Source organism: Trachurus japonicus, chromosome 2 (genome assembly GCF_045865225.1).
Source record: "Trachurus japonicus isolate A0001 chromosome 2, Traja_1.0".
Classification (NCBI taxonomy): Eukaryota; Metazoa; Chordata; class Actinopteri; order Carangiformes; family Carangidae; genus Trachurus; species Trachurus japonicus.
In genome coordinates this window covers 1,052,537-1,196,339 of record NC_140908.1, presented here as the reverse complement: position 1 = coordinate 1,196,339, position 143,803 = coordinate 1,052,537, and the positions used below count along the sequence as shown (strand labels likewise).

The window sequence follows — 143,803 nt, the reverse complement described above, 5'->3', positions numbered from 1 at the left end:
CGTTCCCACTCTGCAGGTTTGATTTGGTTTATTCTACAGTGAGCTGAGGTTCAGGTTTGATTCCCACCGCCTCACACCTCCTCCTTCTTCTTCTTCTTCCTCTTCCTCTTCTTCCTCCTCCTCCTCCTCCTCCTCCTCCTCCTCCTCCTCCAGATCTACTCCAACAGGGAGATGGAGGACGCCATGACGAAGATCAGGGACGTTCTGTCAGACGACAAGAAGGACTGGGAGCTCCGAGTGGCGGCGGTGAGTCGTCATCATCATCATCATCCTTCCTCAGGTCTGAGGGGTCGTCATGGCGACGGTGCTGACACCTCTTGTCTCCTCCCTCTCCTCCAGCTGAAGAAGGTGCGTTCGCTGCTGCTGGCCGGCGCTGCAGAGCTGGACGGCTTCCCGCAGCAGCTGAGGCTCATGGAGGCGGCGTTCAAGATGTCGGCCAAAGACCTGCGCTCCCAGGTGGTGAGGGAGGCCTGCATCACGCTGGGGTGGGTCAACTACAGCTATCAACCACACCGTATCATCAGATTTGATTTGTTGGCTCTGCGTCCTGTCTCGGTCTGATGACATCATCTCTCTGTTCCAGACACCTGTCCCAGGTGCTGGGCGCTCGGTTCGACCACGCCGCCGAGGCCGTGATGCCGGCGCTGCTCAACCTGGTCCCTAACAGTGCCAAAGTCATGGCCACGTCGGGCGTGGCCGCCATCCGCCTCATCCTCAGGGTACGTACGGGACTCGAACCTGCGCTCTCCTCTCTCTCTCTCTCTCTCTCGTCCTCGCCTGCTGACACACATTCCTGTGTCAGCGTCACGAGACGGCGGCGGCGGCGACTTGTAACCACGTTACACAGACACGGTGTCGCACACAGGAAGTTGGTTGTTTGTGTGTCTGACCCCTGGTGGCGCTCACTGTAACTGCAAGTGGGAACTAAAACAAGTTTATTGAGTGGCCTTTGTGAAATATCTCACAGGAAGAAGATGTAAAACTCAACAACGTGCAGCGTTCAGTGCACAGCGACTTTTAAAAACAAACTTATTTGTTTAAACTTGTTATTCACCTTCAAGGAAGAGCAGAAATGAGCTGTTTGTTTTCAGATATATTCAGATATGAAATCAGAACCGCTAACAGACACATGATGCTGCTTCTGTTTCTGTCTCCGTGGTTTCACAGCACACACACTTCCCCAGACTCCTGCCCATCATCAGCACCAACTGTGCGTCCAAGTCTGTGGCCATCAGGAGGTCAGACTTTATCTTTATTCATCTGTTTTCATCTTGGTCTGATTGTTAAAATGTTACTTTATTGTAATATTGTCTCTCCTGTATCATCTGTATTATCCTTAAATGTCTTTATTTTTACATGATGATGATGATGATGATTCTTCTCATTATTATTTTTTATTCCAATTAACTCATTGAGTGCCAAAAACATTTTAGTTAAGAAAATAGACACTCTAACACACCTTATGTGTGAATTTGGGAACTCTATGACGAACAGAACTGAAATAGAAGACGATCAAAAACTAATGAAAACTCACGGTCTGGATATTTTATCATAATTCAGCTTTTGATGGTTGCTGCACTGGGTCAAATCAGTGGAATACCTCAGGCCATATCTTTAAATCTACTGCCTCATGTTGTTATGGCTTGGTACCACTAGTTAGCGAACACATTCAGCTTCAATCCTGACGCCGTGTGTGTGTGTTTTTATGCAAAATATCTGCGAAGAGTTTGACTGGCACCACTCCGCTTTCACCCGCAAAGCTCCTGATAGAAGACACTATATCTCCATTTCTAGAAAACAAGCAGGAGTTTTGATAAAAACTGGCCACTGTTCAGCTTGGGATGGCTCAGGAACGGAGCCATGTAGAAATAAACGGTTTGTCCCTATTGGAAGCAGAAAACTTCACCTTTCAAACGAGCTATTAGCATGTGTCCATAGCTGTAATATAAAATACGCTATGGCTTTACATAAACTGGCCAACAAGGGTCTAAATGCTGCTCCAGGATTAAAGCTGTGAAAACAGCGTGGCACTCGATGAGTTAATGTTTTGTCCACTCACTGTTGTTGTTGTTGTTGTTGTTGTTGTGGTCTCAGGCGCTGCTTTGAGTTCCTGGACCTCCTGCTGCAGGAGTGGCCGACCAGCAGTCTGCAGAGGTGAGGACTGACAGCAGGAGGCGTGTGTGTGTGAGCGCTCAGGTTTACTGTGAGGCCTTGAACGCACCTTCACCTTCAGGGGGGAAACGTGACACCGTCCAGGTCCAGGTCTGTCTCCTCAGCAGTTTCCATGGCGACGTCGTCGTCGTGGGGGTGGGGGGGGGTCTCTTGTGGGATCTCTTGTTTCCGCCCGGCTGCTTCCTGCCGCCTCCCGGGAGAAACCCGACCCCCCCCACCGGCGCCGAGGGGCGTTCAGGTTCCCATCCACCCGCCAGTCGATGACAGACAGAGACACTGAGTCTTATTGTGAAAATCTGCAAACAGGAACTCAGTGAAGAAAGATCCAGACAGAAGAGTTTAGAGTTTTAATCTGTAAACTATTGATTATTGATTATTGATTATTGATTGGTGTGTTTGGCGTGTGCTCCTGCAGACACGGCTCAGTTTTAACGGAGACCATAAAGAAAGGGATCCACGACGCCGACGCCGAGGCGCGCTCCGTGGCCAGGAAGTAAGTGACAGGAAGCAACGAAACCCATCAACCGATAACCGATCAATACGTGGCTAATGATGTCATAATGATGTCATAATGATGTCATGATGTCAATGCTGCAGGTGCTACTGGAGTTTCCACGCCCACTTCAGCCGGGAGGCGGAGCTTCTGTTCCAGGGCCTGGAGGCGTCCTATCAGAAGGCTCTGCAGGCTCACCTGAGGAGCGGAGACAGTCTGATGTCACTGCCCACCTCGGACCGCTCCTCCTCCTCCTCGCAGGAGAGCCTCAAGTGAGGCTCCGCCCCCGCACACTCACTCCTCTCCTCCTCTTCCTCTTCCTCTTCCTCTTTCTCTTCCTCCTCTTCCTCTTTCTCTTCCTGCTCCTCCTCTTCCTCTTTCTGTTCTTCCTCCTCCTCTTTCTCTTTCTCTTTCTCTTCCTCTTCCTCCTCCTCTTTCTCTTTCTCCTCCTCTTTCTCTTCCTCTTTCTGTTTTTCCTCCTCTTTCTCTTTCTCTCCCTCTTTCTCTTTCTCCTCCTCCTCTTTCTCCTCCTCTTCCTCTTTCTCTTCTGATCCATGTAACATGAGCCAATCGTATGGTAGTAACGATGTAATGATCAGCTGATCACGTGATGTCATCATGAAGCCCCGCCCCCTTTCTATCCCTATCTGTATCTAATGAGTCCTGTGTGATTGATCAGTGATTGATCGATTGATTGTTATTGATTGATGAGTCTGTGTGTGTCTCAGTCGTCCTCTGTCGGTGAAGAGCTCGGTGGGAAGCAGCTCGTCCAGATGTGAGTCTCCTCCTCCTCTTCTCATTGGTCCCTTTTCATGTTGTCACTTCGCTTCATCTCTGACTCCTCCCCCTTTTCTTTCCTCCAGCCAAGCCCGGCGCCGCCCCCAGGACGCCGGCAGCGTCGTCTTCCTCCCAGAGTTCCCTGCAGCGTTCCCGTAGCGACGTGGACGTCAACGCCGCCGCCACGGCCACCGCACGCACCCGGATGCCGGCGGCGCCGTCGTCCTGCTCCTCCCCCTTCAGCTCCGCCTCCGCCCTCCCCCCCGGCTCCTACGCCTCGCTGGGTAAGACGCCCAGTGATGATGTCACAGGGCTGTCCTCACTCCTCTAACTTCCTTGTCATGTCTCCTCTTCTTCCTTTTTCTCTTTCTCTTTCTCTTTCTCTTTCTCTTTCTCTTTCTCTTTCTCTCTCCTCTTCCTCTTCCTCCTCCCCCTCCTCCTCTTTCTCTTTCTGCTCTTCCTCTTCTTCCTTTTTCTCCTCTTCTTCCTCTTCTTTTCCTTCTTCTCTCTTCCTCCTCCTCCTCTTCCTCCTCCTCCTATAACCTCTTTGTCATGTCTCCTCCTCCTCTTCCTTTTTCTCTTTCACTTTCTTCTCTTCCTCTTCCTCCTCCTCCTATAACCTCCTTGTCATGTCTCCTCCTCTTCTTCCTTTTTCTCTTTCTCTTTCTCTTTCTCTCTCCTCTTCCTCTTCCTCCGCCCCCTCCTCCTCTTTCCATTTATGCTCTTCCTCCTCCTCCTCTTTCTCTTCTTCTTCCTCTCTTTCTCCTTCTTCTCTCTTTCTCCTCCTCCTCTTCCATTTTATCTTTCTTCTCTTCCTCTTTCTCCTCCTCCTCCTCCTCTAACCTCTTTGTCATGTCTCCTCCTACTCTTCCTTTTCCTCTTCCTCCTCCTCCTCCTCCTCCTCCTCCTCCTCCTCCTCCTCCTCCTCCTCTAACCTCCTTGTTGTGTCTCCTCCTCCTCCTGTCAGACGCCTCCTGGTCTGTTCACACAGACGGTAAGATGTGTGTGTGTGTGTCGTTGTGCTCAGTGTGTCAGTGCATGGGCCGTTTCTCTCTCCGCATGGACACCTGTCAGACACCTGTCTGTCTCCATGGTTACGAGCTGAGGCAGCTGGTTGGTTGGAGCGGTGATGATGTCAGACCCCGCCCTCCCCCTCCTCTACAGCACCTGATGATGTCACTGAGCCTGAGCCCCGCCCCCTGAGATGAACTGTGATGTGGTGCATGATGTCACCGTGTGTGTGTGTGTGTGTGTTTGTGTTTGTATCACACACACTCACCCCCCCCCCCCTCTGTTTCCTCAGGTCGAGTCCGAACCCGGAGGACGAGCGCAGGAAACGGTCCCACGGTGACGGACAGCAGGGGGCGGAGCCGAGGGAAGGTGGTCTCCCAGTCTCAACGTGAGGAACTCCTCCTTCTTCTCCTCCTCCTCCTCCTCCTCCTCCTCCTTCCTCCTCTTCTTCCTCTTCCTCCCCTTCCTCCTCCTCTTCCTCCTTCCTCCTCTTCTTCCTCTTCTTCCTCTTCCCTCCTCCTCCTCTTCCTCCTCCCTTCTCCCTCCTCCTCCTCCCTCCTCCTCCCTTCTCCTTCTCCTCCTCCTCCTCCTCCTCCTCCCTCCTCCTTCCTCCTCTTCCTCCTCCCTCCTCCTCCTCCTCCTCTTCCTCCTCTTCCTCCTCCTTCCTCCTCTTCTTCCTCTTCCCTCCTCCTCCTCCTCTTCCTCCTCCCTTCTCCCTCCTCCTCCCTCCTCCTCCTCTTCCTCCTCCCTTCTCCCTCCTCCTCTTCCTCCTCCCTCCTCCTCCTCCTCTTCCTCCTCTTCTTCCTCTTCCTCCTCTTCTTCCTCTTCCTCCCCTTCCTCCTCCTCTTCCTCCTTCCTCCTCTTCTTCCTCTTCTTCCTCTTCCCTCCTCCTCCTCTTCCTCCTCCCTTCTCCCTCCTCCTCCTCCCTCCTCCTCCTTCCTCCTCCCTCCTCCTCCTCCTCCTCCTCCTCTTCCTCCTCTTCCTCCTCCTTCCTCCTCTTCTTCCTCTTCCTCCCCTTCCTCCTCCTCTTCCTCCTTCCTCCTCTTCTTCCTCTTCCCTCCTCCTCCTCCTCTTCCTCCTCCCTTCTCCCTCCTCCTCCCTCCTCCTCCTCCTCCTCCTCCTCCTCCCTCCTCCCTCCTCCTCCTCCTCTTCCTCCTCCTCCTCCTCCTCCTCCTCCTCCTCTTCCTCCTCCTCCTCCTCCTTCCTCCTCTTCTTCGTCTTCCTCCCCTTCCTCCTCCTCTTCCTCCTTCCTCCTCTTCTTCCTCTTCCCTCCTCCTCCTCCTCCTCCTCTTCCTCCTCCCTTCTCCCTCCTCCCCCTCCCTCCTTCTCCTCCTCCTCCTCCTCCTCCTCCTCCTCCTCCTCCTCCTCCTCCCTCCTCCTCCTCCTCTTCCTCCTCCCTCCTCCTCCTCCTCCTCTTCCTCTTCTTCCTCCTACTCCTCCTCGTCCCTACTCCTCCTCCTCCTCCTCCTCTAACTCTTCCTCCTCCCTCCTTCTCCTCCTCCCTCCTCCTCCTCCCCCCTCCTCCCTACTCCTCCTCCTCCTCTTCTAACTCTGTGTCTCCTCCTCCAGCTGGGAGTCGTTCAGGTTCTCCTGGTCGCCTCCTCAGCTCCACCTATGGCAGAGTTCCCAGACCGACCATGGGCACCGCCGCCGCCACCAACAGCTCCTCGTCGTCCTCGGCTACGGGCGACAACAAGCCCCGCCCCCGAGGTCACCGCAGTCAGGGCTGCAGCAGAGAGACCAGCCCCTCCAGAGCAGGTGTGTGTGTGTGTGTTGTTGACTGACAGGCAGACGGATAAAGTTAGATTCAAAACAGAAACAGGGAGGTTAAAGATGGCCGCCACCGCTGCAGGAGAACTGACCCACTGAGTCCAGTTACTAATCCTCCTTCAGTCTGTCACTAACTCTCTACAGCTTCATGTGTCGCTGCTGCTGCTGCTAACGCTGCTAACGCTGCTAATGCTAACAACCTCGCCTGCACTGCTGTTTCTCCTCCTCTCTCTCCCTCTGTCTCTCTCCTCCTCCTGTCTCTCTCTCCTCCTCCTCCTCTTCCTCTTCTCTCTCCTCCTCTCTCCTCCTCTCTGTCTCTCTCTCCTCCTCTTCCTCTTCTCTCTCCTCTCTCCTCCTCTCTGTCTCTCTCTCCTCCTCCTCCTCCTCCTCCTCTCTCTCCTCCTCCTCTTCTCTCTCCTCCTCTCTCCTCCTCTCTATCTCTCTCTCCTCCTCCTCCTCTCCTCCTCTCTCTCCCTCTGTCTCTCTCCTCCTCCTCCTGTTCCTCTTCTCTCTCCTCCTCTCTCCTCCTCTCTGTCTCTCTCTCCTCCTCCTCTCTCTCCTCCTCTCCCTCTTGTCTCTCGTCCTCTCCTCTCTCTCCTTCTCTCTCCCTCTCCTCCTCTCTCCTCTTCTCCCTCTTGTCTCTTTCCTCCTCTCCCTCTCCTCCTCTCCTCCTCTCCTCCCCTCCCTTCTCTTCTCTCTCTCCTCTTCTCCCTCTTGTCTCTCCTCCTCTCTCCCTCCCTCTTGTCTCTCTCCTTCCTCTCTCTCCTCCTCTCCTGTCTCTCCTCCTCTCTCCCTCTCCTCTTCTCCCTCTTGTCTCTTTCCTCCTCTCCCTCTCCTCTTCTCCTGTCTCTCTCCTCCTCTCCTCCTCTCCTCCCCTCCCTTCTCTCCTCTCTCTCCTCTTCTCCCTCTTGTCTCTCCTCCTCTCTCTCTCCCTCTTGTCTCTCTCCTTCCTCTCTCTCCTCCTCTCCTGTCTCTCCTGTCTCTCTCTCCCTCCTCTCTCCTCCTCCTCCTCCTCCTCTCTGTCTCCCCCCTGTCTCCCCCTCCAGCGCGGAGTCGTATCCCTCGCCCCAGCATGAGTCAGGGCTGCAGTCGTGACACCAGTCGTGAGAGCAGTCGTGACACCAGCCCGGCCCGGGGTTTCTCCCCCCTGGGTGAGTAACGGCCCCTCCCTCCCCGTCCCCCTCCCTCCCCCTCAGCCCCTCCCCCTCCCCCTCCCTCCCCCTCAGCCCCTCTCCCCCTCCCTCCCCCTCAGTCCTCAGGTGTAGCCTGTCTCTCACCTGTCTTCATGTCCTTCCTGTTTCTCTTCTACTAATCAGCTGATCAGACACTAACCAGTCTCAGGTCTCATGTGATTGGTCCTCCTCCTCCTCCTCCTCCTCCTCAGGTGTAGCTCCTCCTCCTCCTCCTCCTCAGGTGTAGCTCCTCCTCCTCCTCCTCCTCCTCCTCAGGTGTAGCTCCTCCTCCTCCTCCTCAGGTGTAGCTCCTCCTCCTCCTCCTCCTCCTCCTCCTCCTCCTCCTCCTCAGGTGTAGCTCCTCCTCCTCCTCCTCCTCCTCCTCAGGTGTAGCTCCTCCTCCTCCTCCTCAGGTGTAGCTCCTCCTCCTCCTCCTCCTCAGGTGTAGCTCCTCCTCCTCCTCAGGTGTAGCTCCTCCTCCTCAGGTGTAGCTCCTCCTCCTCAGGTGTAGCTCCTCCTCCTCCTCAGGTGTAGCTCCTCCTCCTCCTCCTCCTCCTCAGGTGTAGCTCCTCCTCCTCAGGTGTAGCTCCTCCTCCTCCTCCTCCTCCTCCTCCTCCTCAGGTGTAGCTCCTCCTCCTCCTCCTCCTCCTCCTCCTCCTCCTCCTCAGGTGTAGCTCCTCCTCCTCCTCCTCCTCCTCCTCCTCCTCCTCCTCCTCCTCCTCCTCCTCCTCCTCCTCCTCAGGTGTAGCTCCTCCTCCTCCTCCTCCTCCTCAGGTGTAGCTCCTCCTCCTCCTCCTCCTCCTCCTCCTCCTCCTCCTCCTCCTCCTCAGGTGTAGCTCCTCCTCCTCCTCCTCCTCCTCCTCCTCCTCCTCCTCCTCCTCCTCAGGTGTAGCTCCTCCTCCTCCTCCTCCTCCTCAGGTGTAGCTCCTCCTCCTCCTCCTCCTCCTCAGGTGTAGCTCCTCCTCCTCCTCCTCCTCCTCCTCCTCAGGTGTAGCTCCTCCTCCTCCTCCTCCTCCTCCTCCTCCTCCTCAGGTGTAGCTCCTCCTCCTCCTCCTCCTCCTCCTCCTCTGTAGTAGTGTGGTGGTGACATCATCAGTGTTCTCTCTGCAGCGACGCGCCGTCAGTCCCGCTCCACCAGCGCTCTGTCGTCAGCCGACTGTTACTCAGGTGACGACCAGGTGTTCACAGGAAGTAGACGCTCTCAGCAGACGGATGTTTGATTTTATTTTCCCATCACCTCTTCACCTGCATGACGTCACCTCCTCCTCCTCCTGCAGGAGGAGACGCTGAGCTGCAGCTCTTCACAGTTACACCAACACCAACCAACCAAAGAGCTGTAAACTGTGAAGAGAGAATGTTTCCATCTGATTCTGTTGCAGCTTCATTCTTATTATTGGTTATTGTTTATTATTGATTATTGATTATTCATTGTTTGTTCTGAATGAGACTCTGCTTCCAGCTTTTCATGTTTATTTTATGTTGAAAATTGATTTTATTTCCTGTAGGGCTGCCCCCAAATAGTCGACCAAGCACTGGTCGACCAAAAAGTCATGAGCCGACCAAAATCTCATTGGTCGATTGGTCGTAGGAAAAAAAACACAAAAACATTTGGAGCCATGTCTTGTCAAAATCAATATGACTAAACTGTATATGAAAGGCTATAGGGCTTTTAATTTGTAGTCGTGAAGTCGTGACACTTCTCTATCTAGGTCGATTCGTCGACTAATCGTCATAAATGACGACTACTGGTCGACCAAGAAAATCTTTGGTGGGGGGCAGCCCTACTTTCCTGTTCCTGTTTTTTAAAGTGCATTTCAACAGACAGCTGACCTCTGACCTTTGACCTCTGACCTCTGACCTCTCAGACCGGCTGGCCCATCAGGCTCGGATCTCAGCCTCCGTCAACGCCATGCGGATCCTCAACACAGGCACGGACGTGGAGGCGGCGGTGGCCGACGCTCTGGTGAGAATCAAAGTGAAACACAGAAGTAGAAATCACAGTGATTGATTGATTGATTGATCAGTTATTGCTCTGTCCTCCTGCTCTGTGAACCTCAGCTGTTAGGAGACTCCAGGAACAAGGTAGAGCAGCTCGCCGTCCTCTCAGCGCATGTTACGACGCAATTAAGGGAAAATTAACGTAATGTGACTGTTTGTCTGGTTCTTGTGACACTTCTTGATGTAAAAACATTTAGATAAGACGTTAACTTTGCCTGACACCCACTGTTGCATTTGTGAAACTTTTATTTATAAGTAAAAACATTAAACCACTGTACCTAGATCGTCCTACAGTCTAAACATTCATTCAAACACTGATCTGATTTAATCTATTTGTGAAAATGCAACAAAGGCACATGAGGTCTAGGTGTTCACTAATAAAATAAAAGTTTCACAAATGAAACAGTGGGTGTCAGGTAAAGTGAATGTCTAACCTAAAATGTCTAAAATGTTTTTACATCAAGAAGTGTCACACGTTGAGTTAATTTTCCTGGTAACAGCCGAACCAGAAACTAACTTCAGCGTTGTGCATGTGCAGCATCACACCTGCATGACAGCATGACTCCGCCCCTTTAGCTGCATGACTCCGCCCCTTTAGCTGCATGACTCCGCCCCCTTAGCTGCATGACTCCGCCCCTTTAGCTGCATGACTCCGCCCCCTTAGCTACATGACTCCGCCCCTTTAGCTGCATGACTCCGCCCCCTTAGCTGCATGACTCCGCCCCCTTAGCTGCATGACTCCGCCCCCTTAGCTGCATGACTCCGCCCCCTTAGCTGCATGACTCCGCCCCCTTAGCTACATGACTCCGCCCCCTTAGCTGCATGACTCCGCCTCCTCATTAGTCAGGTGAAGCTCTCATTAGAGTGGAGTCATTAACCCTTTACCCCCCCTCCCCAGCGGAGGCCCGTGCGGCGGCGCTTCGAGTCTCCAGGTATGTACTCTGACGACGACGCCAACAGCGACGCGTCCAGCGCCTGCTCGGAGCGCTCCTACAGCTCCAGGAACGGCGGCATGGCGCCGCACTTCCTGCGCCAGACGGAGGACGTGGCCGAGGTGCTGAACCACTGCGCCAGCGCCAACTGGTCTGAGAGGAAGGAGGGGCTGCTGGGCCTGCAGAACCTGCTCAAGAGCCAGAGGATGCTCAGGTGGGTGAGGTCGCCTGAGTTTAACCTGGCTGGATCACCATGGTAACTGATGCTCAGCTCGTCACCTGGTTGGGAGCAGGTGGCGAGCTGAGTTTCATCTAAAGCCCTATTCGCACGGGATTAGTTTTACCTGGGGACCTCAGGTAATTAGTAATAATTGCGGAGGACGTCTGTGATCTTAATCCCGTGCGAATGCGCCATGTCAGTAATGTGTAAAGTAAAAATTCCCCCGCAAATGACCTACTATATTTCACCAAAGACCGACGTCCCGTGGTAAAACTAGTCCCGTGCCAATCTGCATCTTAGTAATTGAAAGGGCATTTTTTGTTCTTCCCCGGTTGAAACCATAGCTACTGTACGGGTTGAAACATGGAGGCTGCGGTGGAAATTATGAGCGGCATTTTCGAAGGCGTTTTAGGTGCAAACACGGGCTGGTATCGGTGCTGGAGACCCATTCGAAAAAAGAGCAGGCTCCGTTCCATCAAAAGAGCGAAATTTCGGAGGATATTGACATGCAGCTTTTTAATAGGCCATGACGGCCCGTTATTGCGACAACACTGTTGCGAAGTCACGTTGCTGCTTTGACATTTTATTTACATTTGCTTTGCACATGGATGTGACAGCAGTGGATGTTACGATGTGCACAGCTTTGACGTCATATCGGAGCCTAAATGTCAGTAAATTCGAGTAAAAATACAGACTTCACTTATCCCGTGCGAATGCACCGCAAGAAACACAGACGTGGGGGGGTCATTTACAAATCACCAGGCGTCCCCAGGTAATACTAATCCCGTGCGAATAGGGCTTAAGAGTCAGCATGAAAGCTCCGCCGTTTCACAGTTGAACTCATTTAGAGCTGAAGTCACCTTTACTTTGAAAGATGGATCAGAACCAGCATGTGTTTTTTGGCGTTTTTGCCTTTATTTGATAGCACACAGTAGAGATAGACAGGAAAGGAGGAGGCAGAGAGAGGGGGAATGTACATGGGGCGGCCGCCTTAACCACTGTGCCACGCACCGCCCCCAGAACCAGCATGTTATATAGATTATACACTTTATATACAGTCTATAGAGGTTGTTATACAGTATATTATATAAACTGTGCACTTGCAGCAGGACAGATAATCAGATGGTTAATCAGTAAAGTTTATAATTAAAAAAAAAAAAATTCAACTATCTTTTTATTGAGAACAAGGTACAAAGAGACAGTATTTTTGATTTTTCTCAGAACACATATACAAACAAACACCCCCCCTACAACATCCAGTGCATCCCATTTTAAGGAGATTAAATAAGTAAATAAATAAATAAAGGTTATGATCTTGACAGGTAAAGGTATCATTCAGTAAAGTTCATAATATAACTTTGAATAAATTAATTTGAATGTTTTGTCTGTTGCACAAACACTGGTCTCTAACAGGTCTGAGCTGTTTTCAGTTCAACAGCTCTTTGTTTTAATTGTACAGAGACAAGATGAGATTTGCTTGTGCAACAGTTAAAGAACTCAGTGTATATTCACACACATTCAGCCTCACTTTCAATAAAACACACACTCTCATTCTATAATTGTGATCAGTAAAATACATGAAACACTATAAAACACAATGTACACAAGTCAGTAACGGTGGTGTGTGTCTGACAGCCGCGTGGAGCTGAAGAGGCTCTGTGAGATCTTCACCAGGATGTTCGCAGACCCACACAGCAAGGTGAGACAACGTCTGGTTTAGTGTGTGTGTGCGTGTGTGTGTGTCTGTGTGTGTGTATGTGTGTGTGCGTGTACTAACTGCAGGACAAGCTAACAGTGTGTGTTTTCTGTTGCATGCTCGTCGCTGCTGTGGACCTAACACACACACACACACTCCTCCAGAGAGTAAGTGTCCCTCACCGTCAGTCTGCAGCTGCTTCATCTCCTCGCCGCTCCGTTTCCCATCATGCATCACTCTGTCTCTGTCTCAGGTGTTCAGCATGTTCCTGGAGACGCTGGTGGACTTCATCGTCCTGCACAGAGACGAGCTGCAGGACTGGCTCTTCGTCCTCCTCACCCAGCTGCTGAAGAAGATGGGTGCTGACCTGCTGGGCTCGGTGCAGGCCAAGGTGCAGAAGGCGCTGGACGTCACCAGGTCAGTTTCTACCGCTGCGCTGTGCGCCGGCTGGAAGCAGCGCTTGGGATTTATAGAAAAGAAACTGGAACGGGGGAATGTGCAAATCTGGAGAACCCCGACAGGAAAAGTTTATTTATGTCAGTCATTCAGTTCTAAAAGTGAAACTAATAGATCCATTACACACAGATATTGAAACATTTCATCTATTTATTCATTTAACCCTCCTGTTGTCCTCCTGGGTCAAGGAAGGAATGAAGGAAGTTAGGAAGGAAGGACGAAGGGATAGATGAAAGGAAGGAAGGAAGGAAGGACAAAAGGAAAGAAGGAAGGAAGGTAGGAAGGACAAAGGGAACAATGGGAGGAAAGATAGGAGGGAACAGATTGGGTCAAAAAAGAAGGAAGAAGTAAGGACAAAGGGAAGGAAGGAAGGGAGGGAGGCAAAAAGGATTGTGGAAAGAAGGAAGGGAAAAGGGAAGGAAAGATAGAGGGAGAGAACAGATTTGTTCAAGAAAGGAAGAAGGAAGGAAAGAACGATGGAGGGAGGGAACAGACAAGGTCAACTGGATCAAAAGAGGAAGTAAGAAGAAGTAAGGACGAAGGGAAGGAAGGAAGCAAGGGAAAAAGGATTGTGGAAAGAAGGAAGGGAGAAAGGAAGGAAAGAAGGAATGATAGAGGAAGGGAACAGATTGAGTCAATTTGACCCAGAAGGACGACAGGAGGGTTAATTTCTTATAATTGTCATGATTATGGCTTCACATTTAAAGAAGATCTACAATTCAGGAGCTCAAAAAAATGGATTGATTAAAAAAAGCATTTTTAATGTGTAAATGTGTCCATCTATATGAACTCAGTTCCTGGTTGGGGCTGTTTAACTACTGCAAATAGACTTTTCCATGATATTCTAATTTTATGCACCTGTACATATTAGTATAAAATACATTCACATTTGTTTTCTTGGCTCTTTTCCCGTCTTGGATTTGGTCTGAATGAATATTCATCAACAGCGTTTCCCTGACCTTATATAGGCACCATGTGGGCGGGGCAAAGCACCAACTTTAGACTTGATTGTTATTTATAAAAGGAAACAGGCGGAGGATGTGCGTCCGTATAAATCTGAAAGGTTTTGTGTGCACGCGTTTCCTCCGTACGCCACCTGTAGTGATCTTTCCTACGCACAGTTTTATAAATGGACACATCTGGACACAGCTGACTGTCCCTGTCCGTCCCTCTGCAGAGACTCGTTCCCGTACGAGCAGCAGTTCAACATCCTGATGCGTTTCATCGTGGACCAGACGCAGACGCCCAACCTGAAGGTGAAGGTGGCCATCCTGCGCTACATCGAGGCGCTGGCGCGGCAGATGGACCCGGCCGACTTCGTCAACTCCAGCGAGACGCGCCTCGCCGTCTCACGCATCATCACCTGGACCACCGAGCCCAAGAGCTCCGACGTCCGCAAGGTAGGAGCAGCCTCGCCCGCTTCCTGTTTCCTTGTCGTTGTGGCTTCCTGTTTGTGTTGTTTGAGTTGTTTCCTCCACTCACCTGCTCTCTCGGCGCCAGACGCTCCACACCTGGGCGGGGGAGGAGCTGTGGGGGCGACCCCCCACCGTGGCCGCGCTGCCCGGGGAGGGCAACCTGGAGGACAGGTGTAAACAGGTAGACAGACGGCATGAGCAGCTGCTGGACGGCCGCTGACATCACTAACTCATGTTGTTCCACGTTACACATGTCAACAGGCTGAGGCTGCGTCCACACCATGACACACAAGAAATATAGCTATTTCAAAATAAAACACCGCCCTAAGAGATTTCAAAATAAAGCACAACCCCAGTGTTATTAAAAAAAAAGGTATTTCAAAATAAAACACAGCCCAAAGACATTTCAAAATAAAGTACAATCCCAGTTTTTAAAAAAAAAAGGTATTTCAAAATAAAACACAGCCCAAAGAGATTTCAAAATAAAGCACAACCCCAGTGTTATTAAAAAAAAAAGGTATTTCAAAATAAAACACAGCCCAAAGCACAACAGTTTCTAAAGTGTTGCCGTGTGAACGCAGCTTCAGTTGTTAACTGCTCGTTAAAATGTCGTTGTTTCTTCTCCAGAATGTTCTGCATGATTCTTAACTGACTTTTAACTTTAATCTGAAAGGGCCCGAGACAGGAAACGGCTCTCTGGTCTGCTTCACTGACTGCTCACGTCTGATTGGACGAAACCTGCTGCATGGGAGCTGCTGTTTTAACAATTAACCTCAGTGTTGCCTTCAGGTTCAGGCTCGGAAAATCTGACAAACGCCTTCTGTTCATTAACAACAACAACAACAACAGGAGGAGGAGACGATGTTTTTATTTACAGCTCAGAGAGACGGACGCGTGGCGACAAGAAGAAGCAGGAAAGAGAAGTGACCTCTGTGTGTGTGTGTGTGTGTGTGTGTGCGCAGGCGGCCCAGGTGGTGCTGATCGCGCTGTTCGAGCTGAACACACCTGAGTTCACCATGCTGCTCGGAGCGCTGCCCAAAACCTTCCAGGACGGGACCACCAAGCTGCTGCACAACCACCTGAGGAACGCCAGCGCCAACAGCGGCATCGTCATGGTAACACACACACACACACACATACACACACACACACACTGGTACTTCTTGATCAGGGTTCCCACTCATCCTGGAAAACCTGGAAGGTGGTCGACCGATTTTTCCCTATGCAGGAAAACCCCTGCGCTTGTGCTTTAAAATCAAACTAATTACTGTCTCTGGATGTGAACAACATCAAACTTGAATGAATTATTAGAATTTAAGTATCGATTCTCTGACATAACTGCATCGATTCAGAATCATCCAACTAAGAATCTCGATTCATCTTTGAAACAATTATTTTTTTATACTGTAACATCTTGGAAAAGTCCTGGAAAATGATTCCAAGATAAGAGTGGGAACACTGTTGATGACACTTTGCACCTTTTTGTTTCCTTTTCCTTCCTTTCTGTTATTACAACGTCCTCACTGAGCGTTGACGTGAAAATGACTGAAATGTCACAACAAGTCAGCGTTTATAGTCAGAAAACTGGTTAAAAAAAACCCCCTCAGAAATATTGAAAATAGTTTTCAATGCTTTAAACCCTTAAAGAGGACGGTTTGTTCCAACATCCTCCGGCCTTTTGTCTTGGTATCACTGAGGTATCAATAATTTTCGTTATAATATTAATCTGTAACAGAATATATTAAGAAATTCGACAGGGGTATGAATAATGTTTTAGTGATGATCAGTAATCAATAATCAAACATGTTGATGGATGTGTTTGTGTCTCCAGGCGTCTCCCAGTAACTCGTCTGCCCGGACTCCTCCCCGCCAGCCCAGCAGCCGCAGCAGCCCCCTCACCTCCCCCACCAACTGCTCCCACGGAGGCCTGTCCCCCAGGTAGGCTGCTCTGGCCACGCCCACTGGCTACTGGCCACGCCCACTCCTGTAGCACAGACACCTGCTGCTGCTGCATCGGTGACCATCGTCTGGTTTTTATGCAGCACCTTGAACTACTCGTTTTACTGTGTGATGTCGTCATGGTTACTCCTTAAAGTGATACGCCAACATTTTTTTTCCTGTCTTGCCTCACTCCCGAGTCCATGACCAGCAGATAGACACCATCCTTTCGACTGCGCGTGCAGTAACGAGGGAGATAGAGCCGTATCGCCCGTAATTAGCTTAGCTCAAACGCTGGAAGTGTATAGGTAGTGTTAGCCTGCCTCCACCTAAAGTCACTAATTAGCTTAGCTCAAACACTGGAAGTGTATAGGTAGTGTTAGCCTGCCTCCACCTAAAGTCGCTAATTAGCTTAGCTCAAACGCTGGAAGTGTGTAGGTAGTGTTAGCCTGCCTCCACCTAAAGTCGCTAATTAGCTTAACTCAAACGCTGGAAGTGTATAGGTAGTGTTAGCCCGTGGCTCCACCTAAAGTCGCTAATTAGCTTAGCTCAAACACTGGAAGTGTATAGGTAGTGTTAGCATGCCTCCTACCCGAGCTGAAATCAGCAGTCAGAAGATGATTTTATTTTAGCTCTAAACTCTGTAAATATATCACTTTATCAACATTTCAAACATGTTTAGGCGAGAAAGTAGCCGCTTAGATCAGCAGTGTGTCGTTAATTTGTCTAAATACCAGTTATTTACAATTTTGTTCGGACGAATTCGGCGCTACTCAAGCTAGCCGTTGCGACCAACGCACTTCTGGTTACTTTCACAAAATAAAACACCCGTTGCCCTTTACATACAGAAAACCATGACGATAGAATTTGTGCTTTTACTTTGAAATAGGAAGCTAACCTACCCTCGATGTAGCTAGCTTGAACCAAAATAAACGGTCTTTGCTTGAACCCTCCGTTTTGACCGATCTCGTCCCGTTAGCGGCATTTGACTGCTCAAGATGCCTTACCGGAGAGTTGTGTCAGCTCTGAGACGAAGATCGGCCCGCCGGTTTCCGTTTAGAGTTGCTGAAGAGTTTCTCTGATGATTTTAGGTGGAGGCAGGCTAACACTACCTATACACTTCCAGCGTTTGAGCTAAGCTAATTAGCGACTTTAGGTGGAGGCAGGCTAACACTACCTATACACTTCCAGCGTTTGAGCTAAGCTAATTAGCGACTTTAGGTGGAGGCAGGCTAACACTACCTATACACTTCCAGTGTTTGAGCTAAGCTAATTAGCGACTTTAGGTGGAGGCAGGCTAACACTACCTATACACTTCCAGTGTTTGAGCTAAGCTAATTACAGGCGATACGGCTCTATCTCCCTTGTTACTGCACGCACAGTCGAAAGAATGGTGTCTATCTGCTTGTCATGGACTCGGGAGTGAGGCAAGACACGAAAAAAAAAAGTTGGCATATCCCTTTAATGGATCGTTATTGATTGATTGATTGATTGATTGATCCCCCTCCCCTCCTCTCCTCCCCCCTGGTTGCAGTCGTCTGTGGGGTTTCCCCTCCCCTCTTCCTCTTGCTCCGCCCACTGCCCACTCCTCCCTCAAGGTCCTGCGGCGAGCTTTCTCACCCAGGTAACCCCGCCCCCTTTGTTCCTCCCCCCTCCCTCCTCCCTCCTCCTCCCCCTCCCCCTCCCTCTGCGGGGGTTTCACAGTCGTTTTTTCAGAAGAATCAGATTCGATCACAGTATCAGAGTCTTTATATAAAAGATGGCCGACGCGTGGGGAGGAGTGTGATGTCACAGGGGGCGGAGCCTGTCACCTGGTCGTGCTGTGAAACCCCTCCCACCTGTGACTCACCTGTTGTGTGTTGCCTCCATCTGCTGCAGCTGAGACTCTGTTCACCTGCGTCACCGCTTCTCTCACCTGTCGCCTCCACCTGTGTCCGTCTGGCAGCATGCAGGCCGTGCACCGCACCGCACCGGACTGGACTGGACTGGGCCGCACCGGACCGGACTGGACCAGACTGGACTTTAATAGACTGGACCGGACCAGACTGGACTTTATTAGACCGGACCGGACTGGACTGGATATTATTAGACCGGACCAGACTTTATTAGACTGGACTGGACTTTAGTAGACTGGACTGGACTTTGCTAGACTGGACTGGACTGAACTTTATTAGACCGGACCAGACTTTATTAGACCAGACCGGACTTTAATAGACTGGACCAGACTTTATTAGACCAGACCGGACTTTAATAGACTGGACCAGACTTTATTAGACCAGACCGGACTTTTATAGACTGGACTGGACTTTAATGGACCGGACTAGATTAAACTGAACTGGACTGGACTGGATGGTGTCTGTCTTCCTGGTCATGGACCAAACTTCCCAGAGTCTGAAATCAACTTCTTGATCATTAAGTGAAAGTTGTATCTTTTATTCTGAAAGGGTAATCTGTTGTTAAAAACAGGAAGTAGCGTTTGGTCCATGTCCTCCTCCGTCGTCTCTCTCAGAGCGTCTGTGCTGATCCAGGACCAGAGTCTCTCTGAACCTGAACCTGAACCTGAAGTGGTCCTGGATCAGCAGGAAGGTTCCTCAGACGTTCTTGGTGATGATGATCCTGTGATGTCATCACGTTGTGACCCTATGATGTCATCACGTTGTGACCCTATGATGTCATCACGTTGTGACCCTATGATGTCATCACGTTGTGTCCCGTTGTGTCCCTGCAGCCTGATGGAGTTCAACAGCGAGAACCTGAACTCAGAGGAGATCTACAGCTCTCTGAGAGGCGTCACCGAGGAGATCCAGAACTACAGCTACCGCAGCCAGGAGGAGCTGGGGGAGCCGCTCAGGAGGGGGGAGGCCAAGGTGAGGAAAGCTCTCTCTCTCCTCAACAATGATGTCATTTCCTTTGGATCATAGCAACAAATCCTAAAAGTAGGATTGACAATAACAATCTCTGTAATTTTACAGTCCAAGTCTTTAAAGGCCGTTTTCTCAGAAAGAGTTTTTCAGACTCAGACTCTGAGCTAGAAATCTCCACCAAACCTTCAACTTTGATCCCTTTCTATATTCTGAAGGTTTTTACAGAGGGGACTGTTGATATATCATTCACAGCCTCATTTATACAACATTTTATTACTAAAAACTAGGGCTGACCTCCAAAAGTCGACTATTCGACGATTCGATTCGGAGGGGTCTGATTCGACTATGAACCTCGTAGTCGAATCTAACTGAGACCCTACCATTCTGACTATATGGGGGTGCCCACGGCTGCTGAGCATAAATTGTTACATAGAATGTCTTTTTTCGTTATAAAAAGCCTATTTTGATACAAAATCTGCCTACTTTCTGTTAATAAAGAGTTCAAAATGATGTGTGCATTTAAACGGTAGTCTTAGCTTCTTACTACGTATTAATAAATCACCCACTGCAGTTGCACAATCAAATGAGCGGAGGTTTTTTTTTTTTTTCAAATGAGCGGAGGTGAGCAGTAGGACCGTCAAAGTCACGGTACTCAGAAGTCACTGCAGAACACTCACGGAGTGGCAAAAAGACGAGGGGCAGAGCCGCCAAAGTTTAAAATCAAGGAAGTCTGACAGTCTAACTTTGTCAACATTTATCATGCATGACCTAACAGAACAGCAAAACATTGTGAGGATACATCTGACTTTGACCGAGTTACATTCAAGAACCTGCTTTCAATCACGGAAAATAAATTAACTCCAGCGGTGATTTTTTTTCGATGGATCAGCTGTGTTTACCGTTTCATGTGTTAATAGTTCTGATGGTTAGACAGATGAATTAGTCCCTAACACATCCTAAAGTTTGACATGTCAGAGTTTTTCAGAAGAGGAACTTTTTTTTCCGACTTCCGAGTTGTCATGAACGCACCATCAGTGTCGGGAGTCACAGCTGTAATCTCGTCCCTCTGCAGCCTGTCTGTCTCTCTGCCGGTGCCGCGGTCACACTGTGTGTGTTACAGGATTGATTAACGTAATGTATGTACGGATTGTCGAGTCCTTCTGACCTCCGTTTGTTTTGATACTACATGTTTTACCCGGTTTCTCTGTGTCCACGACCACCGCTATCCTTCATCACGTTGAGGGATGTTTGATTTGCCACTCACAGTCCGAGCAGGAGCGTTGTCCAGGGCAACGTGACATAAACGCATACCCTGGCTCACAATGGCTACTAAAAATCATCCAAAGTGTGGGAAATAAATAAAGGTATTTGTTTTACACCTACCATATTTTTTGGGTGGTTTAGCTCTTTTGTTTGAAACGGGAAAAAGTCGCAAATTTGCTGCTATCTTAAAAAAATAATAATAATAAAAAAAAGGTTCGACGATCAGTCGACTATGGCAAAATCTGACGAATCAGATTCGACTATGAAAATCCTTAGTCGAAAACAGCCCTACTAAAAACATGGAGACATTAGATTTCTTTTTAGGGCTGGTGACAGTATTTTCTCATTTACAGAGTGATAAAAAGAGATATCCACAATCCTCCTCTGTAAAAACTTAAGACTCTAATATGTCAACAAGATAAAACAAAGTAGCTTTATCCATTGTTCAGATTTCTGTTCTGGAAATATATGCAAATTAGCGCATATTTAATTAGATATTGCCTTATTTATATATTTAAACATAAAAATTGACAAAACTTGTAATACAAAAAATATTAGTCTTCATGTAATATAATAATAGTAATGTATAATCCAGTATAATAAGCCCCGCCCCTCTGGTTCTGACTCGTTGTGTGGTGTTCCTCAGCCGGGGGGCGGAGCCTCCTCAGACGGCGAGGTGGTGGACGGCGGCCGCACGGCTCTGGACAACAAGACGTCGTCTCTCCTCAACACGCCGTCCCCGCGCTCCTTCGCCGCGCCGCGTCTCCGCGACTACAACCCCTACAACTACAGCGACGGCGTGGGCTCGCTGGAGAAAGGCGGCCTGAAGGGGGCGCTGTACGAGGACGCAGTGGAGCCGCTGAGAGACGGTCAGGGTTCGATTCCCCCCCCCACAGACACACACACACACACCTGGGGTTTGAGTTGAAGTCCTGTTGTGTTTTTACTGTGAAATGACTTCCTGTTTGCTGTGGCAGGACGACGGCAGGAGAGCGTGGAGAACAAGATGCTGAGTCCTAAAGGTTTCCCAGGTAACGCCTCCTCCTGGACTGGACTTTATATGACTGGACTGGACATAGTTAGACTGGACTGGACTGGACTTTATATGACTGGACTGGACTGGACTTTATAAGACCGGACTGGACTTTGTTAGACTGGACTGAACTTTGTTAGACTGGACTGAACTTTGTTAGACTGGACTGAACTTTGTTAGACTGGACTGAACTTTGTTAGACTGGACTGGACTTTGTTAGACTGGACGACTTTATTAGACCGGACTGGACTGGACTTTATTAGACTGGACTGGACTGTGTTTACATTAAAAACCCCATAGCAGACAGAAACCTGATGGTCCTGGTTGTGTCCCTGTCCCTGTCCCTGTCCCTGTCCCTGTCCCTGTCCCTGCAGCGGGGCCGGCGGAGCAGCTGGAGCTGGTGGGGGAGCTGCTGAAGGAGCTGTCCCAGGTCCAGGCTCTGGACCGGGGCCCCGAGGAGCGGAGGGCCACGCTGCTGGAGCTGCTGAAGGTGGCCCGGGAGGACAGCCTGGTGGTCTGGGAGGAGCACTTCAAGACCACGCTGCTGCTGCTGCTGGAGACGCTGGGGGACCGAGACGTGAGACACACACACTGTCCCGCTGCGTCCTGACTGCTGGGACCACAACACCTTACCTGTCAGAGCTCAGAACCAGAACCCAGAATCTCTAGACCCACACACAGCAACTTAAAGGACCAGTCAGGACAAAAACTCAACCTGGGATGAAGTTTCCTGATATTTTAGCTCACACTGTGAACATGCAGTCGCTCTTTTACTGGACAAAGCAACGTCAGTCCATGTGACCGTCGTCAGGCAGAGTACAAAGAAACCTTTAAACAGACTGCAGCGCCACGTTATGTGATCAAATTCTTCAACGAAATATGTAATAAACTTTGCTGCATTTTGTAATAAATAGTTACATAATACAAATTATTACATTTTCTTCATTAAAAAAGTGCAACACTCGCATTTTATAATATTTGGGGGCAGCCACTTAGTGTCACCTTGCTTCTCCTTCTGGTCCTGGTTCTGGTCCTGGTTCTGGTCCTGGTTCTGGTTCTGGTTCTGGTTCTGGTTCTGGTTCTGGTTCTGGTTCTGGTTCTGACTCCTGTGTCTCTGTCTCAGCACACGATCCGGGCTCTGTCCCTGCGAGTCCTGAAGGAGATCCTGAGGAACCAGCCGGCCCGCTTCAAGAACTACGCCGAGCTCACCATCATGAAGACGCTGGAGGCTCACAAGGACTCGCACAAGGAGGTGAGGCTCCCCGGTTCTGGTCCTGGTCCTGGTCCTGGTTCTGGTCCTGGTTCTGGTCCTGGTTCTGGTCCTGGTCCTGGTTCTGGTCCTGGTCCCGGTCCCGGTCCCGGTCCCGGTCCCGGTCCCGGTCCCGGTCCCGGTCCCGGTCCCGGTCCCGGTCCTGGTCCTGGTCCTGGGTCTGGTCCTGGTCCCGGTCCTGGTCCCGGTCCTGGTCCTGGTCTGACCTGTGTCTCTCCTCCTCTCTGAGGTGGTGCGTGCGGCGGAGGAGGCGGCCTCCAGCATGGCGGGCTCCATCCAGCCGGACCAGTGCATCAAGGTTCTGTGTCCCATCGTGCAGACGGCCGACTACCCCGTCAACCTGGCCGCCATCAAGATGCAGACCCGCGCCATCGAGCGCGTCGCCAAGGAGACGCTGCACCAGCTGCTTCCCGACGTCATCCCCGGACTGCTGCAGGTGAGACCCCGACCCCCCAAACTCTGACCTCGTCACCCATTCTGTGGCGTAACCGCTGGTAACCGCTGGTAACCGTTGGTAACCGTCGTCCTCAGGGCTACGACAACACGGAGAGCAGCGTGAGGAAGGCCAGCGTCTTCTGCCTCGTCGCCATCTACTCTGTGATTGGAGAAGAGCTGAAGCCCTACCTGGCCCAGCTGACCGGCAGCAAGGTAAACTACTACACTACAGAACATAACATAACATAACATAACATAACATAACATAACATAACACAACATAACACAACATAACACAACATAACACAACATAACACAACATAACACAACATAACACAACATAACACAACATAACACAACATAAATTAAATTCAATGAACTAATCTAAATAAAATAAAATAAAATAAAATGAATAAACTAAACTAAACTAAACTAAAGAAAATAAACTACATAAACTGAATAAAATAAATGAACTAAACTAAACTAAATAAATACAAAATCATTGAAAACATGTAAAACTTTATTTATACAGCAGCAAAAAAAAAAAAAGGAATTTTGATATCAAACATTAAAAAGCTTCAAATGAAACTTTATAACAGATAAAGACACATGTGTAGATTTGTATAAATAAAGTTAAACCATCAAATCAATCAATCAACAGATGAACAGGATGAGCTTCTACATGTTGAACTCCATTTCCCATGATTCCTTGCACCACAGAGTCACAGGTGTGTGACACATTAACGTCCAGCAGGTGGCGCCAGCAGCTGTTAGATTCAACACTGATCGTTTCTAAAAGAAAAAAGAAGGAGGGGGGGCCAAGGAGAGAAAGGGGTGGAGTCAAATATAGAAGGGGGTGGAGTCTAACTCTGGTGCTGTTTCTCCTTCCCACAGATGAAGCTGTTGAATCTCTACATCAAACGAGCGCAGACGTCGACCAGCAACAGCAGCAGCTCCTCAGACATCTCCTCCTACTGACCTGCTCCTCCTCCTCCTGCTCCTCCTCCTCCTGCTCCTTCTCCTGCTCCTCCTGGACCTGGACCTGAGACCATCTCGTTCCTGAGGAGCTCTCCATCTTCTTATCGTCCTGAAAGTTAAGGAGATCTTTGAGGAGGTGTTTTCAAAAAGAACCTGAACCTCCACCCTCCTCCTCTTCCTCCTCCTCCTCCTCCTCTTCCTCCTCTTCTTCCTCCTCCTGTCTCAGAGGAGGAGGAGGAGGAGGAGTTTGGTGTTTCTTCATGGTAGAACCTTTAATCGTCTTTTTGCTTTGACACATCAACCTGTCGTCTGTTGAATGTAAAGAGTCGATTGAGCTTCAGTCTTAAACGCAACACCAACACTTTCCAGATTTTTTTTTTTTTTAAACTTTAACAAAGTGGCACAACAGTCTGAAAAAAGGCTGAGTTCAAGGGTCCAGCACGAGCTTTTATTTAGAAATTCCACAGCCTGATGTTTCTATGAGATGATCATTTGGCGGGCCAATGATTTTAAACACTACAGAGATTTAAACAGAGAAGAAGAAGATGCAGTGTTAAAAAAACAAAACAGTTTCTACCTGTGGTGAAGAAGAAGAAGAAGAAGAAGAAGAGTTTCCAATCACTAATCAATAAGTGGAGATTGATTTTTCCAGCCTGGACTGAAACATGTAAAAAAAAAAAACAGCCACTTTAATTTATGGATCAGTTCTATTGACAATCTGATTTTAAACTTAACTTTACTAACCTGAACTCTAATGAAAGTATTTATCTAAAGTAAATAACACTAAACTAAAACCACTTCATTTCCTTTTTTCCATTTTTCAGTCCGGCTCTGAAACCTGATTAAACCTGTTACAGATCCAATCTGATCGATAATCAATGTGTCAATCAACCACCTGTGTGTATTGTGGTGAAGCGACAGTATTAAGGAGCTGCAGCAGCTTCTCCTGAACGATGTGAACCATGAAGTGACGACTACTGTGACCAAAACGCTTTAATATATGAATATGAATCCATCAGTATCAGTATCAGTATTTAAAACCCATGTGAAGAAGCTCCGCCCCCGATCGGCTGATCAATAATCGAATGTAAGTCGCTCTTTTTTTGGACTTTGGACCTGTTTTTTAAAAAATGAAATAAGATGTGAAACTTTGAGAGCAGCAACATTTGAATGAATCTGACAATCTGAACCATGAGACGCTACTGAGCTGAACCAGCAGAGGAAACAGGTGGATGTTTGGACTTTAGCAATAAACCCAGACGTGGTTTTGTGTTTTTGTTTTTTTGTTTTTCAAAGTAAAGTGCACCTATAACGACTCGTTAACTGCTGCTTATTCTAACACTAAACGAAGGCGCCAGATATCCAACTCTTTTTGTTGTGTGTACTGTATCTACAAGCTCCGCCTCCTCCTCCTCCTCCTCCAGCTGTCCTGGTGCTAAACTCCGCCCGTCTGCCGCGCCAGGCTCGTCCAAACAAACGCTCCCTCCACACAGGGAGTTTGAAGGTTAAAAAAAACCAACAACAGTCGGAGTCGAGTGTCACATGGTGGGAAATGTTGTTGTAGAGTCACATGATCCATAAGAGAATAACATGTTTAGAAAACACTGAACCGCCATTTGACACTAAACATGTCACGATGTCGCTTCGTTGTGACGTCACAGATCATCACAGGAAGTCCTGATATGACTCCAACTGTCTGTACTCGTCTCTACTGGACTCTAACGGACTCTAACTGTCTCTACTGGACTCTAACTGACTCTACTGGACTCTAACGGACTCTAACTGTCTCTACTGGACTCTAACTGTCTCTACTGGACTCTAACTGACTCTACTGGACTCTAACGGACTCTAACTGTCTCTACTGGACTCTAACTGTCTCTACTGGACTCTAACAGACTCTACTGGACTCTAACTGTCTCTACTGGACTCTAACAGACTCTACTGGACTCTAACTGACTCTACTGGACTCTAACTGTCTCTACTGGACTCTAACAGACTCTACTGGACTCTACTGGACTCTAACTGACTCTACTGGACTCTAACGGACTCTAACAGACTCTACTGGACTCTAACTGTCTCTACTGGACTCTAACAGACTCTACTGGACTCTAACTGTCTCTACTGGACTCTAACTGTCTCTACTGGACTCTAACAGACTCTACTGGACTCTAACTGTCTCTACTGGACTCTAACAGACTCTACTGGACTCTAACTGACTCTACTGGACTCTAACTGTCTCTACTGGACTCTAACTGTCTCTACTGGACTCTAACAGACTCTACTGGACTCTAACTGTCTCTACTGGACTCTAACTGTCTCTACTGGACTCCAACTGTCTCTACTGGACTCTAACTGTCTCTACTGGACTCTAACAGACTCCAACTGACTCTACTGGACTCTAATTGTCTCTACTGGACTCTAACTGTCTCTACTGGACTCTAACTGTCTCTACTGGACTCTAATTGTCTCTACTGGACTCTAACTGTCTCTACTGGACTCTGTCTCTACTGGACTCTAACTGTCTCTACTGGACTCTAATTGTCTCTACTGGACTCCAACTGTCTCTACTGGACTCTAACTGTCTCTACTGGACTCTAACTGTCTCTACTGGACTCCAACTGTCTCTACTGGACTCTAACTGTCTCTACTGGACTCCAACTGACTCTACTGGACTCTAACTGTCTCTACTGGACTCCAACTGACTCTACTGGACTCTAACTGTCTCTACTGGACTCCAACTGACTCTACTGGACTCTAACTGTCTCTACTGGACTCTACTTGTCTTTACTGGACTCTAACTGACTCTACTGGACTCTACTTGTCTCTACTGGTCGATCAACATTTTTAGAAAACACTACATATGTGATGATGTCACTTTGTTGTGACGTCACAGGTCATAGGAAGTCCTGGTGTTATTGATTCAGAGCCTAGAGCTGATCAATAATCAATATTTGACCATATTTGACAACATTTCCCAGGATGTGCATCTGATCTCCGACTGACAGTGAACGCGTCGTCGTCGTAGCCTTACTGGATCTCAAACCCTCCGACTGTTACTCGTACTGTACCGGACCGAATGTTTATTTCCCCCTTAACCCTCCGTCGTCCAGTCGCCGTGACGACACACACACACACACACACACACACACACACACACACGTGTCCCTTTACTCTCTCTGCGGCGCCTGAGGTGGGTCTGCATGTGACTGACTTCCTGGTTTTGTGCCTTTGGGTCCAGATCTCTACTAACTGTAGCTGTACATTGCGCTTGGTGCATGGCTCCTGTTTTTATCTGTGTTTCTCTATTTATCTGCTCTGTCTCTGTTTGTACATATTTACCTGTTTGGTTCCTTCACCTGTGATAGACTTTCATGAAGAACGTGAAATAAATGACCAGACTTCTACCTCGCCTCCTGTCCTTCATCACCATCACCATCATCATCATCCATAGATATGATGATGATGATATCAGATATACTGTATATATCTATGATCATCATCATCAACACAAAATAAAAACAGTAACTTTAAGGAAAAAGGAAACAAATCTGATGTTAAAACCTTAAAAAGCTTCATAGATTTATATAATATAAATAATCAATAAATCAATCAATAACTGAACAGGAACCTCTGAGACTGAGCTTCTACATGTTGAACTCCATTTCCCATGATTCCTTGCACCACAGAGTCACGGGTGTGTGACACATTAACGTCCAGCAGGTGGCGCCAGCAGCTGTTAGATTCAACACTGATCTTTCCTCTGCTGCTGCTCAGGTATTGATCATAGACTGTAAAAAGAAGGTATTGATCCATCTGAACTGCTGATCAGTATTGACGATCAGAAAAAGAAACATTTATTTCATTTAATTATTTAAAGTTTTATTATTATTAAAATATTTAAAATACATTTTTATTTTAAAATATTATAAAACCACGATTGAAGAAAAGTTTTTTTCTCTTTGATGAAACGTTTTATTTTCTCTTCAACAGGTTCAGGTCTGTTTGAAGCAGCAGTGGGCGGAGCTTTATCGTCTCCATGACGATCAGATAGATGTGATCAGGATGTACTGATCAGGTGATCGGTCATTGTTGGGGCGTTGGATGAATCTTTAAACACATCGTCTCATTGGTGCATCTGAGAATCCTGCGCTCTGATTGGTGGTGGGGGGGTCAAGGACACAGGGAGGAGGGGGGGGGGGCTCTACTGGTCCCTAACTGACTCTACTGGACTCTAATGGACTCTACTGGACTCTAACTGACTCTACTGGACTCTACTTGTCTCTACTGGACTCTAGCTGACTCTACTGGAGTCTAACTGACTCTACTTGTCTCTACTGGACTCCAACTGACTCTACTTGTCTCTACTGGACTCTAGCTGACTCTACTGGAGTCTAACTGACTCTACTTGTCTCTACTGGACTCTAACTGACTCTACTTGTCTCTACTGGACTCCAACTGACTCTACTTGTCTCTACTGGACTCTAACTGACTCTACTGGACTTTAATTGACTCTACTTGTCTCTACTGGTCTCTACTGGACTCTAACTCTAACCTCTCCCTCCTCCCATCAGGCCTTGCAGCAGCTCCTCTCTCTCTCTCTCGGTGGCCGTGTCGTCTGTTTCATCTGTATTCACACGATGTTGAAAATTAATTTCATTAAAGCCCCCTCTGTTCCCCCCTGCCCCCCCTCCTGCCCCCCCCCTGTTTAAAGCCCCTCATAGTGGGTGATTAGCAGCGTTTCCCCAACCTGGCTGGGAGTGGCGTCGGGGTCGGGAGGTCGCTGCAAATGAAAGAGAACGACTTCATTGTGCGATGACTGGCCCATAAATCATCACACGCTCTCTATAAATCACGGCAGATGGCGGCGAGCGAAGCCGAGGCTCATGGGAGACCGCCGCCCGCCGCCCCCGTGCATGATGGGAAGGGAGGAGGAGGAGGAGGAGGAGGAAGAGGAGCAGGTCACTTCCAGTTCTGCGGATGTGAACGATGTGATGGAGGCCGGGACGACTCCCATCCTCCCCCCTTCAACCTCACCCCCCCCCCCTCCTCCTCCTCCTCCTCCCCCCTCCTCCCCCCTCCCTCACCTGATGAGATTCAGACCCTCAGGTCCAGGAGCTGCTCTGCCCTCAGTTTAACGGGTCTAATCTGCCTGTTTAATATGGAGACAACCTGCCCCCCCCCCTCCTCACCCCTCCCTCCCCCACTGGGACGACAGTTAGTGTCAACCTGACAGGTCTCAGAGGGGGGAGGAGGGGGAGGAGGGGGAGGAGGAGTCACGTCTTGATTATTCATCATGATTATTTAACAGAACAGGATCCAGCTGCAGCTTCATTCAACACACTCAACTTTATTTACACTCTACCTGAGGACGACAACAACAACACACAACACCTGTGATCACCTGAGGAGAATCCTGCGCTCTGATTGGCTGACAGAGTCTGACAGACACGATGAATGACCTGTGGTGGTGGTGGGAGGGGGGTCAAGGACACAGGGAAGGTGGACCGGACTCTACTGGACTCTAACTGTCTCTACTGGACTCTAACTGACTCTACTGGACTCTAACTGACTCTACTGGACTCTACTGGACTCTAACTGTCTCTACTGGACTCTAACTGACTCTACTGGACTCTACTGGACTCTAACTGACTCTACTGGACTCTAACTGTCTCTCCTGGTCTCTACTGGACTCTAACTGACTCTACTGGACTCTAACTGACTCTAGTGGACTCTAACTGACTCTACTGGACTCTACTGGACTCTAACTGACTCTACTGGACTCTACTGGACTCTAACTGACTCTACTGGACTCTACTGGACTCTAACTGACTCTACTGGACTCTACTGGACTCTAACTGACTCTACTGGACTCTAACTGACTCTACTGGACTCTACTGGACTCTAACTGACTCTACTGGACTCTAACTGTCTCTACTGGACTCTACTGGACTCTAACTGACTGTACTGGACTCTACTGGACTCTAACTGACTCTACTGGACTCTACTGGACTCTAACTGACTCTACTGGACTCTAACTGACTCTAGTGGACTCTAACTGACTCTACTGGACTCTACTGGACTCTAACTGACTCTACTGGACTCTAACTGACTCTAGTGGACTCTAACTGTCTCTACTGGACTCTAACTGTCTCTACTGGACTCTAACTGTCTCTACTGGACTCTAACTGTCTCTACTGGACTCTAACTGTCTCTACTGGTCTCTAACTGTCTCTACTGGACTCTCCTGGATTTTAACTGACTCTAGCCTACTGGACTTTCACAGTCTCTACTGGACTCTAACTGACTGTACTGGACTCTAACTGTCTCTACTGGACTCTAACTGACTGTACTGGACTCTAACTGACTCTACTGGACTCTAACTGACTGTACTGGACTCTAACTGACTCTACTGGACTCTACTGGACTCTAACAGTCTCTACTGGACTCTACTTGTCTCTGTCATCGTCCTCTCCTCTTGTCTCCGTCGTCTCTGCAGCATTAATGCAGATGATGGTTTGATAATTCAATAACTCTGTGGCTGATCTGTCCTTTATTACACTGATCATTGGGGGGAGGGAGGGGAGGAGGGGGAAGGGGGGGGGGGGTGAGTCCCATCATCAGAGGATAAACACCATCGATCATCCTGTAATGATTAGCTGCTGACAGCTCAGACCTGCTCTGCATAAACACACGGGGGGGGGGGGGGGGGGGGTAACTTTGGCCTGACATCAGTAACCACAGTGACCGTCAGACGGAGGAGACCATGACATCATCAGGACCAGGACCTCCCTCTGTACCCCGCACCCCTCCTCTTCCTCCTCCTCCTTTTTCTCCTCCTCTTCCTCCTCTTCTTCCTCCTCCTTCTTCTCCTCCTCTTCCTCCTCTTCTTCCTCCTCCTTCGTCTACTCTTCCTCCTCTTCTTCCTCTTCCTCCTTCTTCTACTCTTCCTCCTCCTCTTCCTCCTTCCTCCTCCTCTTCTTCCTCTTCCTCCTCCTCCTTCTTTTTCTTTTTCTTCTTCTCCTCCTCTTCCTCCTCCTCTCTTTCTCCTTCTCCTCCTCCTTCTGTCATCAGCTCTTTTTCACCACCAGGAGAAGAAACATTAACAAACTGATCACTGTTGGTTCTTCTCACACAGAACCGTCTGAATCCAGGACGTCTGACGGATCCTCTGTCTCCTGGTTCCTCATCAGAACCCTGCAGCTGTCACCTGACACCTGGAGGAGGAGGAGGAGGAGGAGGAGGAGGAGGAGGGGGGAGGATTTAATGAGGACCTCCTCCATCCTCAGAGCCTCCAGAGGGTCCAGACCTGCAGGAGCCTGGAGACCAGGAGAGGTGGTGGAGACGACCTCCCTCAGCTGCTGCTGGGAGACACGACCCTCCCTCCTCCTCCTCCTCCTCCTCTCAGCTCCACGAGTGAAGAGTTGATGTGAAACTATAAACTCCATCAGCTGCTCCGACTTTAACTCTTCACATCTTTAAATCAAATCCAACTTTTATTTCAGTGTTTTGTAGAAACGTGTTGATAAATCGACCAGTGACTGAACTCAGGATGACGTGGCTCCTCCCACATCACAATAAATCAAATTAAATCAAATAATTATTATTATTATTATGTGTTTCCTCATCAACAAAGAGTCAGAGAAGAGACAACAAGTTCTTTAATGATAAAACCAGTTAGGTAAAGTTAATGTGCAGGAGTGTGTGTGTGTGTGTGTGATCTTTTGGCTCGCCCCTCACACAGATGGCACCTTGTTGGAAAACAGATGTTATTTTGCATAGAAACATCTCATGAATATTAACGATGTATTAGTTCATGACACTGAACGCCTCGCTGCTGATTGGCCAAACAAACAAAACAGAACAGAACAGAACCAGAACAACAACTGATCAATAACCTCCAAATACCATACTATCAGGGAAAATCAATAACTAAACTGAATGTGAAACCTGTGACAGTGACTCTGTTCAACACACTGAATATTCACACAATGATATTTAATGAATGAAGCCCTGAGTTACAAACCAGACGCGCCTTTATTTTGAAATTCCCACAGCATGAGAATGTGCTGTAATTTCATATTTCATCATCAGAGACGTGTGTGAAGCTAATTAATTATAAGATGATCTATTAATATTTAGTCTGAGGAAGATTCACACTGGAAACACACAGGAACTGGATGTTCTGATTGTTTTATTGACAGAAGGTGAAACTGTAAAGATCAATAAATCAGGATGAGAGGAGGAATATTCATATTAAATAGAAATGAAAAAGGATATTTTTGTGTCTTTTTATGGTTTGATTCAAGTGGAAGTCTGTTTTTATTAGTTTATATATATTCAAAATAAAATGAAAAGGCAGAAAAACCTTGCCCAGACATGAAACATTACTAGTGTTTCCTCTGGCTCTAGTTGTAGCTGTAGTTTCTGACAGGCCCTGAACGCATCGGAGCGTGCAGGGAGAGAGAGAACAGATCCCAGACCAGCTCTGAGTGTGTGTCAGGTCACTGTGTCATTGGTTCAGGAGGCTGCAGAGCTGCCTGGAGACCAGTGGAGCGTCCTGTTGGAGGAGCAGAGGACCGGTGTCTCTGTCCTCTTGACACCTGAACGCACCGTGGTTGACCTCCTCCTGCTCCTCCTGCTCCTCCTCCTGCTGCTGCTCCGCCATTATTCACCGTGCAGCCTCTGTTAATATTAAGCAGCCGGTGACTCGTGGCCCCGTTGAAATGAGACGAGCTGCAGCTTAATAATACATTGACCCGTCCCTCAGGGCCCCCCAGGAAAAAAAAAGAGATGTCTGCCGTTCATCTGTCCATCAGAGACAGATGATCCACACCTGGACACTTTAATATCAGTGGATATTCACATAGATATACATCTATTACTATCCCTGAGATCTTTATCATACAGAATAAGTCTGATAACTTATTGTTATTATATAAATATGAACAGGGGGAGAGCGACACTTCTGTCTGTGTCTTTTAAGCCGGTGCTTTTAAATGTGAGACAAACTAGTTCCATATGTCTGATGTTAAATGTCTGTTAGCTGTTAACTGCAGCACAAACAGAAAATGCATTTAGTCCCAAACACAAGGAGTGAAATGTTACAATTCATCCCAAATAAGTATTATGACAAAAACTTGATATTGAAAGCTTTTTATCCAGCACTTAAATGACTTTTTAACATAATTGGTGTGTGTGTGTGTGTGTCTCAAGTAGGCCTATATTATTAACTGATGCAATTAAAACTTAGGTTGTAGTAGGTTGTTGTTGTTAACTAACCCAGACTCCTGTAACTCAACTTACAGCTAACAACTAAACCATTATAGCACTAACAACTTACATGAGTTAACCCGGCTACAAAGCAGGCAGAGCTATCACAAAAAATACATGGAGGGGGAAAATACTTTCATGCCTCAAAATTATTATTTTTCCTTCTACAACTGTCTGTCTGCCACAGGGTGCTACCGTGCTACTTCTTCACATATGGAAACAGGACTAAAGTGAGCAACTAATGTTATCCCTGCCTGGTCTAACTAATACACTCTTATTCACCTTTACTTACACATTAGGCTTCTGTGTAACGTATTGGAATATATTATAATAGTGTAAATAACCAATCTTAATGGCTTCGTTCTAAATACTGATTATTATTGTGATAACAGTTTCCCCTTCAGGATTAATAAAGTGTTTCTGATTCTCGAACGCGCCATGTTGGGTGGGACTGGCGGGGGTGAGGCATGAGGTGAGGACGCTGAAGTTATGAGCACATTATATTATATATTTTTTAATATAATGACCTATGAGCTGATCACCGCTCTGGTATCTAATAGAGACGATGGTAATAACGATGCTGATGAAGCTAACAGTTTGGTTTTTCCGTCGTAGTTCACTTTCGGTGCGAGGGAGCTATCCTGGACCATGTCTCTGCCTACAAATACCTCGGCATCTGGTTAGACTCTACGCTATGCTTCTCACACCACATTTCTCAACTACAGGCTAAGGTCCGGGCTAAACTCGGTTTCCTTTATAGACATCGTCTCGCCTTCACTTCCTCTGCTAAACAGACTCTCATTAAATTGACAATTCTCCCTACACTCGATTTCGGTGACACCATCTATCGCACTGCTTGTAAAGGCACTCTTGCTAAACTGGACACACTCTATCATTCTGCTATCCGTTTTGCCACTAACACCCCTTACAATACCCACCACTGTAGTCTTTACTCCCTGGTAAACTGGCCATCACTTCACACCCGCCGTCAGATCCACTGGCTCACTCTCATTTACAAGACCCTTCTTCAACGTACACCCCCCTACCTGTCCTGCTTGCTGCACCGACTTCCTGTCACATACAACACTCGGTCCTCCCATCTCATTCTGTTAACAACTCCTAAAACCAGATCTACATCCGGCCTTGCATCTTTCCAGTCAGCTGCTGTCTCTGACTGGAATGCTTTACAAAAACACCTTAAACTGGATAACTTAATCTCCATCCCGGCCTTCAAAGACGCCATCTCACACCTTTTTACAGATTCTTGCAGCTGCTTCCCTACTATTTAACTACTCAACTATCTAACCCTTTTCTTCAGTTTCTGCTTGTTGAACGCCCATACCTACCTACCGCCGTTGGCCTAGGCCACTTTCTGTGACACACTGCTCGCTAATGAATCCTGTAATATCTGTAACAGACATTTACTCTCTTTTATGCTTGTAATAATCTTGTCTTCTATGCTTGAATATCCTTGTTATTAACTTTTATGCCTTGTTTCTGCTGAATGTTTGTATTGTTGTGTATTGCTATTGTCTTTTAACCTATCTTTTCTCCCTCACAGCCCCCCCCCCCCCCCCCCCCCCCCCCCCCCATCAAGAAGCTTATGCCTTGTCAGGCCATCATTGTAAATAAGAACATGTTCTTAATTGATTTCGCCTGGTTAAATAAAGGTTAAATAAAATTCGGTGCTGCTCATCCTTGGACCTGCCACCCCCCGTCTGCACTTGAAGTGGTTCAGTCCAGCCCTCGAGAGGCGCGAGAGGAAGGAGGAACCAAAAAGAAAACAAAATATATAACCGCTATTTTTCCTTTCAATTCTAGAGGAACCCGAAGGTAATATATATATATATATATATATATATATATATATATATATATATATATATATTTTTTTTTTTTTTTTTTTTTTAATTTTTTTTAGGAACCCGACGGTTAACGAGCTGACGAGCGGCAGTGGCGTAGTGACGTAGCAGCAGAATAGGCGGGCCGCGGCGCCATCTTTAAATTGTCAATATTTATTTTAGTGTTCGGAACAAACGGAAAAGAAAAGAAAAACAGACTATAAAAAGAGAAAGAGGACAAAAGGAAGATAGAAAGGAAGAAAGACAGAAGCAGAGAAAGAAAGAAAGAAAAACAGACGGTGAGTCACCGTATATGTGGTTATTTAACGGAGACAGGGGAGAAAATATGCTATGTGCTAGGCTACTAGCTTAGCAATGCTAATGGTGTTTGTTTATGTCTTGGGTTTTATTTTGACTGTTCATGTGAATGTCTGATGTGTGGCTTTTTTTTTTACCCTACGATCCCATAATAAAGAAGATAATTGCTTTATTTAATTTATTTATTCATTTATTTGATTAGGACAATGCACATTAACCAACATATCAGCAAAAAGCATCAATATATAAATACGCCATTTCAACTTCAAAGTGCCGCCAATTTGGCCAAAGCTCGAGCCCTGGCAGGCGGCGAGATCAGTCGCTCTGGGTGAGATGCCGGTGAACAGAGCTTTGCCAGCCGCTACTGAAGCTACTGATGCTTTCGGTGTGAATGCACCATTAGATATCATATAAAACCTACCATACACAGGCAATACACCATGACAAATGGATAAAACATGTAGAAATCTTCCCCATTCATATTAAGGTTCAAAGTCTATACACAGAATAGAAAACACGAAGAGGTTACCCACGTTAATCTTCATGATACAACTCAGTTAAGCACAATGCCAAGAAAAATGGCTTTTTAACAAACAAAAATGTAAACATTGCTGCTTTTATTCAGTAGTATATAAGAGCGTCATGCAATAGTGGATGTGCCTTTACTGTCTGTCTATAACTGTGTATATAATAATGCGTATATGTGTTACATCTGAAATGTGGTATTTTATTGCTGTGGTTCTTATTTATTTCAGGATGCCCTTTTAACACCAGGCAGAGGGACTACTGATGAAAATGAGCAGCTGTCAGCTAACTCAGGTACATTAACTTTAAAAATTTTTTTTTTTTTACACACAATGTTTTGTTAATGTACACTGTCCCTTTTTCAAATAACCAAATAAATGAATAGAATAAATTTTATCTGTTTATAATTCACACATTGTAACAATCTACATAACTTTAAACAAATCAGATCCTCCTTGACAGATAGTGCCGCACTCACATTCCTACACTCCATGATTTTCTCTCATATTGATTACTGTATCACCACAAGGTCCTATACTAGTGCTTCCACCATCAGACTTATTGAATCTTGTTTTAAAAAAGCTCTGAAGGTCTTGGACAAAAACCCCCTCTCCTATCATCATTGCAATGTCCTAGACAAATATATTTTTTTATGAGAGAAAGCCCAAGCCTAGATCCTCGTTGAAATCATGGTTAAGGGAAAACCAGACTTGTGACCATCAGTAATGTGTGCTACATATTTGTCTATCTGTTGCTGGTACCTTATCATATTACATAGCACTAGTTGCAGTTGTAATAAGTATTGCAGCACTCTACCCCATCTGGCTTATACATATCCTCACTCTCTCATATACCCCAACAAGAGTTATGACCTTGTTTTTGCATTGCTGCATCCCTCTAGTCCACCTCCACATCACATCTTGTACTGAGCCGTCCAGCTAGTATACTGGTATTGGCGATGTTGGTTCTCTGCCTAATTGTTGTCCACTTTTTTGCTGTTGTTTGTTTGTTTGTTTATCTGTTTCTTATTGCTGTTTGTGTGTCTCTGGTGTGGCGATGCTGTTTTTTTGTTGTTTGTTTTTTGTTTTTTGTTTGCCTTTATTGTTTTTTGTTTGCTTTTCAATGTTCTGGGGACAACGGATGGAAATTAGCCTTTGGCTACACTCCGGCTTGCTTACATTTTATTCCTAGTGAAGAAATGTTCATTAGCATGCACTGTCCCTCCCAAATAAACTAATAATAATAATAATAAGTACTCATCCCAGTACACACTAAACACACACACACACTGTATTTTATCAGGCTTTTATTCTGAAGGGTTTAAACATAGTTTAATTTTGTCGGACCCCGTGAATTTCTCCTGTGGACTGAATAAATCTCTGTTATTTTAGGGTTGAGTCCGTTTGACTGTCGACCACCAGTGTTTTGGGAAAAATGCTCCATGAATAAAATGTATGATTATATTTATTATGTTATTATTGTTATAGTTTTTATTTTATTTAAGAGCACTGCCTCTGTACTATGAAACACATCTCACACATGCTATACTTTATTATACTTCTTTATTTTAGACACATAGTCCACATGACAATTAAGAAAATTAAAAGACAGACAAAGAATGGGAGTACAGTACATTTCATATAAATATACACAAACCATGCATATAAATAAATTAATAACTAAATAAAGCAAGATACCATATATAAACCTAATTATCTGTGTGTATGTTTACAGACTTTACCAACTGTTCTCACCAGGACTAGGACGTCTCTCCATCTCCAGACCATGACCTCTGAGGTGAGCAGCTGTTTTATGGTTTTATTATTATTATAATGAGAAAAATAAACCTGGTTCAGTCTTATTTAATGATAAAACAGGGCTGCAGGTCTTTCCTGTCTCTCCCTGTCATTTCAAAATAAAGGCAAACATGCCCTCAAACTTCTCAACTAACTAAACAAATTCTTCAGATAACTGTATCAACACGCTCAATGAGAATAATGTACAGCTCCAATAATTATTAGAGGTTGATTTAGATTTATTGACTTTAAAGTTATTCATTAATGTAAATATTAAACAGGATTAAAGTAGAGCTGCAACAATCAATCGATTAATCGCACATAATCAATTATTAAATCGTCAACTATTCTGATAATCTAATAATCAGTTTGAGTAGTTTTTAGAAAAAAAGTCAAAATTCTCATTTCAGCTTCTTAAATGTGAATATTTCTGGTTTATTTGTTCCTTTTTTTTTTTTTGAACTTACTTTTTTATTTGACACATACAAACAAACATACATAAATTTAACAAACACCAAGGAGATGTATATTGTATAAAGTTACACTTGCTTGAGATTCTTGAAACTGAAAGTCTTTTCTTTTTTCCATGTTGAATATTCTTTGTATATATCAGTCCGTATTCTTGTACTTGTACGTCATATTCCCATAGTCCATTTCTCCTCTCTATTCTGCCTTGATTGGCATGTTACCTTAGTAGGGGTACATCACAAGTTTAAAGAAAAAACAAACAAACAAACAAACAAAAAAACTCTGCAAATTGTGTGTACTTTACAGGTAAGAAAGACAAGCGTACCGATTATGTGAGCTTTACCATTTGGAAAAACAATATTACAGATACTTATACTTTTAGAAAACAATAGTACCGAGTACGTGTACTTTACAAAATAAAACAACAACTGTACATATTACAAGTACTTATCATGTGATAAAACAACAATACAAAGTACGAATACTTTACAAGTGTAAAAAACAACGCTCCAATGGGAGAGAAAATAAAATAAAATAAAATAAAATTGGAGGTGATTAGAGGTTTGGCATCACTTTTTTTAATAATGTCCATTTTTTATCAAACATGACTGTTTTCAACTGTAGTCTCGCTGTGATTTTCTCCATGACAAATACATTTTTTACCCTGTCTCTCCATTGTGTTATGCTTGGGGGCAGTGGTTTCAACCAAGAAGCTGTTATGGTCTTTTTTGCTACCAGCAGCAGGACTCTTACACTGTTAGCCTTTGCTGTAAAACCTACAGTTAATTACTTTAAAATGTCCAGTAAAATAACTTAAAAACATTGAACAGTATAAAACTGTAACATGCATTGCATCATGGGAGTTTTATTATAAACTAGAGTATATTACTGTATAATTTCAAAAATGCAGTAGTATACTGTTGTAGCATGGGTCCACAAAACAAAAACAGTTATTTACTAGATTACTTACAGTAAACTACACTTTTGTATTTTCTAGTAAGGTACTGTAGTTTGGATTAGGCGGGAATGCATCTAAAAGCCATTCACCAGTTGCCAGTTACGTTAAACAAAAGAAGAGGACGAAGAAGCGAAGAAGACGGTGGACAAGTAAAGTTCATTCATCAACCTTGGTGGAGAGAGGCTACACCGTTGCGGTAAGTTTAAATGTAGAAATTAAACGTCTTGATTAAACCTGACCTGATTTAGCCTTTGCTTAGCATAATGCTAACATTACTCTGAATGATGTTATTAGCCTGAGATGTTCAGACAGTCACAAACACATAGCTACTTCCCGACCAAGGTTAGCTAACATTATGTAACTGTTAAAGTCATGTAGAAGATTAATATCTAGATAGACACCACTTATGAATTTCACCAAAACATTATTAATTCGCCTGGGTCTATGTGCGTGCGTGTGTGAGTGCGTGCGTGCCTGTGTTTGATGGCAGGAGGTAAGGTTAAGTAGCTAGTTAGGCTATGTGCTCTCTGGTGATAAATGTTCATACAATATGATCATTTGAATGCGGCCAAACTGCTGTATGCTGCTCGGTGTAACACCCAAGCCCTCCTGTGTGAGTCCTGCAGACTTGAGTCCGTTAAAATATTTTTTTTAATTTTTGTCCCTAATGTCCTAGCTTTATAGCATGCTAGGATAGCCTTAGCCTGCTTGCTATTGTCGTCCCTTGCACTCACTCTGTTCAGGGTTCCAGGGTGCCATTCCGAAGGGCCGCCACTCCGGACGATTACTTTAATTTGTCGGAATGCCGACCCTTAATTATTTATGGGAAAAGGGTGCCATTACGAACCTGAAAGAAAGGGTGCCATTCCGAACCGAACCGAAAAATCTTGAATGGTTTACGGCACGGAGTGAACAAGCCTAACTCCGGTGGTAGCGTAGTGGTCAGAGCATCTGCTTTTGACGCGGTGGATCAGGGTTCGACTCCCGGGGGAGATACATATAAACTGCGATTTCATTGGCCTCTACCTAACCTTTTTACTAAACTTAACCAACTCCTTTCTACATTGCCTAAACCTAACCAAAGCACAGAGCAAGGACATTTATTTTCAGCAGGAGTGCCGCGGCTGCATCAGACCATGGATGTAATGCATCAGACTCGGACCTGGGTGAAACTTTGGAGGGGGAGGGGGAGGGGCCGGTCGGGCGCTGTCCCCGCGGCGCGTCGTGTCAAGCCGGGCAGGAAGTCAAACCACGAGAGAATCCGGTCAATTTTCAAAATAAAACACATTCGGAACGGCGGCCCCTCGGGAAGTTCGAAATGACGGACCTTCGGGAATTTTCGGACTGGCAGACCGTCGGAATGGCGGTCCTTCGGAATGGCGGTCGCCCCCCCTGTTGAGAGAGGAGCCAAGGCAGCCAACCCAGTCACGTTTCTTGTCGAGAAGATTATGATTTATAATCTTGTGTGTGCGTCTGTAATATTAATTTGATTCAATACCATTGTGAAAGCCTTGACTTTCAACTAAAATGCCCAGTATAAATCTTAGAAACATTGAAAACAGTACAAAACTGTATAATTTCAAAAATACGGTATGATACTGGTCTCTTATACAATGCATCATGGGCCCACAAAGCAAAAATGGTTACCTACTGGATTATTTACAGCTAACTACACTAATACATTTTTCAAGTAAGGTACCGTTGTTGATAACAGTTGTTATAGATAATTTACAGTAAACAACAGTTTGTGTATTTTCTAGTAATGTAGGCTACCGTAGTTTGGATTAGGTGGGACAAAGCACCTAAAAGCTAAAAGATCACTACACTCCCAGGGTTCCCTTAGGTCTTTGAAATTCTTAAAAGTTTGACAGAATTTGTGGCAAAAGTATCAAAGTATTGAAAGTTTTTTTTTTTTTTTTTGAAAAAATATAAAGATATGGGAAAGTGATCGAATTTTTGTATGATAGTTTGTGAATATAAATTAAGTGGTGCAGCTGAATCTATACATTGCTTTATACATCTATTTAATTTGTTGTTTGTAGCATTAGGAAGCAACATTCCAAGGAAGGGGGTGTGTGTACCAGGCTCCAAGAGAGTCCAGGCAAGAGAGAGGAACCTTGAGGCTGGCCATGCAACTCCAGTGCTGGGCTGTCTAACCAGAGATTTGTAAGTTTTTTATGTAAGGAAAAGTATAAATTGGAAATGCTATTGATAAGTGGCGCAACCAATTGTGTATGTGCTTAATGTGTGTGTCTGTTTGTTTGTGTTGGTTGTAGCATCAGGAGGCAGGAAGTGACCTTCCAGAGAAGCAGGTGAATACCAGGCTCCAGAAAAATCCAGACAGGAGAGAGGAACCTTTAGACTGGCCAGGGGCCTCTGGCACTGGGCTGTCTAACCAGAGTGTCAGATTCTGGTAAGTTGTATTGTACAAATTAAACATCTTGATTAAACTTGACCTGAATTAAAGCAGATATCAGTGGAATGTTTTTGTTAATATAAGTCCTAAATAGTCCTATTTTCCGTCAGCAATCACTTACATGAAGTATTTCAGCCTAAACACGAGTCTCTCCGTCACTCTGCTCTGCTGTAACCCGAGGAGAAAATTTTCCTTGTGGGATACAAGTGTTATCCAATGAGGGGAGAGAACGGCATGAAGGGCTGTGTGTGCAGCCAAGGGATGCGCGTGAATGTGGTGACGTAGCACGAGGACCAATTGATGCCTGACAAGGGCGGGGGCTGCTAACTCATGGTGCGTTCAAGGAAACTCGTACTTTGTGTTTTTCCTTCCTGTGAAGTCATACCAGTTCGATCTGGTACGAGTTCACGGGTCGGAAGTTACGAGTGGCCGTTATAGGGAACTTTCACAGACAACAGGACGGTAAAAACACGAGCTACGGGTTACCTGGAACGCTACCAAGTCGTAGTTGTGACTTGAAGCTGTAACTTACGGTTTCAAAAGCCTGCCTTGAACACAGCATTAGCCGAAACGGCCGTGCCGCTGTTATCTGCTTTAACAATTGCTTAGCATGACGTTACTCTGAATGATGTTAGTTAGCCTGAAATGGCTACCTATAAATACATTTCATAGGTAGGAAAACTTTCAACCATCTCACACATTCTGAAATTTGTGGTTGTAAAGAACAAATTTCATCTATACAGTGATGTGGCCTTGTTAACAGAGGAAAGATGTCTGTCTAAATCAAACCAGATAAAATCTTACACAAATTAAAGGGACAAGGAGGAGTTTTGGAAAAGCGAAGTGTTTTCACACTACATTTATGAGCCTCCGCGCGCACCGTACATTTCTTTGACCGGCACAAGACGGACTCATGTTTTCATTCATCAAGATTTAAAGTCAGAGGTTCAAAGAGGTTCACATACCACCGTAGTTCCGACCATAAACGGCGATTCGGTGGCGTTATTCTCATGACTCGCCACGAGGGAAACGCTGGTCGGTTCGCCCAGCATTTCCACCACCACTAATAATAACAAAATAACCATAGAGACAGAATGATATATTTATCGAAAATGGACCCATTAACAAGTGTGGGTAGCGGAGATTCATCCACATTAACGTGAGACTTTTTTATAACCGAATAGAAACTCCTCGTTGTCCCTTTAAGGTCTGGATAGTGTGGCATTTGTGTGTTCAGTGTAGTGTACTTTACCAGCCCTTGGCAGGTGATCTTTAAACACATCTTCTCCATCTAACTATCTCCTTCATTTACTTCAGAGAGATACTCTCCACTGAAGTCCTTCCAACATCCCACTGATCGACACACCCATCACCAAACGAAGCTCTGTGGTCTGTGGCCTCCCCTGGCCCCTTGCCCCATCGTTAGAGGTATTGTTCAACCTTTCCTGGGAATTTTTTTAATTTTTTTAAAGGGACAACGAGGAGTCTCATATTAATGTGGATGAATCTACGTTACCACTCGTTAATGGGTCAATTTTCAATAAATATGTTGTTTTGTCTTTATAGTAATTTTGATATTATTTAGTGGTCGGCTCGCCCAGCATTTCCTACTTTCGGTTTCGCAAACACTGCCCGGCGGGTCATGGGAATAACGCTGTCGAATCACCGTTTATGGTCGAAACTACGACGGTATCTGATCGTCTTTGAACCTCCGAATTTTATTCTTGATCAATGAAAACATTCTTAGCAAATGTTTTCGCTTTTTTCCATCTTGTGCCGGTCCAAGAATTTCACTGTGTGCGCGTAAGCTCATGGGAAATGTAGTCGGAAAACACTTTGCTTTCCAAAACTCCTAATTGTCCCTTTAAGTTAGTACATGGCATAAAATTTGATTCAGTCTTTAACTCTTTGAAAAGTGTTTATGTTTCAAACATTTGTAAGCACTTTGTACTTTCATATTGTATGAATTGTATTGTTGTATTGAATTAATTGTACTGAAATACTACAACTGTTGTTAGCGAAACTATGAATTTCATACTTGAATTTGATACTGTTTTGATTTTAAAAAAAGTTTATGTATTGCAAAATTTGTACTGTTTTTGTGTGTATGTTTTTAAATAAAGAATTTGAATTTACTGCATATCACTGTAAATATTTTTTATCTTACAGTAATCTACAGGCCACTGCAGTTCAATAATATACATCAATATTTTCAGTAATACATTTCTTACTGTAAAACGGTATAACAGTAAGGATAATTTACTGGCAGCACCGTTGCCTGCTTCATACTGTAGTTTTTGTTTACAGTAACATATTGGCAGCACCGTTGCCTGCTTCATACTGTAGTTTTTGTTTACAGTAACATATTGGCAGCACCGTTGCCTGCTTTATACTGTAGTTTTCATTTACAGTAACATACTGGCAGCACCGTTGCCTGCTTTATACTGTAGTTTTCATTTACAGTAACATACTGGCAGCACCGTTGCCTGCTTCATACTGTATTAGCCGTTTACAGTAACTACTGTAACAGTCGTTTACAATAATAAGCAGGCAACGGTGCTGCCAGTATGTTACTGTAAAACAGCAGGAAAAAGGCTAACAGTGTAGCAAATATTTAGATCTCTTGTCTGTCATAGTATCAGGAATTATACCCAAAATATACAATGATGGTTCCATAGGGAAATTAATACCCATAATCTGTTTAATTTCCTTCTGAATATTTTCCCAGAAGTCTTGTATTTTGGGGCAATCCCAAAATATATGGGTGTAATCCCCCACAGCTCCACACTCCCTCCAGCATTTATCAGATGTATTGCTATATTTTGATGTAATAAACGGAGTGTTAAAGTAGCGCATTTTCACTTTCCAGTCGAATTCCCTCCATGTTGGGCTGTTAGTTAATTTGTGTCCTTCTATAAATGTTTCCTCCCACTCTTCTTCTGATATTATGATGTTAGCTTCCAGCTCCCATTTTTCTTTTATATCAAAATTGTTATCATTCGATTCGTGTTGTAGAGCTTTATAAATTTTTGATATAACCCCTTTTTTTGATTTGTCTTCTGAAAATGACCATAACACTTCTTCTAATTTAGATGGTGTCTTGCAAATTTTCTCCCATTCCTGGTGTTTTTGTAGATAATCTCTTAGCTGCAAGAATTTGTAAAAATCATTAGCTGGTAAGTTAAATTCTTTTTGTAGTTGTGTGAATGATTTCAATGTTTGTCCCTGAAACATTTGATCTATATATATTAGCCCCTTGTTCGCCCATATGTTAAATCCTGAATCCATGGTAGATGGTATAAAGTCTGGGTTCTTTGCTATCTTAGTAGCCCTGCTTACCGAATTTGACAACTTCAGCTTCTTTCTTACTGCTGCCCATATTTTCAATGTTCCCCTGATCCACTCATTACCCATTCTGAGTTTCCTCCGAGCCTTTTCGTTCTGAAATGGGAGAGATTCTAAAGAAACATGTTGACATGCATTTTGTTCCATCTCCACCCACACTGAATCTTTTTCTTTAGTGATCCACATAATTAAGGCTCTGAGTTGTGCTGCCCAATAGTAATTTCTTAAGTTAGGTAAATTTAAAGCGGAACTATGCAGGATTTGGGCTGTAATTATTGTGGCTCAGAGTCACTGTGATGGTAGAGCGACCTGTTATGAAGTGAATGGGGTCTAGGCCAATGCGCTCACCCCCCCCACTGGCTGAAAACCGCACTTGCAAGATCAGTCGTCCGTCTCGGTGTTACAAATCTCGTCAATGGATAGAAGTATCGCGAGAAACTGCCTTACGGCAGTACGAGATAAGAACGCATATGACGTCATGCATGTCACGAATCGTGATTGGTTTGAGTTCGGAAAGTCGGAGGAAACCATGGAAACATGAAATGTTTGTACTGAGGAAGTTCAGCTTGTGGCTAACGGGGAGCTAATGCTAACACAGACACACACACACCATGGGTCTTTTATAAGATAATGTAATACATCATGACACACACACACACACCTTCGCGTTTTGGAACCTTTATTCATGTGTGTGTATGTCTGTGTCTTTGTGTCTGTGTGTGGCCCTATTAGCGTTAGCTCTGTGCTAGCGTTAGCTCCGTGTTAGCATTAGCTCGGTGTTAGCAGGGCTTAGCAAACAGCAGTAAACACAAGCACGTGTAGGGGGCGGAGGTGGTGGCGGCGAGTTCTTTTTTTTTTTTACGACAGTGACATGTGCCTACCAGAACTGTGGGGGAGCTCCGGAGAGGAAAAAAAAGAGAAACCAACGAAGGAGCGAGCTATTTCCGGCCGACTTGCAAAGTTCTGCTTTAACCCTCCCTTCTCTTTTTTGCTGAGAAGCGTCTTGTATTTAATTCTTGCTTTCTTATTCTGCCAAATAAATTTCGATATGATTTTGTCCAATTTTTTAAGAAAGGCTCCCGAGATCCCAATAGGCAATGATTGGAATAAGAACAACACTCTTGGTAATATATTCATCCGCACAGTTTCCACTCTTCCTACCAGAGTCAAGGGCAACACTTCCCATCTCGCCAAATCATCCTTTATCGCCGTTATCAATTTCCCATAATTAGCCTCAAATAATTGTGCTGTATCAGGAGTAATGATTATTCCCAGGTATCTAAACCCCTTTTCTGTCCATTTAAAGTGGATCTTTTCTTTAAGTTCCTCTGGAAACCTTCCTGAGAGCATCATAGCCATTGATTTGGCTTCATTCGTCGAGTACCCTGATATTTCACCGTATTCTTTCAGGTTGTCTAGTAGGGCTGGTATAGACGTGGAGGGCTCACTTACATATGTTAATAAATCGTCCGCAAATAACGATGTTTTATGTTCTATGCCCCCTTCATCTTTTATTCCTTTAATGTTATTATTTTGTCTTATTGATTCTGCTAACGGTTCAATACTTGCAGCAAACAGCAGTGGACTCAAGCAATCTCCTTGCCTGACTCCTCTTTTTAGGTAGAAAAAGTCTGAGCAACAGCCATTTACTCTGATCCGGGATTTGGGATTTTTATAAACAATTTTAACCCAGTCAATAAACTTTGAATGAAACCCAAAAACCTCCAATGTTTGATACAAGAAGTTCCACTTCACGCGGTCAAACGCCTTTTGTGCGTCTAGGCTAAGCAGCATGGTCGGTTGGGGGTTGTTTTTCGAACATGATATAAGATTTAATGTTCTCCTGATATTGTTAGCCCCCTGTCTTCCCGGGATAAACCCTGTTTGATCAGGTTTGATTAATTTAGTTATATGTTGTTGCATTCTCTGTGCTAGTATGTTTGTTAATATTTTGACATCATTACAAAGCAAACTGACAGGTCTATATCCCTCACATGAAGTTGGATCTTTGCCTTCCTTATGAAGCACGGAAATTATGGCTTCTGACCAAGTGTCTGGGGGGTTTCCTGTTGACAGAGCATAGTTAAAGACTTTACATAATACTGGTGTTATCTCTTCTGCAAAACATTTATAAAATTCTCCTGGGAAGCCATCTGTACCTGGGGATTTGTTACTTTTAAGGGTTTTTATAGTGTTAGTTATTTCTTGTGATGAGATTGGTTTTATCATTTCAGATGCTTCTTCTGCTGTTAATGATGGCAAACATAGTTTTTTGAAGAATTCTTGTGTTTTAGTTTCAATAAGGTTAGACTCTGAGTCGCTATATAAATCTTTATAAAATTCTGCAAAGGCCCCCGCTATCTCTGTTGGCTTTGCCGTGATTAGTTTGGTACTGGGATGCCTAATTTTTGTGATTATTCTATTTGTTTGAGCTTTTCGCAGTTGAAATGCCAGTAACCGGCTTGCCCTGTTGCCCATTTCGTAGTATCTTTGATTTATAAAACGGAGCGCTCCTTCTGCTTTATATGTTAAAAGTTCATCTAACTCACACCTAATTTTTTTTAATTCGAGGAGAGTGGAATTGTTAGACGTCCTTTTATGTTGTAACTCCAACTCTTTGATTTTGCTTTCTAGCTTTCCTTGCTGTTCCAATCGAGCTCTTTTCAATCTGGATGTTATTTCTATTATTTTCCCTCTTATGACTGCTTTTCCTCCCTCCCACAGAATTGATGGTGAGACCTCACCATTGTCATTTATTTGAAAATATTCCTTTAAATTTTGCTTAAGTTCTTTGACCACCTTTTCGTCTGATAGGATTGACACATTTAGTCTCCAGTACCTAAAGAAGGATTCCCTGCCGAGCTCAAGAGATAGCGTGATAGGGGCGTGGTCACTTATAGTTATTGACTCTATACTGCAATTTCTAATCTTGTGTATCTGTTGTTTTGACACAAAAAAAAAGTCTATTCTTGAGTAACTACCATGTGGGTTAGAATAGAAGGTAAAGTCTCTTCCTTTAGGATTGTTATGTCTCCATGGATCAATAAGACCTAATTCTTTTATAACATTATTTAAGACTTTGGATTTTTTTGTATTTGGTCCCCTTTCTGGTGGCAATCTATCTAATTTACCATTCTGTATAGTATTGAAATCCCCCCCCATGATTATGGTCCCTCGTCCATTACTTGTAATAATATTAGCTATGTTTTTAAAGAATGTTTCATTTTCCTCATTTGGGGCATATATGTTTAATATCGAAATAGTCTCATCTCCTATTGTGCCCACCACCATGATATACCTTCCCATATCATCTTTCATCACTTTCTCTGCAGAAAATGGTAGGGATTTATTAATTAGTATGGCCACTCCCCTTTTCTTGCCAAATGAAGCATGAAATACTTGGTTTACCCAATCCCTTTTCAGTTTTTTATGTTCGTTCTCATTCAGGTGAGTTTCTTGTATTAGTGCAATTGCACATTGTAGTTTCTTCAGCTGACTCAAAATTTTCTTCCTCTTAATGGGATGATTTAAACCATGCACATTATAAGAAACAAGGTTCAACCTATTCATGACACCTTAAGATGTAAGCATTCCTCTCTGTTCCTCCTATAAACCAAAACAACTGTGTAAAACGGCACACAGCGAAAAAACAAACAAACAATACGCATCTCCCTCTGAACTAATGTACAACAATTACACACTATGACTCCCAAAAGTCCCATCATCAGAGAGATGTGGCAAGATCTCTCTGGGGAAATAGCACAATGTGCACCTGCAACTTCTCAGCTGTAATTAAGTTGCTGCTTACTCAAATTGAGCTTCAGTTAAGCTCACTCTACCAATTTTGACATTAATCTGTAAGTAATACTTAAATCCCATAACTAGCTCCTTTTATTCTCTTTAAGCATTATACTAGACATATATTCAAATTGACCGTATTACCCTTCAGGATTGGCACTTATTTTCACCTTTAGTTTCTAGACTGTTGTCTTGCCTTTACCACTGTGAACCTCAGAGTTCATTGAATGAGAGCTTGTAGATCTGCCTCTGTGATGCGTGGCTGTCTCCTCTTCCCCTTCTGTCCTGGCACCGCCGTCCAGCTGCCCTGCATCGTCACTCTCTGTAGTTTCTCCCATTCGTCCTCCTCCACGTAAATCCCCATGTTCTTCAGCATGGGTGCAGCATCCATCAGTGTGGCGTATGTCTTAGTCCCGGTTTCCAGAAACACTTTCAGCTGTGCAGGATATGGAGACTGTGCCTTTATGTTTTTCTCCTTCAGTTTTTTTATTACATCCCGCACTTGTTTCCTTTTCTTCTGTATCTCTGTAGTGTAGTCTTGGTTAAAGTAGATGGTCCGTCCCTCATATGTTATTTTTTGTTTCCATGCTTGTTGTATGATGCGGTCTTTCACCTGGTGGTCGATGAAGCGGGCTATGATGGCTCGCGGGGGGGCCGCGCCGTCTTTCGGTTTAGCAATCAGCGAGCGATGTGCTCTTTCGATGCGGATGTCCACGGCTGTTGGGATTTGTAGTGACGAGCGGATGAAGTCAGTCACAAATCCTATAGTGTCGTTTTTCTCCGAGCCCTCCGGGATACCGTGTATCCGTATGTTGTTACGTCTCGCCCTCGACTCCAAATCGTCACATTTTGCAGCTAACGTCGCTTCTTGGTGAAGAAGAAAGGCGACTGATCTTTCCAGCCGCGCTGCTCTGTCTTCCGTCTCCCCCAACCTTTCTTCCACGTCCCCTGTTCGCTGCTCCAGCGAAGCAGTTCTCTCCATAATCTCCTTTAGATTAGTTTCTAGTCTCACTAGAGCATTCTTGTTGTCAATAGCCGCTTCTGTGTGCTCTTGTCTTAACTTGCGCAACTCCGCCAATATTACCGAGTCTTCTTCCCCACCGACGGTGTCCTTATCCGGCGTGGCTCCCGCTGTCGAGTCCGTAACTCCAATATTCGCATTGTCCTTTTTGTTAGACCTTGTCTCCATCATTTTTGCTGTTGTTATCTTTCGTTGTCAGATTTTCTTGACTTTGACCCGCTTTCTGTTGTTAATAATGTTTAAAAGAGCTAGTTTTAATTGGTTTCTTCGAGAGCTAACTTTTTAGGCTGTCTTATCCAACATGGCGCCACCGGAAGTCGTCCTATTTGTTCCTTTATGACAATAAACTGAGTCTCTCTTTGGTTTGTGGACAAAACAAGACATTAGAGGACGACGTCTGGTGGTTTGGGAAACACTGATTGATGTTCTAACTCTGGAGCATCCTGGGAAGACATTACTATCCGATCGCAGAGCGCCTGCTCTACCTGCCACAGAAACAAACACTTTTTCCTTGTTGTGATGATTTCTTTACAAAAATAAATGGTCGGAGATATTATGGACATTACCACTGCACTGCTCGACTGTTTATTTTTGTGGCGCTTTTTGGCGCTCTGTGATTGGATAGTAATGTCTTTCCAGGATGTTTCAGAGTTCGGCTATCTGAGGTGAACACAAAGTTTATACTGTTTATACTCTACACTATATGAGATCAGTGGTGTCTCTAAGGATTCCAGTCATGTACCATAGATATTCGATTGTTTGTTGTGGTTGAAAGAATTGCCCCCATAGGTTAGCGTTGCCGCTATCCCTAGCTCCGTCTAGCCATGGTGTAACTCTTTGCCTGCATCAATTTAAGTCACGTTTTTTGCTCCCCCCAACACTGGGTGATTTAGGGGTCAAAAATGGCCGGAATTCTCCTTTAAGTAGTACTGTATTAATTAATTAGGACATATCTCGGGTTCTATTTGGAGTACACCGCCACTGGTGTAGTTGGTGCTCTGTTGTGTAACGTAGTATGAGTGTGTGTGTTCAGCGTGTGTGTGTTGGCTCTGAGGCCTGTGATGATCTCACACACTTTATTCCTGTGTGTGTGTGTGTGTGTGTGTGTGTGTGTCCAGCGCTCTGATCTGCAGCAGACGTGTGTGTTTTGTGCAGGTTTTCATAGAGACGCGTGAACAGTTGGCTGAGGTGTGGAGGTTGTAACAGAAGGACGTCAGGCTGCGTGCGTGTGTGCGTGTGTGTGTGAACGTACACACACTCACATCCAAATGGAGACAGACACACTCCTCAGCTGCCAGTTTGACCACGAGTCTCTCAAATTGATTCCTAAATGAATATAGTCTTCCAGCTCGAGGAGGCGGGGGCCGGGCTCTGGGGGGAATTTCCATATGAGTCTAATAGAAATGAATGAGGCGTCAGCGACCATCCATCATGGGCGCTGACAGCAGAGCGGCGGCGGTGGCGATGGCGGCGGTGCGGTGTCACATGAGCAGTAATATCACAGTAATATCTCAGATGTGAGTGGTGTCATCAGGAAGCTGAGCTCAGTCTCCTTCACGTCACGCTGCGTCCTCTGATTGGATGCCGCCCCCGCTCGTCACTTTCCATATCGTCACGGCGACAGGCTTAACGAAGGAGACTCGGCGCATGACCCCACAGGGCGACGAGGGCGCGGGGGGTGGGGGGGGCTGGGTTAACTCATTATGACAGAAATCATAATCAGGATTATTTATTTATGAATATTAAGATTATTGAATGGACTGGAAAATGGGAAGTAAAGATAAAAACGATGAACAGATAAAATAATAAAATGATATAATATGTAAATTTATAAAAAGTGTCTCCTTCATCTTGTTGTAGTGTTTTTCACCCTCAGAAACAGTGTTTAGTTTCACTCTGTGTGTTAAAACCTGTAAAATTAAATTTAATCTTAAATATACACAGTTAATAATTGAACACAGATCAGAGTTAATTAGATAAATTATGCTGTAATATGTGTGAACCTCCAGGAAATCTACTAAACCTATTCAATAAATACATTTAAATTATATTTATAAATGATAATATGTAAAATATATATTCTACATGTTTAAATTAAAACATCTGGATGAGAACGAGGCTCAGTTATTATTTCATCTCCATCGTTATGTTGTTTTTATTATCACTGGAAGAAGAAACAAAATAAGATAAATGAAAATAAATTAATGTCTTGTCTGTGATACAAGCAACATTTTTTATTAATTTAACAGAAAGATTTAGATGGATCCACCGTTAACTCAGAAACCTGCAGGTGGAGGTAGGTTCAGGGGCTGTGGGATTTCCCTCCGCTCGCTGACAGAGTTTTGTTAATGTCATAGATGAAGTTCAAAGCTCCGCGGTAACAGGAAGTGAGTCCTCTCTGTCGTGTCTGAGTTGTTTCTGAACCGGTGAGACCTGTGCGTCTGATCTTTTTTCCCTTAAATGTAATTATTATTATTCTAATGTGTGAATTAGTCGACGGGGCGCCGCAGCCCGTCCTTTCATCTGGCTCGCTCGTTATCTCCATCAATAAATGAAGGTGGTGCTAAAGCGTGATGATGGCGTGCCGGTGCCAGCCTCTTGTCCGGGGGCTGCTTGGATTTCACCGCCCGGGGCTGTTTTCACATCTCACACAGAATAAGGAATTCACAAGCCGCAGATCAAACGTGTCCTCGGCTGAATTCCCTGACAGACTAAAATCATTTGTTCCTCTCGCTAACACTCAGTGCTCGCCGCTCTCGGCTGCTTTGTTTCATGTGGTGTGAGCGGCGGTGTCCTCTGGGCCGTTCTGTCAGGGCTAATCTTCTACTACACACGGGCTAACGGCGACAGCAGCGGCCTCTTCCCCTCCTGTTAGAGTCCTTTTTCATCAGCGCGCCGCACAGCGAGGGTTTCACATGACGTGGAGGCCGAGGTGAGACGAGGTCAGGGAGGGAAAGTTGTTTCAAACGGTGCAGCAGCATCTGGAGAACGTGGCGTCCGACATTCAACAAAGAAGAGAAGGAGGAAAGTGCGTCGTCGGCAAAGGCGAGAGCGGCGGCGGCAGCGTGGCTTCAAAGGCTGAAGTTTGGCTGCTGAATTATTGAAGCCATCAACACTCCTCCCTCCACAGGACGCCGTCAGGAGACGGAGCCGAGGATAATCAGAGGATTGAACCGGACCAAGTCCTCCATTCATACCTGAATATAAGGTAGTTTAAAAGGATAGTTCAACATTTTGTCAAATTGGTCCATTGCCATAATCCCTATAGTCATAGCAGTAGGTTCGTTACCTTTAATTGTTAGTGCAATCTATTTTTAGAACGGCGGAGCAGAGCTGTTAGCTGCTCAGAGCTATGCTATAGAGGCTCATGGGATTTCTTGGTTTCCCTCATCAAACTCATCAAATACACAATCCAACAACTCCACAACGCTCTGGTGGACAAGTTGTGACCTGCACATTCACCACGCTATGAGATAATAACAGAACGTTATGAGACGGAGTTGTTTTAGAGGCAAATTCATGCAAAACCGCTGATGCACGTTGCCTTCAGGGACAGTTTTTCATCAAGCAGTCTCTGCATTTACCTCTAAAACGACTCTGTCTGGTAACGTTCTGTTATTATCTCATAGCGTGGTGAATGTGCAGGTCACAACTTGTCCACCAGAGCGTTGTGGAGTTGTTGGATTGTGTATTTGATGAGTTTGATGAGGGAAACCAAGAAATCCCATGAGCCTCCGTAGTGTAGCTCTGAGCAGCTCATGGCTCTGCTCCGCTGTTCTAAAAATAGCTTGCACCGACAATTAAAGGTAACGAACCTACTGCTATGACTATAGGGATTATGGCAATGGGCCAATTTGACAAAATGTTGAACTATCCCTTTAATGAAAGCAGGGAAGAGCTATGAAGAACGACACAGAGAGTATTTATTTAGAAAAATCAATATTGTATTTTTTAAAAATGTACAAATGATATTTACATAGAAGCAGCAGAACAAGCATGTACAAAAGGACTGGGACGTCTGCTGCAGCTCTTTTTTTTTAAATTTCCGACGCTCCCATGGGTTCATGAGTCCAGTCACATATCAAGAGTGTGAAGCCTGACACTGAGATGTCACAGTTAATCTGAGCAGCCACGCAGCCATCCCATAATCACTCGCTGAGGACAGCCACTGTAAACTGGAGGAGGAGGAGGACGAAGGAGGACGCTCTACGCTTCAGCTGAAACGACCCAAGTCTGTGACAGTGGTGATGATGATGATGATGATGATCCAGTCCAGATGTTTTACCTGGCTGCACGTACACTTCATTTTCAATGTGGCCGTATGATTGGCTGAGCCAGGCACTTAGTAAAAGTCCTCGATCTCACTGCAGATCTGCACCACCATCACATCAACACAGGACAAACAAACATATGGCTTTTACAAAAGGTAGAAAACCAACCGTCCTTTTAAATAATGAAGCCAATGCAACTGTACAAGAAGAGGAGGAGGAGTCACGTCATCAGTAGGCGGCGTTTCCACGGCAGGAACTTCGGGGTTATTTTTACGAGGCCGTTGGTGCACAATGTGTCTCCACTGCAGGAACTTTTAGAGGGGCTAAACGAGTCCCTGCCTCGGGGTAGGCACTCAGATCGGCCCTGAAAGACTCCTTTTATTTACTCTGTGCTGATTGGTCAGACTCAGAGAAGGTCTGTCAGTCTTACCCCTAAATCAGATTTGAATTTCTAACAATTCTTGTGTTAAATATTCAAATTATATTCAAATTTTTTATGTTTTACAAACTCAATATAAAACTTTAAGAAGGGAAATCGAAATATTATAAGTAGTAGTGTAACGGATTGCAGTTGATCCTTGATCGGCACGCAAGTGGTCCGCAAATTTTGGAAAAAAAAGGTGTGCGAGTAGTGTGAATAAACAGGCAATTAAAAAACTTCACAGCTCTATGTCAACAACCACAACAACAAAATTGTTTTATCAATTTATTGTTTACTACCCCGAATGTTGCGACACACAACGGTAATTTGCGTTGTTGCGGAAGGCACATTAACGTTCGAATGTAAGTTTCCACCTTCGAATGTTCTCATTTTTTAAATAATTTGAATTCTGTTTGAATTGAGAGCCATAACTCAGAGCAGGATGTGACACCAAGAGAAAACCCCAAAATAAGCGGCATTTTAAAACGCAGCGTTATTTTTTTTTAAAAAGCGTCTACACGGCCAGAAAAAGATGTATGATCAGTGGACGGAGAACGACATGAACAAGAGAAGTAAAAAAAAGTAGTAAAAAAGTAAAAAGTAAAGTAAAAAAAATGCCGCAAAACGATTGAAACTGTTGCACGAGGCCTCGGGAGTCCAACGTTTTCTGCTCTGCAGTGGAGACACGGCGTCCGAGATGGAGGACGTTACTGTTCCTCTCCCCCCGTCACTTTCCCAGGAACTCCTTCAGTGGAAACTCGCCGAGCGTCTGCACATCTGGGGCTACGACATGGAGCTGAGGAACTTGTTCTCCTCTGCCAGAGCTGTCAGCAGCGAGCTCATGTCTCCGATCGCCATGTTGCCGCCGTTACCCGTTGCCGCTGCCACCGGCAGCGACGGCAGCGTGACCGAGTTCCTGGGCGTGGTCAGGCGAGAGGAGCTCCGGGAAAGGTTCTGGAACAGACCGGGACTCAGCGCTCCCGACACCAAGCTGGAGCGGTCGCCGTCGTCCAACATGCTGTCAAAGTCAATCTGCAGGGCGACGGCGGCGGCGGTGCTGCTATAGTCCACGGTTCTGAGCGACTGCTGGTCGTCCGGTGGCGGCACGGTTGCCACCGGAGGAACGTGAAGGTCCAAGTTCCCGTTGGGCTCAAACACCTGAATCTGCCCGGTGTAGTACACGGCGTTATCGTCCGAGTGAACTCCCAGAATCCTCGTCTGCTGGTGCCGGTTCAGAGGTTTGGGTTCCGATGGCGGCCGTGGCTGGAGGTGATGATGCGTCACGGTTCGCAAGGGATTCTGGGAGATGGTGTTCGAGTGGCGCTGATGTGGAATCAAGAGAGCGACGTCACAGTCCTCCATTTTAACCTGCACGGGCTGAAATCCAGCATCAGCAAAGTGCACGCCATCTGTCTCCATGTCAACCGGCTCCTGTTTGAGGGTGGGGCTTAGCGCATTCCCGTGGACCGGCGCCGCTGTGGTTCTGTAGGTGGTGGCGTTGTTGTTGCCGTTGTGGTCGTAGGGCGCCGCGGCCTGGTTGAACCTGCACTGAGAGCTCAGGGCGTCGTTGAGGTTTGGTGGCCTCTGGAAGCCGTTTGCCGTCGTGGTCGTGAGGTTCTGGATCGTCCGGTTCTGGTTGGCGCTCAGGTCGTTGAACACGGATCCAAAGTTCTGGTTCTGCTGGAGGACGGCGAGGTTCCCTTGCACCTCGCCGACCGCCAGGTTCCCTCGGACCTCGGGCCGGTTCAGGTTGGTCCGTCTCTGGTAGCACGGCTGCTGCTGGAGGTTCTGGTTTCCTTGGAAGTCCATCTGATTGAAGCTGAAGTCTGGCAGCACGTCCAGGTCCAGGTCGTCCTCGGCCATCGTTGTCTCGTTCTCAGAGATGCTGGGTGGGTGGCGCCGGTGGCCGAACTGGGGCGCGCGGTGGTGGGGGTGGGGCCGCATGGTGGCCCCCCCTCCCCCGCCGCCATGCAGGGCGCCGACGCTGTTGTAGCGCTGCATCTGCGGCGGCAGCCGGATCAGAGAGTCTGCTGGCGCCCGTCGGACCGGGTCGCTGGCCCGGCGTCGGGGGAGGGAGGACGGGACCTCATGGGGCATCAGGCTCCGGGCGGCGGCGGTGGCGGCGGTGGGGGGGGGGCGGGGCTCCTGGGGCGTCGGCAGGAACATCCGGTCCATGTACGGGAGCGGCGTCGGAGGTGCGCCCCCAGTGGCGGCGGCGTATTTCATTTTGAGGTGGTAGTGCTGCGCCGGCGTGAGGCTGAGGGCGCCGTCCGGGCCGCACACCCCTCCCCCCCACATCCCACCTCCACCGCCACCGCCACTCGTCTGGCTGGAGCGCCGGGAGATGTCGGCGGAGATGGGGTCGTAGTAGGAGTCGGCCGAGCTGAGGGCGCTGGGCCGGTCGGCGCTGTACATGGAGGCGTGGCTGGAGCGGCGGCTGGAGGAGGAGCAGCCGGGGGAGACGCCCGAGGAGCGCCGGCTCAGCGTGAACACCGAGCTCAGTGTGCTGGTCGTGCTGTCCCGCCGCTCGCAAAGGGGACGGGGCTTACCCACGGCCGGACCGGGGAGCAAACCTGTGGACAAGCAAGAGGAGAACGCCGTCAGAAATCAGCTGACTGACCTTCTGAGTGAACTGTCGCGTAGGGATGTCACGATTACTTGTACTTGTACTTACTACTTTACTTCACAATTCATCGCGGTATTAAACACCACAATTAATTCATCGTAAAGATTCCTAAATAACGTTACTTTCACAAAAATTTGATGTTGGAACCTTATCGGCAGATGTGCGCAAAAAAAAGGTAAATGCACAGATACTGGTAACGTAACATTGAATTGGTCGGAATTTAAATGTTAGCGTGTCATTTTTTATAAAAAAAAAGCAAAACAAAACAAAAAACGATTAAAATAAACGCAAAAATTTGGTATAGATAACAATTTATGACCTGAATATTTCAAACATTTCCCCTGGGGATTAATAATTGGTCATATATTAATAGATACTTGAAAATATTTGTGTAAACAATGAGTAATGTAATTATATTTTGACTATATTTGATTTTACACATTCATAATGTTGTGAAATTAATTAATTAAGAAATTAATTAATGCATAATAATCGTGATAATCGTAACACCGTGATTATTTCTCTGACAATAATTGTACCAAGAAAATTTATAATCGTGACATCCCGACTGTCGCGCGCCGTGAACTGTGTCCACTCACCGCCGACTGGGAGGGGGGGCAGCTTGGTGGCGAGGGCCGGGGGGGTCGGGACGTTGGCCCAGCGGCACGAGTCCCTCGCCGCCGTCTTCAGCTTCTCCTTCTTCAGGCGCTCCAGGAGCTGGATGCTGCGGAGCTGGAGACCCACCGCCGTCGCGACTCCGCCAACGCCAATGCCGCCGCCGCCGGTGTCTTCGAAGGCGAGGGAGTGGACGAGGGGCAGGTCGTCCAGAGAGCTGAGGTCCCCCAGGCTGCCCCCCCCTCCCCCGCTCAGCGCCGCCATCTCTACTCCACTGTCATTGTTGGTGGTGCTGCCAAGTGGCGATGGTTCGCTGCTACATGATGAGTGACCGCCAGGGCTGGACTGATACATCTGGAGGACGAGGAGGAGGAAGAGAAGGAGGAAGAGGAAGTTTAATGATCGTATTGATCAGAGCAGGCGATTGATCGTCTCTGAGGTCTGGACGCCACAAAGCCACAGTGATGATCACAGTGTTCACGAGGATTATGATGATGATGATGATGATGGCTCCACTCTCACAGAGGGAATATTAATCCAGCTGCAGCTTTCATCAGCTCTGACAGTACACACACGCACACACACACTCTTGTTTTTACAGTGAGTGGAGTTGTTATTAGATGATTGTCATTTTAAAGACATTTATGATTTAACCCTCTGAGCTCGGTGCCATCGTATTGTCGGAACACCGAATGACAGCGATGTAATTCTTTTTTTATTGAAAGCGGGAAACTTCGGCCTTTACAAAGAGTCCACTGGTGAGTCTGTAGCTCATCCAGGAGCGGAGTAGTCCTACGGAGTAGAGAGTTCATTTATATCAAGATGTCGCTCTGTTGCCTTGTGTGATCACGACTGTCGGAAAAACTCAGCCGTAAATGCAATGTTGCATCGTGCAGTTTTTGTTCTGAAGGTATGGAGGAAAAGTGTTGTTTGTTACCTCAATTAATAAAATAATTTCTATTTAAAGGGATAGTTCACCCTAGAATGATATTTCGCTCATTATCTACTCACCCTCATGTTGACTAAGGGCTGGAAGAAGTTTCAGATTCCTCCGTGGCTTCTCTGAGTTACAGGGGGTCTCGGCATAGCAGTGCATGTCCATATAACGGTTGCAAAGGGACACCGGAGCTCTTCGTAAAAAAACACACACAAAAAAACATCCAAATACCTCCATGATGCTCGTATGTAATGTCCGTCTTGTGCTGAAGCCCCAAATTGCGTAATTGTCCCGAAAAAAATTAAATAAGTCTATATTTTAAGCTTGTTTGTAGCGGAAGCTTCTCGAAGCTCCTCTTCCTGGTCCGTCCAAATCTCGCTTGATTTGCGCCGGCGTCAGCATGCGTCAGTGCGGTTACTGCGAATCACGCGAGATTTGGACGGACCAGGAAGAGGAGCTTCGAGAAGCTTCCGCTACAAACAAGCTTAAAATATAGACTTATTTAATTTTTTTCGGGACAATTACGCAATTTGGGGCTTCAGCACAAGACGGACATTACATACGAGCATCATGGAGGTATTTGGATGTTTTTTTGTGTGTGTTTTTTTACGAAGAGCTCCGGTGTCCCTTTGCAACCGTTATATGGACATGCACTGCTATGCCGAGACCCCCTGTAACTCAGAGAAGGGACGGTGGACTCTGAAACTTCTTCCAGCCCTTAGTCAACATGAGGGTGAGTAGATAATGAGCGAAATATCATTCTAGGGTGAACTATCCCTTTAATTTGTCTACATTTAGGCCATTAACAATTAAAACACACTCTTTGGGTAGAAATAAGAGTAAAAAACAGAATTCCCAAAATTTAAAATGGAAAATGTAAATAATATACAGTATTTTATGTAATTAGAGCCCTTATTCTTCCCCCCCTAATCCCCAAGACCTTAAAGAACAGTTAATAGTGTCTAAAAAGAAGTTTGTAATCATTTTCTGTGTTTCCAACAAATAAATGTGAAATATATTTCATTTACTTAATTTTTCTGATCATATATCTTTTCCTACATCCATATGACGCCACTACAGGATGAATATTCTGAAAGCCCAGGTTGTCCTGAAAACAAGGAAGTCAGTAAATTGATTGTGTTTCACAGGACTGAGGTTTTACAAGGACGAGAGACTCTGAAGGGTTAAACATGGTCAACTAAATAATAATAGTTTACTGCCTCTGTGTTTTGATCTGCTAAACACCTCATCAATGTGTTTTTTTAACTGATTATTTCAACTGGTAATGAGTTGGATTTTTGTAGCATTAGATCCTCTTTAAGTTATTTGACTTTAAAATAAAACACCAGTAATCATTAGGGCTGTGACTAACGATTATTTTCATTATCGATTAATCTGTCGATCATTTAAATGATGAATTGATTAGTTGTTTGGTGAATAAAATGTTGAAAAATGTCTATCAGTGTTTCCCAAACCACCAGACGACGTCCTCAAATGTCTTGTTTTGTCCGCAAACCAAAGAGAGACTCAGTTTATTGTCATAAAGGAACAAAGAAACCAGAAATATTCACATTTAAGAAGCTGGAATCAGAGAATTTTGGACTTTTGAGCGATGAGGTGCAGCGACAGCACGATGGCGATGAACATGCTGCAGAGGTGAGCTCACCTGAGTAAGGTCTGTCCAGCAGGAGAGTCAGAGAGAGAGAGGAGAGGTTGGAGAGTTAGGAGACGGAGGTGCAGGCAGCTGTGATCTGACGGACCAATAATCAATATATCTTTCTATTGATCAACAGGCCCAGGGGTTAGTCGCAGCGTGGAGGGAGAGAGAGACGCCATCTTACCACGGAGCTTTCCGTCTTGATGGACTTCACGTGCAGGAAGTCCTCCATTCCTCTGGGGGAGCCGTCGCCTGAGATCTTCACCTCCCTGTGGATCCGGTCGCCGCGAGGCCCCGTCTCCTCGTTCTCGCCGTTCTCCCTGGGCGCCGCCGGGGGCCGTGGTGGCCCTGGCGGCGGCGGCGGCAGGTCCCCGCGCTGCTTCTTGGTGACGTGGGCCTCGGGGCCGTGGACGGTCTTGACGTGCTTCCTGAGAGAGCTGGGGTCGGTGTAGCGCTTGGTGCAGCCGGGAATCTTACAGACGTAGGGTTTCTGCACACACACACACACGTTTGGAAGGTCAGCACGGTTAGTATCGTTTCTTCTTTCTCCTAAAACCTGAAAAAGTAAGACTAAGACTAAATAAAAACTAAATGAAAACTAAGACTAAATGAAAACTAAACTAAAACTAAGACTTAATAAAAACTAAGACAAAGACTTAATAAAAACTAAAACTAAGGCAAAGACTAAATAAAAACTGAATAAGGACTAAGACAAAGACTAAATAAAAACAACTAAATAAAAACTAAGACAAAGACTAAATAAAGACTGAATAAAAACTAAGACAAATACTAAATAAAGACTGAATAAAAACTAAGACAAAGACTAAATAAAAATTAGTCAATTCCTCTAAAATAAAAACTAAACTAAAATTCTTCACTTGTTGAACTCACTGAAATTAAACTGAAATAAAAAAGCAAACTGAAAAACTAAATAAAGATAAAAACTAATGACAATTTTAAAACTATAATACTATAACACACACACATTTACGTTCAGGTGTGTGTGTTTGTACAGGTGTGTGTGTGTGGTATTTGAGCCTCGGTGTGTTGGCGGTTTGAATTCCCCCTCGGCCCCTCGCTGATGGATACGAGCCGAGCGCCCTGAAACGCTTCCAGGTTTCATTTCCTCCTCCCGTCTGCAGGTGGTCCGGCGCCGAGCATGATTCGCCCTAATGCATTGTGGGCCGTTGTGCTCATTATGTCTACAGCTCGTTATTTACACACAGACGTCTGCAGCTTGTGTGTGTGTGTGTGTACCTCGTTGGAGTGTGTGCGGTTCTGGTGCTTGGCCCGGTCCGAGGCGTTGGAGAACGCCTTGTTGCAGCCCTCGTGCTCGCACACGTACGGCTTCTCGCCCGTGTGAGAGCGGAGGTGAGTCTTCAGGTTCTCCAGCCGCGAGTAGGCCTTGGAGCAGCCCTCGAACTGTAGGGGGGAAGAGAGGGAGGAGGAGGAGAGAAGGAGGAGGAGAGAGGAGGAGGAGGAGCAGAGTTGAAAACATAAAACATACGAAGCACATTGACACACAAACACAGAGGAGGAGAGGAGGAGGAGCAGAAGGAGAGAGGAGGAGGGGTGTGAAGGAGGAGAGAGAAGGAGGAGCAGAAGGAGAGAGGAGGAGGGGCGTGAAGGAGGAGAGAGAAGGAGAGAGGAGGAGGAGGAGCAGAAGGAGAGAGGAGGAAGGGCGTGAAGGAGGAGGGAGGAGGAGCAGGAGGAGAGAGGAGAGAGCAGGAAGGGCGTGAAGGAGGAGAAAGGAGGAGGAGCAGAAGGAGAGAGGAGGAAGGGCGTGAAGGAGGAGAGAGGAGGAGGAGGAAGAGGAGGAGCAGAAGGAGAGAGGAGGAGGTGGGAAGGAGAGAAGGAGGAGGAGAGAGGAGGAAGGAGGAAGGGCGTGAAGGAGGAGAGAGGAGGAGGAGGAAGAGGAGGAGCAGAAGGAGAGAGGAGGAGGTGGGAAGGAGAGAAGGAGGAGAGAGGAGGAAGGGCGTGAAGGAGGAGAGAGAAGGAGAGAGGAGGAGGGGCGTGAAGGAGGAGAGAGAGGAGGAGGAGGAGGGGCGTAAAGGAGGAGAGAGAGGAGGAGGAGGAGGAGGGGCGTGAAGGAGGAGAGATTAGGAGAGAGGAGGAGGAGGTGAAGGAGGAGAGAGGAGGAGGAGGAGCAGAGGGAGAGAGGAGGAGGAGAGAGAAGGAGAGATGAGGAAGGGCTTGAAGGAGGAGAGAAGGAGAGAGGAGGAAGAGAGAGAAGGAGAGACGAGGAGGAGAGGAGAAGGATGAGAGAGGAGGAGGAGAGGAGAAGGAGTAGAGAGGAGGAAAGAGAAGGAGGAAAGAGAAGGAGGAGCAGAGAGGAGAATTAGGAGAGAGGAGGAGAGAGAAGGAGGAGAGAAGGAGAGAGGAGGAGGAGAGAGGAGGAGAGATGAGGAGGAGGAGAGAAGGAGAGAGGAGAGAGGAGGAGCTTGAGAACAGACTCAGCGTTTGACTTGTTTTCTTGTTCTCAGAACCAAAGTGATCAACTGTACATATCGAGGGGGAAGGAGAGAGGAGGAGAGAGGAGGTGAGAGGAGACAGAAGGAGCGAGGCGGAGGAAGAGGAGGTACATATGGAGGAGGAAGGAGCAGCCGTGGAACTGCAGGGGGCAGCAGAGAGCAGCGTGAGTAAGGCCTCATGGTTTATCCTGATGCAGCTGAATGTTTAAACTTTATATTTAGTGTTAAATCCTGGATCAATAACCTGCAATAAAAACTACAAAAACGTTACACTAAAATAAATTAGAGAATTAACATCTATATTAAAACGTGAATATAAAGATGTTAATTTGACAGTGAACATTAATATTAGTCACTGATTTAAATGTTTTTATGGTAAATTTACCAATAAATCCACAGTTAATAATCTGCTTCAAAAAAATTAAAATTAAAAAACAGATGTCCACCTTTAGATATGACATTAACCAGATAATTAAAAGAGAGTTTCAGTTTCAGAGGAATTCATATCAGTTATTATATTCTACTTTATAAGATTAAAGTAGATTGGATCAGTTTAAACAATAAATAGTAAAAAGTAAAACATGAATAAACCAAAACAACAGATAAAATGATCAATGAATAAAGGAAATATATATAATTTATATAAAATAATCTGGACATTTGTTTTTCCTCTGTCAGTGTTTAATCAGCTGATGCTGAGAATAACCTGTAGAATAAAAGCATCATTATTTACAGCCTTGTTATATATTTAAGATTATTTAAAAAACTGTTAATAATAATAATAATAATAATATTTAATAGTAATAATTGAATTCTTTAATGAGCAGAAATGAAGCCGAGTGTCACTGAATCTGTAGAAGAATTTATAAACAGTGATATGAAAAAGAATCCAGATTAAAAACCCGCAGCTGAATTAATATTTTCAGCCTCTTTTAATTGTTAATGACATTTTCCACACACACACGCACAACGACAGACACAGACACACACACACACACACACACACAGACACAGACACAGACACACACACACACACACACACACACACACACACACACACACACACACACACACACACACACACACACACACACACACACACACATCAAACAGCTGCAGTGAGATTTATGTGTTTTTATAATCGGCCATGAGTAGAAGAAGAAAGAAATCTTCACTCCTGTTTCCCAGGGGTGTGTTCGTGTGTGTGTGTGTGTGTGTGTGTGTGTGTGTGTTTGTACATATATATATATATGTAGTGTTTAGAGGCTGAGCGGCGGTGGCGGCGGTTGTGGCGGCCCTCGGGGGTTGTGGCGGCTTGTGGCGAGGGCCCTGGGGGCGCGGCGAGGCCATCCGTTACCCACCGTGCACTTGTGTGGCTTCTCCCCGGTGTGTCGGCGCATGTGAACCACCAGCATGTACTGAGCTTTGAAGGGCTTCTGCTCCCGCGAACACTCGTCCCAGCGGCACACGAACTCCTTCTTCTCTCCGTGGATGTGGTCATTATTGATGTGCTGCGGGACACACAGACACACACGGACACACACACACACACACACACAGATAAGATAAGAGTGAGCTGCTGCTGTCCACTCGTGTTGTTGCAGATCCATCTCTCGGTCTCCGAGGACGACAGACGAGCTTCAGTCGCACTAATTAGAGACACACGGACTCTTTATGTGAGAGTTAATGAAGCAGAGCTGCTCCGTTATTAAAGCAGAAAAGAGACGTGAGATCATAGACTACGTTTACATGCAGTCGATACTCTGGTTCAGTTCAATATTCCGGTTTCTGAAACATTCGGAATAACCCTTTGTAATCAATTAGGATATATTACAACAAGTAATTCCTGTACTCCAAAGACCACACTGCAAAAATTCAAAATCTTTCCAAGAATATTTGTCTTATTTCTTGTCAAAATGTCTCATTTCTTGTCAAAACTCATCTCTTTCCACTTAAAATAAGACTCATCATCTTAAAGGGACAACGAGGAGTTTCTATTTGGTTATAAAAAAGTCTCACGTTACGTAATGTGGATGAATCTCCGCTACCCACACTTGTTAATGGGCCCATTTTCGATAAATATATCGTTTTGTCTCTATCGTTATTTTGTTATTATTAGTGGTGGCGGAAATGCTGGGCGAGCCAACCAGCGTTGCCTTACTTTCGGTTTCCAGGCGAGTTATGAGAATAACGCTGCCGAATCGCCGTTTATGGTCGGAACTACGACGGTATGTGATCGTCTTCGAACCTCTGACTTTAATTCTTGATGAATGAAAACATGAGTCTGTCTTGCGCCGGTCAAAGAATTTCACGGTGCGCGCGGAGGCTCATAAATGTAGTGTGAAAACGCTTCGCTTTTCCAAAACTCCTTGTTGTCTCTTTAACTCATTGAGTGCTGCGCTCCTTTCCAAAGTTTTAGTCAAGTGTACCGGCAATTTAGACCATTTTTGATGATTTTTGTAGAGCCACAGTGTATTGTATATTATTGCCACCAACACATACTGTGGCTCATTTGAAAGGTGAAACTTTATGCTTCAAACCGTTTGTTTCTACGAGCCTCCATTCCTGAGAAAAGTCAAGCTAAACATGGCTGGGTTTCACCAAAATCCCTGCTTTTTTTCTAGAAAAGGAGATAGAGCGTCTTTTATGAAAGGTGCTCTGTTTGTGCCTGTCGCTCTTCTGACACTCGCATTTCTGGATCAAAGGGCTTGTGGAACATAAATATATACAACAATTGTTGTTCTATTCACAAATCTACCATCGGGGGCGGGGGGGGGGCGCCACTAAACAACAATAACACAGATGCACCGTGCCGTGTCACAGCCTCTCGCCGTGGAACGTGATGGTCTCTCGGTCACAGCAGGTCGGGAACACCGGTCCCAACGGTGGTCGCGGTCCTTCTGTGGTACGGGTCGGTGGTGCCGGTCTGCTTTGACCGAGGGATCATCAGATTTTACCGCGGGAGGACCTTGGGGAGGACACGGTGTTGCTCCAGATGAAGACCGGGCGGGACTGTCGGCTGAGAGCTTCCTGTTCGGCTCCGAGCTGCTGGAGCCTCGCGGGTGAGAGCGGAGCAGCTGCTCCACATGCAGAACTCCGTTTGCAAAAGCCGAGTTATGATAAAAACTTCCAGATTGTGAGCTGTCATGAGTTTTTTTTTTTTTTTTTTTAAAGTATATTTTTTGGCTTTTTGCCTTTATTTGATAGTACGAGGTAGACAGGAAACGGGGAGGCAGAGAGCTGTCATGAGTTTTTGATTGTCATCTATTTCAGTTCTATTCGTCGTAGAGTCCCCAAATTTACACATAAGGTGTGTTAAAGTGTCTAGTTTCATAATTGAAAAAAAAAAGCAAAAAACGAGAAATCTCGTTTTTGGCACTCAACGCATGGGAACGAAAAAAACAAAAAACTTGCTCCACGATCAGATTCTTCTACTCATTTCAAGTGAAAATATGCTTGAAAGAGGTAAAAAGTGTCTAAAAACAAGCTACTTTTTAGTATGATGAGTCGTCTTTTAAGTAGAATTAGATTTGTTTTGACTAGAAATGACATTTTGACTAGAAATAAGACGAATATTCTTGGTAAAATTTTGAGTTTTGCAGTGCAAGATTCCTTGCGAATAGGCAAAACGTGCAGAATTAATGTACCGGTACCAGAAAATATTGGTAACTCTTCTCATCGCAACGGTACCGTTCAATTAAGTCCTCGTCACGTAATGCCTTTATTTGATAGTACATACTGAGATAGACAGGAAAGGGGGAGGCAGAGAGAGGGGGAATGACATGCAGGAAAGGTCTGCCCGACACGGGATTCGAACCGGGGACGCCTGCGTTGAGGACTGTAGCCTCTACATGGGGCAGCCGCTTTAACCACTGCGCCACGCACCGCCCCCGTTTCATTGTCTTTTTATTTAACCTACGGAGTTTAACACAGAACTTTCTGATGCCTTTTTCGTCTGGAAAAAAAAAGTACACTAATAGGTTAGTAAAGTTTAATTTTTAATAGTTCCATGCAATTTATTTGCTTATTAAATAATGAAAACTTGTTAAAATGCACCTGTTGCCAGAAGGTAACAACGTACTATTATGTTGTTATCGGTACCATATCGATTCAAATGTGAAAGGTTCCCATCCCTAATCCAGAGACCGGTGTCCCTGAGGTGTCTCCTGAGGTGGACTGAGGTGGACTGAGGTGGACTGAGGTGGACTGAGGTGGACTGAAGTGGACTGAAGTGGACTGAGGAGGACTGGACTTACGTGGACCAGCTGGTCCTGGGTGTCGTACTCTTTGCTGCAGCCGTCCCAGTGGCAGTTGGTCTCGTAAACGGCCTCGGGCTCCTGTTTGCACTCGTCCCGGTCCACGTCGTCCTTCAGGTCCAGCAGGTTGCCGTGGCGATTCTAAAACAGAGGGTGAAGGAGTCAGACGTGTTCACGCCGCTGAGCACACGACGTGGACACGACTCCAGCTGTTTGACCTCAGAGGCGTTCAATTAGAGACCAACACACAGTCTGTAATCAGGCAGCGCACAATCTACACACACACTGCACATTTCTGCTCTTAAACACAGACCAAGTGTGTAAACTGTGTGAAATAAACAAACACACACTCGACTGCACTCAACTCTGTAACGTTCTGATGTCACTGCTGAAGTTTAAAGTTAAAAACCTCCCAGAAACGTTGCAACTGTGTTTAAATCTGTTTAAGGAAAGTTTCTTAATGTACATAAATAACAAAAACATTTAAAAAATGGAGGTGGGAAAGGAAAGAAAGAGGCAGAGAGAGGAGAAAAGAAGGAGGTAGGGAAGGAAAGGAAAGAGAGGAGGAAAGAAGGAGGCAGAGAGAGGAGGAAAAAGGGAGGTAGAGAAGGACAGAGGTAGGAAAGGAACAAAGGATGTAGGAAAGGAAAGGAAGAGGCTGAAGTTTAAAGTTAAAAACCTCCCAGAAACGTCGCAACCGTGTTTAAATCTGTCCACGGAAAGTTTCTTAATTTACATAAATAACAAAAACATTAAAAAAAACGGAGGTAGAAAAGGAAAGAAGGAGGTAGAGAGAAGAGGAAAGAAGGAGGTAGGGAAGGAAAGGAAAGAGAGGAGGAAAGAAGGAGGCAGACTGAGGAGGAACAAAGGAGGTAGGAAAGGAAAGAAGGAGGTAGAGAGAAGAGGAAAGAAGGAGGCAGAGAGAGGAGGAACAAAGGAGGTAGGAAATGAAAGAAGGAGGAAGAGAGAGGAGGAAAGAAGGAGGCAGAGAGAGTGATTGTGATGTCAGTGCTTTAGTTTAAAGTTAAAAACCTCCCAGAAACGTCACAGCTGTGTTTAAATCTGTCCACAGAAAGTTTCCACAAAAAAAATTCTCTGTCCACTTAAAAACCCAAGTTTATAAAATCCCATGAATAACTGAAGCTTCCAGAAATTATTTTTAATTAAATATTCTCAGTTTAAAAAAAAAAGGAAGATGTTTTATATTTTTAAGATAAAAAAACTCTTGAGATTAAAATGAGCCTTTGTCAGAAAATAAAACAAAAGCAACAGAAATGAACTATTAAATCTGAAATCTGTAATTAACTATACACATAAAACCACCATGACTCATTGATCCTGCCTGTTATGTTTCAATTAACTTATTGATCCGTGTATAAACCAATAAAAAATAATAACTGTGCTTTTGCTTCACTTACTTCACCAAAAAAACAAAAAACTGTTCTCAGTTCAGAAACATTTTCTAATAAAAGACGTCAGTTTGTAAAAATGTTTTCATCTCAGAGCGACTTTTATAAAAATGACCTCATTCCCTCTTCCTCCTGCAGGACTTTTCTCCTGGCGAGTTAATCGTCCTGTAAAACCTCCGTCCGTCCTCACAGAGACACTGGACCTGACACACGGTTTGTCCCACCCGGCTTCCTGTAGCACACACACTTTTACACTCACACACACTTTTACACACACACAAGATGCTGACTGCAGCATGTTTGTCTCTGCCCCACACACACTATCTTCATCAATTCTGGTGGCCCCAAGACGCCGTTGCGCGGCGCCGTCCCCATGCATCAAGTCCAAACCTGCCTCGCGATCGGAGAGGAGCCGCAAATTTGTCAAAAGGAACTGAGAAGAAAAAGGCTCCTCAGATGACAATAAAGCCCGGCCAATATTTCATGAAAATGAAGTGCTCTGGCACAGTTTACAGTGGCCAGGGAGAGGAGGAGGAGGAGGAGGGAGGTGGGGGGAGGAGGTGGGAGGAGGAGGAGGAGGGGGAGGAGAGACCAAATGAATGGATGCAAAGCTCTTATCATGTGGAGTTTTTCTTTTATCAGAGACATGTGTTACAGCGAGGGTCACAGGAGGAGGAGGAGGAGGAAGAGAGAAGAGGGGGAAGAGTAGGGGGGGGAAGAGTGAATAGTGTAGGAGTGGGAGGAGGAGAGAAAAGGGGGAGGGGGTGGGAGAGGAATAGGAGGAGAGAAGAGGGGGAAGAGGAGAAAACAGAGAAGAGGAGGAAGAGGAGGAGGAGGAAGATGGGGAAGAGTAGGAGTAAGAGGATAGATGAAGAGGAGGAGAAGGAAGAAGAGAGAAGAGGAGAAAGAGTAGGAGGAAGAGGAGGAGGAGGAAGATTAGAGAAGTGGGGAAAGAGGAGGAGGAGGAGAAAGAGAGAAGCGGGGGAAGAAGAGGAGGAGGCTCCCCCCAGGGGCCATGACCACAAATAAAACAGAACAAACAGAAACATCATTCAGTCTGTAAAAGGCCTCTGATGTCTGAGTCTAAATATTCATCTAGACTTTCATCTCTTCATTAAACATCCTCACTTCTCCTCCTCCTCCTCCTCCTCCTCCTCCTCTGTCTCTGGTTTTATCTAACTTCTCATTTGACTGACGAGGAAAAACATTTTCTGAAGGTAAATTTAATGTCGTACCGGTGAAGAAGGAGACAAAGACCTCAGTCCCTCGACTTCGCTCTTCACCTTTGACCTCTTGGTGATCAGAGGCTCCACCGTGCTGCTGACGGCCGAGTCACTGCCGGGGTTCTGAGGGGAGGAGGGGGAGGAGGAGAAGGAGGAGGAGGAGGAGAAGAAAGGAAGAAGAAAAGTTGGGCTCAAACACGAGTTACAGGTATAAGACAGAATCACTCAATCAGATTATTAATGTGTGTGTTAGTGTGTTAGTGTATGTGTGTGTGTGTGTGTGTTGTACCTTGGACGTCAGGTCGTTGTGGCCGGACGGTGGCGGCGGCGGCGGCGGCAGCGAGGAGAGGCCGAGGCCCGGCTGGCGGCCGGAGAAGGAGGGTGGAGTCTGGATGAGGGGCGGAGTGTGACCGAAGGCGCTGAGGCCTCGCTGCTGGGAGAGCAGCTGCTGGTACGCCATGGGGTTGATGGGGTGAGGGAAGGGGAAGGAGGGGCTGGGGGGGGGGAGGAGGGGGGAGGAGAACGTCAGGATCATCAGGAGTGAAGGAGGAGGCAGAGAGGAGGAAAGGAGGAGGGAGGGAAGGAAAGAAGGAGGTAGAGAGAGAAGGCAGAAAGAGGAGGAAAGAAGGAGGTAGGGAGAGGAGGCAGAAAGAGGAGGAAGGGAGAGGAGGAAAGAAGAAGGTAGGAAAGGAAAGAAGGATGCTGAGAGGAGAAAAGAAGAAGGTAGGAAAGGAAAGAAGGATGCAGAGAGGAGAAAAGGAGGTAGAGAGAGGAGGAAAGAAGGAGCTAGGGAAGCAAAGAAGGAGGTAGCGAGAGGAGGAAAGAAGGAGGTAGGGAAGGAAAGGAAAAAGAGGAGGAAAGAAGGAGGTAGGGAAGGAAAGGAAAAAGAGGAGGAAAGAAGGAGGTAGGAAAGGAAAGAAGGAGGCAGAAAGAGGAGGAAAGAAGGAGGTAGAGAGAGGAGGAAAGAAGAAGGCAGAGAGAGGAGGAAAGGTGGAGGTAGGAAAGGAAAGAAGGAGATAGAGAGAAGAAGAAAGAGGGAGGTAGGAAAGGAAAGAAGGAGGCAGAGATAGGAGGAACAAAGGAGGTAGAAAAGGAAAGACAGAGGTAGGAAAGGAAAGATGGATGTAGGAAAGGAAAGAGGGAGGTAGGAAAGGAAAGAAGGAGGCAGAGAGAGGAGGAACAAAGGAGGTAGAGAAGGAAAGACAGAGGTAGGAAAGGAAAGAAGGGTGTAGGAAAGGAAACAAAGGAGATAGGAAAGGAAAGAAGGAAGTAGGAAAGGAGATGGAAGGGAAGGACAGAAGGGGGTAGGAAAGGAAAGGATGATGTTGGACAGGAAAGAAGGAGGTAGGAAAGGAGGAAAGGAAAGAAGGAGGTAGGAAAGGAAAGGATGATGTTGGACAGGAAAGAAGGAGGTAGGAAAGGAGAAGGTAGGAAAGGAAAGAAGGAGGTAGGAAAGGACAGCAGCATGCTCCAGGTGAGTTACCTGAGCCCTCCCACCGACAGGTGTCCGTAGGAGCTGCTGGCGGCCGAGCTGGAGCGCGAGTTGTTGATGTAGGCGACCAGCGAGTTGGGTGAGGTGCGGATCATGGTGTGGAGGTCGATGCTGGCGTCGGACAGCGGCGAGATGGACAGCGCTCTCTTCCTGCTGAGGCGCGGCGTCAGTCTGGGGCTGGAGAACCGCGACACTGTGGACGGATAACGGATAACGGACAGGTGAGTCCACGCGGGGTCAGCGAGGGAAACAAAACCTGGAAACACCCGTTTTTTAAATTTTCTACGATGTGACGGGTGATGATGAACGCCGCTGTGCCCTCCTCTCCTCCGCTCACATGAGACTCTCTAAACTCTCTCAATCTAAAGGAATGATCCCTCAAATCTAAACAGGCTCTTCCTCCCCGTCCTCCTCCTTCCCCTTCGCTGCTCGCCGTCTCCTCGCCGTGTTATTCCAGGAGCGCTGTGTTAAAGTGGCGAGGAGGAGGAGGAGGAGGGAGGTGATGGATGCCGCTGCAGCCTCCTCGCGACACTCCAACCCCCACGGACACAGAGCGGCCCTATCAATAAGTGCTCAGGATTGATTCACAGCTGATACACGGAGCCATTTGTTTCCCCGGCGACGGACGGAGATATTATTAAATAAAGTCAGGAAGCGCCGCTCACTGAGTCGGCTTGGAAACTGGCCCAGTGACACAAATCTGAGAGAGAGAGAAATAAAACCTTTCCCTTAAATAACTCCACACGTCTCCCACAATTCACTCTGGAGGTAGGAAAGGAAAGAAGGAGGCAGAGAGAAGAGGAAATAAGGAGGTAGGGGAGGAAAGAAGGAGGCAGAGAGAGGAGGAAAGGGCAGATGAGGAAAGAAGGAGGTAAGAAAGGAAAGAAGGAGGTAGAGAGCGGAGGAAAGGACAGAGAGGAGGAAAGAAGGAGGTAGGGGAGGAAAGAAGGAGGCAGAGAGAGGAGGAAAGGACAGAGAGGAGGAAAGAAGGGGGTAGGGAGAGGAGGAAAGAAGGAGTAGGAAAGGACAGAAGGAGGTAGAGAGAGGAGGAAAGAAGGAGGCAGAGGGAGGAGGAAAGAAGGAGGTAGGAAAGGACAGAAGGAGGTAGAGAGATGAGGAAAGAAGGAGGTAAGAAAGGAAAGAAGGGGGTAGAGAGAGGAGGAAAGAAGGCGGTAGGAAAGGACAGAAGGAGGCAGAGAGAGGAGGAAAGAAGGAGGTAGGAAAGGACAGAAGGAAGTAGAGAGAGGAAGAAAGAAGGAGGTAGGGAAGGAAAAAAGGAGGCAGAGAGAGGAGGAAAGAAGGAGGTAGGAAAGGAAAGAAAGAGGCAGCTGTAGCCCTCATGCTAAGCTAACCCTCACTGCGTGCGACGGCGGCCCACGCCACGACGAGGCCATTAAGATCCAGACACGACTAATCAATCTGTCCAGGATAACTCCCTGTAATTACTCAGATCAGCATCGGAGGCTCTGGGCTGCGGCGCCACTCGTGGTAAATGAGGCCAATTTACACAGAATTGATCTGCAGCGTGAGGAAATGTATGCAGAGCGATCTGATCTGATCGGATCGATCCCCGGACTTCTCCCTAATCAATAATTATATCGGAAAAAGAAAACACTGATAACACATCATGAGTTTATATTGATATGAAATGAAGAAGCAGCGAATGAGGGGTTTGTGCTTGGGACTCAGTCAAATCAAATCAAATAAACTTTATTGCATAGCAGGGTGTGTTATCAGTTAGTTCTCTGCATTCTTGGATGATTATTGTATAGATTCAGTTTGATGTCTGTCCCGTTTGTCGACACAAAGTTAAAATACGTTCAATTTAAATGTGTTTTCATTTATTTATTTTTGCTGCTTTTAAATCTGACCTCTCAAGCTCTAGTCTCTCCTCCTCTGTGTCTCTAACCCTCCTCTCCTCCATGTGCATTTGTTTCCAACAATGAAGAAGCCGGTGAGAAATCAATCCATGGAGCGGTGGATAACGTTATTTATCGTCTACCATGTTACCATGTGTATATCTGTGTAGTCTTATCTGTCATCAACCAGAGATTACGGCGGCATCTGAGACATGATCATCGTTCAGTCGGCGCAAGTCGCTTTACTTGGGAATCATCATTATAATAATAATAAGAGGCTAAAATCAAACATAAGTAAAAATAATAATATTTTATACATCCAGTTTGATGTCTGACCTGAAGTTTAAAGTTTAAATACATTAAATTAGAATGTGTTTTTATATATTTTCTGCTCCTTTAACGACTGAATGAATGGTCGAGCTGCTGTGACGGTGTCGTAAATACAAAATGAGAAGGTTGGTCACCTCGCTGCTGCGTCTCTAACCTTCACTTCCTGTCGACGTAGCTCTCCCTCCTCCTCAGATTAATCGTGCTCAACCTGTTTTTCTAAGAACCCGTCCTACAAATCTCTAACATATGTTGTGTGTTTGGACGGTGGTGGCGGCGGCGAGGTGGCGCTCTGAGACCATTAACATGTGGAATTTGAATGATGACAGAAGAAATCCACAGACGAAGACGAAGAATAAAAACATGAGCGCTGGGACGTCCCAGGACGCGTTAACCGTCCCAGGATTATTGTAATTTAGACGTTTAAGTATCTTCAGTTGAGATGGAGCTGCGGCCGATGATGATGATGATGATGATGGTTGTGTGTGTGTGTGTGTGTGTGTGTGTGTAAGGGCAGGTGTAGAGGATCAGGTGTGTGTGTGTTATCGATGATGGCGGCGGCGGCGGCGGCTCGGATGAAGCCGTTCACGACTGGCAGCCGAATTCATCTCTGTTACTTCCTCTCACCTCTGGGGAGATGTGTTTATTAATGTGCCACTTCCCCTGATGAATGGACCAATGGAAAAGCTCGGGTCGACCCCACCCTCCCCCCTCCTCCCTCCTCCCTCCTCTGTTGTAATTTATATGAGCAGCCGCCGCTGTTAGAAAGCAGGAGGTTGAAGGTTCAAACGATGCCTCCATCCTCAGTCTGTAATAATTAACCACCCTTTTTTAGTCAATGTACGTCCAAATTAGGGCCAATGGCGTGAAATTTCAGAATTTTTTTTTAGAAATTTCTGGAAAAAAAAAGTCTCCCACTGTGTGTCGGGGTCAGTGAACGCACCACGTGTGTGAAAAAGCCGGTTCACCTCAGTGTGATGTGAAAAAGTCACAGACGATGACGCTGTATTTTCATTTTAAAACACAACAGGAAGACGTGGATTGTAACCAAAAATGCTACTCCAAAGCTTTCAGAATACAACACAATCGCAGAGTTTTCAAAGTCCAGAGAGTTTTAAAAACACAAACACAACCCTAGAGATTTCAAAATAAAACACAACCCTAGAGAGTTTTCACAATGAAACGCATCCTCAGAGTTTAAAGAATAAAGCACAACCCCTGGGTCTCCAGAATAAAGTTTAACTCCAGAATATTTCACCTAAAACACAACCCTAAAGTTTTCCAAATCCCACACAACCTGAGTTTTCACAATAAAGCACAACCCCAGAGTGAGTTTTCAGAATAAAAGAGATGTGTTTTAAAATGAAAACGAACTGGGTCACCAGATCGGGTGTGAACGTACGTTGACTAATTCCTTTGAAGGAACCTGATGCGTTTTGGCTTCAGCATGAAAGAGTTTCACCTGGCTCAACTTCTCCCTGTTTGTGACTTTCATGAATGAGGCGAGTTGATAGTTTGACAGTCGGCGCTGGTTTGTACTGAGTTTCCATGAAGGCATCAGAAACATTGAGGTTTAACCTGAACAGACGTTTTGTTGTTGATGTTGATTAATCTGACGTGTTGCTGGAAATCAGCATGTAGTTGTAGTTGTTGCGTTGTAGTTGTCTTTTCTGATCAGGAGTGATGGGAACATTATGGGATGGATGCAACTAAAAGGGAAAAAGTTCATCTTCAGAGGTCTGACAGAAGCTTTCTCCTAAAACCTGAAAACCTACAATTAAGACAAAGACTAAATAAAAAATAGTCAATTCCACTAAAATAAAAACTGAAAAACTAAATAAGAATAAAAGCTAATTAAAAATTTAAAACTATAACAACCTTGGTGCCCCCCCCCTCCTTATAAGGTCGGCGCTGGTTACACTCAGCGTACCTGCTGCGACCTCGCTGCCCGGCGACGGCGGTGCTGGAAATGTCACGGTGACACAATAAGTCCTGGATGTTTATGGAAAAACGCTGGCGAGCGGCGGCGGGCGGACGGTGGCGAGGGAGGGGGGCGGCGGTGGCTGCTCACAGCCAGAAACCTGAAGGAAGGCCCCGTCTCGACTCGACTCAGCTCAAGGGCCGTTTGAAGTAGTTTGACATAAAAAATGTATACAAGGCTTCTTTATTTATACGTCTCTCCTGTGATCTTTGTTTCATCATCCACCTGGAATTTCATTCTCCTTAATGAGTGTCAAAGCAGCCGATTGGACGGAGCAGGGTGGGCCGCCGCCGCTGCTGCGAGCTAACACGTTAGCCCGGTGTAAAAGAGCTGAAGTGCCCTTTACTGCTGCACGTTGATGACGGAGTGTCCTGACATTCAGAGCTCTGTACTGTTCAGATACTGTACACCAGTGTTTCTCAACCAGCGGGACTCGGACCCCTGGTGGTGCTTGTGTAACTGCAAGAAGCAATTAAAACGATAAAATACCATTTTATTTGACCTTTACAGATGTTTTATTTTATTTGACTAAAATAGTGACCAGAGTCGTCGTTATTGCTTTAAACTGCATTACGTTGTCACTACAATTTCCTGTGTTCTTCTCGAATGGCTTTTATTGTGAAATATCGCACAGGAAGAAGGTGTAAAACTGGCTTTTATTGTGAAATATCGCACAGGAAGAAGGTGTAAAACTCAATAACGTGCAAAGCTGAGTGCACAGCGACTTTTAAAAATTAACTTTTCAACTCAGATTTGTTGAAATTTGTTATTTACCATTGAGAGTGTGTAAATTAGCTGTTTTGTTACACATACGTACCTTTTAGAAGCAATGACAGGTAACCCTTTAATTTACAGGCTGGTAATTATGTGATAATGTCTAGAAATAGCCAATAAATAACTTAAATGCGTCATAATGTCTAGAAATAGCCTGGAAATAAGGGTCAATTTCACAGTAATGTCTAGATAGAAATATAGCCAATAACGATTGATTGTGTAGAAATATCGGTCAGTTGCAAAGGACCTGGTGGAAAAAAATTCTGGCCTTTCCCCCAAAAAATTCATGAAAAGCATGTGTAAATCTTACGCCTTTATGAAAAACATGACATTACTATGAAATTCACCGTTATTTCTAGGCTATTTCTAGACATAATGATGCAATTAATTGTTATTTCTTGGCTATTTCTTGACATTATCACATAATTAACGGCCTGTAAATTAAAGAGTTATGGTTATGCAATGACACAATTAAAAAGGCAACTTCTATTACTTTGCAAAGGGTCCAGTGCCCCGAACCACTGCTGTAAATATACTGTATATAGTACATAAGTACAAACTGATCGGCTCTGATAGATGAAGACAAATGGGTCATAAATCGATTAAAAAACACTACAATATGGTGAATATTAGTGTTTTTAAATATCAGTATCTATTACTGCAACATCAAAATCTCAGATAATCAACTTTTATTTTTCCTCTTGCTTTTTCCTCCTGCTTTTATTGTGAAAGGTCTGAGATGAACCTTTACATTCGGCCTGGCTCAAGCTCGTCTGTGTGTGTGCTTTTATTGTGAAAGGTTCTACATGAGAACTGGATTTGTTTTGACTCACCGTCGATGGGGGTGATGTAGTCGGACAGATGAGCCCCCGCCGTAGCGCCGGCGCCCTGCATCAGCAGCTCGCCGTACGGGCTCCGGTGGCTCGCCATCAGGTGGTAGTACTCGGCCGGGCTGGCGCCGGCCGGAGGGGGGGGCAGGCCGAACAGCCCGCGGTCCTTCAGGTGCTCATGGGCCACTGGAGGGGGAGTATAATAATTATTTAATTTCATTTATTCATTAATTTTATTATTCGTTCCATCACAACATGTTTCTATATAAACTCCTTGCCTTTTTCTCATGTACCCTCTTAAACTGAAAAACATTTGAACAACTTTTCTCTTCGACTGTTAATGAATTCCGTTGTTTTATCTTGGTGCCGTTTGATATTTTAAATTAAATTTCCTGACGTCTTGTGAAACTCAAACAAAATACTTCTGCAAATTTGCAGGAAAAAGTCCTTTTTTTTGCGTTATATACAATCAACAGCGTTCCCAAATTAGACAACTCTCTGAGCTTCAACAGCCCTGCAAACAAATCATCCATTTGAGTGTTCCCTGAAATTATTCTTTTTATATATATATATTTTATTTGTGAGATTTTTTTTTCTTTTTTAACAAACGGACAAATCACACACAGAAAAAGACGTTGCCCATTTTAGCATTGTGTATTATTCTTAGTGCCCTTTTCTGTAATAAAAACAATGGCTATGTGCCACTTACATAGGTATTGGCCCATATTTCATATTTAAATTTAGATCTAACAACTTTTAAATATAAGTTTCAGACCTGTTCAGTTTGTTGAGTTGAATAAAAGTGAGTTAAAGTTTTTTTTCCGTGCAACTAAACAACACGAAGCAGGAAACTGAACTAAAAAGTTGTTTTTTTAATGAGTTTTAATGAGTTTATACAGTATAAGACTGCGTCACAGTTTGTGTTCAGCTGCAACATCTGGACACTGTGAAGAGCTTTAGAAGCATCAGGGCCACTGAGGCTGCGATATGGATTTACCCCCCACCCCTCCCCCACTAAGCGATGTTTCAGACGACATCAGGACTCTGAGCTCTCTCTCTCTCTCTCTCTCTCTCTCTCTGTGACTTCATGCCTTCGCCTCTCGCTCGCAGGATCCAGTTTCCACCTGCCGACCGTCCAACAGGAAAAAAAAAACAGAGTTCACCTGGAAAACATAAAACTTCAGCTCCAGAGCCGGAGCCGAGGCCTCGTTGTCTCTCAGCAGCTATTAACCTCCTCACCCCCCCACCCCTCCCTCCTCCATCCGCTCTCGGCTCTATCACGGCCCGATCTCGGCGCACGGCGTGCACGGCGGCGGCGGGCGCTTATTTAAGTTTAAAAGCAGCGGCGGCACATTAGCGCTGACAGACTGTAAAAAGAAGATTTATCTGAGGGCGAGCGGCCGCGCTGCGATCTGTTATTGTAATTCAGACTTGTCATCACGTCCGGCCCGGTTTGCACAGGACGGATAAGTATTCAGCAGCGCCGCCGCCGCCACTTTCTTCTTCTTCTTCTGCTTTTATCAGTTTCCACAGGGTTTACTCTGTGTTTGTAAGAGGTAACAGGTCAAGGTTCCTCTGCTGTTTGTCCACAGCAGCTTCGCTTCACCGGGTTTTCACTCTCTGACTCACATCGTTTCGTTTTAAAGATGCTTTTTAAAAGCTCTGAAAAGGTTAAAAAGATCCTGAAATGAGTGATATAAATGTTTTATGAGGGAAAACTGTGAAAACATGAAGTTAATCATCATCATGTGGCTCCGGCTGCGTCTGGAGCTCAGGTTGGAAACAGCTGCAGGGTCATTATCGCTTCTCCATAGGAACCATCAGTCTGTCATTATTTAGTCTTTCCTCGTCATGAAATATTCAGTTTTTACACTTAATCATTAATTTTCTCAGATTTCTTCCTTTTTTAAAAATTTAATATTAAATATTTTACCGTGTCGGCTCTGAAAACCCTTGTGAAAAGTAAAAGGTGAACTTAATTCGCCCTGGCTCAAGCTCTTCTGTGTGCGTGCTTTTATTGTGAAACAGGGCTCCAGACTGCGACTAAATGGTCGCATTTTGCGACTAAAATTTGATACAGTGCGAGTAAATTTTTCATCTACTCGCGCATGTGCGACCAGTAAATTTGCAGATTTTTTTTTTAATGACCACTGTGATTGGCTAATGTGTGAAAAGAATAGTGTGTTTCTCTTCTCTACATTTCGGAGGAGACGTCTTTCCGCAGCGCAGCTCCGTGTGAAACAGCAGGAGACACACAGACCGGTGACCTGCGTGTGTGTGTGTGCTATGTCACCTGCATTTTTTTTTTTTTTCGACGGCTCGCTACAAACCTTAAACATCCCATAATATGCTCACGCTCTCAGCAGCGGTACTCAAATCGTCACAAGGCAACGAAGCAGGTTGACTCGCGCTGCAGAACGCGCTGCACAGACTAGGCTCGGAAATGATTGATTGATTGTTGATCGATCGATCCTTTTTTTTTTTGGGCCGTGAGGAGGAGGTTTGATGCCAAGGAGTCCGTGCACATGTGGCTCAGTCAGGGTCAGCAGACAAGGAGGCCAACAAGGCCTGGCCTACACAGGCACCTTATCCCCAATGGGGGGGGGGGGGGTCTGTTCTAGGATGAGTTTACCACAAGTGGTGTGTCTACTTGTTCTGTTATTGGTCAGTGCAGCCTAAAGTGCAGTATTTATCAGTAATACAGTGAAAATTAGAGGAAATGTGCAAATTTACTTTGCAAGTCGATTTTGGTGTGCGCCCCTAAATTTTCTGCTTGCGCTCCTAAAATTTTAAGTTAGGGGCCACTGTGCTCCTAGTCAAAAAAGTTAGTCTGGAGCCCTGTGAAAGGTCTGAGGTGGACTTATACATCCGGCCTGACTCAAGCTCTTCTGTGTGTGTGTGCTTTTATTGTGAAAGGTCCGAGGTGGACTCAAGCTCTTCTGTGTGTGTGTGTGCTTTTATTGTGAAAGGTTGGCGGTGGACTTACGTTCGGCGGGGCTGAGGCCTCTGGCGGCGGAGATCATGGACAGCGTGGGGCTGCCGTGCACCGAGCGCAGGTAGTGCTCCATGTGGGGGTTGACGTTGACATACGGGTGGTGCGGCGGGCTGAACGGGGAGTCGCCGGTCGCCACGGCGGCGGCGGTGGGTGACAGGCGGATGAGGGAAATGTCGGAGATGACGGGGCTGCCCGTCAGGCCGCCGTGGCTGCAGAACAAAGAGAACAACATCAGCCAATCAGAGCGCAGCCACACATCCTGACATGTAAACTGTAAACCTGAGAGCAGAGGGCAGTGATGGCAAGTAACAAAGTACAAATACTTCGTTACGTATAATTGTTAGGGTTGTGAACGATAAACCGATGCGACCGGATATTCGGTTTAACAAGTGAGAGATTCGGCTGTATCGGTAGCAGCCTCCTGAATCGATACAAATTAGCCATGAATTCCTAGATGAATCGGTTGTAGAGTCATGAACCGGTTATCGCTATGGGCTAGAGTGCTTAGCCGTTAGCGGTGTCTTAATAGCTCATAAATCAATCAACGGGCCACGTATAAACAATTTTTTTCCTGCGAATATCTTTGTTATAACACAATTCGCTAACTGGAGTAGTTTCATGTTGTGTCCAATAACGGAGGGGACGGGGGGTTTAACAGATGACGTCGTGATGTTAGCTTTGCTGCTGCTATTAGCACACTCCCCATCCAGGAGCTGCTCCTGTCTCTGCTGCCTGCTACAGGTAGACAACCTGGTCCAACCTGCGGGTGTTGAACACTGGACCCGACGTGGAAGCAGACTAGGCTATTAATGAGCGATAACTCTGGCTGAAAAAAAGCAGCCGTCTTCGCTGTAATCGCCGCGACCGGCAACTACGTTTCGACGTATATTTTGATATGAGCGTTAGCTGCTGTTAGCCAGTGGCGCCGCCAGGATTCAATTTCAATGTACGCACAGAAACGGCAAATAGGCTGCAACAATTTTTTTTTCGGGGGGGGGGGAGGGAGGGTCGCTGTGCCCATCATGCCACGTAGCAATGGGACTTGTCATAATATACTGCACAACTGAAAATATTGTTGCGACCCCGCAGTAATGTTGTTGTGATGTTTAAGTTGTGTGATTCCTGACTGACTGTGAATGTGTACGGGCAGGTAGGGTATGGTTGGATGAGAAGCTGAGGGGCCGGGGTGAGTGTGAGGAAGACAGTGTGTGTAGGTGAGTGAGGAGGAGCAGAGGAAAAAGTGAGAGAGCTGTCAGATAAGTTTGTGTTATGTTGTTGTAGTTACGTCGGGTCGGACGCTACAATATCAATAACAACATGTGCTTAACATAGACGTCGGACGCGAAATAGCCGCGGAGCGGAGCCAGTTTCCTTTCGGTGCCGTTAACCGACTGTGCCAGATGCGCCAGAGCGCGCACCTCTGTGCCAGGCTCGCGCTCTGCAGCGGTTTGTGTTGATTCATCTTAACAGAGCGCGTGAGAGATTAACACACACAGGCTACACACATACGGGTTACACATACCCACAGACACACAGCTGATGGGCCGAGGCTCCCCCAGTGGGGGCTCAACCTGGAATCGGCACTTATGAGTCCATAATCGCGGTGCAGACGAGTGAGTTTGGAGCTAGAGAGGAGAGACCTTCATTATCGCTGCTCTGCTGCGTGTTTGTGATCGTGGGTTTGGATCTCTCTTTTTTTTTTTAAATGCCTGGAAAAGGCTCAACTGTCTTTTTGACATTTCTATACTGGACCGGGCGTAATCATCACATAGCGGTAGTGTAATAGGCACCAGAAATCAAAAAGAGACAGATGACATGATGTAAACGACAATCACTGGCTTTTACGTTAGGCTTCCACTGATTGGTTTAACAATCAATGAACTCAGCACGTTTAGCCTGTTACAAACAACAAGCGTCTTTATCACACCCGCTCAAAATAAACAAAATTGCTTCTTTTTTTTTCCACCTATGAAAAAAATTGTACGCACAGTGCGTACAGGATTCCGGCTGGCGGCGCCACTGCTGTTAGCCACCGCCTGTAGCTCAGCTAGTTAGCTTCATCGATAAACAAACGTAATACGTAGCGGTCTTGTTGCTAAGGCAACTCCGCTGCCAGCCCCTGGAAGAACCGGTTCTTAGCTCTGACCCAGCAAGGAGTTGGTGCTGAACCAAGAACTGGTGCTGAGCAGGCACTGGCTCCGAACCAGCACCGGAACCAGCTCGGTGGAAAAGGGCTAATTACAAAAACGTTCTCACAGATATTGGTCCATGTCAAAGAATAAATACATTGACATGTGATTTTGTTGTTATTCTCTTTTTCTTCTATCTTTTTTTGGCCAGTGCTTTAAAGCAACAATGCTTGGGGATATATTTGAAAAAATATTGTAGTACTACTGTAAGATAGTCAATTCTTTATTTTATAAAATATCTAGCCTACAACAAATATTAACCGTAGAATCGAATCGTCCTACACTGTATCGAATCGGATCGAATCGGTCTGTATTAAAAGGATATCGTTTTTGAATCGAATCGTAATCTGTGTATCTAGATTCATATCGAATCGTTTATCACAGAGAGATGTGCAACCCTAATAATTGTGTAACATTACGACCCATGAAGCAAATACTCTACAAATACTTCGTTACTGTACTTAAAGGGACAACAAGGAGTTTCTATTTGGTTATAAAAAAGTCTCATATCAATGTGGATGAATCTACGTTACCACTTGTTAATGGGCCCATTTTAGATAAATCTATGGTTTTGTCTCTATGGTTATTTTGTTATTATTAGTGGTGGCGGAAATGCTGGTCGAGCCGACCAGCGTTTCCTTACTTTCGGTTTCGTGGCGAGTCATGAGAATAACGCAGCCGAATCGCCGTTTATGGTCGGAACTACGACGGTATGTGATCGTCTTTGAACCTCTGACTTTAATTCTTGATGAATGAAAACATGAGTCTGTCTTGCGCCGGTCAAAGAATTTTATGGTGCGCGCGGAGGCTCATAAATATAGTGTGAAAACGCTTCGCTTTTCCAAAACTCCTCATTGTCCCTTTAAGTTGAATTTTCAGGTACTTTGTACTTATAGAAGTATTCATTTTTCTGATAACTTTTTACTTTTACTCAGTACATTAACGCAAATATCGGTACTTTCTACTCCTTACATTTCCCAAAAAGGCTTGTTACTTTTTTTATATACATATCAGGAATTCTGCGGCAAAATAAAATTACAGCTCGAATCGAGCTTCATAGTTCCTCCTCAGCGGGGTCGGGGTCGTCATATCACGCCGCCGGGTCGTCTCGCTCTCTTTGTTCTCATTTGTACAATACAAACGCCTACGATTGACTATAGTGAAGTACTTTAGGATACATCTTGTGTCTGGCAGGTAAAGTTAATGTTTGTTCAAACAATAACATTGATGAAATGGATTCCTGATGAATTATTGTGTGGTTATTAGCTTTGCAGTGAATCGTGCAATAGAAATACTTTTTACTTTTAGTAATACTTTTGAGTACATTTCAGAGCCTGTACTTTTTACTTTTACTTGAGTAGATATTTGGATCAGTACTTTAACTTTTACCAAAGTCGTTTTTTACACAGGTAATTTTACTTCTACTCAAGTAAAGAATCTGGGTACTTTTGCCATCTCTGGCGGAGGGTGATGTCACGTCTAACTCAGTTCCTCTATCAGGCTTTTGATCTGGGAGGGGTGAACTCAGGGTCACCGTGGAGACGACAAAGGGGGGGGGGGGTCAGACTTATGTCCTGGAGGCGTTGGCGGTGTCGTCTGACGTGAGTTGGCTCGACTGTAGAGAGAAACTGTGATGGATGGAGCGATGACGATGATGTGAATTTTATATAGAGACTTTTTTTTACTGTCAAATATTCTCGGTATTAAAATATCTATGTCCACACACGAATACGCATAAACGCTGTTGTAGAACGTGTCATAACCGCGCTGACCGCGTCTCTTCCAAAACCAGCGTGGTCTGCAGGATCGTCTGGATTATGTAGAAGTGGCTGCCATGGCGCTTTCCATCGCCTCTGTCTCTCTGTAACAGAACCTGTACATTTATTTACAAACAGGTCAGAAGTCCTGTTAACACTGATAGAAGCTCTACTATCTTGTACACGTCCATTTCTTCCACAACTGTTTGTAAACAAAGTGGTGAGAGAGAGGAAATAGCATATTGTTTACTATAGTAACCTGACAAAAAGCTGTGGTGCGCGACGTGACAAATATAGAACGTCTCTGGTAAATATCCGTTTATCTTGTCCACACGTCAAAATAAATACGCCGTTTGGACAATTAATGACGTTAATATTGAAAACATTTCCCTTGGGGGATTAATTATCGGTCCTATATTAACAGATGCTGCAAATAGATTGATTATGTTCATTTTGTCTTCTCGTATATATTAGTTATTTTTTTCTCGTGTTGAGACAATGAAATCAAGAATGATGTTACCTGCTTGACAGTTTCGACTGTGACTCCAGTCAATTAATGCATAATAATCGTGACAATCGTAATACTTTGATTATTTCTCTGACAATAATCGTGACATCCCTAGTTCTGACACAATAAAAATCTATATAAAAACACACTAAAATGAAATGTAGTGTTTTAAAGTTCATGTACAAACAGGTTGCAGCGACGGCAGCAGCAACAACACTGAATATTTCAAAATAAAAGCACAGAAAGCCCTGTGCCGACTTGTTTCAGCCAGTTTTTTTTATTGGAGATGTTCTCATATCGTTATAAAACGCAGCTCCAGGAGCTAAAACTCCAAACTCATACTAATTTCTTTCTTTCACTGTTTGCAATAAATCGATGAAGCTGTTCATTAATCACCAGGTTCACATCTGTATCAGCATCAGAGAGTCAGATCCTCCTCCAGCTGCAGCTGCATCTTTTACTTCATACTTCAAATGAAAACTGAAACACTGTAAAACTGTAAAACTGTACAAGAGAGGATTCATTAGGAGTAAGAGCAGGTAAAGGTGTTATTAATCCTGTAAATGTGCTGACCTCATGTTTCACAGTGGCCTCCGGAGCCAAAGTCGCCGTCAGCACAAAAACAAAGAAACAAACTGTTTTTATTTGTTTTGCTTTTTAAAGTAAATCGGAGTCTGAAGTTAATTCCTGTCAGATCCGGAGCTTGGCCGCCGCCGCTCCGTCTTGGCTCTGTCTCCCCGTCTCCGACCAGAGCTTCATTAGCGGCAGCAAGCACCGACGGTTTGGGATTGCATCACGACTGAGGCAATGTTTTCTGTCTTTGTCTCTGAGCAGAAGATAAAGATCTGGTTTTGCTCCTAAAAAGATAATAACCCCCTCAGAGTGAGTCAATAATTCATCATGCTCTCATCATGTAACCGCCAGCAGGTGAGCTCAGCCTGTCCGTCTGTGTTTACTGGGATAACAAGCTGCTGCTGCTGCTGCAACAACCAGTCGACGGCTTGGTCACATGACCTGTACATACTCTGATCTGATTGGACAGAGTCGCATCGCTCTGTCACAGGAAGACCACAAAGTTGTGGATTGTCGGCTTTGTTTCGATTCAAAACGATGCAACTGTTGCATGTTTTTATCTTTTGGGTCATCGTTTGTGTTCCCAACCGGTCAAACTCTTCTCTCATTGGTCAGAAATCGTAACCCAGAATAAGGAGGTTATATACCCGGGAAAAACAGAAACCATGGAGTAGAGCTCTCCCCGTTTCAGTAAAACAACTTGCCAGGTTCTGAAGACGCCCTCAGATCCAAACACTGAATACAGAGTTTGTTCCAGCTGCAGCTTCGGTTCTGGTTCAGGAAACATCACTTAAAGGAATAGTTCACCAAAAAATGAAATTCAGTCATTTGTGTGACGCCTGACACAAAAACGTCCATAAAACTACACTAAAACCTTGTAATCTTCCTCCTTACTGCTCGTCCACTACAATCCAAGTGTCCTGAAGGGATATAGTCCAGAGTTTACTGGAAACTACATCATTTAGGACATTTTTACAGCCTAAACAGTCCTGGATTGCGCTCTGACGTTCACGCGCCCCCAGGGAAATTCAATACAGGACTGTTTAGGCTGTAAAAATGTCCTAAATGAGGTAGTTTCCAGTAAACTCTGGACTATATCCCTTCAGGACACTTGGATTGCAGTGGATGAGCAGTGTGGAGGAATATTACATTTTTGTGTAGTTTTATGGATGTTTTTGTGTCAGTCCCTATTAACTCTCATAAAGTTTTAGTTGGACTAGGAACTGGCCTCCCGGGTCCAGATGAATTTCATTCTTTGGTGAACTATTCCTTTAACCTCTGGAGACGGCCGACAGCTTCGTATCTCTGGTCTTTGTAGCTCGATTGCATCATTGTACTCCTTCCTTCAGACCTCCAGGGGCGCTGTCACCTCTATTATGTTGATAATCTTAGGTTGTGTCTCATTGGACCGGACTTTTCCTTTCGTGCAGATCCATCAGGTTTCCTGTTGCGATCTCTCCGTCGTCTGGGTTTGTGGACCTGCGTTCGCTGTGAGGTTGTAATGTTTAGGTTAACGAAGCATGACGGCGTTCACACCTGGCTGGCGGCAGACGTGACCTTCTCCTCTGTAGTGTTGTAGTGTTGTGTTGTTTTTTGTTTTTTTTCCCTGGCTCCGGCTGCAGCAGGTGCTCACATGATATCAGCTCCGTTAATGAGCTGCGTGACTTCATCATGGCTGCGATTTTAATAACTCACTCACACTCAGTTCAGGGTCACAGATTAAAGTGCAGGTGACGATGATGATGATGATGTCGTCATTTAGAAACCTCTCATCCAGACCAAGAGGCTTTTTCACACGTTTTCCTGCAGAGTTGACTGATATTTTACCAGAGATGGACAGAGTACTCCACCCCAGTACTTGAGTAAGAGTACAAATACTACTTGTCAAAATCTACTCCGTTACAAGTAAAAGTAGCTCAATCGACATGTTACTCAAGTAAAAGTAAAAAAGTACTTGCTTTTAAAGGTACTTAAGTATCCAAAAGTACATGCTTTTAAATTTACTTAGTAAGAGTAAGAGTAAATTTCTTATTTTTCACATCAATGAATTACTATATTTTTTTCTAGATGAATTTACAGACCTTTTAACTCTTGTTTCTGAGAATTAACTCTTTAAAACCAGCTGCACTGTTGTGCTGCTTTTAGAACCACAATGTTCTATAAAGCTGCAGAAACACCTAGAAAAACAAATAAAATGAATGGGATCATAAGAGGACAGCTATTGTCATCTTCACGACTCGCGGTTTAGTTTGGAGTTGACAAACACAGTCCAGAGCGTGGCTACTTTGGCAGTATCCTTATGGGAAGTAAAAATATTTGTCTTGGAAATGTATTCAAGTAAGAGTAAGTAAAGTACAAATCCTCTGGATATGTACTTAAGTACAGTACTGAAGTAAATTTACTCCGTTACTGTCCACCACTGTATTTTACTTCTCTATATCTCGGTTTTGGCCCCAAAAACCAAAACCCGCTGCTTTGAACTGATGTTTTCTTTAATTAATCAACTCTGCGGTCGTTATAAAATCTGTTAAAGACAAATGAACCAGTCGAGTGAGAGGAGCTGGAGGTGGAAGTTGTTCCTGAGCTACGACGACAACGACGATGTGTTTGGATGTGAATGGCGTTCCTCTGCAGGCAGGCAACCACAGCGTGTGTGTGTGTGTGTGTGTGTGTGTGTGTGTGTGTGTGTGTGTGTGTGTGTGTGTTCAGTGTGTGTTCAGTGTGTGTGTGTTGTGGGCGACACCAGAGATGAATTACCGTGTGACAGTGAGTCTCGTCTCCGGTGTCGGGGCTCAGGGAGCTCCTGTGATTTAGATAAATCACGTCTCGCGCTGCTCGGCTGCTGAATAAACTCCCACTGTAGGTTTATGAGTCCAACGCCTCAAACTTAACAGGCAACAACCCCCCCGCCCACCCCTCCCTCCCCAAACGCCTCCCCCCTCCTCGTGCACGGGGAGAAATGACCTAGATACAAACAAACAGAAGACGGCGCCTCCGTTACGTTTGTGCTCTTGAACGTTCACAAGTCCAGCGACCTGAGGTGACGCCAGGACAGGAGCAGAGAAGACGTAGGAGGAGGAGGAGGAGGAGGAGGAGGAGGTGTTTTACTCCTTCAGATTGAGCCGTTGAGACGTTTATAAGACAGGAGCTCAGAGCTGCGGGGCCGTCTGACGTGTCGAGCGGTTCGACCTCGGGGAGCCGATGCTACAACATGAAGAGCTGCTGCTGTTTGAAGTTTACAGCAACTCAGAGATTAGACTGAACAATCAGCAGCCGAGGCCTCGACAGGGACCCACAGGTGCTGATGAGACAGAGTAGAAAGAAAGAAAGACAGAGCTCAGTCCTGTCTGATGATGTCTGGTGTTTGTTATTTACTCCTGGAGATTAAAGTGCAGCTTCTTCTTCCTGTTGCTGCGTTCAAATGCATCACGTGATAAAACAGACGTTGGAACCGCTCTGTTAAAGAAAGAAAAACCCACAACGAGTGTGTAATCGGTGCTGGTTAAACTTGTAAATGATGCTGCTCTGGATCTGAACCAGTGGAGAGGAGTTTCATCTTTGTTCTAAATTAAATAAAAGCCTGTTTCTGATAGAAGACGGGTCGGTTCAGCAGCTGAAGAATATAAAAGCTTCAATTGGAGAATTTACGGTAGTTTAAAAACTAACTGATGAAACAGACCTCGACACTTAACTTCATCTAACTTGATATTGAGTTGCACAGCCTTAGGAGCCAATCCCTGCAGTCAGATGATTTCTGTAACTCTCAATAACCCACAATTTCCACTGGATCCGTCTCTGCTCCGACTCCGTTACAACTCCATTGCCAACGCCGCAGCAATTCGATCCCATTCAAGTCAATCAGAGCATTTCCAATTCCAATTCAAACGCACCGAGCATCCGGTAAAATTCAAAATAAAACGCAACGACAAACTTTACGATCGTGAATCATCACTTTGTCAACGTTTGTTTCACTCAATCAATCAATCAATCAATCAATCAATCAATCAATCAATCAATCAATCAATCAATCAATCAATCAATCAATCAATCAATCAATCAATCAATCAATCAATCAGAGGAACCTGAAGCTAAACAGGAAAATATTAATCCTGGAGCTGGAGAACTTTTTATTATTATTATTTTACTATTATTATATTTTACCATACAACACACCTGATCTAACACAAACTGAAAGTAATCGACCTCAGAAAGACAAAGTGAGCTGTTGTTTAATCTCACTTTAAACATATGTTATCGCCATAGTTTGTAGTTCTCTGTGATCTCGGGTTTGATGCGTCAAACGGAGCGGAGACAGATCCGGTGGAAATTGGAGGTGAGGCTTCTGCACCTGTCGACTCCTGGTGATCAAACTGTCTGTTCAGATCAGGATCACAGGAGAAGGCCACTTCAGAACCGTCCAGTGTTTAGTTCTTCTCTGTTTTGGGTCTTGACCTCGTGTCCTGAGACTCAGACACTGGGCAGCACATCTGGCTGCAGAACACTTTGAGATTTCATTGAACCCTGCACATATTTTAAAGTAAAGATTTTAAAAGTGCAGCAAAGCAGAACCAGAGCAGAACCGAGCCTGATCAGTGTTTCACAGTAGGAACAGTTGGTCCTTAACCTCCTGGGAGAGCGTTCCTGCTTTCGTCCTTTCACTTTAGTCAGTTTCAATCAAGTTGTTCCAGTGACAAGTTGTGGGTTTTTCTTTCTTTCACACAACGGTACAAATTATTTTGTCCACGTCTTTACGTTGTTATCAGCTGATTTGAGCGAACAATGGGCTGAATTTCTCACTTCTCTCCTAACTCCTAACTGGATGTGTTGTCCCGTCCGTCCTCCTCCTCCTCCTGGCGGTGGAGGCAGCGGCAGCAGCAGCAGCAGCAGCAGCAGCAGCAGCAGCAGCAGCAGCAGCAGCAGCAGCAGCAGCAGCTTCCCCTTGCCTGCTTTTTTTATGACAGGCTTGACAAAATAACCAGCCCTCTCATTACGCTATATGCAAACAATGATAAAGGGGACAGCGGCGACATGTCATGTTAGACAATCAAGGAGGGGACCTCTGACACGCTGCCACGGCTGGATAATAAAGTGCCGCACCAGGCGACAAATGACACCGCACTTAATTTGCTGCGCAATGTTCCTGTAATTAGGTGAATTTGGCTCAGGCAGGGGGGAGCGACAGCCAGATCAAGGTCTTGATGAATTAGGGGTCCACTGTCAAGATCAAATCACATTAATCAAGGTGGCCGAGTCCACGGACAGCCGCCCCCCCCCTCCCCTCGCCTCGCCTCCCCCCGCCTCCCGGCCGCCGTGATGAATAGCCCTGCTGCCGCCAGGCGCGAAGTATGCATCACCATCAAATCTGTGAATTTAAATGGAAGAGGACTATTTGGAGAAGTCTATTGACTTTTTTTGTCCCGGACGCCGCCACTTTTTCTTCTTCTTTCTCTTTTCCTCCGCGGTGATAAAGTAACTTCACAGCTTCAAAACTGTGCCACGGCGAGCTCAGGAGGTCACCGCGCTCCATTCTCAATGAAAACAACAACAACGCTTCCCCTGCGGAGGTTCTTGAACGCACCACGACCAGTGATGGGAATAAATGACGCCAGTAATCAACATCGTTTCTGTTTCCCCGTTAAAACCATTATAACCATTACTTGACTCACGAAGTCCCGTCACAAAATAATAATACACCCGTTAAAAGCTGCAATAGTTACTTTTCCTGGTAATTAGTTACCTTTATAATGTAATAACTCTAACTTTTTGGGGAAGGTAACAAGTAACGTGTTGCAGGTTGTAAATGTTCTGCTCCAGAGTTTGTTCCGATCGGTTCTTTAAAGAAGAACTCCACCTTAAAGATGATTTCCACCTTAACTCAGCTCCATGTGTCCCTTGTCTCCAGCTCCAGAGTCCTAGTTCTGGTTAAATCAATGCCTTGTAACTAGTTCCAGGGAGAATGGAGCGTCTCTTGGCTGAAAACCAACCTCGTAAGATCAGAGCCTCCGACCCGATGTCCCAGCTCTCGTCTCCATGGCGACACCGCCACACAAACGTAACGCGCCCCGTAACCCGTAATCTCTTGTTGATGACAAATAAGACTACACAGATATACACATGGTAACATGGTAGATGATAAATAACCTTATCCATCGCTCCATGAGTTAAAGAGTTAAGGTGGAAAAACTAAAGAGTTAAGGTGGAAATACTAAAGAGTTAAGGTGGAAATCCTGAAGAGTTGAGGTGGAAATACAGAGTTAAGGTAGAAATCATAAAGAGTTAAGGTGGAAATACTAAAGAGTTAAGGTGGAAATCCTGAAGAGTTGAGGTGGAAATACAGAGTTAAGGTGGAAATCATAAAGAGTTAAGGTGGAAATACTAAAGAGTTAAGGTGGAAATCCTGAAGAGTTGAGGTGGAAATACAGAGTTAAGGTGGAAATCGTAAAGAGTTAAGGTGGAAATCCTAAAGAGCTGAGGTGGAAGTACTACAAAGTTAAGGTGGAAATACCTATGGTGGAAATCCTACAGAATTAAAGTGGAAATACTACAGAGTTAAGGTGGAAATCCTAAAGAGTTAAGGTGGAAATACTAAAGAGTTGAGGTGGAAATACTAAAGAGTTGAGGTGGAAATACTACAGAGTTAAGGTGGAGATACTACAGAGTTAAGGTGGAAATACTACAGAGTTAAGGTGGAAATACCTATGGTGGAAATCCTACAGAGTTAAAGTGGAAATACTACAGAGTTAAAGTGGAAATCCTAAAGAGTTAAGGTGGAAATACTAAAGAGTTGAGGTGGAAATACTACAGAGTTAAGGTGGAAATACCTATGGTGGAAATCCTACAGAGTTAAAGTGGAAATACTACAGAGTTAAGGTGGAAATCCTAAAGAGTTGGAGGTGGAAATACTAAAGAGTTAAAGCAGAAGTAAGTGATATATTTGTGTTAATATAAGTCTTAAATAGTTATATCTTCCGACAGCAATCACTTACATAGAGTGTTTGGACCGAAACACGGGTCTGTCAGTCACTCTGCTCTGCTCTGAGCCGAGGAGAAAACATTTCTCGTATCCTACAGTTTTTATCCAATGAGGAGAGAGAACGGCATGCAGGGCTGTGTGTGCAGCCAAGGGACGCCGTGAATGTGGTGACGTAGGGACGAGGACTGTTATGGTGCGTTCAAGGCAGCCCGTAACTCGTGTTTTCCGACCTGTGAAGTTGTACCAGTTCGATCTGGTACGAGTTCACGGGTCAGAAGTTACGAGTGGCCGTTATAGTGACTTTCACAGGTAAAACAGGTCGGAAAAACACGAGTGGGTTGCCTGGAACGCTACAAAGTCGTAAGTTGTGACTTGAAGCTGTAATTTACGCCTGCCTGGAACGCAGCATTAGCCAAAACGACCGGATCGCTTACTTCTGCTTTAAGGTGGAGATACTACAGAGTTAAGGTGAAAATACTACAGAGTTAAGGTGGAAATACCTATGGTGGAAATTCTACAGAGTTAAGATGGGAATACTACAGAGTTAAGGTGGAAATCCTAAAGAGTTAAGGTGGAAATACTACAGAGTTAAGGTGGAAATACTGAAATACTGATTGATTTCTCACCGGCTTCGTTGGAAACAACTGCACATGGAGGAGAGGAGGGTTAGAGACACAGAGGAGGAGAGGAGGGTTTAAAACCAGATGTTTGAGTGAACCGCTGCAGTTTTCCGAGCGAAACAAAAACGGGGATTTCCCAGCGACGGATCAGAGTCCTGTGTGGTGGGATGTTGTGTATAAGAGGAAAGTAAATAAATGGGCCAGTGTCAGTGATTGAAGCCCCAGCACCGCCACACGCTGCAGCCGCGGCCCTGACCTCTACCTCTACACTGAGGGGGGGTGGGGGGTGGGGGGGGGTTTAATTACAGCGCTGGCTCGGGGGCAACATGGCTGCACCACACAGATTAAGTCCACACAACAAGCCATTAATGAATATAAAGAGCTGCTGGACGCCGTCAGTGATGGAGCGAGGCCGAACGCGGCCGCATTAATTCACTGCTTCAGGTTTCACACGAGAGGCTGAACAAAAGGTCTGGACTATCACCTGGAGGAAATCTCAACAATATGGGTTTTTACTCATTTACTCATACGGTTAATCTCAGTTAGTTAGTTTAATGGGGAAAAAAACTGAAGCAACTGAACGCCTCACGCACGTTTAAACAAAATAATTCACTATTTCTACTGAATTGTCATTAAAAGTCTGTGTGTCATATGTATATATGTATCACAGACTGGATGTTAAAGTGATCATTTTGTGTGGCAACATTTTTTAAAGTTCATTGCCATGGAGACTGATGGGCGACCATGCAGCTTTGATTGGTGGAGTAGTTTCTACAAAGACTTGTCAGATAAAAAAAAGTATAAAGTTTCAGAGAGACAGAAACATCAGAGAAGAAGAGGAGGAAGAGGATTAGGAGAGAGGAAGAGGAGGAGGAGAAGGAAAATGAGGGAGAAAGAGGAGGAGGAGAAGGAGGAGGGAAAGGAGGGAGAAAGAGGAAGAGAAGGAGGAGAAAAAGGAGGAGAAGGAAGAGGAAAAGGAGGGAGAAAGAGAAAGAGGAGGAAGAGGAGAAGAAGGAGGAAAATGAAGGAGAAAGAGGAGGAGGAAGGGAAGGAAGAGGAGGAGGAGAAGGAGGGAGAAAGAGGAAGAGAAAGGGGAGGAAGAGGAGAAGAAAGAGGAAGAGGAGGTTTGTCACTCTTCAGACTTCAGACTTTGCACTGATTATTCACTTTGGACGTCACAGCGTCGTCGCCATCTTTTGACAGTGTCACTTGAGCGTTGCCTTGGAGATGCAACTGAAGACTGAAGCTGGAGTGAAGGAGTGTGATGGGTCAGAGCAGAGACAGGGAGGATGAGGAGGAGGAGGAAGAGGAGGAGGAGGAGGAACACTCACCCGTGCATGGCGTGGTGCAGCGCGTGCGGCTCGTAGTGGTACCGGCCCTCGTGGTGCCGCATGTCAATGGGGATCGGCGTGTGGAAGGTGGGGAACATGTGGTGGTGGGCTGCAGGAGGAGCAGGAGGAGGAGAAGGAGAGACACACTTTATTTACATTTCTACCAGATTCATGTTGTTAAAGTTCTACAGTGACCAAAGAAAATACAGATTTAACTAAGAATAAACTCAATAAATAAATCAGTGGGGCAATCACTCAAATAGAAGATGAAGAAGAGGAGGAAGAGGAAGATGAAGAGGAAGAGAAAGAGGAGAAGAAGGAGGAAAGGAAGAAGAAGAAGGAGGAGAGGAGGAGAAAAAAGAAGAAGGAGGATAGGAAGAAGAAGAGGAGGAGGAAAAAGAAGAAGAAGAGAGGGTTAGATGAAGGAGGGAAACTTCAAAACAAAAAAACACACACAAAATAAAAGGAGGCGAGCAGCAGATTTCAAAGCCAGAGAGAGCTACAATAAAGCAGCGTGAGTCTCGGAGCGAAGCCGAGCACTTTCGTGTAAAATATTGGCGCGATCACACAAGAGAAGTGGAATAAATAAATAATCAAAGTGGTTCCGTCCGTCCGGAGGAATCCTACATCTCCAACATAAAAGATCTCCAGCCGGGCCTTTTGACAAAGACCTGCAGCGCCTCGCTCTTTGAACTGAGACGGGATGACGGACTGTGGAGGGAAAACCACGACTGACAGCGCCTCAACCCCCCCACAACCCCCCAGTGATGAGCAGCAGCTTCACTCTGACTCTGTTTGCTCTTCGCTCTGCCTCCTCCTCGTCTCTCCAAGGTGAAGTCAGAGAAGTTGGACCAGAACATAAACACATCCCATCACATCCTCCCTAGACATGTTTTTATTTTTCTATAACTCTCTCTCTTTAGGTCGTTCAACTTTTTTTGTGCCATTCACTCCCATTCAAAATGATACACGACCAGACATGGACAGAGTTCTCGACCCCAGTACTTGAGTAAGAATGCAAATACTACTGGTCAAAATTTACTCCATTACAAGTAAAATTAGCTCAGTCGACATGTTACTCGAGTAAGAGTAAAAAAGTACTTGCTTTTAAAGGTACTTAAGTATCCAAAAGTACATGCTTTTAAATTTAAAAAGTAAGAGTAAATTTCTTATTTTTCACATCAATGAATGACTATAATTATTTCTAAATGAATTTAAGGATCATTTAACTCTTGTTTCTGAGAATTAACTCTTTGAAAGCAGCTGCACTGATGTGCTGCTTTTAGAACCACAATGTTCTATAAAGCTGCAGAAACACCTAGAAAAACAAATAAAATGAATGGGATCATAAGAGGACAGCAATTGTCATTTTCACGACTCGTGGTTTAGTTTGGAGTTGACAAACGCGGTCGAGAGCGTGGCTACTTTGGCGGTATCCTTATGGGGAGGGATGACGTAGATCCCAGTGGAGAGCTGCACTGTGATAGGTTTCCTTCTTTGACAAACACAGCTCGTGTCCAATAGTAAAAGACCTGAAAGTAACGAGTACTTTTCAGCCCTCCTAGGAATTAACTCGAGTAAAAGTAAAAATATTTGTCTTGGAAATGTATTCAAGTAAGAGTAATAAGTACCAAAGAAATCCAATACTCAAGTAAAGTACAAATCCTTTGGATATGTACTTAAGTACAGTACTCAAGTAAATTTACTCCGTTACTGTCCACCACTGTTCATACGCCTTTTAAACTGCTTTTTTTGTGCCATTGACTCCCATTCAAAATGATACACGACCATTGCAACTAGATTTTTAGTTGTATTTATATTTTCCCGTTCCCTGGAGTTGAAATCCCTTAAAAAGTTCATGTTTTATTGTTTTTTTTCATGCACTGAACTCAAGTGCAGCCACAACTTGAGAGAATCAATATTGGTGCCAATTTTTCACACTCTCAGGCTCAGAAAAATTATAATGTGCATATGTGGGATGGGAAAAAATAAACTTTTTGTGTTTTTCCTAAAAAAAATAAAAGATAAAAGAGGGACCTTTATCACTAAAACTGGTATTTTGGGGGTTAAACATTTAGAAAATACATGAATGTTTGTTATGTTATGTGTGGTGAGGACGGACGTTAATAATGGCATTCATAAAAAATATGTTTATACTTAATATTCATATAGCATGTCGTTAAACGTCTCATGGTGCGTTCAAGTACAAGCCACGAGTCGGATTCTCCTCAGGTGGCTGTCGTTTACTGACCAGAAGTTTTTACAACAAAGTCTTTTGTGAGACGGCTTCTGTCCGTCACATTTATTTGGTTTTCTTTCTTTCTTTCTTTTTATTTTACCCAGAATGCATTGCCTTTAGATTATCAATGATGAAGATGAACTGGGGCTGAGTCTTTGTTATATTCACGGTTTGTTTTTTGTGTTTTGTGTGTTTTTTATTTTATTCAGGGCTGCAGAGACATGGTGATGCGTTCAGGGGCCGCGGTTCGTCTGAGCCTCCAGGTGAGAAAACGATTTTGAAGATGTTTTTTTTGTTTAAATCTTTGTTTTAAAGACGTTTCTGTGGTCACGTTTGTGTTGTTATGCTGCGATGAGGAGGAGGAGGAGGAGGAGGAGGAGGAGGCCCAGGTTTGAGCGATGAAGGTGGATTTAACAAGTGGTTCCTCTTTAACGAGCTCAGTTCGTTTGCTTGTGCATCCTTTAACGGCCCTGTTTTATTTTCCACTAAAGGCCGTCTTCTCTTTCATGGCGTCGTCTCGGACGTGGGAAGTTTACCCACAACATCAGAGCTAATTAGCTGTTAGCGATAGCAGCAAAACCGCAGCGGCTCTTTAACCCACTTTATGGAGTTTATGTTTCTTGTTAACATTTTTCCCCTCTGGTTTTTTTATTTTTTTATTTTGGAAAAGCTCCACGAGGGCACCGACTAACTCTCTCTCTCTCTCTCTCTCTGTGTTTCCCTCATCATGTCCTCCCTCGCTCGCCCTTCCTGCTGCAGGTTTAATTACAACCTGGTGTGTCTCGTCTCCGAGCTGCCGGATCGGAGACGACAGGAAGACGGAGGGAAAAGATGGAGAGAGAGGAGAGGTGAGCCAGCTGATATCTGGACCGCATTAAAATTCTTCCTGAGTCTCACACACACACACACACACACACAAGTGTTGCCGGGTGACCTGGGATTTTTCCGAGCGGAGGGGTCAGGGCCACGGATCATTATCTGCTCTGGGCCGGGCGGCGAGCGGCGAGCGAGGCCTCCCGGCGCTCCCAGGGGCCCGGGACCTGGGTGAGTCAGCATTCCAGGTCCATTCCTCTCACTCTGCGCCCTGACAGGCTGACGGACAGACAGAACCCCCGGTCCCTGAACGCCTCACAGAAATAGCTCTCTTGTCTCGTTTTATTGTGTTTTGTGTGTGTGAGCTCGTTCTCAGCCGGATTCCCTTCAGACGACCGCCACCGTCGCCGCGTTTAGATCGGACCGCCACAAACACCGGGCATTTACAGTGTCAGATTTATGCTTCTAGCAAAAAAACATAAAATAAATGAAGTGGATTTAACCTGAATAACTCGGATTAAAATGAATTTTAGGGCTGCAACTAACGATTATTATCATTATCGATTATTTAAACGATTAATCGATTAGTTATTTGGTCAATAAAATGTTAAAAAATATTGATAAATGTCAATCAGTGTTTCCCAAACCACCAGACGACGTCCTCAAATGTCTTGTTTTGTCCACAAACCAAAGAGAGACTCAGTTTATTGTCATAAAGGAACAAAGAAACCAGAAATATTCACATTGAAGAAGCTGGAATCAGAGAATTTTGACTTTTTTTCTTTAAAAACTACTCAAACTAGATTATCACAATAGTTGACGATTAATTTAATAATCGATTATTGTTCGATTAATTGATTAATTGTTGCGGCTCTAGTGAATTTAAATGTGAAGATGTTTCAGTTTAAACTGATCATCGAGCAGAAACAGATTTTTAACTTGAAAATGACGAATTGTCACCAGGAACAATTGTTAACGTCCAGCGGCCAGACACACAGACACAAAGAAACACACACACACACACACACACACACACACACACACACACACACACACACACACACACACACATACACACCCTGTGTCTCCATTGTAGCTGCAGTCTGGTGTGATCACCTCTGAGGAGTCTGAATGTGTGTGAGAGTGAGCGGGAGCTAAAGCGTCCATTCAAGGAGCAGCTCGACTTAATGCACCATTCATAACAGCTGGGAGGAGGGGGGGGGTCAAGGAGGGAGGGGGGAGAAGGGGGGCGAAGGGGGGAGAGGGGGAGGGGGACAAAGAGCTGCTAAATCTGGGTCAACACAGCACGAGGTTCTGGAGAGGAGTGGAAATCCTTCACTTGTAAAGGTCACACTCAGGAAAACTCAAAGGAGGAAATACTGCGTTTGACTCTGTCATGTTGCCGTAGTCCACATCAGATATATATATATATATGTACATGTATATATGCATATATATATATATATATAGGTATGTGTTTGAGTAAAATTAAATTTAAAAAATGTTTGATTTATTCTATCAACTACCGACAACATTTCTCCCAAAATTGAAATAAAAATATTTTCATTTAGAGCTTTAAAATGACTAAACTTGTCTAAATAAGAAAAAATATCAAGTCTTTTCAGACCTTGAATAATAGAAGAAAACATGTTGATATTTATTCCTAAACAACACAGCAAGAATATTTTAACTCAGGAAGAGTTTATAAATCAGTTTTTGTGGGATAATGTCAATGTTTCATCCCAGCAGTGGTTTTATAATCTTCCTCTAAAACCAGATGTGGTTCAGGTGATGACCTCATCAGTGTCTCATTAAGGAGAATGAGTTGTGTTTGTGTTGGTATTTAATGGTATAATGTATATACAGTATATATGTTTAATTCTCTTGTAGCAGGTGTGAGTGTTTTTATCGTCTTATAATAAACCAGACGTGAGTTTGATGTTCAGTCCTGACAACAGGTCTGGACGCTGTAATCCGACCTGATCCTCGTCACCTTGTCAGGTGTCCGACCTCGTCATCCAGGCCGTGTTGCTGCGGCGATGCCCCCCCCCCCTCCCTGCGGCCTGGGAGGAGGGACGGACGGTGCAGCCTTATTCCATCACAGCGACAGCCGCCATTGTTCTGCCGGCCGCAGGAGGAACAAAAGGCGAGCGCTCGTGAGAGTTCAAGAGGCGTGTTTACCTGATTCACGGGGCCCCGATCCCCCACGGGCCCTGAACGCAGCGTCAGCCGGGGGGGGGGGGCGAGGGGGCTCAGGCTCAGGCTCCACTCATCTATTAGTCTCTGCTCGCTAGCGTTTGTTCCAGTGTCTGGAGGAGCCGCAGCTCGGTTTCTCAAAGTCAGAGCTGTGGCCTCCGCCTCCACCTGCAGCAGCGGCGGTGACGCCGTCCAGTCGGTTTGAGTCAAAGTGCGTTGAAGGTTTTATTGACGCTGTCAGACCCGACTTCACTCGTTTTAAATAGTTTGGTAACATTTAGGTCACAATAAGTTACAGAGTAGTAGTAGTTACTGAGGAACTAAAGTACACAGAATTATAGTAGTTACTCATTTTGATGTCTCACTTTACTTTAAGGTAACTAATGATTAAGTAATAGTTCCTCAGTAACTACTCTAATTTTCTGTACCTCAGTTCCTCGGTAACTACTATAATTTTGTGTACATTAGTTCCTCAGTAACTACTCGTTAGTTCCTCAGTAACTACTCTAATTTTCTGTACCTCAGTTCCTCAGTAACTACTCATTAGTTCCTCAGTAACTTGAGTTACAGTTACTAGTTACTAGTTATTTTAAAGGGACAACGAGGAGTTTTGGAAAAGCGAAGCGTTTTCACACTACATTTATGAGCCTCCGCACCGTGAAATTCTTTGACCGGCGCAAGACAGACTCATGTTTTCATTCATCAAGAATTAAAGTCAGAGGTTCAAAGAGGTTCACATACCGTCGTAGTTCCGACCATAAACGGCGATTTGGCTGCGTTATTCTCATGACTCGCCACGAAGGAAACGCTGGTCGGCTCGACCAGCATTTCCGCCACCACTAATAATAACAAAATAACGATAGAGACAGAACGATATATTTATCGAAAATGGAGCCATTAACAAGTGTGGGTAGCGGAGATTCATCCACATTAACGTGAGACTGTTTTATAACCAAATAGAAACTCCTTGTTGTCCCTTTAAATAACCTCCTCCTCTTCCTCTTCCTCTTCCTCCTGCTCCTCCTGCTCCTCCTCCTCCTCCTGCTCCTGCTCCTCCTGCTCCTCCTCCTCTTCCTCCTCCTGCTCCTGCTCCTCCTGCTCCTCCTCCTCTTCCTCCTCCTCCTGCTCCTCCTGCTCCTCCTCCTCCTCCTCCTCCTCCTCCCTCAGTGTGCGGCCCTGGCGTGGCGGCGACGGCGGCGGCGGTGAGTTATCAGGCGCCGTCAGCTGCTCTCAGGCCACGTGTTAATCACCTCCATGCATCACTGGGCTGAAGGTGAAGCAGCAGCGTCCTCCTCCTCCACCTCCTCCTCCTGCGCTGCTCGCCGTGTCAGGCGCCGCGGCGTGTTGTCCGCATGCTGTTTGTGTAATTTAGGTACTTAACGAGACTAGCGCGGGTTCAAAGACTGATTGCGGCGCGGCGTTAATCAGCCACCTCCAACGCGCGGCTGATGGATCGCCGCGCGGCTTAATAGCGCTGCTTAACACACAGGTTTGTCCAGATTAAGTAATTACCCGAGAGCTAAAGTTTATTATCCGCCCGGACGGCCGCGTGATGAAGGGCCGCCGTCGAGCGCCGCCGCCGCAGGAAGGCACGCCGATAATTAAAATACAATGAATTAAATCGCGGCTGCTTCTCTTCTCGGGGGCTGTCACCGCGCTCCCCTGCTAACATCCATATTACCCCGCCGGCGCCCTCGCCAGGGGGGCGCCTGGGATTACCGCCGCCGCCTCAGGAAGGAGAGGAGCAGCAGAGGAGAGGGAGGAGGAGGAGGAGGAGGCAACGGGCTCATCAGTAAATTAAACAGAGACCTAGATGAGGAGGAGGAAGAGGAGGAGGAGGAGAAGGAGGAAGAAGAAGAAGAAGAGAAGTGAGAGGAGGGAGGGGAGGAAAAGGAGGAGGAGGAGGAAGAAGAGAGGAGGAGGAGAGAGGAAGGAGGAAGAAGAAGAAGAGGAAGAAGAGAGGAGGAGGAGGAGGAGGAAGAAGAGAGGAGGAGGAGAGAGGAAGGAGGAAGAAGAAGAGGAAGAGGAAGAAGAGAGGAGGAGGAGGAGGAGGAGGAGGAAGAAGAAGAAGAGGAGGAAAAGGAGGAAGAAGAAGAGGAGGAGGAAGAAGAAGATGAGGAGAAGGAAGGTGAAGAAGAGGAGGAAAGGAGGAGGAGGAAGAAGAGGAAGAGGAGGGAAGAAGAGGAGAAGGAGAAGAGGAGGAGAAGGATGGTGAAGAAGAGGAGGAGAAGGAATAGGAGGAAGAAGAGAAGAGGAGGAGGAAGAAGTGGAAGAGCGAGAGGGGGGAGAGAGAGGAATAGGTGGAGGGGAGAAGGAGGAAGAGGAGGAGGTGTAAGAAGAGGAGGAAGAGGAGAACCAAGTAGACTAAAATAGACGGAGGGGTGTGTGTGTGTGTGTGTGTGTGTTGTCTCGTCAGCACTCGACTCGTTCTGTTGAACAGGAAGTCACCGTTTCTGCTCCGCTGACGTTTGACATTGCGACGCCATGCGTGACGAAGAGCAGGACGACCAGTCTCTGCTCCTCTACTCTTCCTCCTCCTCCTTTCTCCTCCTCTTCCTCCTCCTCCTCCTCCTCCTCCTCCTCCTCCTCCTCCTTTCTCCTCCTGTGTAAACACCTTCAAACGGACGCAACGCGGCCGCAGCAGGAAACCTGAACCAGCTTTGTCTCTGATATCAGAGGGAATGAGAGATGAGCTCAGAGGAGTTCACTCAACACACACACACAGAGTTTCTGCAGCTACATTTTAGCCTCCATCATGAAATGAATCAACGTATTTTACGCCCCGACCCGTCCTAACGTCTGGATAAACTAACTAACTAATGAAACTATATGAAACTGAAACAAGGAAACGCTCCAACAGTGTTTTACAACTTCTCTCTGGACGTCAAACTCACAGAAAAAGGAGCTTCAGCCTTTAGGACAGATCTCCAGTAATCCTGCAGAAACATCCAGCTTTAATCCAAAACCTAAATATCGCAATTAAAAACTGGTAATGGGAACGTCGCAAATATCGCTCAAACATTTTTACGCTCTCATGAGGTGGTTGTTTTCCAGACATATCGATATAAAAGTTTTATATATCGCGAGACGAGACTTTACCAGAGTTACGGCTCATTCGCAAAAGGGTTAGGCTACACCACCTTTCAATGGAAACACCTGCAAATAACAACTGTACTTATTCGAAAATTTCAGAAATATTTTTATTTTGCGGAAACCTGTGATGGAAACTCTGACGTCCAAGGAGTCTGAGCTTCAACAGGTTTAACGCCACAGTTCAGTCGACCTGAGATAAGAAACTGAGAGTTTAACGGGTTTAAAGACATTTTTATCAATGAAATGCAACAACAACACAACAGCTCAGGTTAAATCAGAGCTTCCCGCCTTCAAAATAAAAGCACGGCTGCACAATTAATCACAATATCCAACCAGTTTTATATATGAACTGAACTGAAATCGTGCAGCAGCAGCAGCAGCATCGACTCGGCCAATCAGAAGCCTCCATCCACCCTGAGCTTCAGATCCATCCTCCATCTTCACTAACCACATGATAATCCTCCTCCTCCTCCTCCTCCTCCTCCTCCTCCATCGTGGCCTTTGTCTTCACACTCGACCTCCACACAAAACCCTCTTCACCCACTTCAAACTGACCCCCCTCTCTGCTAAACAGAAGCTGGTGGGAAACAAAGGAGTCGAGTCTGAGGGGAACTGACTTTCTAATCCAGATTAACACTTTCCCACTCTCTGTCCACTAGGAGACCTTCATCCCTCCTCCTCCTCCTCCTCCTCCTCCTCCTCCTCCGCCTCCAGCAGCATCATCATCTCCACAGAGGAGGTGAAATTACAGGATGGGGGCTTGGTTTGTTTTGTTTTTTGCGGCGATGACACGTCTAAAGGAGCGCTGGTGTAAACAGGTTGAGTTTACGGAGCCCAGAGGAGAGAGGAGAGTTTCCTAAACACATGCTGATCTTCAAAAGCTGGACTGTAGGTGTGATTACACCCTGCGTCTGTTCACCGGCGTCCTCGCACCACGGGCACGCCGTCCACGGAGACAGAAGCGCTCGCTCTCTAATTTCCTCCACAGTCTTTATACAAACGCTTTGAAACGGTTAAAACAACCTGAGCTAGAAGAGTCGCAGAGAAACGGCAGAAACTGAAAAGAGCTTCAACATCAAACTGAGCTGATGAGCTGTGGGAATCGAACAGGCGGTTTGTTTGGTTTAGTCAAACCGCAGCCGCTGAAACAATGTGAACATGATGTGATGAGGAAGAGGAAGAAGAAGAAGAAGAAGAAGAAGAAGAGATTTCTCTCTGAGCCGCTGAGGCACCAGAGAAAAAGAGGAGGAAGAGGATCTTTAAAGGAATAGTTCACCAAAAAATGAAATTCAGAAGTTTTTTATTCCTCAAAGTGCATCTGGAGACCCGGGAGGCCGGTTCGTAGTCCAACGAAATCCTAAGAACGTCCATAAAACTACACAAAAACCATTTAATATTCCTCCACACTGCTCGTCCACTGCAGTCCAAGTGTCCTGAAGGGATATAGTCCAGAGTTCACTGGAAACAATGTCATTTAGGACATTTTTACAGCCTAAACAATCCTATATTGAATTTGCCTGGGGCGATACAGGACTGTTTAGGCTGTAAGAATGTCCTAAATGAGGTAGTTTCCAGTAAACTCGGATTGCAGTGGATGAGCAGTGTGGAGGAATATTAAATGGTTTTTGTGTAGTTTTATGGACGTTTTTGTGTCTGGCCCTAATACTCTCATATAAAGTTTTGGTTGGACTAGGAACCGGCCTCCCGGGTCTCCAGATGCACTTTGAGGAATAAAAAACATCAGCATGAGGGGGAGGCAATATTCCTTTAACGAGGATCCAGCTGTGCATCTGATAGTTTCATCTTTACTCTGACTGTTCACCTGTCGTGTCTCAGCTGAAGGAACTCTTCAGACGAAGCAGCGTCCCTCTGCAACTGGAGCAGCAGATGAAACACACACAGCTCCATAATGCTGACCAAAATAAATAAATAAATAAATAAAAAACCTCCTATTACTTCGTCCTCGTCCCGGCGATTCATCTTCAGAGTCCCGTCTAATGAGTTCCCTGTGACGGCTCCGTCCACTTATTAACAAAGAGGTGGTATAAATGAGCGCCCGGCTAATGCTCGTGTTTCCTGACCTTGTTTCCGTCCCGGCTCGGCCTGCTTCCTCTGGATAATTAGCTCCCGGTAAAAACGCCACCAATGGCTCCAAGACAAAGCACAGGAGGAGCGGGACGATTAGTCTAAAAGAGCCATTAGCCTCCAGAGCAGGAGCTGCACGTATCACCTGCTCCTCGCGGCGGCTTCAGATCCTTCACCGCTCCACTGCTTCTCCCAAAACGACCTGTTTCTCGTTTCGTTTTGCAAAAGTTTCATGTAAACACAACATCGTTTCAAGGAATATCTGGGTATGACATCATCATTCAGTTGCACTGAAGATCCGTTTTGGGCGTCTGCTGAGGCGGCATTTTCAGATTTACCCACTTTCACAAAACCTTCTTAAAGGGATAGTTCAACATTTTGGCAAATTGGTCCATTGCCATAATCCCTATAGTCATAGCAGTAGGTTCGTTACCTTTAATTGTTGGTGCAAGGTGTACGCTACGGAGGCTCATGGGATTTCTTGGTTTCCCTCATCAAACTCATGAAATACACAATCCAACAACTCCACAACTGCTCTGGTGGACAAGTTGTGACCTGCACATTCACCACGCTATGAGATAATAACACAACGTTACCACCAGAGTTGTTTTAGAGGGAAATTCATGCTAAACCGCTGATGTGCGTTGCCTTCAGGGACAGTTTTTCATCAAGCAGTCTCTGCATGAGACACGGTTTCATGTCGGGGCCTCGGCCTCGTGGCAGCGGCTCCTGTTACCGTGGCATCAGAAGGAGGCCCGGCGGGCGGCGGGACGTCAGCGGTGATCGAGTTTCCCCGTCACTCAGAGACGAGTCGTTACTCCCACGACCTCACAGGTTACTGAGCAGGAGGAGGAGGATGGGGAGGAGGTGGAGGAGGAGGAAGAAGAAGAAGAGGAGGAGGAGGAGGAGGAAGAAGAGCAGGAAGAGGAGGAGGAGGAGGAAGAGGAAGAGGAGGAGACAGTACGGTGGCCCTGAGGGCTCAACTCAAATCCAACACTTCTTAAAAACATCATCTCGTCAGAGCTGATAGAGGAAGTTCAGAGGGCGCCGTTTTCCCAGAATCCTCTGCTGTGCCTGATGAAGAGCTTGTGTGTGTTTTTGAGGCGATGGGAAAGTCGTGAGGCCGACGGAGCGAGACGCCTCCACACCCCCAACCCCCCCAGAAGAAGTACAAAGAGTGGGTGAAGTCAGGCGGAGAGGGAGGAGACGTCCAACGCTGTGACCTCCGGGTGGCGTGGGGGTCGCCACAGTAACAAAGGACCAATGAGAGTGGGAGGAGTTTGGATGAAGGGAAATAGACCGGAGGCGGAAGAAGAAAGAAAAGAAAAGAAAACAGTGAAGAGACAGAAACCTCATCAACGACGTCAGAGACCTGAACTCTGGCTCCAATTTTAAATATTTAAAAAAACTTTATTGAGACCATGATCACGTTTAACGGCTGCGTGAGCGTGGAAGTCGAACATGAGCCCGGATGACGGGGAACCGCTTAGTTCAGCGCGTTTACGAGGGAAAATATTCCACATTTTCCAGGTCTGGGTCGTTTTCTGGATCATGGAGGAAGAGAAAAGGTGTTTTTTTGTGTGTTGGGCGACGTGCTGCGTTGTTTATGGGCTGGGATTAGTATGTTTATATATATTTATATTTATATGAATATGGGTCAGTGACAAATAAAAAAATGTTTTAAATAAATGAGAATTAATAAGTAAAAAAGTGTTTTAAAAGCATCAGATTATAAACATTATATATGTATCCACCTACAGTGGCTTTAAGTGTACTTGAACTTTCTTCTGAAAACATTAAATTGAAATAGATTTTATTTTAATGCATTTTAACAACACTGAGCAGGTCATGTCCTCAAAACAAAAAGCTTTTCTTTTAACTAACGTCTGACAAATATTGTAAAATAGTGTTGCATTGCAAAAGTGAATAATATTTATTCCACGTTTTGGTTTAGATTTATTTTCCTTGGATTTGAATAAAAACTTAAAAGACAAAAAAATAAAAGAGCAAAATGGTGTTTTCACAGTTGCTCGGGTAATGTTTGCTTTGCTCTCTGAAACTCAAGCCGCCTCCTCCTCCTCTTCTGCCGCCGCCGCTGCCGCCGACTGTGACGGGCGGCGGCTTCGTAAAAGATTTGTAATTGGCAGACAAACACCACTCTGTGTGTTTATCCGCTTTGATTTCCAGCGCAGCCGAGGTAATTAGCTGTTATTGCTAATCTCCAGCTGCTTTCTGCAGCACTTACAAGGCAATTAGCTCCAGTGTAACTCAGTAAAGAGCGGCGGCGGCGCTCCGACGGCAGCTGGTTCACGCCTCGGGCCTGTCACCACCTCAACACACACACACACGCTGTGTAATAACGTGGAATAACGGAGCGTTTGGTCCGAGGGGAAACGAGCCACAGAGCTGAATCCATCGTGTGATTGACAGCTGGATGTGGGACCCGCCCACTGTTGGTACCAGACTTCCTGTGTCGAACGCCGTCGAAAGCCTCCCACGTACAGCGGGGAAAAGGAGCGCCGAACGCAACAACATTTTCCTCAGATTCCTCAGATTTCTAATCGAGCTATTGACATGAAACTTTCACCAGATGTCGGCAATAAGAGGTAAAGGTGCGTTCAGGTACCAAAACATGGAACCGTTTGACTTCACGTGAATCGATACTTGATACTTCGGTGGGAATTCGGTCGGCCCCAATAAAAGTACTGAATTCGGTTCCCATCCCAGAAAGAAAGAAAGAAGGAAGAGGAAGAAGAAGAAGGAAGGACGGAGGAAAGTAAGGAACGAAGGAAAGAAAGTGAGAGAAAGAAAGATGGAGGAAGGGAATGGATTGAGTCAAGGAAGGAAGAAGAAAGAAGGACAGATGAAAAGGAGGGAGGAAGGAAAGAAAGAAAGATGGAGGAAGGGAACAGATTGAGTCAAGGAAGGATGGAGGAAAAGAAGCGAGGGATGAAGGAAGGGAGAAGGAATGGTGGAGGGAAAGAACCAGTACCAGGTTCTTCTTGGTGTAAAGGTTGTATGAGTTGTTTTGGTTCTGGAGTTTGTGGATCAGTAAAAGGAGGTGAGGCCGTTTCCTCCAGAACGATACGAGACGATAAAACCTCCAGAGACAGTTTCATTAGTCTGAGTTTTACTGCTCTCTGTCACTTCTCTCCGTCTCTCCGTCTCTCTCTCTCTCCGTGTCTGAATGCAGACGGGGGAGTGGGTGGATGCACCAAACACATCTGTGGCACATGAGTGGTCAGAGCTTCGCCGTTGCCGTGGCGTCCGTCTCCTCAGAGCTGAGCTGAGATCTTCACAAGAGAAAGAGACGGCGCAGGTCCAGTTGTTCAAAAGGTTTCATCTGGATCAACGTGACCTTGGTTTTGTTTTTCCATCCAGGATCAATAATCAATAATCCGTCTTTACTTTGATCCCAGTTGGATCGGATCAGTCTGATCCTGATACAAACTTTTCCAGATTCCAGATACTGAGTGTTTTAAATGTGACTGTGTCAGACTGAAGGCTGATCTGAGCCATAAAGAATTCATTAAAAAGTTAATCAATATACATTACTGAAATTTCTAATTCAAATTTCAAATTTCATTTAAAATTCAAGTCGTTGGGGAAAAAAAACATTTAGAGTTCTTAATTTGTTGAATGATCAAAAGTTAATTGTATTTAAGAAAGAAAGATGGAGGACAGATTGAGTCAAGGAAGGAAGAAGAAAGAAGGATGGAGGAAAAGAAGGGAGGGAGGAAGGAAAGAAAGAAAGATGGAGAAAGGGAACAGTTTGGGTCAAAGAAGGAGAAAGGAAGGACAGAGGAAAGGAGGGGAGGAAGGAAGGAGGGAAAGAAAGTGAGAGAGAAAGAAAGATGGAGGAAGGGGAACAGATTGAGTCAAGGAAGGAAGAAGTGCACTCCGAGCTGCAGAAGTTAATTTGTTGATATTGAAAACGTGCTGAAATCTTTTATATTTATTTATAAAGCAGCAGTCGGCTGCATCTTTGCATTTGGTTTTCAGACGGATCGTCCTCCGTGTTCACTCTGTTTCCTGCTCCGTGTTTATTTAACGCTCAGTTTGATCCTCTGATCTCAGACTCACTCCACTGACACACACACTGATCCCTGTGTTTGCTCACTGGGTCACAAGTTAAACTAACACTCACACACACACACACACACACACACACACACACACACACACACACACACACACACTCACTCTCTGGCTCGTGCAGATCCATCAGTCGTACCAGTCTGAGTGTCCCACGACCCCACATGTTTATATAAGACGCTGCAGTCCATCCTTCTCCCTCCTTTCACTGTGCTACAGTTCATGTTCCTGCATTTAGACTCTGAGACTCACAGGAGAATTCATTTAGAACAAATTCAATAAACCAAAAAAAAACATTGGATTAAAGGGATAGTTCAACATTTTGGCAAATTGGCCCATTGTCACAATCCCTATAGTCATAGCAGTAGGTTCGTTACCTTTAATTGTCGGTGCAAGCTATTTTTAGAATGGCGGAGCAGAGCCGTGAGCTGCTCAGAGCTACGCTACGGAGGCTCATGGGATTTCTTGGTTTCCCTCATCAAACTCATCAAATACACAATCCAACAACTCCAAAACGCTCTGGTGGACAAGTTGTGACCTGCACATTCACCACGCTATGAGATAATAACACAACGTTACCACACAGAGTTGTTTTAGAGGGAAATACAGAGACTGTTGATGAAAAACTGTCCCTGAAGGCAACGCGCATCAGTGGTTTTGCATGAATTTCCCTCTACAACAACTCTGTCTGGTAACGTTGTGTTATTATCTCATAGCGTGGTGAATGTGCAGGTCACAACTTGTCCACCAGAGCGTTGTGGAGTTGTTGGATTGTGTATTTGATGAGTTTGATGAGGGAAACCAAGAAATCCCATGAGCCTATGTAGCGTTGTTGTTGTTGTTGGCCAGTAAACGTTCATGTTTGCAGCCACCAGACCGTTTCCTCTACATCGCTGCTTTTAAATATCTAGGCCAAGTTTTTTACAAGTTTCCGTAATGACTGAAAACAACCAACGGGTTTTTCATCAGCGATCCTCCGCCCGGCTAAAAACAGACTGTTTCTACTTCTCTATCTCACTGAGGCTGCAGATAAAAGAGGAGCAGGCCATCTTGGAAAGTCATCAAGCTAAATGTTTACAAAGCGCACACGCGCGCGCGTGTGTGTGTGTGTGTGAGTCCCAGTGCACTGAGCCGACTGACCGACTGTGATTACTGGTAAACGGTGCCGTACAGCCGGGGCCTCGAGCTGCAGAACCAGCTTCAACTACAGAGCAGTGGTGGACAGAAATGGAGTAAATTTACTTGAGTACTGTACTCAAGTACATATCCAGACGATTTGTACTTTACTTGAGTATTAGATTTCTCTGGTACTTATTACTCTTACTTGAATACATTTCCAAGACAAATATTTTTTACTTTTACTCAAGTTAATTTGTAGGAAGGCTGAAAAGTACTGGTTACTTTCAGGTCTTTTACTATTGGACACGAGCTGTGTTTGTCAAAGAAGGAAACCTATCACAGTGCAGCTCTCCACTGGGATCTACGTCATCCCTCCCCATAAGGATACCGCCAAAGTAGCCACGCTCTCGACCGCGTTTGTCAACTCAAAACTAGACCACGAGTCGTGAAAATGACAATTGCTGTCCTCTTATGATCCCATTCATTGTATTTGTTTTTCTAGGTGTTTCTGCAGCTTTATATATAATAACATTGTGGTTCTAAAAGCAGCACATCAGTGCAGCTGCTTTCAAAGAGTTCATTCTCAGAAATAAGAGTTAAAAGGTCCTTAAATTCATTTAGAAATAATTATAGTCATTCATTGATGTGAAAAATAAGAAATTTACTCTTACTCTGACTTAAAGTAAATTTAAAAGCATGTACTTTTGGATACTTAAGTACCTTTAAAAGCAACTTTTTACTCAAGTAACATGTCGACTGAGCTACTTTTACTTGTAACGGAGTAAATTTTGACCAGTAGTATTTGTACTGTTACTCAAGTACTGGGGTCGAGTACTCTGTCCATCTCTGCGTTTGAGCTGCTTTTAACCCCCAGAAGAGTTAGTGACAGTTCTTTCTTTCGTCTTCGTCTTCTCTTCCTCTTCTTCTTCTCAGGAAGATTAGTGGTCGTCTTTTTCTCTGACACATTTTTCTTTGCCACTGGTCCTGACCCCCCCCCCCCTCACCCCCCCACTGGTCCCAGTGCTGCTCTGCTGCACCATCCATTACTCACTTACCCCCCTCGATAACGAGACGTGTCCTTATTGCTAAAGCAGCTCTTTTAAAACCCTCCTCACTCACTCAGCCGCGCTGCGTTCACATGCGATCAGAAAATGTAGAAAAACGCACACTAGAAATAAAAATAATTCTCTAATTCAAACTGCAAAATTAAATCAAATTCAATTTTGGTGGTAAATCACAGTAAAGATTAGGATCAATAAATGATCAATAATTCTGTTTTTAATTCAGTTAACATTCAATGAAATATAAACTATAATAAACATAGTTTTCATTGCAATCTCTGATCAATTAATGTGATTTACAGGGTTAATGTAATGTGTAAAAACAACTTCTTCATGTTATAATAATTATTAGTTATTATAAATGATTAAAACAGTGTGAACAATCAAATAAAATAAAAAAAACTGATTATTAATAATTGATCAGAGCAGCCGGATTGTAAAATGTAAAGTGTCATCATTTATGAATGAGTTTATCCTGTTATAATAAAACCAGATTATTGTTTAAAGATATATATATATATATATATATAAATAAAATATAAAATATAAAATATAAAAATCCTTATTGAACCAATATTTATGATCTAAAACAAATCAGTCTATAAACAGATATTGTTATTAATATTATTGTTATTATGGTTATTATGTTAGAATAATTTCCTCCTCCTCCTCTCCTTCCTCCTGTGTGTCTGTGCTCGTCAGCAGTCCGACGGTGTGCGGCTCTGAGCCTCTTCAGGTCGACCGCCCCCCCACCCAGAGAGCTGTGGGGCCGCTAAGTACTCGGGGCCCCTCCCTGTGGACCGGCCACACTCAGCAGAAAGACTGGGGAGGGAGGAGGGAGAGAGGGAGGGAGGGAGGATCCATCAATCTCCCTCTGAGATGACAGACTCACTCTCAGTGAGATGTATGTGACGAGGCTCCAGAGCCGCTTCATCAAATCATTAGCAGCGCCGCTCGTTTCCTCTGGCCTACTTTACTTTACAGAGCAGAGCGCAGCGCGGCGGCGGCGGTGTGCACGGGCGGGCTCGAACCTGCGACAACAACGGCTTCGACGGTAAAGGTCACCGACGTATTCAAACATCCAGATCTGAACCGGTTTACCTGCAGCCTCAGGGTCAAACTCACTGAATCCTCCTATCAGAGGCTCCGACGCCTGCAGCCAATCAGCTTCAGCCCCTCTGTGCTTCATATATCATACACTATATATATGATATATATGATATATAATATATTTCTAAATAAAGCAGCAGCTGCTGAAAAGGCAATAACTCCACATTTATCCAATTGAGCAGAAATCAGATTGAATGAACGATAACCGTCCTCTCTCTGTCATTTTCACTCTTTTTCTCTAAAAACCTTCCGTTATTATTATTATTATTATTATTACCAACGGACCCCGGCCCCCCCCAACCCCCACCCCCCAGCCCGGCCCCGACCGGCAGACAGATGTGTGCTGTCAGAGGAAATACAAGCGCTCATTTGAATCTATTAGCTGGGCAGCAGCAGAGCCCCCTGCCCGGCCAGAGGGAGGGGGAGGAGGTGGGGGGGGAGTCGAGCCTAAAAAGCTGCTGCTGCTGCTGCTGAGGCCAAGTCCCAGTAAATGACACTGAACTTGAGTCCAGGAGTCACGCTGCTGCCAGTCTGACTGGATGCTGCAGCTTGGTCCTTCAAAATAAAAGTCTGCAGCTACAGTATCTATGTTTACATGGACACAAATATTCAGAATAAAAGGCTGATGGGAATAAAAATGCGTCTCAATTGGAAGATTCTGATCTGATTTGGCTCAATCGGAAAGAAATTGTGGAGGTAGGAGTGGAAGTCTACACGTGTCGACACGCCCCCACGAGTTGACGAATCGGTCAAAGTTATCGGTTAAATGGTTCATCATGTGCATCCCTAGCAGGGAAAAACCATGGATTGGGAAAAATTTAGCCACTTTCGCGTCTGTTTTAGGGAAATTAGACGACTCTGGACGTCAATATGCTGCTATTCTGAATAAAACTTGATTGGATTAGAGTGGAAACTGTTTATAGTGATCAGAGCAGAGACGATTTTTTTATTATTTCACTTCAATTTTCACGCAGAACATCATCTAAATGCCATTTGTATAGTTTTTCAATGAGAACAATGTAAGGAAACGTTCAGCTTCAGCATTTACTGAATTTTATTTCATGTTTCAAACATAGTGCAGTCAGGTTAACCGTGCAAGTTTAATCCCTATACTATAAATAGGGAATTGCAGTTTAGTAAAAAACAGTCGGCCTACTGTTTGTTCGTAGTGCAGATCGGTGACTTATTTCTTATTTTTTACTGAACATAAACTGCAAACACGTCCAGCAAGGAATCATGGGAGTAAGAAATAACATAAATACATGTAGCTAACAGTAGTTTTAAAATAGTTTTTTTTTACATGTTTTCATTCATAAAATGACCCAAAATGAACTCTATAAGCGGACTTCTTGAATTATTTAAACAGCATTTCTGTACCTTTTGATCCATATAAGCGTTTGATTACTATATATATATATATATATATATATATAGTAATCAAACGCTATATATATATATATATATATATATATATATATATATATATATATACTATTTGATTTTGCGCCCATGTAAACAGTGGATTCAGATTTTCTAATCCCTCAAGAAGTTTTTAATCTGATTAAGACATTTTATTTATTTTTTTGCGGATGTGAACAAAGGTGGTGACGGACGGACGGAGGAGGAGGAGGAGACAGTCGCACCTGGGTCCGTCCTAATTGAGTGGGAGGGGGCGACGGATCCACTGTTTAAACAAAGTGACTCTCTCACTTGAGCTTCATTATTCCCAACATCCCCCCCTCACCCCCCCAACCCCCAACCCCCCCTCTGGGAACAGGACCGGGGCCGCTCACATAAAACAAATGACCGCTCCATGATAAATGGTTCTATTAGCAATCCAGATTGTTAAACTGTGATATAACAGAGTGGAGAGGGGGCGATGCGGGGGGGGGTTAGACACGGAGTTGGTGGGGAGGGGCATTCATTTTCCTCCTCCTGCACACACATGCTCCGCTGCTGTAAATAGGTTGTTTTTATGTGTAAATAACATATTAAAACTCGGCATTAGCCCTGTCCTCTGATAGAGAGGAAATTGTTCTAAATAAATAACGCGGGACGGGAATATAAAACAGGAAGGGGAGGGGGGGGGGGGGCTCAGAGGTGGGCATGACTGAGGTGACAGGAATCCTGCAGCCAACGCCGAAACATACGGCGACAATAAAAGCAGCTGGAACAGCGGCCGTATATTATCAGACGGTGCGTTCAGGTGCACGCGGTTCAAGGACCCGGTCTCATCTGCTGCATATTCACTTATCAGGAGCTGGCAACTGGAATAATAATGCATATTACTGCCATAAGTAATTGCTCTGTCTCTGCGCCGCCGTGGCAGACACAGGCTTCATGGTTTTTAAGCTCTTGTATCTGATTGGCCGAGACGGGGGCTGCGTCGCCGCTTCTTGTTTATTTAAGATTAAAATACGAGGCTCAGACGGAGCTGATAGGGAAGAAGAGTTATGGAGGGAGTTTTTATTTTAGGTGCTGGAAGATTAAAACCTCAGAGAACAAGTGAGATAAAAATAAAAATAAAACACACCCACTCAGCCTTCACCAGTAAATCTCCTGCAACAGGAAATAACCAGGGCCCACGAACGCCTCGCAGCAGGGTCGTTACAGTTAATTAAAACTAAATTACACTTAATAAAAATAAATGTTTCCAAAAACCAGAACTAAATCAAAACAATGTAAAACTAAAGTTGAGTCAGATAACATCAGCTTAGTTTGAGTTTTTAGGTTGAACATTATGGGATGGATGCAACTAAAAGGGAAAAAGTTAATCTTCAGAGGTCTGACAGAGGCTTTCTCCTAAAACACTAATACTATAATAACCTCGCCTCGCAGCAGGAAGTGACCGCCAAAGTAAAAGTTTAAACAAAGAACAAAATCTGAGCTTTTATTTGCTGTTATTCTCTGATTCTCTGAAGCCCCGCCCACTCCAGTGACATCACACGAAGCAGGAAGTTGTAGAGGAGGTGTGAGCAGGTGAAACCCGATCAGACACACACACACACACACAGACACACTCGGTGTCTCCGTGTGGATTTAAACGACATGTGACGAACGAGCTTTGTTGAAATATTGACGACGTGTGGAGACGCCCACGTCCTCTCATCAACGGTTAAAGAGCGGCGGTGGCGTCTCTTCATGGTGGCAGGCCACCGACATCTCCGCCACACACACACACACACAGAGAGTGTGTGTGTGTCACCATTTCCACTTCAAACGTGTCCTGTCAGCCTCACACCTCCGTCCTCTGGAGGTGAAGCTCCGGCTCTTTTAACCTCATTATCCTCGGCTTTCATCATGCGTCGCCTGACATCTCTAAAACATGGCCTCCTCTTCCTCCTCCTCCTCCCTCCCTCCCTCCGGCCTCCTGTCGTTCTCCACGCTCGCTCGCTCACCGTTGGAAAACGCAGCGACAGGATGTGGGGTCCGTGTTCGATGGAGCTTCGGTCACACGCTCTGATCTTTAATTAATGGAGCTACGATAAAAAAAAAACACGGAGGTTCCCTTTAAAATACAGGAGAGTCCGTTAATGAGATGTCAGTTTGAACAAGAACCTGTTTTAGCCTCAAATAAGGATTGTGTTAAAGGGATAGTTCAACATTTTGTCAAATTGTCCCATTGCCATAATCCCTATAGTCATAGCAGTAGGTTCGTTACCTTTAATTGTCGGTGCAAGCTATTTTTAGAACGGCGGAGCAGAGCCGTGAGCTACGCTACAGAGGCTCATGGGATTTCTTGGTTTCCCTCATCAAACTCATCAAATACACAATCCAACAACTCCACAACGCTCTGGTGGACAAGTTCTGACCTGCACATTCACAACGCTATGAGATAATAACACAACGTTACCAGACAGAGTTGTTTTAGAGGGAAATTCATGCAAAACCGCTGATGTGCGTTGCCTTCAGGGACAGTTTTTCATCAAGCAGTCTCTGTATTTACCTCACCTTACTCGGTGACAGAACAGTCAACAGGACAGCTGTCTGTATTAAAGGGTTACTACACTTCAAAATCGATAATTCACCAATCATCTACTCACCATCATGCCAAGGAAGGGTTTGGAGAACTTTTAATTCAGAGTCATCACAACTCTTTAGGAGTTCCAGGGGGGGTCCGGCTGGCAACGGGTTTTCATATAATGGCGCCGGTCGGATAGAGTTAACTTTTGAATGGTCCAAAACACACACTATTACCCCTTTCCCACTGGTCAAAAAACCCGTTTAAACCCGCTAACAATCGGCTTTTGGTGGCAGTGGGAAAGGCGCACCGAGCAGCCTCGACCCGCGTCGACGCGGGTCAAACGACTCGGCAAGCGATGCGGGTTAAAATCGCCTTTAATCGGCTAGGCTCCGATCGGCTTGCAGTGGGAACGCCAGACCCGCGTCAACCCGCTAATTTACGTGATGACGCTGAGCGTTACGTGACGCCACGTCATCGCGCTGGTCGCGTCTCATATCACGTACCAAAACAAAGCTCTGCTCTCATTCGAGACTGGGATCAAAAGATCAAACAACACTGACCAAAAACGATTGGAAAAAAAGAGAGAAGCTGACTGTCTGTTTAACTGACGTGTTGTGCCGCAGACGTCCGTCATATGGCCGCGGCAGACTCGCGGTCCTCCGCGGTCCTGGTGCTCCGCAGGTCAGACGCCTCGTCTGCCTCACCGGACTCACACTCCGCGGCGGGCAGCTGTGGCATGACTGTGTGTGTTTCTTGCAGCGCGGATGAGAGCGGGGCGACTGCTTTCTGCTCTGTCTGATCCCCCAGCGGGGGGGGGGGGGGGCAGACTCGGCTAATTTTGGTCAATGGGAAAGGGGCCAAATGCCGATTGTTAGCGGGTCGACCCGCGTTTAAAAAACCCGCGTCGACCCGCTAATTTTAGTGGGAAAACGGCTTATGAAGCATCCAGATACCTCCATACTGCTCGTCCTACTGACCCAAGTGTCCTGAAGCCACCACATGGAAAAGTTGATCTCTGTTTTTATCCTTGTTGTAGCAGTAGCTTCGTTGTTGTAAACCATTGGATGTTTGATGTGAACAACTTCTTCATGTGGCGGCTTCAGGACACTTGGATCAGTACAGACGAGCAGTATGGAGGTATCTGGATGATTCATAGTGTGTGTTTTGGACCATTCAAAAGTGAACTCTATCCAACTGGCGCCATTTTATGAAAACTCGTTGCCAAAAGCGTTTTGATGACTCTGAAAGTTCTCCAAATCCTTCCTTGGCTTGACGGTGAGGAGATGATTGGTGAATTATCGATTTTGGGTGAAGTATCCCTTTAAAGCAGATGGAACGACGCCAAAGAAACGGCTTCAACGTTCAAATAATAATCGATAGTTAATGATCGTGTTGAGAAAGTTCACTTTCTAGATGAACTAGTTCAAAGTTCAGTTCGCAAATTTTAAAATGAACTAGTTCAGTTCATAGTTCATAATTCGACATTTTGAAATCAGTTCACGGTTCCCAAACTGGGGTCATTCCTATGTTCCCACAGCCTTATGTTCCCACATTTCTAACTTTTGTTGTCACTGAAAATTAGGCCCTATGTTCCCACAGCCCTTTGGTCTCACCATTGGTTGGGCTTAGGCAATGAAGAAAAGAGTTGGTTAAGTTTAGTAAAAAGACCCGGTAGAGGCTAGACAGGCCAGATAGATAGAGTCCAGATAGGTAGAGAGAGTCCAGTGGGAACATAGGGCCTCATTTTGAGAAAAATCTTAGAACTGTGGGAACATAGAGCTGTGGGAACATAGGCATGGACCCCCAAAACTAAACTAGTTCATAGTTCTTTTTTCTTTTTTTCAATATGTTGCGACAAGCTATTATTTTTCAAAATTATTGCCTCAGACCATATCGAACTACAGACAGCTATTATTTTAGCAGTTTTAACCAGTATTAGTTATAGTTACTACTTTACTTTCCTCAAAAAGTAACTGAGTTAGAACGTGATGAAAGTAATTAATTACCAGGAAAAGTTACTATTGCATTACTATTTTATAAAATTCTCAAATATGTCAAATGACTTGGACTTCCCTCTCTAACACCGTTTATCTTTTACTAACCAACTGGGTCAGTATTCCTCCACACAGACGGCTCCGCCATGCGCTGTATCACTCCGCTGATCCAAACAGCTGATAGGTGTTCCCAGATTGGCTGTTTTTTCCGCTACATATTAACGCCTGTTTACAGTGTTTTAGCTGGTTTTTACCCAGAAGGCTCTATGGAAACCTGGCACACTCCTGAACGAAGTCATACGTTGAGAGTAGTGATGTCACGATTATAGATTTTCTTCATATGATTATTGTCAGAGAAATAATCACGGTATACAGTACAGTCATGATTATTATGCATTCATTAATTTACATCATATGAATGTGTAAAATCAAATACAGTCAAAATATAATTACATTAATAATCATTTACACTAAATATTTTAAGTCTCTACTATTAATATATAACCATTAACCAATTATTAATCCTGCAGGGGAAGTGTTTTAAATATTCAAGTCATTAATTGTCATCTATACCAAATGTTTAAGTTTATCATTGTTTGTTTTTTAGCACAAATGACATGCTAGCATTTAAATTCCTACCAATTATATGTTACATTAGGTAAATGGACCAGTATTTCTTACATTTACCTTCACTTTGGTGCACATCTGCCTCTGTGTTTCCAACAATCTTTTTTGGAAAGTGACGGTATTTGGAAATCTTTATGATTAATTAATTGTGGCGTTTAATACCGCGATTAATTGTGAAAACAAGTAATCGTGACATCGCTAGTTGAGAGAGCGCCGTTCACAAACGCCAGAACGGGTTCACAATAACATTCATCAAGTGGAAATACAGTACGTTCAGTTCACGTTCGCCCAAAATATGAAGGAGTTCATGAACGATGGTTCATTGAACGCGTTGAGGCTCACAATGGCGATAACGTCTGAGGAGCGCTGGCGACTGGTCAGATGATCACTGATCCGCGACTCAGAGCGTGAACTCTGTCGTCTCTTCTTCTTCTGTGGCGTCTTTATCCTCTGGAGGTAAGAACAAGGTCTTTGAGCCTCATTATCCGCTGCTTTCATCACACACCGGCTGACATCTTTAAAACATGCCCCCCCCCCCCCAGCGGCTCAGAGGACGACGGCTGCTGCTCTTCATTTAGTTCAACAACACAAACACTGCTTCTCACCTGCTGCCCCCCCCCCCCCTCCCCTCTCCTGTCATGTTACCGACTCATCAGCGTTTACAAGCTCAAACACAACGCTGCCACACACACACCCCCCCCCCGGCTCCTCCTGCATTAGTGATGATGTGTTTAGGATTCCTGTCAGACTCGTACTGTAAGTCACCTCTGACTGGCGAGGAGCTGCTCCTCTTTGAAATGTATATTTCATTTCATCAACCCCCCCAACACCTTCAGCCCCCCACCCCCCCACCCCCCCACCCCCCGGGACCTCGGCTCGTCCCACCGCTGAGGAGTTTTGAAGAACAGACTTCTTCTTCTTCTTCTTCTGCTTCTTACCTCTGGTCTCCGAGGGCGACGGCTTCTTCAGGACGTCTCCGAAGCCGCCAGCGGCAGCGTCCATCTTGTCCTTCTTGTCTGAGGAGTCCATGACCTGAGGAGGAGGAGGGGGAGGAGGAAAAGAAGGAGGACATAAGAGGAGGAACGGGAGGAAGAGTAGGAGGAGGGCACAGGATGAAGAAGAGGAGGAGGAGGAGGAGGACACAGGATGAAGAAGAGGAGGAGGAGGAGGAGGACAGAGGAGGAAAATAAGGAGGACATAGGAGGAGGAATAGAAGGAGGAGGAGGAGGAAGAGGAGGATACAGGAGGAGGAGGAAGAAGAAGAAGAGGAGGAGGAGGAGGAAGAAGGAGAAGAAGAGGAGGACACGGGAGGAGGAAGAAGAAGAAGAGGAGGAAGAGGAAGAGGAGGAGGAGGAGGAGGAGAACTTGTCAGGAACCAGGAGACTCCAACACACTTGAACACTCAGTACGTTGACATGCACAGCTTCATCGAGCGATGCTCAAAATTTGTTTTTGGCGTGTAATCGACTTCACAAGGGTTCTATTTAACTTTTTTAATTTTTTTAATCGTGTTATCAAATAAATATCGCGGATCGTGGCGTTTTACTGGTGTTGGTATCGACTACTGAAACCACGAGAAGCCTGATCTCAGATCTGTTGGAGCGTTTTCTCTCTCTCTCTGTGTGTTTCCACTGACGTTTACAACTCAATCTGCTTTCTGGCAGCGGTGACGGAGGAGGAGGAGGGGGGGGGGGCTCAGGGGGTCAGAGGTGAGGGGGAGTGAAGAGGCGGGGGCTCATCAAAGTTTATTTGACTATTGACCTTTGAGCAGCTTCATTCAGGCCGAGACTGAAGCTCCGACACGTAGAACAATGAGAGTCCGGCTTCAAAGACCTGGGGGGGGGGGCTGGTGGGGGGCAGGAGGGGGAGGTCAATAAAAACCCTCAAGCACAACCCTTAATAACCTCCATCTTTTGGACAGAATAGCCCTTTAACACTCTGTTTTAAGGGCTATTCCGTCCAAAAGATCCTACAATAAGAAATAAATGTTACACACGATGAGGTAAATAACCCACAGTGTGTGTGTGTGTGTGTGTGTGTGTGTGTGTGTGTGTGTGTGTGTGTGTGAGTGACACACTGCTGCCGTCTTTATCTGTCTAACAGGTGTGAGCGGCCACACACACACACAGACACACACACAGGTGATATATGGCCGCTCCTTCACGCCGGCCCTCCTCTGATCTCCCGTCACAAATCACTGTTATTAGTCAGGCTCAACATTTGCTGTTCACACATTAGTGATCACACACACACACACACACACACACACACACACACACACACACACACACACACACACACACACACAGAGTCAGTGCTTTACTACTTTAAACAGCTCAGTTATCAGAGTGATTAACTGTTGACTGGGACTCATTTAAGGACAATGGTCACACAGAGACTGAACAATGACCCCCCCTCAACCCCCCCTCCCCAACACACACACTCCCCCGTAATGTCAATGACTGTTTGTTCTGTTGATTCAGCTTCTTCCTCTGACGAATTTCTGCATCAAGATTGATATATATGACAAAAACAAAGTGGCTTCATAAAGTCATTTACTGTTTTTAACAGTTGCAGTCCTCGCCGTTTACATACCTCTGTATTTTAGTTTGTTGTGATCATATGAACTGTGTATTTTTAGTCTTTTATTTTGAAAGGGGGCGGAAGTGTATTACGTTGATTCTGTGTCGGATTTCCTGTCTGATGCGATCTGCTCCGTTGAGCTAAACGCGATTTAGCGACGGCTCCGTCAAAAAATGAAACGCTACGGACTAATAATAATTTTAATGCATCTTTCATATAAAAAGTAAATTTAGCAGCAGATTTTGTTTGCAATGATCCTTTAATATGATTAAAACACTTTTTTTGTTTAATAATCAATAACTTTGATTATTGATCATGTGAAACTCAGTGTAAATGAGTGGAAACTCTGTTTTCCTACAGTGTTGTGTGGCTCCTGAACACAACACTACACAGGACGTCGTCAGTTTTACTTCTGAGTGAATACTTTTACTTCTGAGTACTTAGACTGGTGCTAATGTGTGAGTACTTTTACTTCTGAGTGAATACTTTTACTTGTGATACTTCTGAGTACTTAGACTGGTGCTTCTTTGTCAGTACTTTTACTTCTGAGTGAATACTCAGTGAATACTGAGTGAGTATACTGTTACTGCTGATACTCCTGAGTACTACTACCTCTGATACACGATGAGTACTGTTACTGCTGATACTCCTCCGTGAGTACTTGAAATATCTGAGTACTTAGACTGGTACTTCTTTGTGAGTATTTTTACTTCTGAAATAGTATTTTTACTTTTGATACTTCTGAGTACTTAGCCTGGTAGTTATTTGTGAACTTCTGAGTAAGTACTTTTACTTTTGATACTTCTCAGTATCTTAACCTGTGATACTTTTGAGTACTTCCACTTGTACTACACTATGTGTACTTTTACTTCTGATACATCTGAATACTTAGACTGGTACTAATTTGTGAGTACCTTTACTTCTGAGTAAGTACTGTTACTTCTGAGTGAGTAGGCCTACTTTTACTTCTGATACTTCTGAGTACTTAGACTGGTGCTTCTTTTGCGAGTACTTTTACTTTTGATACACATGAGTACTTCCACTCATCGTACTATGTGAATACTTTTACTGCTGATACTCGTGTGAACATCAACTTGTGATACTTGCAAGTACTTTTACGTTTTTTTTTACGTAAATTAGTGGAAACTCTGTTTTCCTACAGTCTTGTGTGGCTCCTGAACACAACACTACACAGAGACTCTGATCAGGTTATTGATCAGTTTTACCCCTGATAGTTGAGTGTAAGGGGTTTCCTGCGGTGGCGGTGGCGGCGAGCGGCGGTTACAGTTTGGCTCATCACCGGTTTCCCCGGCCGCCGCCGCCGCCTGAGTTATGAGCTTCGCCTCCTGTCAGCCAAACAAACGACTCTGTCTCGCCTCCAAAGGTCACGCCGTAGCAGAGTAAAATCACAGAGCACCTAGTCAATTCCTCGCCGCCTTCGCCGCCGCCATCGCCGCGCTGCCTCTTTACCCAGGGCCACTTGCTGGAATTTATGGCCGGCACCCCTGCACCTATTCTCCTTTGACTAATAGCCATCCCATAAAAGCAGCCGGGCCGGTGCAGCAGCAGCGGCGGCGAAAATAGAAGCAGCAGCAGCAGCGGCGGCGGTGGCAGCAGCTCCCGAAACCCAAAGACGGTGGTTTATCGTGCACAAATAGAGGCTAACGCTGACACGGGGATTTATACGGCGAGCAGAGACAGGAAGTGCTCCCCCGAGGCCTCGACTGATGAGGCCTCCTGCTGCCGTCGCCAACGACAACGCCACCGCCATCGTCATGGTTTATTGTTTGTTTAGTTTGTTGGGTTGATGATAAACAGGAGGAACGGCTGAGTGAAGGAGGTTTGGCTCTTCTGGAGGAGGAGGAGGAGGAGGAGGAAGAGGAAGAGAAGGACAGGAAGAAGAAGAGGAGGAAGAAAAAGAAGAGGAGGAATAAGAAGAGGAAGAGAAGGACAGGAAGAAGAAGAGGAAGAGAAGGACGGGAAGAAGAAGAAGAGGAGGAAGAGGAAGAAGAGGAGGAAGAAAAAGAAGAGGAGGAATAAGAAGAGGAAGAGAAGGACAGGAAGAAGAAGAGGAGGAAGAAAACGAAGAGGAGGAGGAAGAGGAAGAAGAACAGGAAAAAGAAGAGGAGGAATAAGAAGAGGAGGAGGAAGAGAAGGAGGAAGAGGAAGAGAAGGACAGGAAGAAGAAGAGGAGGGGGAAGAGGAAGAGAAGGACAGGAAGAAGAAGAGGAGGGGGAAGAGGAAGAGAAGGACAGGAAGAAGAAGAGGAGGAAGAAGAAGAAGAGAAGGAAGAAGAAGAGGAGGAAGAGGAAGAGAAGGACAGGAAGAAGAAGAGGAGGAGGAGGAAGAGAAAGACAGGAAGAAGAAGAGGAGGAAGAGGAAGAGAAGGACAGGAAGAAGAAGAGGAGGAGGAGGAAGAGAAAGACAGGAAGAAGAAGAGGAGGAAGAAATAGAAGAGGAAGAGAAAGACAGGAAGAAGAAGAGGAGGAATAAGAAGAGGAAGAAAAAGAATAGGAAGAAGAAGCTTCGACCTCACAGATAAAAAGCATCATAATTTCCTACAGTCACTTCAGACTGTGAATGCACCACTCTGCTTCACCACCACGACATCATCAAACACAACCGATCGATTATCGATGAGGTCAGATCAATGGACGACATTTAGCCGACAGCTCGCACACAAACATGGCCGCCAACGCTGAGCATTCTGGGGGGGGGGGGGGAGCAGCCGGCGTAACTATGGCAACAAGATGAGTGATAGCACTGATCGTCCTGTGAAGTCGTGTGTGTGCGGTGCGTTCAGGAGCGTTTGAGCTCATCGGTTAAATAATTGATGAGAAAAGTAACAGTCAGACTCATCAGACTGGTTCACCGATGAGTGACTGATGGGTCGGGGGAGGTGAACAAATGGTTCAGTCTCTGGTCAAACTGGTCCCATTAAACCTCCTGTTGTCCTTCTGTTACTTTCCTCCATTCTTCCTTCTTTCCTTCCTTCCACAATCCTTTTTCCTTTCCTTCGTTTGTTAGTTCCTTCCTTCCTTCCTTCCCTTTGTCCTTACTTCTTGTTCCTTCCTCTTTTGATCCAATTGACCTGATCTGTTCCCTCACTGCATCTTTCTTTCCATCCCTTCCTTCTTTCCACAATCCTTTTTCCCTCCCTTCCTTCTTCATTCCTTGAATGAATCTGTTCCCTCCCTCCATCTTTCTTTCCATCATTTTCCCCTTCCTTCTTTCCTCCCTTCTTTACCCCTTCTTCCTTCCTTCTTCTTCCTTCCTTGAACAAATCTGTTCCCTCCCTCCACCTTTCTTTCCTTCCTTTTACCCTTTTTTCTTTCCATAATCCATTTTCCCTCCCTCCCTTCCTTCCTTCCTTCCTTTTTGACCCAATCTGTTCCCTCCCTCCTTCTATCTTTCCTTCCTTTTTCCCTTTGTCCTTCCTTCCTTTCGTCCTTCCTTGACCCAGGAGGACAACAGGAGGGTTAAAACAAGTGATAAAATAACGATGCATTCAAGGCGCCTGGGAAACACCACTGACATCCTGTTCTCTCCACAGCTTGGTTTCCACGCCGACCGACCGACCGACCTCTGGCTGTCTGCTTTGACCCCCCCCCACCTGTCCCCGTCCGCCAAATGGTCTGTTTTACCGCCGCACCGTGAACGCCTCACTTCCTGCTGCACCGAGCCGTCAATCATCAGCTGACATGGTGAGTCTGAGATTTACTGACACTTTACTCTGACACTGAACACAACACTGGTACTACACGATGAGTACTGTTACTGCTGACACTCCTGAGTACTTCTACTTGTACTACACAATGAGTACTGTTACTGCTGATACTCCTGAGTACTTCTACTTGTACTACACAATGAGTACTGTTACTGCTGATACTCCTGAGTACTTCTACTTGTACTACACAATGAGTACTGTTACTGCTGATACTCCTGAGTAGGGCTGGGTATTGTGGCCAATTTCCTGAATCGATTCGATTTAGATTCCTAAGGTTCTAAATTGATTAATCACGATTCGATTCGATTCGATTCGATTCGATTCGATTTCATTAGAATCGATTCAATCTCCTCTTAAAAAATGAAAATGGCTCAACTCTATTACAAAATAATGTTCTTTATTTTTTTCTTTTCACCATAAACAACAGCTTTTAAGTGCAGACTTGTAAATTTGACAGTTTGAACTTAAACAGTAAATAAAACTGTCCCAAGTCTCAAAAGGGCAATTTTGAAATTAGAAAGGAATTGAGGGAAAGTGAACTTGAACTGAAACATTCCATCACTCCAAATTGCATTAATTAATGAATTAATTTATAATTAAGGCATTGTTTCTTTAAGTGCAAAAATAATATTAATGGTAAAAAAAAAAAAGTAAAAGTAAACTTCAAACTGTCTCAAGTCAAGTCTGCAGCAGCTAAAGCTCCCTCCCTCCCTCTTCTCCAGGAAATGTGTAGAAACAGAGCCCATGGTAAATAAAGTGATGGTGAATGTTCATAAGACGAAGAAAAAAAGAAAAAAAAAAGTTCATAAGACGAGTCCGGCCCAGTCAGGTCACCTCCCTCCGGAGTCCGGGCGTCATGTGTTATAGCCTAATACGACGGTCAGAAAGTGGAGGAGAAAAGTCCCACTGTGAAAACACGGAGCTGCTCCTGTCCTTTATTCTGCGGTAACACGTATCATATGTTGGCTCACCTACGGCGTGAAGAACATGCAGTTCCTGTAGATGTCTGTGTGTCTGTGTGTGTGTCAGCGCTGCACCGCTGCCACACACAGACACACACAGCGTCGGAGCGCTCAAGTGAAACAATCACCTGCAGATCACCTGAGCTGACGTGAACTCCGCTCGTAGTTTGATTTAGTTTTTATTCACATCAAACACAGCGATACATTACACAGTTACAAAGAGGAAGAAAGGAACTGGGCTGGTAGTGACTGGTAGTGACTGAGGTCAGAGCGTCAGACGTCACCACGCCGCTGCTTCATCACACACCAGACTACCGGAGCCCTGTGAATCCATATTATACAACAAGTAGTTCCGACCAAGCAATCTGATTGGTCAATAAGACATTTAGAACGTGCTCAAATCAGCATTACAGCACGGCTGACTTATCACTGAAAATATTACTTCGCCATGTCATGTTGTTTACACATCTCCATGGCAACATGGACTTTTCCCCCTTTTATTTTGAAAAACGTCATTTATTACTCGTGAAAATAAATCACAAACTACATTGACCTCCTGTAGGTTGTTCCTGACAGCTGCCAAAGTCACATTTATAGAACAATTATGTTATTTTATTTTTTGTTAATATATTGTAAACTTCCCCGTTACAGCCGAGAGGATTGTCTCCCTCCCATGTGTGTAACGTTACAAAGTCGGAGAGACACGAGTTGTGATCGCGGTGAATATGTTTTTTAAAATATGGCCTGGAGCTGAATATTTTCATTGAAATAAAACGGAGGTGATTACCTGTATGTTTCTCTCTCTCCCTCTCTCTCGCTTGCGCCTTTTGGGCTTTTAAATAATCTGGAGTAATCGTTTGGCTTTCTCTATCAGCTGTGTCGGTGACACGGCGCTATAACTTCATTTACATGCAGAGTTTGCGGTTGTAGAAGCTACATATGTGAAAGGAAAAAAAACGGTATCTTTGTTATAACTTGTGCGAGTTTGTGCGGTGTTGATTTAGTTCGGTAAAGTCCGAGACCGCGTTAAAACATGAACGTCAGCTCAGAGTTCACTCATCTGGGACTAGAAAATCATTTCTGTTGCTAGGTCGTTACTAAGGCTCGGACTATTTGCTGTAGAGGTGAACTAGGTTCCATTACACATAGGAGTCTACTGACGTGACTGATTGTGTTTCAGTTATTAGTCAGACCCCATTTATTTCCATGGAAACGGGAAGCACACTCGCAAAAAACTTTAAATTTTGAGAGCAAAACGTCCATCAACATGAATATTTATTTAATTATACGCTCTATTTTGTTGGTAATTGTTGTATAATCGCAATATTACCCGAGAGGGTGTGCTTAAACGTAATTTGAGCACTTCGGTGATGCTTGCGGACCTCGGCGCAAGCGCCTCGGTCCTGACCGCATCACCGTCGTGCTCAAATGACGTTAAAGCACACCCTCTCGGGTAATATTGCTTAATTACAACATGTAGATGAAATCCACCCAGCCCTACTCCTGAGTACTTCTACTTGTACTACACTATGAGTAGTACTGCTGAGACTTCTGAGTACTCAGACTGGTGCTGCTTTGTGAGTACTGTTAATACTTATGAGTACTTGAACTTGTCATACTTTGTGGATACTTTACTTCTGATTACTTCTGATTACTCTGAGTATTTTAACCTTGGATACTCCTGAGTACTTATACTTATACTGCACTATGAGTACCTTTACTTCTGATACTTCTGAGTACTTAGACTGGTGCTAATTTGTGGCTACTTTTACTTCTGAGCGAGTACTTTTACTTTTGATACTTCTCAGTATCTTAACCTCTGATACTCCTGAGTAATTCCACTTGTACTACACTATGAGTACTTTTACTTCTGATACTTCTGAGTACTTAGATTGGTGCTTCTTTGCGATTATTTTTACTTCTGAGCGAGTACTTTTACTTCTGATACACATGAGTACTTCCACTCATCGTACTGTGAATACTTTTACTGCTGATACTTGTGTGAACATCAACTTGTGAATACTTTTACTTTAGACTCTTTAGAGCATTTTAATGTCCTACACTGTGTGAGTACTCTAACTCAGTGAGTACTTTGCGAGTACTTGTACTCAAAGGCGGAGGATGAAGAGGAGGATGAAGAGGAGGATGAAGAGGAGGAGGAAGAGGAGGATGAAGAGGAGGAGGAAGAGGAGGATGAAGAGGAGGATGAAGAGGAGGAGGAAGAGGAGGAGGAAGAGGAGGATGAAGAGGAGGAGGATGTGACGCTCCGACTCTTCTCTGAGATCTGTGATGTCATGGTGGACGTGTGTGTTCACAGCATGGAACCACACACACACACACACACACACACACACACACACACGTTGCGTCGTCCCTTCAGGAGTTAATTAACAGACTCATCAAAGTCCAGTTCTAGCTGTGGCCCCCGGGGGCCCCGACCTTTGATTGGTGTGTGTGTGTGTGTGTGTGTGTGTGTGTGTGTGTGTGTGTGTGTGTGTGTGTGTGTGTTGCATTAAACACAGCTCTGTTTTCATCATGTGTAATCACGGCTTCTGTCAGAGGAAGTTTCTCATGGTCAAAGACGAGTGTGCGTGTGCAAGTGTGTGTGTGTGTGTGTGTGTAAAAGCAAACAGTGTAATTCACTCCAACATAAATCTATAACAGCTGAACGGAGGTTGTTAAAGGGATAGTTCAACATTTAGTCAAATTGGCCCATTGCCATAATCCCTATAGTCATAGCAGTAGGTTCGTTACCTTTAATTAGCTATTTTTAGATTTTGGGGAGAAAATACGCTATTAAAGGAATTGTCGGAAAGGCAGGATGTTTAAAAAAAGAAAAAAATACCGTCATTCCGACCATAGGAGGCAAAAAGTGTCGGAATGACGGGACGTTTGATAGAACATTAACAGTCAATTAGAGGCCTATTGGACTGGTGGGATGCCCCCCTCCTCTTTGAGTTAATTGATCAGTTAATTGATAAAAGCAGGTTACTGTAATTAGACATATTGATTTATTGATTGGTTGATTTATCAGAGGCATTATTGATTATTGATCAGTTTGTCTTTATGAAAGAGAATATTTTAGATTTTTGATGCAGACGATTTGGTTCAATTTTTTCTTTTTATTGCAGAGGAAATAAAAAGGTTTCCGTCGTGTGTGTGTGTGTGTGTGTTTAGTCTTTTCTCCTCTTGTTCCTCGGGGACAACTGGCCCCCGGGGGCCACAGCAGCAGCAGTAATTGGTGTGGACTTGTTGTTTTGAGGGATAAGAGACTTTTGAGTCGTCACAGCAGGAGGTGTGAGAGTGTGTGTGTGTCAGTGTGTGTGTAAATGTGTGTGCGTGTGAGTGTGTGTGTGTGTTTAAATGACAGCTCTGGGCAGGATGAAAGTGACATCCACACCTCCTCCTCCTCCTCCTCCTCCTCCCATGTCATGCTGAATAATGTGGGAGGGAGGGGGGGCATTATTTCTTCTCACACACACACACACACACACACACACACACACACACTGACTGCTGGAACTCTTCATTCTGCACAATAGAAAACGCACTAAAACTTTTTTCTGATGCAAATGAATGTAAGAGGCCATTCAGCGTTAAACTACTGACTGTGACAGAGTGTGTGTGTGTGTGTGTGTGTGTGTGTGTGTGTGTGTTATTCCAGGTCAGTTGTGTTTCCTTATTTAATGATTCACCCTGAGCTCTGTCTCTCAGGCTCAATAAACTGCACATGCTTTTTTAATTTTTTTTATTTAAATGCAGTTTGTTATTATTAAAAATAAAACCTGATCAATCTTTATTCATAATTGATTAATTATTGATCTGTACAGTAGTTTTAAAGCGTGTGTGTGTGTGTGTGTGTGTGTGTGTGTGTGTGTGTGTGTGTGTGTGTGTGTGTGTGTGTGTGTGTGTTGTAAGAGAGCGGAGCAGCATCTTAAATCTCAGGTTGCAGATTCCTGACATTCCTCCACAGGCCGGAGCCTCGATCCGCTGCGGGCTGACGGATCGATCACCTTTACATCGATTATTACAACTATAGATATATATATATAAATATACATATATGACATAAAAAGTTGCACTCTGTTGTATTTAAGTGCCGCGTTAAAGCTCGGACATCAGAGCTCCGGAGCACATGGCACGAAAACACCGACTCTCACTCACCCCGTGTCCCGTCTCCGCTGCTCCTCGTCTCCTCCTCCTCCTCCTCTCCTCCTCTCCTTTTTCTCCTATTTTTCTCCCTCTTATTCTTCTTTTTTAAACTCGAGTCCAACTTTTCGAAGCAGCAGCAGCAGAAGCAGGTCCTCCTCCTCCTCCTCCTCCTCCTCCTCCTCCTCCTCAGCACCGTGAGTCCATCTAGCGCCGCGACTTCACTCGAAAGTGGGGAATCCTCCAAAAACAACAGGGAAACAAACCGAAAAAGAGGAAAAAGAGGAAGAGAAGCAGCGTGGTGAGTGTCGCGAGTGAAAAGTTGAGTTTCGTTGTCTCCGCATCACGGCTCCGTTCCTCCCCCGGCGGGAAACTTGGTGCGAAGAAGCGAACACACCGCGGAGAGAGAGAAGTGGAGGAAACGGAACTTTGGAGCGGAGGCTGTTTGACGGATGCTGCGGAGAGAGAGGAAGGATGCTCCCTCCTCCTCCTCCTCCTCCTCCTCCTCCTCTCTTCACTTCTTCTCCTCCTTCTCTGACCTCCCTCCCTCCCTCCTCCTCCTCCTCCTCTTTCTCCCTCTCCGATCACCAGCGCGTCCGATAATCAATATAGCGCGTTTAAAATTAAACTGCAGTTTTATCTCCGTGTGTTTATAAATAATCAATAACTTCACATTTGTCGGCGATCAAAAATATTTCATTGATTGAGCGCGAGGTTTTATTAATAAAAAAAAAAGTATCGACGAAGTTTCAAAACAATAATCACTCTAAATTTTCAAGGCAATTAATGTTGATCAATTATCGGTTATTATAAATAATTAAGTGATATTTACAGAGCTGCGTGTTTTTATTTACATTTACTCTGTCTCATCTGTTTTCAAACATAAAGGTTCCGTTCACTAATCAAAACTATTGATTATAATTTAGTCATAAACCGATTTGTTCAGAAAAATTTAATTCAGTATTTTCTAAAATCAGCTGTTTGTTTATTGGTCCAGTGTTTCTCATCTTTGTCTCAAGATAAATTATTCTATTCTCTCTTTAATCAAATGATCTAATAATAATAATAATAATAATATCTGAATATTGATCTCTGATTAGTTTTTTCAGTGAATCAAATTAAAGCTGACCTGAATAAGAAACAGAAGAAACATGTGGAAACATCTGGAATTAAAATAAAGGGACAGATAAAATTAAGTTTCTGAGGACTGAAGGAAAAAAGATCAAATATAAAATCAAATCAAATCAATAAAATATCAAATCAGATCAAATTAATATAAATTGATACGATGTGAATGTGATCAAGTGGATGTGTTAAATTAAAACCAGAGAAGGAGAGTAAATGCAGTGAAATGATACAGATAAAGAATCTAACTGATAAATAATCAATGACTGGCTGAACCTGTGTGACCGAATTAACAGTCAATAAGTATCTATCAATATCTGATAAATATATTGATCATTAAACAGTGTGTGTGTGTGTGTGTGTGTGTGAGAATCTCTGCAGTAAATGAGCTGAGCTTTAAAGGGATAGTTCACCCTAGAATGATATTTCGCTCATTATCTACTCACCCTCATGTTGACTAAGGGCTGGGAGAAGTTTCAGAGTCCTCCGTCCCTTCTCTGAGTTACAGGGGGTCTCGGCATAGCAGTGCATGTCCATATAACGGTTGCAAAGGGACACCGGAGCTCTTCGTAAAAAAAACACACACAAAAAAACATCCAAATACCTCCATGATGCTCGTATGTAATGTCCGTCTTGTGCTGAAGCCCCAAATTGCGTAATTGTCCCGAAAAAAATTAAATAAGTCTATATTTTAAGCTTGTTTGTAGCGGAAGCTTCTCGAAGCTCCTCTTCCTGGTCCGTCCAAATCTCGCGTGATTTGCGCCGGCGTCAGCATGCGTCAGTGCGGTTACTGCGAATCACGCGAGATTTGGACGGACCAGGAAGAGGAGCTTCGAGAAGCTTCCGCTACAAACAAGCTTAAAATATAGACTTATTTAATTTTTTTCGGGACAATTACGCAATTTGGGGCTTCAGCACAAGACGGACATTACATACGAGCATCATGGAGGTATTTGGATGTTTTTTTGTGTGTGTTTTTTTACGAAGAGCTCCGGTGTCCCTTTGCAACCGTTATATGGACATCCACTGCTATGCCGAGACCCCCTGTAACTCAGAGAAGGGACGGAGGACTCTGAAACTTCTCCCAGCCCTTAGTCAACATGAGGGTGAGTAGATAATGAGCGAAATATCATTCTAGGGTGAACTATCCCTTTAATCACAGTTTGTCATTCCACATCGAACAGCGACACCTGGTGGCCGCTGCCGGCGCTGCACTGGAGATACATTAACACGTTAAAACCACAAGGTTTAATCTGGTCCAAAACATCTGGATTATTCTGATCCCAGCAGTTTGGTGGATTCAGCAACAAAATGGGATTTAAATTCAATTAAAACGCGTCAAATAAGCAACATTTATAATGTAGAATATAAACGTTTATCTGATTTTTAGAGCATCAGGCTTCATAAGTGAACAGCATACTGTAAATGTTTTTCTTTTCCCAACTACTGGACATTCAAATGAAATTCTCAGAAGTCCCAGTGCATTTAGAGTTTAAGTAAAATTGGATAAAATGTAGTATTGCTTAAATCAATCAAGAATGCAAATATAAACCTAAAAAAACAGTGACGGTGTAGACAGCTACAGTAACTTTCTGTCCTGAGGTGAGGATGAAGGAGAATTTAAAACAGTTGTCTTCACATCTAACGGCTCTAAAACACCAGTTCCTGAAGGCAACAGCCTGTATTCAGAAAATAAAAGGAGTTCTCCAGACAACAACATCTTTATATTTATTTCCAAACATTAATAAAAACCACTGAGACATAAAGCTCCCGCCCCAAACCATGTACAACATCTCCACAGCAACTTATGATTAAGACTTAACAACAAAACAGCCACATTAGTAAATAATAAAGAAATAAAAATAGGTCGTCATCCCCAACGTGCTTCCATTATGCACCGATCCTTGAAGGCAACACACAGAAATACAGAAATACAACCACTGAGACTCGTTAATATTAATAAATGTTGCTACTGTTACATTCAGATTATTGATCATAACTTCAGTTTACATTAGAAAAAGAAGACAAAGAACAACATTAATTCAATTTAATTAACTTTATTAGACAGACATAAAAAAAACAGTAGAAAAATGTTTTATTGTTAATAAATAAATTCAAAGCCTCCTGAATTAAAACTGTATCTGCAGTTTAAGATGAACAGACGGTTCAGTTCATTTAGTTACAGTTAAAATATTGATCATCGATCGGTTCTGTAGTTTTTAAAACAGAAACTATTTTATTATATATCGATTTTATGGACGTTCAATTTTTTGTATCATCCATATTGATATGTATTTAAGACTTTCCCAGTCTGGGATCAATACACTAAATGTGTGTATGTGATAAACTGACACACTGAGCAGGTGAGTGCGATCCAACAGCACCACCTGGTGGACAAACTGTGCAGGTGCAGCAGTTTAAACAGAAAACTCAGTTTACCTCTAATGAGCTCAAACAAACTGAGTCCTGAGTCACATTCAACATTTAGATTGAAGGTTAAAACTCAATGAAAAGTCTTTAAAAAGTTCATGAATAAAGAAACTGAAGTAGTTTAACGGATAAAGACGAATCCACTCCAGCTGTAACTTCCCTGCGTGCTCCGGTCTCAGACAGATCTGGTCCAGGTGAGTCGCCACCCGGGTCGGCTCAGGTGCAGCGACTCGGATGAAATGAAAATAAAAGACGTAAGTAGCAGACGAGCGATGTGTTTCCCGGGCCATGTGGAAGTAATCTTCCCTCGGAGCCATAATAAGATTGAATATCTTTGAAAACCCTTGCGTGAGAAAAGGTTTCCACATCTCGCCATCTGATCCTGATGACTTCCACAGAGCTGCAGTCCCATCGCTCCCCAGAGTGGGAAAAACCCCACAATCTGCTTTATTGGGATTTTTATACCGCGGGAACAAAGCACTGTGGACGGCGGCGACGGCGACTTGCCCTGGAGCAAGGCAGCAGCACGTCACTGTGTAAACAGGAGGACTCAGGAATTAGACCGATCCAAAAACCCTGAAACTCTGACAGGATTTGATGTGTTTATACTGGACACAACTTTACTGACACAACTTTACTGATCGGTCTGAGGAAAACTCTTTATTTTCCAGCTCCAGACTCTGAGTTTACATGATGATATAACATCAACATGAGGAGATTCTCCCCTAAGCGATGATTCGGACCAAACTGAGGTTTAATCTGGATCAAAAATATCCAGATTTTGAAATCCCCCGTTTTTCCATCCAGGATCCATCTTTACTTTTATCCCAGTTGTTCAAAGCAAAGTTGGATTGGATCAGTTCTAGAAGAACAAAGTCCAGATAATGATCATTTTATCTGGTCTGGCTGTTTAAATAAATGTAAAAAAGCAAATATACAGTACTTCAGTCAAATACATATATTTTCAAATTCAAACTTTAAATTACAAATTTCGCTAAATTATCCAGTAGTTAGGGAAAAGTTCTTTAATTGTGGAATAATTGAAAGTTAACTTTATCACTGTGATGGTTGCAGAATATAAATCAATAAATGTAAATATACATAACACAAACTGAGGGTTTGATCCAGATTAAAACCAAGACCGGATCACGTGATCTGATCTAATCTGGTCTCAGAATCCGTTTTTTAAGTTTTGAAACGACCCATTTTCAAGATTTGGTCCGATCCACGATCCAGAATCGGATCAGATTACCAGGAGATCTGGACCTGGATGTGGATCCTAGTCTGGACCCGTGTGACTGGTCCAGGACAGATCCAGGTCCAGATCTGAGTCCCGGTCCACATGTCTGGGCTGTGACTCATCTGCTCCGGTTCTTCAGTCTCCGTCTGTCTCAGAAAACACATGTTGGACGACCCTTTGACCTTTAATATCCGCTCAGTTTATTTGCCGCCCCTCTACCCCCCAGCCTCCTCCAGCCTCCCCCGCTCCGATGGCGTACTAAATCAGATATGGTGACTGGAGGAACGCCGCCTTAACCCCCCCTGACCTCAGGTTTTCCTAAGTAAACAGATTCAGACCTGAGTCTCTGCCGTGTTTGCTGTGACTGCTGAACGCCTCTATTGACCTTAATACGTCTCCTCGCTGTTGTTCCACGGGGGTGGGGGCCACGACGGCGATGGTGCTGTCAGAAAAACAGGAAGAGGCTTTGTCCAATCTGACTGGATCCACACGAGCTGGTCCACCAGAACCAGAACCAGAACCAGAACCAGAACCAGAACCAGAACCAGGACCAAGGCTCAGAGCTTTCAGACCTGAGTCCTGGTCTACAAGCATGTGAATACTGAGTCCAGGTGCAGAACAAAAAGCAAAGTAAGGTGAAATCGGACACCGGTCGATGCTCCCCAAACGTTTATCAACTGGAAGGTCAAGTTTATCTGTTGGCCCTCACGCCTCAGGAACAAAGACTGGAGGTCTGAGGTTGTGACCGGCCAAGGGTCAAGTCCTGAGGTCAGAGAGGGTTTCAGGTCTTTGGAGATAAAGATCAAGTCTCTCTGTTTGAGGATGAACTTTGAGGACAAGTCCAAGTCCAGGTCTGGACCTTTAAGGACGAGTTCAAGGGAAGACCTGAGGTCCGGGGTCCAAGTCTCCGATCCTGGAAGGAGAAGGTCCAGAAGTCTTTTACAGGTTTCACTTGTTGTAGGGTGAAAGAGAAATAAATGTTTGCACACCGGTAGATGCTCTCCAAAAGTTCATTAACTAGAAGGTCAAACAGATAAACTCAACCTTCCAGTAAATAAACTTTTGTTCATTAAAAAAACAGTTAAAAAAACAAAAAAAATATCAACTTGAAGGTCAAGGAATCCAAATTATTAATAATTTCTCGCTTTTCATTGTTTTTCTTTGTTTATGAAATTGCTTTAATAAGCTATAGTAAGCTATTCCTCATTTCTCTTGAACTGTGATTTATGAATTCTGCAAGAGCATCCTGTTTTACTGTCTGATTAGCTTACTTAATTATATTTCAAATTTGTCTCTGTATTAAATGCAAAGTAGCCTAATGATCTTGTCTCTAACACCATGATAGATTGTAAATGTAACAGTTGCAAGGGGGTAGGTTCCTCATAAGCCTTGGCTTCTTACCTATCCTCTTTGTATGGCTTCTTACCTATCCTCTTTGTATGCATGTCTGTCATTCATTTGATCAAAAAAAGTTTCAATCTAAACAGATCTGTTCCTCCAGTCCAGAAGAAACAGATCTGTTCTGATGGAAACCTTGACCTTCCAGTTAATAAACTTTTGGGGCACATCTATCGGTGTTCAAACATTTATTTCTCTTTCACCCTACAACAAGTGAAACCTGTAAAAGACTTCTGGACCTTCTCCTTCCAGGATCGGAGACTTGTCCTCAACAAAGACTCAGGTCTTCACTTGAACTTGTCCTTAAAGGTCCAGATCTGGACTTGGACTTGTCCTCAAAGTTCATCCTCAAACAGAGAGACTTGATCTTTATCTCCAAAGACATGAAACCTGAAACCTGAGACCTCAGGACTCGACCCTTGGCCGGGCACAACCTCAGACCTCCAGTCTTTGTTCCTGAGGCGTGAGGTCCGCTCAGGTCCGACGTGTTTGCCTCGGCCCCAACAAAGTGAGTGTTTCATTTTTCTGTTTGACAAAGAGACCCTGAACGCACCATTAGTTCTGGTCTCCAGGAGGAGCAGCGTCAGATTAAAGGAGATGATTCCACTTTGTTTCCCACGCGTCGCGACAAGACGGAGTGAATCTCTGCGTTTGTATCTCGCCACCTCATTTTTCTTCACGTTCAGCGGCGTTCCTCCACGGAGCTCGCCGCTCTTTTTCAATTAAAAATAAATGATTGCAGTGTTTGTTTCTCCATTAGCTGGCGGGGGACGACAGCTCTGAATCCATGTTTGACACTAATAGTTTGACAATCTGGCCTCCGCCTCCGCCGTCCATTCATCGAAACCAGCAGCCCCAAAAGTTCCCATGCTGAGTAGGGTGCCGCTTGTATGTAAATGTGTGTGTGTGTGTGTGTGTGTGTGTTAATGTGTGTGTGTGTGTGTGTGTTTGTCTGCTGGCTGCAGGCCAAGTGAAATCTGTCAGCCTCTGTCCGGCGGGACAATGAAGTCGACACAGACTCCCCTGCCGTCTCGTCCCGTCTCGCTGTCTCACTCACTAACTGATGACACTGGGTCTTTGAGACGCAGCAGGTCCGAGGACGTTCATCAGCGGCTCCGCCCCCTGACGCTCGGAACGCCGCCGCAGGAACCGTGTTTATCATGAAAACACCTCTCACAGAGCTGCTCGTGAGAATCTGACACAAGTCGCATCAGAAATAAACTCCGTTCTCAACACCTCCTCCATGTTTCTGTCCGTCCACCAGCAACTCAGGACTTTAAAGGGACTACGAGGAGTTTTGTAAAGCAAAGTGTTTCCACACTACATTTCCCATGAGCCTCCACTTGCACGGTGAAATTCTTGGACGGACGAAAGTGAAAACATTTGCCAAGAATTCATTCATTCATTAATCAAGAACGAAAAGTCGGAGGTTGGAAGACGATCAGATACTGTCGTAGTTCCGACCATAAACGATGCTAAGCGATCCGGGAAACCAAGAAACTAGGAAATGCTGGACGAGTCAACCACAAAATAATAATAACATCAAAATAACTATAAAGACAAAACGATATATTTATCGAAAAATGGACCCATTAAAGGAATAGTACATCAAAAAATGAAATTCAGTCATTATTCACTCACCCTCATGCTGATGAATACTCCGGAGTAGTTTTTTATTCCTCAAAGTGCATCTGGAGACCCGGGAGGCCAGTTCATAGTCCAACCAAAACTTTATATGAGAGTAATAGGGCCCGACACAAAAATGTCCATCAAACTACACAAAAAACATTTGTCCTGAAGGGATATAGTCCAGAGTTTACTGGAAACAACGTAATTTAGGACATTTTTACAGCCTAAACGGTCCTGAATGCCGCGTGAATGTGAGAGCGCGCCCCAGGCAAATTCAATCCAGGACTGTTTAGGCTGTAAAAATGTCCTAAATTACGTTGTTTCCAGTAAACTCTGGACTATATCCCTTCAGGACACTTGGATTGCCGTGGACGAGCAGTGTGGAGGAATATTAAATGGTTTTTGTGTAGTTTTATGCACATTTTTGTGTCGGGCCCTATATAAAGTTTTGGGTGGACTAGGAACGGCCTCCCGGGTCTCCAGATGCACTTTGAGGAATACAAAACTACTCCAGAGTATTCATGAGCATGAGGGGGAGGCAATAATGACTTGTAAAAATGAATTTCATTTTTTGGTGAACTATTCCTTTAACAAGTGTGGGTAAATCCTTGATTTCTCTTTCAAACGTCCTCATTTTAAGCTGCTGAGCTCTAAAGATCGTTCAGTCTGAGATGCAACATGAACCGGATCCCTCCAGGTGAGTCGGCGTCATCGTTGTCGTCATCGTCATTGCGACTGAGAGTTTTCCGTCAGCAGTAAGTGTAAACACACACACGGGGACACCATGCCTGGGTGTGGGTGGGTGGTTTTTTTCCCATAATCCCCCCTGGCAGCGTTCCCTCCCTGTGGCTCCACAGATTATCCTCCTCGGCTCATTGTGTGGTTTTCTTTTCCTGCTCGAGTGTCCTTGAACCGGACCTGCTCAGATTGTTCTGTGTGAGAGCATCGGCCTCAACGGCGGCGGCTTTAGGGGAGAAGGAGCGAGACGTCATTGTGGACACAAAGCGGCGGCGGCGTCCTCGGGCCCCTGACTCTCAGATAAGTCTCTTCCTTTGTGGCCCCGGGGCCCCTGCAGATGCAGATGGGAGCGTGTTTTTGCTCTGGAGACGCTCCGTTCTCATGTCTGACATCATGTATGGGAGCGCTTGTCTCAGCCCACTGGACGCACGTGGCCCTCTCCAAAACCCAGTGACACGCCAACAATACATGTCAGCGCGGCCGCCGAGGGCCCGCGGCTGCACGCTGGGCGCCGGCTAAGGGAACGTCACACTCAAGTGATCTGAGAGGAGATGAATGTCAAGTCCCCTCGTGGTGGAGGTCCCGTCACATCTCACCAGTCTGCTCCCTCAGTTCTCACTGCTCTGTGTGCTGCATGGGAGCCGCTTCACGCCAGCTTCACGCCAGCGCCGACCGGTTCTGCTGCGTCCGGCCTCGTCCATCCATCTGGACCCGTTTGGACCCGTCCATCATGTCAAACCAGTCCGGTTAACCAGCTCCGACCGGTTCTGCTCCGTCTGCACCTGAGCTCAGACGTCTCTCTGAGCCGGTGGACGGAGCGACTGTCAACACATTGGTCAAGATGATTTAGATTTAACACTTTACAATAAGGCACACGAGATTAGAGTAGTTACTGAGTAACTAATGAGTAGTTACTGAGGAACTAAGGTACACAAAATTAGAGTAGTTACTGAGGAACTAATGAGTAGTTACTGAGGAACTAATGAGGAAGTAATGAGGAACTAACTATTACTTAATCATTAGTTACCCTAAATTAAAGTGAGACATCAAAATGAGTAACTACTACAATTGTGTGTACCTTTTGTAAAGTGTCACCAAATCAATGCAACAATAAAACATACCAGTAACAACCATGACCAGAGACCGGATCAGAGACTGGATCGGAGACCGGATCAGAGACCGGATCAGAGACCGGATCGGAGACCGGATTGGAGACCGGATCAGAGACCGGATCTAAGACCAGACCGGACCGGACCAGAGCTTCCAGGATTCATTTATTGAAGTCGTTACAGTGGACTGATTGGTTGATTGATTACCCGGCGTGACCAGTCCTCTCCTGGTGGTCCAGCTCCACCTCCTGATCTTCTGGACCGACTCATCTGGTCTCCTCTGGTCTCCTCTGGTCCCGGTCCAGATCAGTTTGCGGCGGTGGCGGCGGAGACCTCTGGGTGTTTTCACCTGAACCAACGGAGCGATCCGGTTCCTCCTCAAGTCCTTCACCTGTTTCCAACGTTCAGTTCAGTTCTCCACCTCCACCCAGGGCAGGAACCCACCGTGACGATCCCTGAGCCGGACCAGGACCAGGACCAGGACCCGGACCAGCACCAGGACCAGGATCAGCACCAGGACCAGGACCCGGACCAGGATCAGAACCAGGATCAGGACCAGGATCAGGACCAGGACCAGGACCAGAACCAGAAGGGGGAGAGTCTGTGGAGCAGCATGAGACCTGGACTCATCCACAGCCTCCACCACTAGAGGGCAGTCAACACAAACAGGACCAGCTGACCCGACAGTCCACCAGAACCAGGACCAGGACCATGACCAGAACCAGAACCAGGACCAGGACCAGGACCATGACCAGAACCAGGACCAGGACCAGGACCATGACCAGGACCAGCACCTCCTCTTTATATAAGATTCTGTGAAGGTTGATGATTGAAACCAGAGCCGACTGAGGGACGACAACACTGAGATAAAGAGTCTTTTCTCTCTTTTTAAATTTTTCCGTCATTTCCACTGAAAGTTTCCAGTTTTAAATTTTTACTGTTTCTGACAAATCGTCACTGGAGGGAAAATGTTTGGTGGTTTGGCCTCAGGAACAATGTGTGTGTGTGTGTGTGTGTGTGTGTGTGTGGTTTCACGCTGCACATCACTCACATCAAATATTTAGAAACTCGTGTCCAAACGTCTCGCTGCCAAAAAGAAAAGAAAAAAAGTCATTTGACATTTTCAGCAGCGGAGGCACAGAGGTCAAAGGTCACGGAGGAGGAGGAGGAGGAAACACAAGGAGGAGAAAGAAGAAGAGGAGGAGAAAATAGGAGGAGGAAGAAGAAGAGGAGGAGAAGGAAACACAAGGAGGAGGAGGAGGAAACAGGAGGAGGAGGAGAAGGAAACAGCAGGAGGAGAAAGAAGAAGAGGAGGAGAAAATAGGAGGAGGAAGAAGGAGAGGAGGAGGAGGATGAGGAGAAAACAGGAGGAAGAGGAAGAGGAGTAAACACAAGGAGGAGGAAGAGGAGGAGGAGGAAACAGGACGAAGAGGAGAAGAAGAGGAGGAGGAAGGACAAGAAGAGGAAGAGGAGGAGGTGAAGAAGAGGAGGAGGAGGAAGAGGAGGAGAAGGAAACAGGACGAGGAGGAGAAGAAGAGGAGGAGGAAGGACAAGAAGAGGAAGAGGAGGAGGTGAAGAAGAGGAGGAGGAGGAAACAGGAGGAGGAAGAAGAGGAGGAGTAAACACAAGGAGGAGGAAGAGGAGGAGGCGGAAACAGGAGGAGAAAGAAGAAGAGGAGGAAACAGGAGGAGGATGAGGAAGAAGAAGAGGAGGAGAAGGAAACAGGAGGAGGATGAGGAAGAAGAAGAGGAGGAGAAAGAGGAGGAAGAAGAAAAGAGGGAGACAGAGACAGAGAGAGAGAGAGCACCAGAGGACGAGGAGGTGGAAGAAGCATCCATCTTGTGTCTCCATCCTTCTCTGCATGAAGACGTCTCTCTCAGCTTCACTGTTGCTCCCAGTAAAAAACACAGTGAGTCTGGATCTGGAGCCCTGAGACGGAGACGGAGACGGAGACGCTGTCCTGTCCCCGTCAGACGTCCAGGAGGAAGAGGAGGAAGAGGAGGAAGAGGAGGACGCGTCTCCTCCAGCTCCATAACTCAGCTCAGGCCTCACAGATCAAGGCATTTCCTCTGGACAGAGACAGAGACACAGAGAGAGTGTCTGGATTCCTGGCCATCCGGGCCCGAGGAGGAAATGAGGCGTCGGGACCTGGAGCTCACAGAGAGAGAATTCCTGAGGTCACAGCGCCGGCCGTTTGGTTTTGTTGTGACGGTCGGCAGGTGTTTAGACGTTAGTTGTTGTCGTTCTTTGTCGACGTCTTTTACAAAGTTTGAACCCAGTTTTAATTTTCAATTTGTTTCCTTCCTCCATCCTTCCTTCTTTCTTTCCTTTCTCCCTTCCTTCCTCTTTTGATGCAATTGACCTGATCTGTTCCCTATACCTCCATCTTTCTTCCCTTCCCTTTTCCCTTCCTTCTTTCCCTTCTTCCTTCCTTGAACGAATCTGTTCCCTCCCTCCATCTTTCTTTCCCTCCTTTTTCCTTTCCTTTTTTTACACAGTCCTTTTTCCCTCCCTCCCTTCTTCTTCCTTCCTTGAACAAATCTGTTCCCTCCCTCCATCTTTCTTTCCCTCCTTTTTCCTTTCCTTCTTTCCACAGTCCTTTTTTCCTCCCTCCCTCCCTTCCTTCCTCCCTTCCTTCCTTCGTCCTTCTTCTTCCTTCCTTGAACAAATCTGTTCCCTCTCTCCATCTTTCCTTCCCTCCTTTTTCCTTTCCTTTTTTCCACAGTCCTTTTTCCCTTCCTTCCTTCCTTCCTTCCTTCCCTTCGTCCTTACTTTTTCCTTCCTGTTTGCCCCAATTGACCCAATCTGTTCCCTCCCTCCTTCTATCTTTCCTTCCTTTTTCCCTTCCTTCTTTCCTCCCATCTTTCCCTTTGTCCTTCCTTCCTTACTTACTTCTTTCCCTTCGTCCTTCCTTCCTTCCTTCCTTGGTCTAATTTTCGATTTGAACAAAAAAAACAAGACGTTGTTGAGGCGAGAGACGTTTGCATTGCATTGTGGGACGTCAGCATCACGGCTCACTGTAGTGTGTTTATGAATGAATGAGTGAGTGTGTGTAAAGGTCAGCTTCCTGTGTGTGTCTTCCTCTGTTCCCATGAATCACAGTCACTTTGAAGCCTTGATGACAGGCGGCGCTCTGCGACACGCCGCCGCTCTGCCACACGTCATCGACGTCTGGCTGTTTGACCTTCTGATATGAAAGCTGCAGATGAAAGAAAGAGGTTCCTGAACGCGTCAGCGGCTCCGTCACCTGGTGGGGGGGTTAATGTCGACGACGTCATCGCTGCGTCGCCACGGCGTCCGTCCAATCAGAGCGTCGATGAAAGTTCCATAGCAAATTAAGCAAATTCAGCTACTCTTCAGCATTTTAAAAAAAAGACCACAACCAACAAGGTTAACAGTGATTAAACATATACGTAGAGAATAAATCATTAAATAACAGAGAGAAAAGGAAAAAATAACATTTAGGTTACACTTTATAACAAGTACACAATATTAAGCATTAGTTAAAGCAGATATCAGTGGAATGTTTTTGTTAATATAAGTCCTAAATAGTCCTATTTTCCGTCAGCAATCACTTACATGAAGTATTTCAGCCTAAACACGAGTCTCTCCGTCACTCTGCTCTGCTGTAACCCGAGGAGAAAATTTTCCTTGTGGGATACAAGTGTTATCCAATGAGGGGAGAGAACGGCATGAAGGGCTGTGTGTGCAGCAAAGGGATGCGCGTGAATGTGGTGACGTAGCACGAGGACCAATTGATGCCTGACAAGGGCGGGGGCTGCTAACTCATGGTGCGTTCAAGGAAACTCGTACTTTGTGTTTTTCCTTCCTGTGAAGTCATACCAGTTCGATCTGGTACGAGTTCACGGGTCGGAAGTTACGAGTGGCCGTTATAGGGAACTTTCACAGACAACAGGACGGTAAAAACACGAGCTACGGGTTACCTGGAACGCTACCAAGTCGTAGTTGTGACTTGAAGCTGTAACTTACGGTTTCAAAAGCCTGCCTTGAACACAGCATTAGCCGAAACGGCCGTGCCACTGATATCTGCTTTAAGCATTAATGAATACTGAATTCATCATTTATAACACATGAATACTCATTAGTATGTAGTTTATTAACAGTTAAAAATGTTTTACTCATCATTGATAAGCACTAACTGTATTTATAAACTACATACTAATGAGTATTCATGTGTTATAAATGATGAATTATCAATGCTTAACTAATGCTTAATAGTGTGTATTTGTTATAAAGTGTTACCAAACAAACATAAAAGAGAAACTAAACCGGAAAAAGATCACAACCATATATGTACATGTAGTTAGTGTTTATCGTCACTGTGCTGCAGCTCTCTGTGTGTGTCTGTGAGATAAGGTCCAGGTGTGTGAAGAGTCTGTGGGAACAAACCAGAGCTGCTGCTTCTGTAATCTGCAGCCACAATAAGGAGGAGGAGGAGGAAGAGGAGGAGAGAGAGAGAGAAGGAGGAGGAAGACGAGGAGGCGGAAGAGGAGGAGATAGAGAGAGAGAAGGAGGAGGAGAGAGGAGGAGCAAGAGGAAGAGAGAAGTAGGA

General features: G+C 45.1%; 2 protein-coding genes across 13 annotated transcripts in view; one reads left to right on the top strand and one right to left on the bottom strand.

Annotated features, from left to right (window-relative positions):
* Positions 1 to 25,573, top strand: part of LOC146990458 (CLIP-associating protein 1-B-like) — a 35,988-nt gene extending 10,415 nt beyond the window's left edge. Inside the window, exons 9-40 of one of the 12 annotated variants that reach the window (XM_085794051.1) lie at positions 1 to 16; positions 154 to 246; positions 340 to 485; positions 584 to 719; positions 1,168 to 1,238; positions 2,095 to 2,154; positions 2,588 to 2,665; positions 2,770 to 2,937; positions 3,394 to 3,440; positions 3,529 to 3,726; positions 4,410 to 4,436; positions 4,746 to 4,841; positions 6,023 to 6,211; positions 7,270 to 7,374; positions 8,506 to 8,562; positions 9,261 to 9,358; positions 9,454 to 9,477; positions 10,292 to 10,539; positions 12,181 to 12,244; positions 12,495 to 12,658; positions 13,875 to 14,097; positions 14,198 to 14,293; positions 15,075 to 15,227; positions 15,944 to 16,050; positions 18,779 to 18,917; positions 20,824 to 21,046; positions 21,155 to 21,208; positions 21,585 to 21,787; positions 22,334 to 22,462; positions 22,710 to 22,916; positions 23,012 to 23,128; positions 23,810 to 25,573. The exon at positions 1 to 16 is cut by the window's left edge and continues 61 nt beyond it. In XM_085794051.1, coding sequence (XP_085650177.1) covers positions 1 to 16; positions 154 to 246; positions 340 to 485; positions 584 to 719; positions 1,168 to 1,238; positions 2,095 to 2,154; positions 2,588 to 2,665; positions 2,770 to 2,937; positions 3,394 to 3,440; positions 3,529 to 3,726; positions 4,410 to 4,436; positions 4,746 to 4,841; positions 6,023 to 6,211; positions 7,270 to 7,374; positions 8,506 to 8,562; positions 9,261 to 9,358; positions 9,454 to 9,477; positions 10,292 to 10,539; positions 12,181 to 12,244; positions 12,495 to 12,658; positions 13,875 to 14,097; positions 14,198 to 14,293; positions 15,075 to 15,227; positions 15,944 to 16,050; positions 18,779 to 18,917; positions 20,824 to 21,046; positions 21,155 to 21,208; positions 21,585 to 21,787; positions 22,334 to 22,462; positions 22,710 to 22,916; positions 23,012 to 23,128; positions 23,810 to 23,893 — 3,820 coding nt within the window. In that variant the 3' untranslated portion in view covers positions 23,894 to 25,573. Of the gene's footprint in view, positions 17 to 153; positions 247 to 339; positions 486 to 583; positions 720 to 1,167; positions 1,239 to 2,094; positions 2,155 to 2,587; positions 2,666 to 2,769; positions 2,938 to 3,393; positions 3,441 to 3,528; positions 3,727 to 4,409; positions 4,437 to 4,745; positions 4,842 to 6,022; positions 6,212 to 7,269; positions 7,375 to 8,505; positions 8,563 to 9,260; positions 9,359 to 9,453; positions 9,478 to 10,291; positions 10,540 to 12,180; positions 12,245 to 12,494; positions 12,659 to 13,874; positions 14,098 to 14,197; positions 14,294 to 15,074; positions 15,228 to 15,943; positions 16,051 to 18,778; positions 18,918 to 20,823; positions 21,053 to 21,154; positions 21,209 to 21,584; positions 21,788 to 22,333; positions 22,463 to 22,709; positions 22,917 to 23,011; positions 23,129 to 23,809 lie in introns of all 12 variants that reach the window. The other 11 variants (XM_085794043.1, XM_085794060.1, XM_085794133.1 and 8 more) reach the window with 11 other exon arrangements.
* A 29,551-nt stretch (positions 25,574 to 55,124) lies between these two features.
* On the bottom strand, positions 55,125 to 141,346 carry LOC146990457 (transcription activator GLI2.S-like). The gene is made up of 15 exons (XM_085803932.1): positions 141,283 to 141,346; positions 139,745 to 139,875; positions 119,079 to 119,172; positions 93,745 to 93,853; positions 79,785 to 79,981; positions 76,802 to 76,984; positions 71,019 to 71,220; positions 69,825 to 70,029; positions 69,548 to 69,658; positions 66,904 to 67,044; positions 64,009 to 64,158; positions 61,434 to 61,598; positions 60,361 to 60,666; positions 57,567 to 57,936; positions 55,125 to 56,914 (listed from the first exon to the last, which is right to left on the bottom strand). Exons 1-15 carry the CDS (start codon positions 141,344 to 141,346, stop codon positions 55,125 to 55,127), a joined length of 4,218 nt encoding a protein of 1,405 aa, XP_085660058.1.
* Between the last annotated feature and the right edge of the window lie 2,457 nt (positions 141,347 to 143,803).

What these genes read in the sequence shown, in the direction of transcription:
- LOC146990457 (XM_085803932.1), bottom strand. Translation starts at nt 141,346, where the DNA reads ATGGCCAGGAATCCAGACACTCTCTCTGTGTCTCTGTCTCTGTCCAGA. An exon ending in CTGCACCACGCCATGCACGG is followed by an intron (nt 79,982 to 93,744) that starts GTGAGTGTTCCT and finishes CCTGACGGGCAG; the next exon opens with CCCCGTCATCTCCGACATTT. An exon ending in GCCCCCCCTCCCAGTCGGCG is followed by an intron (nt 56,915 to 57,566) that starts GTGAGTGGACAC and finishes GCTTGTCCACAG; the next exon opens with GTTTGCTCCCCGGTCCGGCC.